Source organism: Limanda limanda, chromosome 16, assembly GCF_963576545.1.
Source record: "Limanda limanda chromosome 16, fLimLim1.1, whole genome shotgun sequence".
Classification (NCBI taxonomy): Eukaryota; Metazoa; Chordata; class Actinopteri; order Pleuronectiformes; family Pleuronectidae; genus Limanda; species Limanda limanda.
The window spans coordinates 11,145,052-11,265,969 of NC_083651.1; the positions used below are offsets into that span (position 1 = coordinate 11,145,052).

General features: G+C 43.2%; 2 protein-coding genes and 1 pseudogene across 8 annotated transcripts; 1 reads left to right on the forward strand and 2 right to left on the reverse strand.

Annotated features, from left to right (window-relative positions):
* The first annotated feature begins 2,406 nt into the window (after positions 1–2,406).
* Positions 2,407–5,560, forward strand: klf5b (Kruppel like factor 5b). Its single transcript, XM_061089227.1, has 4 exons — positions 2,407–2,589; positions 3,663–4,590; positions 4,684–4,743; positions 5,382–5,560. Exons 1-4 carry the CDS (start codon positions 2,407–2,409, stop codon positions 5,558–5,560), a joined length of 1,350 nt encoding a protein of 449 aa, XP_060945210.1.
* Positions 5,561–9,483: 3,923 nt separating this feature from the next.
* klf12b (Kruppel like factor 12b) lies at positions 9,484–51,350 on the reverse strand. 7 transcript variants are annotated; one of them, XM_061088117.1, is made up of 6 exons: positions 51,241–51,350; positions 35,448–35,530; positions 28,094–28,649; positions 22,918–23,053; positions 15,728–15,885; positions 9,484–13,673 (listed from the first exon to the last, which is right to left on the reverse strand). In XM_061088117.1, exons 1-6 carry the CDS (start codon positions 51,335–51,337, stop codon positions 13,492–13,494), a joined length of 1,212 nt encoding a protein of 403 aa, XP_060944100.1. In that variant the 5' UTR covers positions 51,338–51,350; the 3' UTR covers positions 9,484–13,491. The 7 variants fall into 7 exon arrangements, with proteins under 7 accessions (XP_060944100.1, XP_060944103.1, XP_060944104.1 ...); XM_061088120.1 differs by lacking the exon at positions 51,241–51,350 and adding an exon at positions 50,982–51,231; XM_061088121.1 differs by lacking the exon at positions 51,241–51,350 and adding an exon at positions 46,914–46,962.
* Positions 51,351–89,158: 37,808 nt separating this feature from the next.
* Positions 89,159–120,715, reverse strand: LOC133022093 (TBC1 domain family member 4-like; annotated as a pseudogene).
* Between the last annotated feature and the right edge of the window lie 203 nt (positions 120,716–120,918).

Here is a 120,918-nt window from a genome sequence, read left to right on the forward strand (position 1 = left end):
CCCCCTTGGCTTGGCCATATTAGTCCCTGTGAGAGCAGAGAGAGAAGTTGTGATGCAGTAAGCACATACCACACATTCCCTCTCCTCCACTGTGCAGTTGTTGGGCATATTGTGAGGTTTTAATACTGGGGGATATGGAGGAGGGCTCGGCTCACATTCGCTGTACAGGAAGAGCCGCGGCCAAGAATGACAGTTGCTCCTCTTGGAGCTGAGACATCCATGGATTTAAATTGCACTTTGAAAGGTCAGCACATGACAGGCAATCAGTCTGCTCCTAATTGGATGATCAGCAGTCATTTGAATATGTTTGAGATTATTTTTTTTTAATCACATCAATGAAAAAAAAACTATGAATATGTTAACATTTTCTTGGGGCAGAGTCACTGTGATAGTAAAAGTAAGTGAATGTTAAAAGTATTGTATCCTTAATGAAATAATGCAAATAATAACAACAATTGTTTCGATAATAATTTCACTGTAATGTGCAATCAAATTAAAATTACAAAAAAAGCTAAATCATTGAGATAATAACTTTAGATTTTAAACTGTTTTCAAAACAATATTACAGTCTTTAAAAACAGGGAGAGTACAGCGACATAAGAGTAGAAAATAAAGTAAACTAAAATGACATCAAGTCAAATGAGATGATGAATAAATATAACAAACTACATCACAGGCTCAGAGAAAACCGTCATATGAAAATTAGTCTTGAGGTTGCATTTATAAAAAGAAAAACACTTTGCATAAGATCCTCTATCTTTCCACAGCAGCGTATCAATGACTCATTGTTCCTGTACAAACCTCCAAATGAAGAGCCCGTGATGAAAATTCATTTTCATTGTAACAATGTTAAAATGCTACTTTATACATTTATCCACATGTTATTCTGTATCTTTGGCTTTCACACTTGACCCCATCTAACCTCTGATACATTCCCATTGAAAACCTGTTCAGTCAAGCCTTCGTGTGGGTGCAGTTACAACATTAATGAGAGGACAAAAAGTGCCTGAAGAAAAAACATAGATGGGAGTGGCAGTAAATGTCACACTTAAAGAAATATCCTTACACAAACACTGATATTTTTTTCCCTTCGTGAATCGTTGCTCAGCGTCTACATCCGTGCCAGTGTTGTGTCATACCTGTGTTTCCAGTTCCAGCATGTTGCACTGGTATTATCACTGAGTCTTCACACACACAAGTGTGGTGAGAAGAAATCCAAACTCCTGACAAGTCGACTCTGATTTGTTAAGCTGAGGCATAAAGCGTCTGTCACAGTGATCTCAGGAGGGCTGAAGGTTGAATTACTGATTATTTTCATTGCGGCGCAAAGTATCAGGAGTATACCTGAGGATATAAAGAACAAACAAGGGCAGATGAAGATATCATGTGTCAGAGTTCCTGCAATGTCACAGCAGAAGGTACAAAATAAATACAAAATAAAAGCAGCCTTTGCAGTTTATTGTCAGTTCAAGATGCTGCAGGCAGGTCCAGGACAGATTATTATTACTGAATCCAAGTATCTGTGATCTGCAATGCATAAGAGTGAAATGCTGCAGCTATTTTGATAGGAAGCATCTACTGCCTGTATATGTGAGGGCTTCACTGCTGGCTCAGGAATGTTGGCATCAAGTATGCAGTCCTGACAGACAGCTGCACTGCAGTGGCGTTTTTAACATGCCACACCAGGACCACGAGTGTACCGCAGGCTCCGGGAAAATCACACACTGCATCTAAAGCATGATCGGGAAAACTTGGGTGGAGAGGATTTGTTGCTGTGGTGGCAGCTGGGTCGTGGAATTCATTTAATCTCACAGGTCCAGGGATGGATCTCTGTGACATTTGTAGGTGGAACAAAATGTATAAAACTGCATTAATTTAAAGTTTTACCTTTATTTATCTTTGGCCTAAAGGAAGCTTAGGTCATATGGAGATAAACTAAGACACAGAGGCCTGTTCAACATGACCCTGAGGAATACTGCACTGACTCACTTTGTTTTGACTCTGTTATTAAACCGGGACACACTCAAACCGGGACAGCTTCCTCCTCCTCACTTCTCCTCTCCGTGCCTCGCGTTGCTCAGTGTTCTTTCCTGTGTTCCTCAGCCATGTCGAGCCCATCAACACAAACCACGGCATTCATCGCATCTAGGTGGATCCCGATCGTCCTGTTTATTTTGCACATGTTCAGCCCCGCCCTGCGGACGCGCTGACACCATGCAGTTGCGTAATTTGACAAGCCAGCGCAAAACAGGGAGAATGAGCGCCTGACAGCCCCGCCGCCGCTTTGCTGGGTGCAGATTTTGTAAAACTACAGAAAAATAATAATACCAACAACAACACATATGCGTGATTTACTCCCGGGAGATTTCGGATAGTTAGACCGGTGCCTTTTTTTTGTTGCTTTTAATGGCCGCTGCCGTGAGGAATCCTGTGTGGGTCGCTCCGGGGCAGGACGCGCAGTGTCTCCACAGGAGGAGCGCTACCGACGCGCCACCGACGGCCGGGGTGGGGGGTGCGGACCGCGGACCAGCGCCGTGCAACACCAGGGATGCCATCCCGGGAACTTCGTGCTTCCATGACTACAACGTGGTAAGAAGAGACTGCGTTTATTTTGCTTCTTCTCTCTCTGCATCAGCCCCTCGGAGCATCACGGTGCGTAAAAATCCCTGCTGGGTTGGTTGTGTTTTTTTGGCGTATAGATAAAAAGCTGATGAAAGCAAAACCAGGCTGTTTTTATTCCCACTGAGGAGTGAAGGCCCCGGCGTGTGTTTAGTCGTCTTGATATTTGCATGTTAGATTCAGAGGGTTTATCTGTCTGGAAGCCACTGATGCTGCTGACATGCACTGACGAGGCTGGATCGACAGCGGGACTCGGCCGGGATGGGAAACGCTGCAGCCGCTCCACACAACTTGTGAGGGAAAGGGAAGGGATGCATGGAGGCTGGCGCCTTCTCATTCCAGCCGTGCATGAACAAACAGCTCGGGCTGTGCGTGGTGCGTTTTCAGAAAGAAGGGCGTCTGCTGCTGCTGGAGGGGGGGAGGCGGTGGAGAGGGAGGGGAGGAGGGGGGTTATTGGTTGGTGGCAGTCTTTGATGTGGCACGTACAGGCCCCAATTAAATCCATCCACCGATATTAATCACAGTATAGCTGGGTTTGTGTTTTTCAAGGGCTGGTGATTTCTTAGGTTGCTGAAGGGATTCCACACAAGGATAAAACAACCTGCGAGTTATCATGATTTTTGAACTGAATATGTGTTGGAAAATATGAGGAATTTTAAGCTGGACACAAACAAGGATAACGGAGGAACTTTAAAAAGACAAATTTGTGTTATAATTCAAAGTCAGACATTACAAATATTCAACATAGTAAGAAAATTCAACACAAAACTTTAATTTGCATTATTAGAGTCACGTGGCTTCAAAGCACATTTGACCAATTTCGGATACATTTTCATTTCATGTTTTTTGTTTACAAGGAGAAGTCAAATGAACCTGTGAGATGTTCAGTGCTCATAACAAATTCGATTCAAGACTTCAAGATTCCCTGTATCAAAGGCATAATGTGTATTTTAAAGAATCCACAACAGCCTGAATCAATTTTTCTTTCATGTGGATGTTCTTGCACAACTTACCTGATCGTTTCTTTCTCTTTCCTCTTCCAGGCTAAGTCAGAGATGGATAGCTACCTGTCTCCGCACCCGCACGACATAGTCACCTCCAAAATGTTGTGCAGGGACGGCTCTCTGATGCTGGAGCAGCCTTTCCCAGAGGACTTTGCCTCGCCTTACAGCGTCAACATGAGCCTGCTCCTGCCTGACGTCACGTACCTGCACCCCGGTCTCTGCAGGACCGTGAGGCAGATCAAAACAGAGCCGACGCACTCCATGATGCACCCCCCCTGCCAGGGCCACGGGGGGCCGCCACGGGCTCTCCCGGGCGCTCCGAGCGCGGCCGACACAGCAAGCGGTAACTTTTTCATCAAACAGGAAGTGCCAGATTTCCAGGATGTTCCCCTGTTTCAGCTCTTGAACTCTGACCTGGAGCAGCTCATTCATGGGTCGCAGCTGAGCTCCATCCCCATGGCACCGCTCAGTCATCCCAATGGGAACGTCCATGCAGGCCCAGTGCCGCATTCTGCAAAGCCCACAGGGAATCCTCAGAGAGAGTGTTTTCAGTTCAATCGGCACTCAGGCCATCGGCAGACACCGACCTATTTGCCCCCTTCTCCGCCAAACTCTGAGCCCCCCAGTCCGGACAGGGGGAAGGAGCTCCTCCACAATCTGTCCCCACCTCCCTCCTATGAAGCCAGCATCGCCTCTAAGTTAACATTTCAGACCCATAATCCCATCGATCCAAGACAGACTCCCAGTGTCGCTCCAACCCAAGGTCCACACCAAAATACCAGTGTCCGATCAGTCCAAAGTCCAGGTGTTGGTCCGGTCCAGCGTTCGAGCCTGAGTCCACTTCACACAGCACCAGGTGTGGGCCCTCTGTCCCCCGTGTTGGGGAACGAGTCAGCTTCACTCAGGTTCAACCGAAGGAATAATCCTGATCTGGAGAGACGGCGGATTCACCACTGTGACGTCCCAGGTGAGACTTCTGTTTGCTTGCAGCATTAAAACTAAAATGTCCTATAGTAAAAAAAAACCCTGTCTCAAAGTACTTTCTCTTTCTCCTTCTTAGGATGTAAGAAAGTGTACACCAAGTCCTCTCATTTAAAAGCCCATCTACGGACCCACACAGGTGCGTGTTTTGTGATGCATTCTTATTTTAGGGTGAAAGTGTTGGATGTTGCCAGGCAGAAGAGTGCACTTGGCATGTAGATGCATTCTGTCTGCTGACAGACCTGGCCCACATCTCCCTGCTGTCAAATCACATAAACCCTGCAGCTCTCGTAAAGGGGACAGGCAGACAGACAGGACACACTGTGATTTATGGCTCACAGCATCGTGTTCGTTTTTTCATCCTGAAAACTCCTTCATTAGTCTTTCGGATCTGAAGGAAACATTCCGTACTTTTAAATGATGTTTATTAGAGTCAGACCGATATATGGCTTGGCTGGTAATATCGTTCGACATGAGCCTTTCACAGACATATTGCTGTCTGTCTTTATTTTGTATATTTGGTTGTACTTGTGTTTTCTTTTTAATAATAGTTATTTATAATAAAGTTAATGGTTAAAGCCTCAATTGCATTTATTTGTACTGAAGGATTGCTAGTGACAGAAATCATGATTGATTCTTAGGATGTATATAAAGTATATTGGCTGATATATTGGTATCAGAAATGTTTTCTCCCTTATATTGGTATAAAAAATAATGTCTCTGTATTAAGGTCACTTTATGTGTTGACTGTTGATTCTTTTAATTTTTTTTCTGAAGGAGAGAAGCCTTACGAGTGCTCCTGGGAGGGATGTGAGTGGCGCTTCGCTCGTTCCGATGAGCTGACTCGCCATTTCAGGAAACACACCGGTGCAAAGCCTTTCCAGTGTGGAGTATGCAACCGCTGCTTCTCCCGCTCCGACCACCTGGCACTACACATGAAAAGACACCAGCGCTAGAAACACCCTCCTGCAAATCCAGTCAATCGGGTTATTTTACCAGTTTAAACATGGACAAAGAACTGACACATTTTTAACAGTGGCTAATTCCGCTCACTTCCCAGTTGAGATATTCTTAGCAGTGCTGGCCCACACCTAATTGTTTCTTTTATTGTAAAGAGAATTTAATATTATCGTTGCCTTATTTTATTTCCATGTATGCATCCCAATATTGGGGGATATGTCAGTCAAAACCTTATAGCAATGAAATAACAATTAATCTTCCTAAGCATTGATTTTCATTAGATTTAGTTTCACTTAAATGTAACTTTACAGCCAAGGAATTTCAATCTTTAATTTTCAAGGATTACGGGGTCTAAATCATATCTATAATGTATTATATGGGCATTTATTTAAATAACTAAAACTAGCAAACTGCCACACTGTAAGTGCTGAGGTTGATCAAGTATTGTTTTGAACTGGAAGGTCAAAGACTGTGTTGTTTAGTGAAGGAGGTAAAAAAGACTGTGTTTCATATAAAAAGTTGTAACTAAGCAAGTTGTAGATTTCAGAAAGTACACAGCAGGAAGTTGAGAGAGCGAATTTGGGCGAGTGCAGTGCATGGAGCGCCATCACTGCCAGTTAATGGACACGTTGTCACAGAGAATACATTTACTCAAAGCAAAACAGATAAAGACAAGAATGACACTCAGTAGAGCGTGCCCCCCCGCCAAGGCCCCACAGCCCTCCTTAAGTTCTGCACCAGAGCCATCGGGTTCATTTGGTTATAGTTGTAAAACCATTGAAGATACATTTAAACTGTTAATTCCCTACTGAATCCACAGTAAGTCATCTACACATTAATGGTAGTGACCCAATTGTCCCCATATTTGAACCAAATTTTCTTACTGATCCTTGAATTGTTCACTGCAAAATTGGCAAAAATTTCAAATTTCCTGGATCAGCCTCTTTGTCTAGATCCGCTCCAAATTCTAAAGTGGCTATTTAGTCATTTTTGTGTAATGGAACAAATAAACACATAAAGAAATGGACGGGGGTGAAAACGTTACCTCCCAGGTGGACGTAATAAACTGTTTATCTGAAATGAAAGAAAGTTGATGGTTGTGAGACGTCACATTCTGTTGGACGGCTTTGGAAAAGTTTGATATCTACACTGAAAAAAGAAAATGCATTAAAACATTTCACACAAATGAAATAAGTTTTTACAAATTCAAAATAGTAATGTGTTGATAAAAGTTGTTGATCAAACTTAATTCATTTGTGCCTTATCAACTGAAGGAACTCTTGGAGTTGGTGCAACAATGTTTTCTTGTTTCAGTGTGTGCCCTCATGACATAATATACACTTGGTTAAATGTTAAATTTCAGGACTTTTATGATCAGAGATTTTATTTGATTACTGAAAAGGTTTAACTTATTTTAAACTGCTTGTTTTCCCCCACGTTACTCAACAGCCGCAAAGCAATATGTCATCTTAGCGTCGGAGGAGGGCTCGGAGAACTGCTCACACATAGTTTACAAGGGTTTTGAGTACATGACATTTAAGCAGCAGGTCAGAGTTATTTTTTCTCCGCTGGAAGTCGTAGTGACAAGTGGTCGTCCGCTCATCTTCATTTTGTTGTGGCTGCAAATTGTGCGTCCCAACATACGATATTTTGTTCTGCTCGTAACAGGATTACAACATCGTCTCACTGATGATTTGTCTTCCTGAGTGGTTTCAAAGTGGTGTCTTTGAGTTTGAGCTTTCGTATTTTTTTCAGACTTCGACTGAGCACATGCCAGTCTGAACATCTGTGAAAGCTTTGGATCTCTTTGACGACTGTCCATGTTTTCAAACACCTTTTGAAAGTGCCTTTAACTGCTTTTTTCCCTTCTTTTCTTTTTTGGATGAATGATAAACTGAGCTCCCCCGTCGGGACAATGTTCTCTTATCTGCTACTCCGCTCTGCCAAAAATGATTCTATATGTTGGCTGCCCCTCTGTATTTCCACGAGACATCAATTCCTATTTATGACCAAATTTATTCATAATTTGAGTCGGGTTGAACGAAATTTAGAAGTTTCTTTAGTTTGTATATTTTGTCTGACGATCCAATGATTGTTGTATAAAGATTTGAAACTTCTTTTTTTTAAATATTATTTCTTGGCAAAGTCTAAGAAGGATCCAATTACAGGATATTGTCAAAGTCTACTCTGTCATAAGTTTCTCCAGCCAAGGTAGCAGCTCAGTCGAGTATCTGCCAGTAAATTATTGCAATACTTTTAGATATATATACACATACAAGTATTTTGACATGGTTGACACATGAAAGTTTTATGACACTTTGTGTCATATAAAATGAAAATGTATCCAAAATTGGTCAAATGTGCTTTGAAGCCACGTGACTCTAATAATGCAAATAAAAGTTTTGTGTTGAATTTTCTTACTATGTTGAATATTTGTAATGTCTGACTTTGAATTATAACACAAATTTGTCTTTTTAAAGTTCCTCCGTTATCCTTGTTTGTGTCCAGCTTAAAATTCCTCATATTTTCCAACACATATTCAGTTCATAGATTTTAGATGTCTACAGTATAGTTTTGCATTGGTTCTTTAGTTTTAAAGTGTTTCTAGCACAGTACAGGGATTTCACACCCTCACACCTCTATATACACACACACATAATTGAATCATTAAACCTAGTTGGTGTTGAGGTACATTTCATACATCATACATGGTTATGTCTCTTGTTACTCTATACAAATCACATTTTGTGAAGAAAATAGCATGAATCTATATTCATTGATTATTTGCTATTAATTAGTAAAGATGTAGACAGTTTAAAGTCATCTGAAATTATAGTGACTCGCAGTTACAGTTAAAAAGTTTTTAAATGATTTGTTATAAATGGGAGTAAAACAAGGCTCAGTCATAGATTACCACCTGTAAAGAGGGAAGAATTGAACTGATATCAATGTGAAATATAAAAATGTGGTTTTGGATGGTATCGTTTTAAATTCAAAACTCTATCAAATCTTTATTGCCCTTCACTGGGAGAACAGTGATCGATCATATTTACTTTGTTGTTCTCTGTCAAACTGTGACGTGTGATTTGGCCTCAATGTTCTTGTAATTGTTCGGCAACACACCCTCGCTGCGGTTCTACTAACAATCCTCAGTGTTCACAACAAGATTACTCCTTTGTCTTTGTAATTGTTGGAGAGTGTCCTCGACATGAGTCACAGCAGAGAGAAGTCGTAACCCAGCAGAGGTGCTGTCTGAGCCTGTCCTGAGTGCGGAGGGAGTTCCTTGTGCCGATTGTTTCTTTATCACTCGTATTATTTGCTCTCAGCCTCTTTTCACTGAGCTTTACGCTCACACTACATGGGCTGTAGTGATAAATCACTCAAGTGATATAAGCTGCACACCAGGATGCTTAGTGGAGGGGGAATTGGAACCTTGTTATTGTAATCATTGGAATCCTTTACTGGCAGACACACACATTCATCCAGCTCCATTTATAATAGAGCTTTGTACAGGATGTACAGGGCGTTTGCTTTTTAAAGTGCAACCTGTTCTCAGGAAACTATTCACAACCTGCAACGTTAAAACATGCATTTTACTACTGCAAGATTAAAGCTGTTGTACATGATGCTTTTCATTGATGTTCAAGCCTGTGGGAGAGAGGTTTTTCCAGGTACCATTTCTAAATGAGCATGTACGTCTGTGGTGGCACCAAATTCTTTCCTCTTCCTGTAGTGTGGGGATCTTTTCGGACAAGTCTCTCTACTGTATATCAGCTATCATTTAAAATGTCTTCCCTAATACCGAGATCAGGTTTCTGAATGCCAGCGAAAGTGAGCACAGTGCTCAGATGTCTAAGTGTCACAGATACCACATACCGTCCACCTCAGTCACAGACAGCAACTAGCTCCATAACCAGTGTACATACAAAATGCAACTTTATTAACCTTCATGCCTCCATTCATATTAATATACATGTATATTTTTGAACTTCTTTTAATTTCACAGCTCCATCCATATGAAAAATACAGAGAAAAAGGCAAAAACACTGACTGGATACTTAAACAACTCTTAAAGAAAAAGAAAAGCGTAACAGAAAAAAAAAAAAAATTAAGGACACCTGTTCTTGAAGTTTTTGAAAAATATCAGGATTAAAAAATTTTCTTTTACAGATGTGGAATTCCTTGAGCAAGATCTCCCTTTTAGAAGCGATGCTGAGCAATATCACAATTAATTTTTTTTTCCTATACGGCAAGAATGAAAAGATCTGAATATATATACACTACACTCACTTTACATAAATACAGGAACAACGATTACTGTACGTAATATCAGCAAACTCGAAACATAGGCATTGGCTTCACTACTTAAAATTTTTCAAAACCAGGAACTCAAAAGCAGATGTTACACAGAAAGTAAAGTAGATATTGAACTGATAGAAAGCGTAAGATCACTATTCATAAACAAAGGCATCACTTTACAGCCGGAATCCCAGCCACAGGATTTTTTTCTTTCCTCCTATGAGTCAAATTCCTCATTATCTTTCAATGGAATCGCTTTGTTGAATTAATGTGCTGAAGCTGAAACATCGAGAGGCCTTTGTAACTCGGTTTTGTTTCCCGCAGAGGAAGTGACTTATTGCAAGCAGAGTGATAATGCGTGCTATAAACAGCCCGTGAAAGCGTGTTATGGGAGCACGCTGCATTTGACACAACGGCATAAGGCTCAGTGCGAAAAAAAGAAAAGTTCAAAAGTTAGAGGTCCGACTTGCATAATGTTGTCTGTGCTTTTTTGTTTTACTTATCCCCGAAAAACAAAAATAATCATGATTTCTCAATTGAAATTTATTAATTTGAGCAATCGAAACCCTGCACAGAGCAGTGGGTGTTACACGTTTGTGATATGAGGCACTATTCATTATTATTGCATAACTTTGACCCTGGTTACCGTTGCAAAATTATGCTTCAAAATGAGGAAAGAGACGCTTGAAGGGAAATACAATTCACCCTGTCCTGTGGAGACAACAAGTCTAATTGAATTTGTGGTGTATTAAGGCATGCAACGTCATATACTGTGTAGGAGAGTACATGTGTTGTTGATATGTGCTTGATCAATATATCTGTTTTTTGTCCGGGAGTAGCAAAATAACAACAGAGGGAATCGAGTACCTTAATACGGTCAATGTATATAAATAATTTGTTGATTATAGCAAACACTGGTTCAGCCTTGGGAATAAAAATGATTTGATCGTGAAATTGTTTAACCACAAACCCCCCCAAAAAAATCAAAAAAAAGGAAAACCGTTACATAACACCACATATGATAATTTACATGATGAATACCATTAGCCCCATTTCACTGTATACCAAATTAGATAAATTACAGTCTCTGAAAAAAGACTTTACATGTATAAATGTATTTCCTGCATCTACTAATCAAAAGCCCTATTTTTCCAATGTATATACAGGATGTAGAACTTTGTAATAAGTTTTCTCTTCACTATCACATATATTACAACATTTCAAAAAAGATCCTTTTTACAGAAGAAAAAAAAGTTATATGCAATGATGAAGTGCCCCATCAATCATAAAAATGATCTTATACATTATATGGATGATATATAATAATAATACCATGATGATTATCTGTTTTTAAATCAACATCTGAAATAAAATAATTTGAAAATAGTATGAAACAAACAAGGTGCTGATATGCTTTTGCCAAAATGTTAATACAACCGGGCTTCATGACGTTGTGCACAAACACTATGCATAAATAAAGATGACATACATTTCTCCATTACATCAAGGTGGGGGTGTCACATACGTTGGGTGCATGTGTGGAAAGAACCTCCTGGATTTGGCTACTTTGCCTGTGTGTGTGTGTGTAGATGCACTAGAGTGTGTGTTTGTGTGGAGGGTTTTCAATATCAAAAAGGTTACCATTTTCTTTGACTGGCTTCGGTCCAATAGATACATTAAGCAGCACTATCAAATAATATGAGCTGGTGTGATTCTCTGCATTTATGTGTGCAGCTCCTCCTCAGCTTAAGAGCTTTGGAAACACCTGCAAAACTGTCTGCTATAATGAATATAAAAATATTCTTTAAAATTACATTTCCTGATTGAGGTTATGTGACCTTCTAAGAGATAAATCTGCCAGTAAACCTTGATGATGCTCATGTACTATGTTTGTATGTATGTAAATGTATTGTTTATGTGTTTGTGTGATTTTTTTCAGAATTCTAAATAACCAAATCTCAGGTAAATTAGACAATAATCTTGACATATATCTGGTCTGAGGTGATGGCATTTCAAGTTTGTTTGAGACAAACAAAGTAAAAACAACATGAAATGATTTATAGTGACTCTCTGACTGACACACGTCGGATTCAGGGTCTTGTGCTGGAGCTACAAACGGATAACAGAGGGGGGGGGGGGCATGGTATGGAATGAGGAGCTTGCCCGTTGAGAAAAACTTCTCCTCAGGATATTGACATCATCAGCAAACAGAACAAAGAGGAGGCGGCTGTCCCTTCCCGTCACTTTGTTCAGAGTGTATTGCTCTTCTGGGTTTGTACGTCAGGTACCACGCTATCCCTGTAACACTGCAGCCGGTGTCAACGTCAGCTTATGGTCAAGTGCTGCTGTGCAAACAAAAATTAAAAATGAAAATAAGAGAACCCCACCGCCACAGATTCCTTCCACTGTGGAACCCAGCTGAGGAGACAGAGCTGAAGAAGAACAACACGATGGATGGGGACAGGATGAACGCATGAGTCTTGTAAGGTGCCTCTGTCATTTTTTTTCACATACTGAAAATCTCCTCTGATTGTTTCAAAGTTCACTGTACATGAGGGGTTGGTTTTTTTCTTTCTTCCGAGTCAAACATAAGCAATAAGCAGGCATTTAGAAAAAAAAAGAGAAAAAATATTCAATTAAAGAAACGTTGAAAGTATATTCATCCTTTAAGATTGCACTTTACTGATTGCTAATCACAGCACAAAATCAAACCCAAAGATTTCAAAGAGGCTCGAAGTAAACAGGACAGCACTGATGTCTTGGTAGGAAACGTTGTGCTTCTCTGCTGGTGCCATGAGTTGCGTGTCCATTTTTTTAAAATCGTTCATAATAAAAGGATGACTCTGGAGGTGTTGGTGAGGTGGATCCTTCCGGGCTGGGATGGTGTGGACTGTTGGCTGGATGAGGGGAAGGTGAAAATCCTGCCCTCTTTTAGCTTTTATAGGGAAACCACACAGCAGACAATCCGTGGTTACTTGGCGCCCCCTGCTGCTCATCGAACAGACTCCAGAAGGGAAGCAATCCTGCCCTTAACTCCAACAAGGTCCCTGCGATCCAGTCCAGGCCTGTGACTCTAAAAAATCCATTCCATTCAATGGGGTCTTTCACATTATGAAATGCTGGTAAAAATCAGCAACTGGAACAATATAGTGAAAAGAAAAAAATCAACAAAAAAAAAGACGGTTGCGATTGCATTATATATAATTTTTTTTTGTCCAAATGAAGAGTTTGCTTTCAATAATCAAAGTGAAACATTTATGAACAGTGCTGTAAAAGACAGTTCCCTATTAGACTCCGATAAAAGATCCTGCCGTCTGCTCCTTCCAACCCCGGGAGGATCCAGAAGTGACCCTGTGTGTGCTCCGAGAGCTCCGAGCACGTCTTCTCGCCTTCTGACGGATGAGAGTGTGTGTGTGTGCGTTTTTGTATGTTTATGTGTGTGTGTGTTTGTGTGTGTTTGTATGTATATGTGTGTGTGCATCCAGGCCAGCTGAAAAACATTCAAAGGGAGATCCCGCTCCCCCGGCTGCCTGTGTGTGTTTGCATGATTGTGTGTGTGTTTGTTCCATTGATCTCTCCCTCTCTTTCTTTCTCGCTCTCTCTCTCTTTATCTCTCTCTCCGTCTGTTTCAAACCAGCATATGTCTCCGTCGGTGCAGAGCCAAGTGGTCGGATCTGGAGAAGCTGCGGTCACAGTCTCCGCACTTGAAGGGTTTGACCCCTGTGTGTTTTCTGTAATGCCTCGTCAGCTCATCGGAGCGGGCGAACTTCCACGTGCAGCCGTCCCAGGTGCATTTGTATGGCTTTTCCCCTGGAGCGGAAGAGAGAGAGAGAGAGAGAGAGAGAGAGAGAGAGAGAGAGAGAGAGAGAGAGAGAGAGAGAGAGAGAGAGAGAGAGAGAGACAAACTCAGTGTATGTTGAATAGCTTGTGGGTCACATGTTGGCAGTGATGCTCTGTGGAGGATGATGCATCCCCAAAAAGTTACGTTTGCTCTATTTGGTTCACGTCTATAGTAGCATCTTTAATGTCGGCTTACCTCGGCCGAGGAGGTTCTGTTCTCAACCCTGGCAAGTTGGTTTCTATGTTTGTTTTTAAAGCAACAATAACAAAACTGATTGGACTCGAAATTTGCTCTCACTTTCTTTGACATTGCGAGATGATGCCTTTTCAACATTTTCCCAGTTTTCTCGGGAAATAAGTCCTGTAACCTGATTAAACAAATCAGGATATCAAGGGAACGGATATCTATGATTTTGTGAAACATTTTGCAACTTGATAGAATGTAAGGGAACTGTTGCCCTTGGAGGACGCATGTGCTCCACTGAGTTGCATTGTTATTAGTATTGCAAAAAGCCTTGATACAATATAATAAAATGTTAGTAAAACAACCATAAAGCAACTCAGTCCCTTTTTTTCTGACCATGAAACCCCAGTCCAAATTAGTTTGATGATTCCCTGACTTATAATAGGGAGAATGTTTTCTTTTTCATTCCCACTCCTCACCCTGAACATCTATTCGTGCTCTGTGTGAGTGAGCAGGTACGGACTCCTGTGAGAAGTGTGGAACTGACTGAAGAGTTATTTTGAACTGTAGATCAGTTTAAAGAATCAGAAGCCATTAAAACAAACAGGGTTTATCTCCCTTTCAGTGAGTAAACTTAAAACATCCAGAATTCTCATCAGAGTTTGTTTGCTTTTGTTGCTTTTCTGGCTCGGAAAGCAGAGGATCATGGGTAATATCCTCAGCTCAGTTGTCTTTCAGTTCAATGAGTAGGAGTACAAAGTCATGGCTTTATCTTTTCACTATATGAAAAACACTCCATTGCTCGGACTCGGAGCCCAAAAACAGAATCATACTCAATGTGCAACTGCAGAGGGCGCTGTTGGTCAGTAAAAGGTACTTTAAGGTCAAACATGACTAATGCTACAAACCTGTATCTCTGTTTCCTCTGTGCTGTTAGCTGCCACTTCAAATGTCAGCTGTGTACTGTATAGTTTCATAATGGGGTGCGGTACACATGCACCTTTTGTTTAAAGCAGACAATGAATTACCAGTAAAAGCCTTGAGGCAGCTATTAAAACACTCTGTCTATTATGACTGATTATACAAAACCATAAATGAAACTATTAAAGTATAGTAAAACTGTAAGTCTTAGGACATAAGGATTATAGCATTCAGGAACTCTAATGAGGCGTACAGAACAGAACATAATGCATCACGGATACAGACGTCAAGGACAAAAAGTGTGCCCTCCCTGTTTGAATCCCCATTTACAATGATGATTCTAGTAGTGATGTGTGTTTCCTTAATCACTTAATACAAGTGAAATCATTTTAAGTTCATTTGAGGAGTGAAAGATTAAAATGTTCTGCTTTGCAAAAGAGTTGTCAGCTCCCTTCAGTGGATTTCTCACAATCATGGTCTGAGTTTTGAGATCTGTCTCTAAGACGCTTCCTCGGAACCTTTGGATCAGTTTTGGTTTGGGGCCTATGAGACTAGTGCCGGAGGACTTTTTCAATGTTTTGTCCACGTGTGTGAACGTGTCTTCAAATAACCTCATATCATATGTTACATTTACAGTATGTTCAATCTCATTTGGAAAGAAAAGTGTCCTTGCCTTTGTCTGAGTCTCCATTTGGGATTGACCTTTAGTCCACTGTAATCCAGATTAAACTCTGTGTACAAATTCTTCAAAACAACTTTGATGTTGAAGTGGTGTTAAAGGTGGCACCAGTAGAACATTCCCTGGATTATATGTGATGGTGCTGGTCATTGTGGACTAAGAATGGGATTTTTAAGCCTTTAGATGACTGATTATTAATAAAATCACAGCACTTTAACCCACACCCTCCGTCTTACTAACCTGTATGCGTCCGTCTGTGTGCTTTTAGATGGGAGCTTTTGGTGTACACCTTATTGCAGCCCTCAAAGTCACATCTGTGGATTCTCCTCTTTTTGGAATCTGGAGACTCTGACCTCCGGGGACGACGTATGCTGTCAATACTGAACGGGGAAATGGAACTGCAAAAGGAGAAGAAGAAATCAACATTATTAAATAGTTATTAGAAGAAGACATTGACTTTTCCCCACAATGATGCTTTCAAGTTTCAGCAGTATGTAGTTCTTTTCCACACAGGAGAAGTCGCAAAATAAGCCCTACTCGATAAAAACTGTGATTTTCAATGTTGTGTTGAAGGACACACTGCAAATCACAAAGGAAATTGAGGAACTGCAAAAAAAACATTTTATTATCTCGTTGTGCTTTTTGGTTGACAGTGACATTTTTCGAACAGTTCAGGACCGTACTTCCTGGTTCATCTGTGAGACATATTAAAGGGAAAACAGAGCTGTAAAATCCATCTTATTGCAGTTAATGTAACAAAATAAAATAATAGAGAAACCTTCAAAGACAATAATGCCACGTATTGTAATGCTATCAACTATTATCATTTTTTACCTCCACAAAGAATGTCATGTTCTCATTGCTGTTTCTTGAAAGGAAGAACCAATCAAATATTTAATTAAAGGGATTAGGGTACCACTTTCTGTAACATTGTGAGATGGGGCGTGTGTTTTTTCTCTACATTTTCACTGATTTCTCAAAGAACAATTCATGGATATTGATTTAAAAAATCAGGCATATTTAGAGGACTGATATCTGTGTGCAATTCGGTGCAGATTGATTGAAGGGGAATGTTGGAGGTATACACTCTATTAAGGGACCATTCTAGTTTTAGGTCAGTGTGGATATTGAAGAGCGTTCATGCACATGAGGAGTTTTGAAAATATTCTCAAGAACTTCCTGCATAAAGTAAATAGACGACTTAATGTAAAAACACAGCATAGTATACAATATAATATACAATAGCTTGTAGTACTTGTACGACAGTATATTTACCAGTAGGTGGCACTGTAATACTGCTGTAGCCTGACGAGTTAGCGGATGAGGTAAGACCGCTGGTATTTCATCAATCAAAAGGTGGAAACTGTTTATTTCCCAGTGTTTTAAAGTGAAGTTAATGTCTCCTGAGCCTGTTTCTACCATCAATACATTTTGCCGTGACATTTCCTCTCCAATAGCCACAATCAATACCTCAGCTGATTATATGATTTGTCACCGCAATCACTGAAGCCCCTGTAGCCGTGTTGTTTGTGTGTGTGTTAGTGTGTGTGTGTGTGTGTGTGTGACTAGTCAGTGCAGTGTATAAAGATTATTTGCAGAGAAGTATCATATGAAATCTGTAGTAAATCTAAATGTAAACGTATCCCTATATGAATAAGACAGTGTGTACAAACACAATTAAATCAAGGAGGGAACAAAGAGGAGGTAGGATGGTCTCACCAGTTGAATGTGAGCCATGAAACCTTTCACACAGTAATAAACACATGACTGCTACACACACACACACACACACACACACACAAAACTGTCAAGAAAGATACAGTAGAGAAGGAAAACAAGAACATCTCTGTTTACGAGCAGGGAGGAGTAATATCTGTGGGATACGGTTAACAGTGCGATCCCGGCACAAACAGTTTCCTCAGTTCAGAGTTTTTGTTGTGAAAATTGAGAAAAAGGTAAAAGGGTGAACCGGCCAACGGAGAAGGAGGAAGAGAGCGAGTGAGCATCAGACAGGCCGTCAGTGTCTGTGTCTCCTCCGCAGAGGCCACTTCCTGTCTCTCTGTCTGTCTGTCTGTCAAACGCAGACTCAGATATTCAACCGTGCAATCAACACACACCCACTCACACACACATATACGCAGGCTACACAAATTCACAGAATTAGAGGAAAACACACATACATACAGATCACCTGTTGCTCTTGGCTCACGGCCAATGTGAAGCTGTACAGGAAATGATCACACGGGTCAGACACGAACTGAACTCTAACTCCCCTCTCGCTGTCTCTACTGCGAGTCTCCACGCTCAGAAAAAGATCACACTGCAATGTGATGAAAAAAACCGCACATTAAGACAAAGAGGCGCCTTCATATAAGCTGAGTGATTGATGGGACGATTGGGTCATCTGCTAATGCGACAGAAATATCGTAGACAACCATCTGAGGTAGCATGGGCCTCCGTGTGTGTGTGTACGTGTGTGTGTGTGTGTGTGTGTGTGTCTGTGTGAGAGAGGCTGCAGGATTTACAGTGGAAACACTCGGAGCTCAGCCACTGAGCAGAAGAGGCGGATGTTTACGTTCTGACTTCATCTCTGAAGTGACTCCGTGATTATGAAATAATTTAAGGAGGTCGGAGAACAATGGCTTCTCAAAGAAAGTAAAGAAAGAATAAACAACAACTCACTGCTCATAAATTAAGTCATTAAGTGCAACTGTTTTGAATTCTGGTGATAGATCTGTTTAAGAGCAGCAGACAGATTCCTGCTTGAGTCTGTTTTTTGGGGTATGGATGATTCTGTGATTTTATGTAGGTCTTATTACAATGACATATGTTCACGTGTTAATTTTCCCGCCTCTTTTGGTGTATTTGATATATTTTGAAAGTATTTGATTCTGGTTCTAAATGGCGTCATTGGCATCAGCGACCAGATATTTTTGCTTGATTTCTGGATAGTTGAAGGAAGTGGAGATGTGTTCTCCAAGAAAGGCCAAAGCATTTCAAGTTGTTCAGTGATGCAAAATGTATTCCAGATTGTTGTTAATTAATTGTTAGAGTCATTTAACAAATAAAAAAGGAAGCCAAACGTTTGCTGGTTTCAGCTTCAACAAAGTAAAAAAAAAACAGTTGTATAATTTACAGCAGACCAATAATAAATACGTAAGGTTTTGTAAAACTGCAGTGAACATTTTTCACTATTTACTATCATATTAAAGCTGAATGATTGATCAGTTAATTGAAATTGTTTATAACTTGTGGCCCTAAGTGACAGAATAATAAACAAATGAATAAAAGGCATCTATGATGACTATCTGAAGCGCTTTCATGTTTGGAAGAATTATCATGTTTCTCTGTGGTTAGAAAATATTTCACTCGTCTTGTTTTTTTGTTAAGCCCGAGTGATACTATCAGCTGTGTCAGCAGGTTTGCAGCATGTGAAACTAAACAGGGAAACATGATGAGGATGTTCAACGGGTGCATTTAAACCAGCAATGTCCAACTCCAGAGTGACTGATGAGGCAAAAACTATAATTAGTTATTATATTATGAACCTATAAATAAACAAGTTGTATTTAAAGATTGTTCATTTCACAATCGCTTAGCAAAAAATTTTTTATAAAATAACGCAATGCGATATGTGGCAAAGTCAGCAGAAAACAAAGCCGTGACTCGGGTGCATTTCTTGACAACAACAACATCTTTAGGTCTCCCACCCCGTATGCATCGTAGCTGTTGTGTTACAATCAATTCGTTGTACTTTCTCATGTGAGCCCAGAGGCCCAATCACACTGCCGTGAACCCTGTGTCAGCGCAGCACCTTGGCTGTGGGAGTGTGTGTCTGCTTGTGTCTCCAGAAGCAGAACAGAGAGAAACAGAAAGTAGAAGCTGAGAACCAATTCAAAAAGAGTTTTGTTGTGGTTCCTTTTTTCCCTGTCCTCTTCATCTGCTGCTCTGCGTATGACACAGGGACACAGAATGTGTGTTTGTGTGTCACCTGGAACGGGGGGGGGTTTCCCGCAACACAAACACGCTGCATGTTATTCTTACTTCTCATAGGAAACAGGGTCATAACAACAGTTTCGACTCGGCAACAGCTCGACACGGTTCTTAAACAGACCAAATGGTGGAATTATCGAGAAAACAGGAAGGGAAGTGTGTGTTTGTGTGTGTGTGTGTGACTGTGTGTGTAAGTGTGTGTAAGTGTGTGAGTGTGGGTGCCTGCGCTGGAAGACTGCCCACTGGGCATTCCTGTACCTGTCCAAGGATACGAGCCCTCACCTCACCCTGTGTCTCCCCTCCCTCCACCTGCTCTGCTGCGTTGGCCACAGGTCCTTGGGGACCAGCTAGACTTGGATAGACACAATCCTTCCAACACAAGCCCCTGCCCCCAACACACGGACACACATACACACACACATATATACACACATATGCACACACACCTTCCTTCCCTCTCCTATCTCTCTGTAACTGTCTCTCTTTCACCAGTGCTCTCCCACAATAGCCTATCCACCGGTCCCCAGGGAAACGCATGAATATGGAGGAGGCTGCCCAAGAAGCACATGACACACACACTCTCACTCTCTCTCATTTATTTATATATGGATACCTGGATTGGAGGCTGCAGGCACTCCTATCCTCCGCCCTTACACTTCTCCTCCCTGACGCTCTGTGGATGACTGCTCATGTAAATATGGACACTAAATTACATAAAGCGCTAGACTCTCAGTGTACATGTGCAAATGAAATGGAAAAAAAGAAATATATCAGCACGATGGAGTGAAATCTTTCCAAAAAAAGCGCCGCTCGCTTCTGTTGCGCTGCAGATGTCCACAGAGCGCATGTGTTGTGTCAATACAGAGTGCACGTTCTCCCATCGTGTAACTCAAGGAGACTACAGACTTCTTTGTTTTTCACGGACAAACATCCAAGTCTGTGTTCCTGTTGACAATGGCTGACCTCCTTCTGGAACCAGCTGTTCTGCCCCCTGTGCAGGAACACGTGCATGGATACAGTACAAACACACACACTTCGGAGGACTTATATGCTTAAAGACGTGAACACGGAGTTTCTGACACGCACAGTCACAAACACAGCACGCACACAGGAGCGCACAGTTTTCCACACAGCACAGTCTGCACTTTGCACACAGAGAAGCGAGTGTGTGGGCAGGCCCTGGCAGGGCATTGCTAAGCCTGGCTGGTGATTTATCTCCATAGTGAAAGCTTGGGCAGTGAAAGGTTGGGTCCTGCCAACCTCTGTTCTCCTCTGACCACCCGGTGCCCACGTGTGGCACTCAGGGGCACGCCTGTCCCTTTCAATAACCTGCACTGAAACCCGAGTCCTGCAGTGAGTGTCTCTGAGTGTGTGTGTGCGCTTGTGCATGTGTGCGTGTGTTAGTCTTCCTTGAAACATGGCAACCTGCGTGTTCCACCGGGCAGGCACAACCACAACACAGTTTTTTAAAGGGGTTGCATAAAAACTTTCATTACTGTCGATGCTCACACACGGGCAAAGAATGCAAAAAGACCTTCACACAATGTCAAAGCTGGAGTGTTACCACCAAAACACAGCCAGTCGGGGTTGGCCTACTATTCAGCGTCAGCCTCGTTAATGTTGCTGCATCATTAGCAGGATTCTCACAGAGTCCTGGAATACTTTCCTTACAGTTAGCCTGAATAAAAGTCCCTGTGGGTATTAAAGTGAGTCTGGCCAGGCTACTAGTTCTGACTGCTCTGGGTTTATGTGTGGCAGGGGAGGAGGGCAGGGCCGAGCCAAACGTCTCTCTGCATCTGATTTCCTGCTTTCGATTCAGAATCCTGTGAGCTGTCATTCATCGGAGAGGGAAGCCTTTTCATTCAACCCAGATGGACAAGCACTGCAGGAGCTGTGATAGTCTGTAGGCCGAAACACGGGAGAAAGTATGTCTGAGGCATATGCAGCGGTACAAATGCACAGCCACCCACGCACACACATTGAAAAGTGGAAGAGCAGAAAGAAAATCCCACATAAATTCAGAAGATTCTGTGTTAGACAAGTTTCAGACAATGCTCTTATACAGGATGTCAGGGAGAGCACGTTATTAAACATTGGCACTCAAACCCTGTCCATTTTCTTTCTGTTTATTACGAAACTTTATACATTTTCCTTAAACTTGGGAGAAGGATGAGACACATGTCAAGAAAGCAAACATTAAAATTTGGTGTGGATTCAGATATTTTTTTATCACTTTCACCAATTCCCCAGGGAATAATGTCTGCATCTGGCATTTGATGCAGTTCCCCTGTTGGGCCTTGGTGGAAGTTTACTCTCTACTCAATGCTGTTCTATTTTTTTGATTTAAATTAACCAGTGAGAGCAAACAGTTTACACTTTCTCAAAGGGTTCAAGTCCTCTTTAAATTTAATTTTCGTTAATGTGGATGTGAGCATGAATGGATGTTTGTGTCTGTATGTCGGCCCAGTTGCTGGTGACCTGTCCAGAGTGTAGCCTCCATTTAGTCAGTGGTGGAGGAAACACTCAAACATTTTACTGGTGTAAAAGTACAAATAAATAGACAAAAATGTGCTAAGAGTAAGTGATAACTTGCTTTCAAATACACTTAATGTATTCAAATTTAAAGAGCTTCCGCGAGTGTAGAATATTCCCTAATGCAACGGTTTAGTAAATCATTTCGGTGAAGTCTCGGTATCCATTCAATCAATTTTCTTATTTTTTTAACAGAAGCAATTCTCTCTCAACCAGTGAACCTTTGTCTTTTTTTTGAAATGTTCAAACATGTACTGCAACACTTAAAAAAAAAGTAGTTGAATAGAAAGTGCAAATATTTGCTGATATATAGTAGGTGGAGTAAAAATTTAAAGAAACTGAAAATAAATCGACTTAAGTTAAATACAGATACTTAAGGAATAAACTTGAATGCATTTAGTGAATGTTCTTTGTTACATCCCTTCAGGGCCTCTTGCACAATGTCAGCCAGGATTAGTTCAACTCAACCCTCAAAATGAACGGATGTATTAAACTGATTGAGCTGTTATTATGTGCAGTGACATTTTACATCCTTTCCTGTTTATTCTGTTTGCTTGGTGAGAAACTGCACGGTGCTGTGAGGCATTTATGTTAACAAACAACTACATTGTAATGTAACAGTGTGAGATTCAGGTGAGTAATGATGTGAATACTACGATCACGAACGCTGTAACTGTGGAGCTAATTGAAAATTCCCTATCAGCAGATTCAACAGCTGCCAACAGTAGAGAGTGAAAGCCTTCCTGAAAACGTTGCTGTCACAAGACTGAACAGAAATAACAGCTTAAGACAGAGACCTGTGTATTTGATTTCAGCTTTAAGGGTCAGTAGAGGAGAAAAAGTCTACGTGAACGCCCACTCCACGCTACACACACACACACACATGTACAGATCATGATACTCACTCTTGTACAGCCCGGGCTATAGACAGCGCAGTGGAGCCGGTCTCATTAACACTGTCCAAGGTCACGTTTGGCAGGTCGTCGTCATCGCTGTCACTTTTGATCTGCCTTGGCGATAGGCCATTGGGGTCTGTGTATGCTGTGAGGACGGGACGCAGACACAGGAGTCAGACACATGATACTGGAGCCGGCCCTGGAAACTTATAAGGCATATCACATTGTGGGTGCTGGAAAGTGTTTCTAATCTTTACGAGGGAATCGCCTTCATACAGTTTAATGTTTTCATTTCATAAATCCCTCGTTACAAGGAATTATCCTTCAGACTGTAGAACTGTCATTATGTCATACTGTCATCTATATCTATATCTAGATATAGATATATACATATATGTGTGTGTGTGCATGAGTGCTGGTATTTCCAGTCGGTAGCTAAGGCAGAACAACCACTCATGCAACTGTAGCCAGTAGTTACACATAGACAGAAGTGTGTGTATACATGTGTGCGTACACACACACACACACACACACACAGCCTTCAACTATAGAGATAAGGAGCTGGGTGGAGAAGCATTTGGGCGTCTTTGTTGTGTGTGGGAACATTTGTGCATTTTGTTATCTTGTGTGTGTGTGTGTGTATGTGTGTGTGTGTGTGTGTGTGTGTGTGTGTGTGTGTGTGTGTGTGTGTGTGTGTTTGTGTGTGTGTGCATGCGTGTGTGTATCATGCCCAGCGAGACTACAGAATATGTCCAAGTTAAAAGTACATGTGCATGAGAGCGACTCTTTTCTCTCTGCTCTCTGTTCCCCGACATGAAAAACTGTTTGCCATTATCATATTCATGATAATGGCAAACTTTCACATAAAAGGCCCGGAGAGAAGACAAGAGTCTAATTTCATCCATTCACTGCTGTGGTCCTTTTTTCTTAGCGGACAGCGATAATTAGCAAGCAAACTCTGCTGAACATTTGACTGGCCATCTGCATGCTGTTCAAACCATGACCCCCCCCTCAGCCCATGATCACAGGAGTATCTGTCTCTCAGGGCAACATGACAAAGTTACATCTACTCCGAAAGTTGTGACAGCTCATGGGTTATATTGCCGGAGCCTGCAGCCATTCTGTCCTCCCTGTCTCCATGGACACAGGCTGCGTACATCCTCAAAAACTCAAGAGATCACTGTCCAAAAAAGTAAAGACCTGCCGCTGACTGCATGCCAGGGATATGTTCCTGGAAATCTGCAGTACAGGATTAACCATTCATTAACTGATATAATAATAATTCCAAGGAAGCAACATTATGATTAATCTTCAAAATAGTAACAGTATGGTGAAGATTTTCTAGTATCTTTGTGAAGATGAAAGCATTGCGAACACTGAATATATTAAGGTATACAGTATTTTCCACTGAGACCCCATTCTCCTGTAATCCTGGTGCATTTTGAAGCTATCAGGACCTCACCTCCTTTGCCCTCTCAGCCGAGAGAGTGTGACCATAATGGCACATAATAAAGGTCTCGAGTTAGCAGCAGACATGGTGTTATTACTCGGGGGGTGGGTGTGGGCGCATATAGGAAATGCTGCGACTCTGTTGGAGCTTTTGCCTTTAAAGATGTCTAACTGTTGATGCAGAGTGCGTTATGCAGAGTGGTCACCAGCTCGCCTACCCTACGGAAAACCTGCAATTAGTTAGAAATGCATTGTGTGTTGCAAAAGGGGTATTTTGAGCGAGGGACACAATGGAGGAGTGGTGGAGAGGTGGGCAGAGCACCGGATTTCTTTCTTTCTCTCCTGTTGTTTCCAGTCAAGCCCTGTTTCCATGGCAACCTCCTGCCGGAGACAGGGAGACAGCAGTGAAAGGAAGCGTACCCGCCCTCTTTTAAAAGAGGATGGCCAACCTGTGTGTGTGTGTGTGCGCGCGTGTGTTTGTGTGTGCATGTGGGAGAGTGGATGAGTGTGTGTATGTGTAAGTGTTGTACATAGTGTATCTATGTTGAGAGCTTCAATAATCACATTAAACTTGACATGAGCAGAAAGGGCTTCAACTTATTTGTCCAGTTATCAACCAACAGTGACATCTGATAAAAACAACAGATTAATAAGGACCCCAGCTGCGCAGTACAATTATATATACTGTGTAATAATATAAAATGCCAGTTACCAGTATTATGCAGGAATTACTGAATGGATTACCCTGAAACTTGGTTGAACAATATGGACGAGGAAAGAATTAAAATGTCAGGGGGCAGAGATACTATTTTTTTTAACTTTCTTTATCATTGCAAGAAAGGGCGTTTTTTCACATTTTCATTTATGAGTGTGTGCAAATTGTTGAAATCCAAATAAAATAGGGGTCTAGTGAATTTAAATGTGGTTTCATAAGGGGGCTTCTGGGCCCTGGCCAAAGTATGCGCCCTCTGGGTGCCATTGTAGTTCGTAATGTTGTGGTTTCGATCGTCTCTTTGACACAAACAAAAGAAAACGAGTTGTACTTGAGATTTGTTCATTTATTGTTGTGCCTAAATTGCACTGCCTACTATATGATGCCGTTATTGACTGAAAAAGACCCCTTACTTATCTGCTGGGCCTGGACATCCAAGGGTGAGACTAGATTGTGATTGGCCATTGAGCCAATCAATCAGGCAATCAACCTCCTTCAAAGAACCATTATTCCCCATCACAATTTCTTGATATTTTTGTGCCACAAATCATGAGGGCAATATTTTTCATCATTTGGATGATGTTTGCTCAAATGATGCTGAATAACACAAAACAGGATAATCCAGTAGAAGGATTTTGACCAGTCAAGACAAATGAGGAGGTTGTACCTAAAAGAGAGGCTCCCCTCTAAGTCTGACATAGACCAGAAAACTGTGCATATTTAGCAAACTGGTCCCCAAAACAGACTCAACCTCCTCAGGACAAGAGCCAAACAATTACAGATGACTGGTCAAAACAAAACCCATCTCAGACGTCGAAAGAGGCTTTTGCCTGCAGCACACCATATGGCAAAAAAATCACCAAGGTGGAAGGAGGTAACAGCTGCCATTGGAACTTACGTCTACAAAGAAGTGTCGGCAATTTACATGGTCGAAATGTACGAGTCGTTTTTTGTCGTTATCTCGATTTAACATTTTGGTCATATCCCAACAGAAGTGTAATATGAGGTCTTGTAGCAATAAATCACTTTAAATTAGATTTTGACTGTTTTATGTAAACATTATCATTGAGTCATATTGAGTTCACAAAGCTAAATGTTCCCTTTGTTTACTGGTTGCTGTCTCATTAAACCACTGTATCCACCACACCCAATGCTCTACTGTTCATTCACCCAATTTCCTTTCAGCTTGGTAACTTCAGAGCTGAGCAGAGCTAAAGCTGGACCGTGGACGTGTGTGCATGTGTTTGCGTAAGTGCCACCCATCTTCAATATCCATCCACACCCTCTTATGCAAGTCTTGTTTTTCCTGTTCTTACTTCTTTCCTCCGCTCTCCTTGGGAGCAGACATCCAACATTTAAAACGCCCCATCTCCGAGGACCACCCCACCCTGCCAGCCGAGTGTCTGTCCGAGCACACGCTCTAATTACACATCTCTGTTTGTTTGCTTGTATGTACAGTACACGCATGGGTGTGACTTATAGTCTGAGTGTGTCTGTCCGTCCTGCGAGGGAGTGACAAAAAAGCAAACGCTTTTATAACCAACAGTCGCCCTGTGTACTGCTCAGAGAAACACCTACCGTCAGAATACTCGCAGTGGTTGGCAGTAAAACCACACCCAGAGAGAAAAACCAATAACACTGTCTAGGTTGGGCCAGAGAGAACTAATACTCAAACTGCCCCAGATGTTTGCGTCTCTATAAAGGGGAAGGCAACAACTGGCGCTGCCCTGCTTACCTACACCCAAGGCTATTTATGACAGCCTAGTGAAATCTCTCTAAAAGATATAGGAGCCTTTCAAGCTGCAAAACTCGTCTTCTCTCTGAAGCGGGAACATTACCGCCTGACGGGCTGTCTCTAAAAGCATATAAACACACACAGTGAGCCTTCACAGCACTGTGTCTGCAAGTGCTTTGACTAAAGACAGCTCAGGACATCTGCCAGACAAAATACACAACTAAACACAGCTTGTCATGGGCATAACTCCTGCTGCATCCGACTGGTTTTTCATCTATCCGACCCAATGTTAGCCAGGATCTGTCTCCAAAATTGGCAAACACAGATATGGACTCAACTTATTCCATTGCTACGAAAGGACAGGTTCTCAATTAAACGTGCAATACGTAACTTCAGCCACTAGGGTTCTCTAGATCGAAACTATTGCTGAACACTTTGTTTGATGACATCATGAAGCAGAGTGGGATCATGGGAGTTGTTGTCTAGTTGAGATGACTCAGCCGCAAATAAATCTTCACAGATGAGGTCATTATTTTAGTTCTATTCGTGCGATCAAAGCAGTTAACAGGTGAACTGGCTAGAAGTGTGTTCTGTGTCCTTTTATCATACAATGTTTAGCTAACTAGCTAGCAGTATGTTTTACCTTTATCATATGTTGTTTAGCTAACTGGCTAGCTGACTAGCAGTGCATTGGTCCTTTGTCACACATCATTTTACCAGGTCGTCATAGCCGAGACGGGCAAAGCTTCGGAAAGTGGATTTGATGCGATTAAAAGGCTATCAAAATATAGTCTTACATTAAATTTAATAAAATTGGGAATTTCTCTGGGTTTGAACATTGGATATTCTTAGTACACAAATTATTAACACAATATATGACATAGGTCTAGTGTGTCTTTAAAGTTTCATTATTTCTGGGGACTTTCTGAGGACTCCTTAAATTATAAACATTACGAGTGCATTGTCTGATGATTAAAAATATTTGACTATTTTAGTTTAGGCGAATAATTCATGCGATTAAATGAATTTCAATTTGAATTTCTCAATAAAGCTGGAGGCTATAGCTTCATGGGAGACACATCAGACAGCTTATGTAAAACTAATACATTAATGAGGCAGTAGCACAAATCAGCTTCATCATTTCCTTTAAAGATCCAACTGTGCTTGAATGATTCCTGGAGAAATGCCAGTGTTTTTAACTGAAAATGATGAAAAAGGGTTTAACATAAATCTTAAAAACTAAACTCAACCATATGAACATGGTGTCAATTTGGAGATGACGGCCTCACCTTTTCTCTGGCTTTTGACCTCATTCAGCAGAGGTAGCACGATGGTGTTGTTGAGGCTGGAGGGCGATCGAACGGCAGTGGTGTACATGAGGGGCAGTGACTGTACCACCACCGGGATGCGGTGAACATGGCTGCCATGCTTCCCCGCTCCCTGCAGGCTCAGAGGGCTGGATGGAGGAGGCGGCACAGAGTGCAGGATGTGCAAATACGGCTGACCTCTCAGCCCGGCGCCAGGGGCGACCAGGGGGCCTGGCGTGAGCACCGATGAGGCTGAGGTGATAACTGATGGAGAGGAGGAAGATGAGGAGGAGGAGGAGGAGGATGACGACGATAACGAAGACGGGGAGAAGGCGGATCTGAGAGGGGAGGATGATAAGTTTGTGGTGGTGGGGAGGAAGGATGAGGGGCGGGATTTGTTGATCGACAGGTCGACGGGCTCCGTCTGCGTGTGGAAGTGCAGGTCGTGGGCGAGCAGGTCCTCCGGAGGTTCAGGTTTAACTCTGCTGAGGAAAAAAGGGACGCCGTCCATCGCAGAGTAAGGGCGCACTTTAGGTGACTGTGGGAGGAGAAGAAACAACGATGTCAGATTAGTGTCAATGTCTCTCACAAGGACAGATAAATGTGAAACAATTTGCCTTCAAGTGATGTATTTCTGACATTAATTTCACCGTTTCCTCTAATGTCCTGCAGTAATTTGAGCTGTCACATTACCTTAAAAGGTGATGTGTTGATAAACTAAGGTCAGGAACATTTGTCTTCATGTATCATCGATTTATATGTCAGCTTCAGAAACAACAACAGTGCATGACAGAGATATGTCAGAAAGGTAAATACAGTATCCGGTGACATTTTAAGAGAAAGTTCATTTCCACATGTTCATTCAAGCTTTCAACTCCCCTCGGTTAGCATGATGTCATTCACAGATGAAATACAGGAGTAAAGATAGTGTCTCTCACATTCGCCTCCTTTCACTCTCTTTCTCTTTTTCTTGGCGTGGGTTGCTCTCTCTCTCTCTCTCTTCCTCCTGTTTTCCATCACTCCCACATAAACGCAGCTCTCTCTTGGCTCCCCCTTGTATCTCTCCTAAATCTCCTTTGTGACGGTGGAAAAACATCATATGGGCTCAATTTCCTGACCGTCTCTCTCTCTCTGTCTCTCAGCGACGGGCCTCCTAAGGCCAACGCTGGTGGCTCGGCGTATCCCTCAACATATCTTTCACTTAACACCAACCAGACTGTAACACAACCGCTCCATCTGTCTGCGCAAGTTTCGGGAACCTGTTTACTTCGAATAGATAATGGACAACACGCAAAGTCGGAAAAACAACACGCACCAGGTCTGCATTTGTTTCTCGTGACTACTTTGACATCAGCGCCTTTGTTTTAATGTCAAATTAACCACGTTAACGCGAGATGTAGCCGCTCTAGGACCACTGAGTTCCATGTGGGAGGGGTGTGAGAGCGAGTGCAAGCGGGGTTGATCCTCCCAGTGGAAGGCTCACACTCAAGGCCACCAGGGAGTGAGCACATCCAGGATTTATTTTTTTTTACCAATCATAAAGGAAAAGCTCATAAAAGTTAAAGGAAAAAAACCTCAGATCGAAGCTGCAGCAGAAAATGTAAAAAGTTCTGTGGATTTTCGTGCTCACTTTTGTTTTTCAGACTCACATTTCTTTCCCCTTATGTAATGCTGGCTGAGAGAGGATCTGCGGTGTATTACGAATTTTTCTGAGTGTGTGAGTGTGCGTGTGTGTGTTAGCTCTTTTATGTGTACTATTTTTACTCCAGACTTGTATACTCGTTTTCAGCCTACAGGATATGTTACGACCCCATGAATCAAAAAGAGCCTCTCACTGTGTGACTCCTCCCCAGTTGGAAAACAAACCCTACCTCATGAAATATGCCCCCCGATGACCCCTGGACTTCAGCGGGGTTCAGCTCAGGTTCATTGGTGTCAGGTCAAGGTTCACAGCTCATTATGCTCTCCTTCATAATACCACCCACCAAGCACTTACAGCAGGGTTTCTACTGGACTCAAGGCTTCAAGATTTTTTCCTTTATCACGAGACAGCACAAACAGGGTTAGGCGTCATTCACAGTCTTTGTGAAAATGTGATAAGATGATTTATGTCGTCCTGTGATAAAGAAGTCATCGCTCCTCCCTCATGGAAACTCATAGTTCTTTTTTTTCCCTAGTAGAACAGTTCAGCCAGAGACCTTTCCCACAAGAAATTGACCATTTATAGCAAATTGTTATACAGTTATATTTGGAGGAAAAGACACTGCCTTTCTGAGGGAGCTCCTCACAGAATCAGGACAGCAATAAGGGTTCTGGTGGGTGAACTAATCCGCCTTAATAAACTCATATGTAAACAGCTTTTAGATAGCTTTTAGAAAACTCCAATAGAATTCAAAATGCAAGATATCTTTGTTCTTTTAGCAAAAGAAAAAGAGTTAAATAGAAGCTATACAATATATATATGTGTACAATATGTGTTCGAGAAATAGAGAGAGTACAGACAGTGCTAGAATAAAGCAAGAAAATCCATTTTGCTGCCATACGTACAACTGGCTGGAACCTGATCTCCATTATCTTTCTCACTCTACTAGAAATAATGCAACAATTACAATCATTAGGGAGGATGAACATTATGATTAACTGTGGAAGAATTTACTTATTTTAAATGAATGAAAACACAGCCTGTATATTCAGTCAAGATTTTGCACTCTACTACAAATCCTTGATGTATATAAAGAAGAAAACAGCCGAAGAACTACATGCTTAAATCTGATGCCTTAGAATTATATGAAGCCACTTAACATATAAAATTAAATTTGATTTCATTAAATTTAAATTTATATAGTTCTCTTCATTGTGTGCGTCTTTTTATGGAGAGCCTATATATAACACTATTGAACTGCTATGTAAAATGTATACTTCCACAAAGGCAACACTTGTGAGGGGAAGATGCATCAAATCAAAATAAAGTGATAAATCTGAATAAAGGGGACATTGCACTGAACATTGGAGGTTGATGATCACCAGCATAATAGTTCAGTTGTCAGGTTACAAACTTTTCCACCTGTATGAAAATGATTGGATTTGACTCATCACTTGGCAGGGAAGCAGCTAATGAATGACCCACTGTCGGGCAAATCCCGAATGAAGCAGCTGACGCCAATCACCTGATGCGAGATCAACTTAATTGCTCCGCAGGCGCTACCGCAGTGCTCAGTAACGTTTTTTGAGTTTGTCTACTCATAAAGCCAACACCATGTCTACACAGGAGGCGTAGTGTGAACAGCATGTCAGTGGAGCAAGCTTCAGCGCTCCATCTGTACTGTGCACAGGATGTGTTTGGGCGCAGTAGTGAGAGTAGGTCACAGAATCAAACACACAGTCACTAGGCCTCAATATGCTGCGGGTGGCGTTTCAGTGCATGGAGCACAAGAGAAATGCGCGGCTTTTTACGCAAACTCTGTATATAGCTGGATCGATTTGAACAGAAGCCTATCTGTTCCGTCAGACGCGTGATAGTTACAAACGGAAAATGCGGTTAAAAGTGCCATCTGTGCAGACACGCTGTGAAGTAGCCTCGGGGTGTTAAAGTGTAAAGTAAATCAAAGTCATTGTTGACTTTCTTCTCAGCAAAGTTTAGGTTTAACCAAAAGATTCTTCCCTTGGAAGATCAAGGTTCCAGATGTCCCTCCGGTACTGGCTGGACTGTTTCATAGCTTTAAAGGAGACATATTATGCTCATATTCAGGTTTATTATTTGTAGTTATTACTTAGAAAAGTTTACATGCTCCGATGTTAAGAAAATAAATCTGTTTTCTGTGGCACCTATTTTCAGCTTCTGTGGGAAATGCCTGGTTTTTAGCTCCTGTCTCTTTAAGAAGCCCCTCCGATAGAGCCCAGTCTGCTTCGATTGGTCAGCTGGCCCACTGTGCTGGGATTGGTTAGGCGCTTCAGACATGTGACAGGCATATCGGCCTATGCTCTTGCTTTACCTGGCTTTGATCGGGGGTGTAATTAGCCACTAGGTGTGAATAATCGGTATTATCCACGATACTTCCGGGTCATTTGGATGTAACGTGACATCACAATGACCTGGAAGTATCTCGGACTACTGTCGAGGAGCCTCAGGAGATATAATGTTTTCTCCTTCCTTTACACCGGATTTTTATTTTTATTTTATTTGCAGCCGCTGTGTATACACCAAAAACCTACATAACACAATTGAGGAAAGAAAAAGTGTAAAATCCTGATCTGTCTCCTTTAACAACACATCAATACAAATATCAGCTCATTTTCAACGTGTATGTTTGTGAAGTCAAACGTCCTCTGAGCTTCTCTCGCAGCAGCTCCTCGTGTAGGCTTTCTTGACAGAGCCTGGAGCTATCCTCCAGCTGCTTTTGCATGTGATCTCTGTGTTTGCATGCCGCATATAGGATGTGAGTGTCACAGACCGCCTGCAGCAACACCGCCTGAAGGCTTTGAAGCCATTGGCTCCATTGAGGCTGATACTGTATCAGTGTTTCGGAAATCTTGTCTTTGTCAGTACGTGCTCTAACAGCGTGCAATGCTAAGTTCTGCTTCTTCTTTTTTTTTGCCAGTTCTGCTAGTGAAAGAAGACAGCAGCATAGAAAAAAAGGAGTGTGAAGAAAGTGTATCACTTGTGTGTGCCAACCACAAGTGTGCTTTTCACAAAACATACAGTTTCAGCCTTGAACTCTGAGGCTTATGCAACATCGGCATATATATCCAACGATTAGTGTGAAGAAAGGTAGTAAATAATATATATATTTTTCATCTATAAAAACTTCTTTCGACACAAAAAGCTCAGAAAACAGGAAGGAAATAAATTCATGTTAAAATCTTTTCAAACTAAAAATAACATCAACATTTACCAGCTATTTTTTGCAGTTGGTTGGAAGTTGAGTACAAAGAGGTTAAATCATTACTATAAATGTCGATCTATTCATTACCTTTTCTATTGCTGTTTGTCTGTCAAATGGGCAGATTCAGTCAAATTTTCAATTTGAATTTATTGAAAAGGGGAAGATGGGGCATTAGTTTTGCCAGAGGTATTTACAATCTGAGTGTCCCACTGCCGCCAAGTGTTTTTATTTGCTATTTGTTTGTCTAGCTATCCGTCAGCATGATTACTACAAATCTACTGAACCAGTTTCCATGAATGAAAGTTTGTGGGGGGATGGGGCATGACCGAAGGAAGAACTCGTAAAATTTTGGAGCAGATTCGAACAAATGTTGGGAGCCAGGATTTATTTTTCACTTTCTTTATCATGGCAAGATGGCCTTAGCCTTGGTGGAGACGTGTGCCCCCCCCTCCCTCTCGTTGCTAGTAGCTACTCTCATTAAAGCAAAAAGCCACTTGAGGAAATGTTACATGTGATTATCCTGAGGCAAATGGCTACAAAGAAGAGACATTGTTAACTTCATACTTTTATACAATACCAGCACTCGACCTCTTCGGGTGGAGTTTAACAACATATGTTCAAGCTGTGTTCTCCAGTTCTCAGTAATCAGAAAAAAGTCACTTAACAATACCAGCATTTACAGAGTCTTGCACCTTGTTGCAAGAGTAATGCAAATGAACGGTTCTCTCTTTATTCCAAAGTGCTAAAGTGTTAAAGTGCTCACTTTCGTGGTAACACTATGATGAAGGCAGTTAGGAATATAGTCAGTTACTATAGGAACCTGTTAAATTAGCCAATCATCTGTGTAAAAAGAGGTAGACTTGTGTGGAAATAAAAGTGAAAAACAGAAACTTATTTGCATTTTTGGGGTTAAGTTATCCAACAGATCTCAGGCAGCACCAATGGAAAACTGAAGCCACCCCCCCACTTTCATTTTGACAGACATAAACACACTTACGCGCTCAAACCTACACATACGCACACACCCTGACACACGTATAAAGATATGCTCGACCCGCCTGCCTGCTTCTGTCCTCATGCCATTGTCTTTATTAGGGGATACTGGTAAGCGGGACAGATTTTCCAGGCCCTTGCAGGCGGTCTAACGAGGCAGACCATTTCCAGCAAGCCCTTGGCCCCCCGCCACCCAAATGAAGACCACATTTCTGCAGCGGCTGCCTGAACTGTCTGTCTGCCTCTGCCATCTAAAGGGAAGCTCAGCCTGTTGGGGCAAGATTGGATCGGTGCACTTCAAAGCCTTGTGGGCTGCAGAGCTCACATCCTGCCTGTGACTGGCATCACTATGCGTTCCGAGGAAGACTTCAAACCCCAGGTCGTCGGTGGCCGTGCGAGAGTCTGGCTCGCAAACCCTTGAGCCAGAGAGAAGCCACCTGCTGCCTCTCTGTCAAGTCCTTCGAATACGGAGAGACAGGGTGACCTCTTATCGAGACATCGCGCCTCCCCAGCCAAACAATTGTCCAGAAGACTTGTGATAACCTGATGGGTTATCTGCAGTTGGTAATTTTCTCATCCATCACAGGCTGACACTCTCAGATTCGCCTCAACAGATTCCAACTGCTCTCCTACCTGCTGATATATCGGGGGGCCAGGACATTATTGATCTGTTATGAATGGAAATCAGCAATAACTGAACACTAATTCCTCATGATTGCAAATATGAAGTGGCCTGCACCCACTGCACACACAGCTGTGGCAGCAACACAAAGCCCTGGTAACCTAGCAACAGCTTCACCATAACAAGACCACTTTATTTCTAGGTATGTCGAACCAGAGAGCACTGATACAGTATGTGGGCCGGGAAAAAGCCCAGCGTGAGGTAACTCCATTATACCCAACATGGTCAGTGCACACTGTTTAATTGAACATCAAGTCCAAAGATGATGATGGTGATGGTGTTTGTAGAGGGACCACTGGGCCTTGTGTGTACTTCTGTATGTGCACAACAGGGATATTAATTCATGTGTGTTCGTGAGAGAAAAAAAAGGGCCAGAAAGGATGGAGGGAAACTGAGAGACATAAAGGAGCAGGAACAGACAGAGAGAGATAAGATTTAGAGTTTCTCATGTGACCCTCCTCCCCGGAGCGGTGACTACATCTGCGCAATCACCCCCAGCCAGCACCGACTCCACGCTGGCCCCGGTCGCCTCCCCGAAACGCTCCCAATGCATTCCTGCTCCAGCTGTAGCTTCCCCTCCTCTTCACGGTTCCTCTCCTCTTCCCACTCACTACCATGCTCTCCCACCATTCCTCCTAGCCCCCACACTCACTCTGCTCTCTCGCTCACTTGCCGGGGCCTGGGAGTGATTATCGGCCCATTGCCGGGAGGAGGGTAGAAGGAAAGGAAAAGCAGGAGGAAAAAAGGGAATTGTCTGGAAAACAACATGCTCTCTTACCCCTTGTTCCGATTCCAGGGGCTCAGCTTTGACTCGGACTGCAGGCATTCCGTCAAGCATTAACATCCTGTTTCTGAGGCTGCCTGTGAAAGGGGACACAAGAGGAGGTGTAAGACGGGTGTGTTTTAGCATGACTAAGCAGGTCCCACACTCGAGTCATTCACAACATGGACACGGAAAACGTTGAGGGTGCACCCGCTGAGGAATAAACACATTTTAAATAGGCACAAATTAATGTTTCAAAAACCATTCAAAGCTAGAAAGAAAAAAAAGATGCGCGGAAACTGTGTAAACTCAGACGGAGCACAGCGTGACTCCCTCTCCTCCACAATAAAGATTTTCCAATTGCCTGGTAGGCTGCTGTGGGGCTAATAACACTTCATAGCACTGACAAAAAAAATCCTCTTACCGCTTCAGTGGAATACAAATACTTGCTTTGAAATTCAGTTACTCAACAATAACGATGACATCTATGATAACATGAATAAAATATGACATAAATAATATACACAAATACTCCTATTATTACTACTACTACTATTCCATATGTACACAGTATCACGCCACATCATGACAATGTTATATTCACACACACACACCCCCTCCGCTCTGTACAGTGGGCTGCAGCGTCCGGCTCCTCAGTCCGTGCTGTGGCTTTAAGAGGGCTCCACAGATGGAGCCAGTGACAACAATGCATGTTCCGTATTCCTCAGCTGGGGCCGACCTGAGGTAACCCTCCCTCTCATTATTATAGCAGCAGTGCATGGAGGAATGCGAGCGAGACCAACCGACCCCAAACATCTCTCTTACTCCCCAACTGTTGGCACCAGCAGCGGGATGTGTGCACGGCCCAATCCGCGCAGTCAGGAGTGACGCCGCATCATGACTTTTGTTGTGCGGAGAGAGAGAAAAGCTCCGGGAATCATAAATGAGACGTATACAGCTGGTTTCCTGACCCTCCAACAGCACCATGAGATCACACACACCACACCACATCCACGTGGACATGTCCAATAATCAAGTTCTTGTACTCACCAGAAAATCCACTAATGCCATTTCTCTTTCTACGGAGTTCTTTCAGAAAATTGCCACAGCAGATTCATTTAATGCCAAGTATTGTTCCGCCACCTCTTAGATTCTCAAGCAACCGCTTAGTCCTGACTGTGTTTGTGTGTATGTGTGTGTGTGTGTATGAGAGGGAGGTAGAGAAAGAGGGAGGATTTACTCGGCCTGCAACCCCCCCAGATCTCGCCTCTCAGGTCTAAGTCCCTCAGGTACCCTGGCTGTGCTGCTATTGTATTGTTGTCCAGGATGTCCTTCGGCTTCAGGTCTTGGTAGGCCCAGATAGCGTTGCCATAGTAACGGCTGGGCAGGTGGAGCTGCAGCCTCAGTCCAGCCTCAAGCCATGTGTCGAGGAGAGGAAGAGAGGCGAGCGAGCGGAGAGAGGCTGAAAAGTGAGGTTTGTTTTTACTCCAGAAGACCATCACTCCAGCAAAGAGACATTTTGTCCTCTTAATTTTCAGGGTGCACTCAAGATTCACATGAGCTCATTCGTTCATTTTACCCTCAACATTTTTGAACTAATTTGTTTCCTTTCAGAAATAAGCCGCTCCTCTTCCTGAAAAATAAAACAGCTTTCACTTTTACGCAGCAGAATTGCGCAAGCAGCAGCTTCAACCCATGCGCCTATAGTCCAGTTAATCCAGTGGTGTGTGAGCGCCTTCCTAATGAACTGGCCTGCAGCAAGCTATTCATAGGAAATCAATGGCAAGTGCATACCCCTACTTGTGACTGTAACGACCAGAGAGCTAACAGCAGCGAGAGACCTAACACTGAGTAATGAGCTAACACAGGGGCACTGTGTATTGAGGAATTCACGTCGAAAATACTTTGACTGAAGTCGACTGTCAATAGCTCCGAGGAAAAGATCACGCTGGCAAGTTAGAGCTCGGGGATCACAAGTGCAAAAGATTAAAAATGAGAACGAAGATTGAGTTTGAAATGAGGAGAATTTGTTCAAGTTAATAAACCGATGTGTTTCCAGTTCTCTCCAGTACTAAATTTGGTGCGCTGGCTGCCAGCTCCGGCAAACCAGCAGTGTGCTGTCCATCAGTGGTATGAGGCTCTGTGTGTGGGAGATGGAGAGCGGGAGGGGGTTAGAGGGAAACAGGGTAGATTAAGATCACCTTTCCATTTGCTGCACTCCGAAATGAAATGGCCATCCCAGGTGTGTGGGGGAGTTGGATGGAGAGGAGGGCAGTGGAGTGTTGAAGCATCTCATTTCTCCCTCCCTCCCATCCACCCACCCATCCATCCGTCCCCACCAAAATCCAGAGGAAGAAAAAAATACTGAAAGGTAAAGGGAGCAGGTGAAGATTGAGGCCAGTTCTAGCAGCAAAATAAAAATATTTCAGTCTCTGCTGCTCTCTTTGCTTTTCTGTTTATGCTTATTTGTGTGCCTGTTAATGCATTTCGAAACACAAGCTCAACCTCCCGCCTCATATCCACATCTATGACCCACAGGTCTGCTATCTCCCATCTCGCTGATGGGCTATCAGCTCGGTGTGCTGACTGAGGCGATAGCAACTTGCTGGAGTGAGAGGATAAAGCTCAGCCGAATCAACCCTGAGCAGACTATCTGGATCAATTAGAGGCGGGGGGGGGGGGATCACCAAGAAACCTCTGACCGGTTGTTAGCACTGTCACAGCAAGAGGCGGTTCGGCTTCCCGTGAGGAGTCTGCATGTTCGCCACTTGTTTGCGTGGGTTTTCTCCAGCAGTCCAAAGACATGCAGATTGGGGTTGACTGGAGAATATAAATTGACCATAAGTTTCAATGTGAGAGTTGGTTGTTTGTTTGTCTCTAGATGTCTCGGGATACACCGTTGATCTGTCCTGGATGTCCCTCGCCTCTCGGTCTATGTCAGCTGGGATCCTCACTACATCTCCCCCTGCAACCCTCAAAGGATAAGCGGTACAGATAATAGGTGGAAGCTCTGACCTTCTGAGACCTCAATGACACCATCCTCTCCTATAAACCCATGTGCAGATGTTTGCACGCACGGCACATAAACCCCATAACATACAAAAGGAAAGCATGTAAAAATTCTACAAGGCTTCAGCCCACAGACTACAAATCCCCGGGAATGGCTCAATTCATTTGCTGTCAGTTTGCTGATATTTGAATGAAGATGGATGTTCTTGAGGCAATTGTTTATTGTTGATTGCTAAACAGGAAGTAGTTGTATTGGACAAAAGCTCAAAGGTGTGTGCTGGTTGAGTGGGAGGTGTAAATCACCGTGAGTTCGTGTTCTCTCGGCACATAAGAGTGTGAAGACGGATCCTGCTTCGACGCCGTCTCTGGGTGTTCGCTCACACAGCAGTGAAACTCATTTTCCAAATCGAGGAGAAAGTTAAGCTTAAACAAACTCACAAGAGCAGTTTTAGTATCTGGCAGTGTGTACTCTCTTCTGTGCACATACTTGCACATGCACACACCCAGAGACCCACTGTAACAGACGGGCCCGGCCAATGCTTTGTTCCCATGTTGAGCGCCCAGAGCAACTGGGTGCATCTGTGTCACAGAGGCTGGACCTGCTGCCACGGTCTGCCATGGAGGAGATGGGGGTGGAAGGGGGGGGGGGATGAATTATGGGAGACACATGAAGACAGATTAAGGAAGGTGATAGTAAGAGAAGTGAAGGAGAGAGTGTGGGTGGGTAGGTGGGTCGGTGGGGGCTTGTGGTGGGAGCGGCCAAGGGGAGTTGAAGCGGTTGGGGGGTGGGGGCGGCGGCGTAGGTGGGTTGAGCGGGGCGGGGGGAGGGGGGTGTTTAGTGGGGCAGAGGAGGAGGGGCTCCGGTCGGACAAGCGAGAGAGGGTAGAGAGGGGATATGGACCCGAGCCAAGGCCCGGTCGAGCGCAAAGCACACGGTGCAAGAATGCCAACAGACCCCCCCCACTCCCCTCCCTCCCACCCCGGTCCTCCGCCAGAGAGAAGAGAGAGAGAGAGAGAGAGAGAGAGAGAGAGAGAGGAAAAAGGGGAAAGCAGGAGAGGGAAGGGAAAAACAACGAAATGTTGCAAATCTGAAGCAAATGATTAACTGGTAAACCAGAGCAAAATGCACGAGAGAGGACGTGAGAGGAGCATTTCCTGTGTTGTACGCCATTGGCCTTTTTGCCACAGCTCACTTCCCCCTTGTGTGCCACTGGACACCCCTAGGTGACACATTGGCCCGATAACAAGCCGACATCTACGAGCTCCCCAGCACACTCCTCCGCTTCCTCTCTTTTGACTCGCTCGGTGCAGAAACTTTTAGAAAGGCCGTGCAAGCGGAGGAACGTTGAGAACTCACTCACCACACAGGTAACACAGACACCTTTGTAGACCCGGGGGGGAAATAAACGGCCTAATAAATGTTTGTTTAAAACATACAGATTTTGCAGTGTTGATTCAAAAGAGCAACAATTGAATCCCAGCTGATTTTGATCTCGGGCCTCAGTCTGCTTCGCATTAGGCCGTCTCTGTTCATGACCTCATCCTGCTGGCCTTGTTCGGGTCTTGAGAGTCATTGAAAAAGTTCCCCGCAGAGTTACTGCTTTAAAGAGTAACTGCGCCCTGCCAAATAACAGCCCTCTACGTGGTCAAAGGTTCAACAGACTTGAACCTTCAACCGCAAAGCCCAGTGATGCCCTGGAAAGCAAAAACATAGACAGCAGGGATGCACCGATCCGATTCGACTATCAGATATCGGCCCATTATTGAGTGGTATAGGCGCAGATATAACAAATAACAATTTAGTAAATGTCTAAAAGTTTTGAAAGCAATGTTTAAGTCAAGCCTGATGTTGATATTTCCACAAATAAAGAATGACCCTATGTTTCTTCCACACAGTGAAGCATAAAGCTTATTAATTAAACACTGGAATCAGAGAAGCATAGTCCAATACTCAAAGCAAACTCAAGTGTGATGAAAGGGAAAAAGTAATACCACATAAGTTAGTCTTTCTAAACGATGCAGATAGAAGCTATTTGGATTGTCTAAAGAAAAGGTTATTGGGTTTTACTCATGTATCGCTGCTACACACTTTGGCTTTCGAAAAGAAAAACAATTTCAGCACATGTAGTGTAAGTCTTAAATTTTCAGCTAGAGTGCTGCAATGCATTTCCTCCATGTGAAGTTACTCTTTAAGAGGATCATGTGGCAACCATGGCTGACTAAATCCACCACAATGTGTTTTCATCCTGAGTTAAGATAAAAAAAATGAAGGTGAAGTAACATTCCATGTAAAGCTGTGATGGAATCTTCGACGTGACAGTGTCAGACCTGACTAACACTTCCCATCATAACTGAACTTTGTGTATAAAATAGACGGAGTTCCCCTTTAACCACTTTCCCACTGCATACACCAGGTAAACAGAGTTGATGTTACGTGTCGATGTAAGAAAGGTGGAGTTGTGATTTCTCCCTGAGACCTCACTCCTGGATGTACTGAGATGGACATAGTCTTTTTTTCCCTAGTCATTCCTGGCACTCTGTGAATGGTCTCAGAATTTCCATTTCATAAGATGTATTTTCCTTGGCAGCAGCAGCAAGCAAAGTCTTTTGGATGCTTCTGGGACATTTTTGAACTGGGCTCAAGAGAGCAGAGTGCTGCTACTACCTCTCCAGCCACAGAAGCACAGACTTCTCTAACCCGGTGGCATCAACCCAGTCCTATGTGCACTACCCTTTGAAAAAAGGAGAGAGAATAAAGTTCCCTCTAGGGTTAAAACCCCCTTAGAGATGCACTCAACTGATGCACTTTACCTTAAAACTCCCCGTGTTTCCCTCAGGGAATAAATCAGCTCCAAAGAGGGACAACACAGCTCTCTTCATGAACACAGCTATTATTAGACCGAATACAATCCTCATGTGTTGGACTTTTTTTTTCCTCTCTGGGACATAAAGCCAAATTTGGGAAGCTTATCAAGCCCCATCTATTTAAAATGGGGGTCAACTCCCAAAAAATGTCTGGAAAATTGGGTCTGAAGTTCACATATGAAGAGAGCAGCAAGGAATTATCTGGATCAGACGTGGTCACAAAAAGAAAATGTGCGGTGGTGAAGGATGGCAGTTGGGTAGAGCATCTAGAGGGCAGTCACATGACGTAGAACTTCTGCTGAGGAAAGCAATCTCGAATCTTAGGTTTCCAAATACATCAAAATGACTGTGTATACTCAGGTTTTTAAACACAGGTAAACCTGCTCAAAAAGACAGATTTACTCTTTCCCCATTGTCAGTAGAGGAGTTTGTTTCTCTGTTTTTTCCCCTGGTGAGTCATGTTCCACGGCACAAACAACACAGAAACTGACCAGCTCTCTCACCTCGGTGACTTGCCAGAGTGATATCTTGCACGATATGAAGAATTACCCTTGTGCCTTGTTACCACGATTTAAAAAACACAAACATGGTTATTTACGAGCCAACGCCTGAAAGTTCAATTTGTGTCATAAGGTCTCACTGCTGGACTGTACAAGAAAAATATAAGAAAATTAGCGTTGTCGTAGAGGCGTCACGTTTTCCTATCTGATGATCGGAGCCAGAGCCCAAAAAAAACTGCATCAGAGTAATTTGACCCTAGAGTGAATGCCGATTGTATCCATTCCCATTGCATAAGAAAGCCAGATGTTATTGGATGTTAGTGGATTATTAAACCAGTGGAAAACAATTTCAAGTTGACATCGTCTTTGTTCATCCTGAGATATTTTTATTCTTCCAGTTCCCATCATGTGTTAGAAACGTTCTCGGCGTGATCACCGGCTATGTCTGATTCTGTCCGGGCTTCACCTGTCGTTTTATCCTATGCAACGCTACACAAGGGACTGGGCTCCCTGCTGCCCTCAGTCATGCAGCCAGCAAATCAAAAACAACATCGGCTCCTTGACGTCATGAAACTCGGAAGCAATAAACACATTATCAAGGATCATTTGATTTAAAGAACCTGTCGTCAGCAACTGAAATATGGCCATTATGCTCCCATACCGACTTGTGACTTAATGAATACGCCTTGCATGACCGACCTTTAAGCTGCGGGTGAGGAAGGATGTTATCGACAAAATGGTTGTCAGAAAACGCCAAGCCAAGGGAAAGCTGAGCATTTGCAAAAACCAAAGACGCGGAGGAGAATAGGCCGAGACAGCCGCGAAGATGGACACCAAAAACCATTTGCACGGGTTGAATGGAGATTGCAAAGGGTTTATTGATCTGATCGATCTGTGCTTCAGAATGAAAGTCAAGCTCCATTGTGGTGAAATCCCAGCATTGTTTGTGAGCCACTGCAGAAAAACAGATCCATAGTGTGACTCTTTCCATAAAGTTTGAATTGCACACTTTCATATGTGGTATTCTAAATAGAATTATTTTTATAAACTAGTGGACGATACGTGTGTAAGGCAGAGTGTAAGCTTAAAAGAGGCGAGAAGATTACCTGAGCTTGGGTTCCTGGGGTTTGGTACAGAATGTGTGAATAGGCTCAGCAGCAATGTGTTGTGCCATGTTTTGTTTTTACTCCAGCGCTCTCCTCATTATGTAAGTTCCTGTACACATCTAATATAAAAACTTTCCTTCAAATACATCGTAAAAGTCTGATATCAACTCTCTTTATGGCACGAGCAACAAAGGAAGAGTGAGATATGTAGAGGAGGAATAATTTATCATGTGTGTATCTATGTGAAAGTGACATAGCAGTATGTGTGCTCGAGCCAGTGAGCTCAGCACCTGGGAGGAAACCAGCTCCATTTGAAGAGTTTACCCATGTAAATACACAGAGAACACACACTTACACACACATATAAACAACACACGCTCACGCACAAGCGAGGGCCCACGGAAGTTCCCATATTCTGGTGGATTGCACTTGGGTCTTTGCTATTTCTGCCAGGGGCAGGGGGATCCTGTGTCAGTAATCCTGTCGGGATGAGGGGGGGATGAGGTCGCCGGATGCGGCTCAAGTCCACAGCCTTCACCACACACAGACACACAAACACACAATCGTAGGTACAGTTTGCTGAGTGGGTAATACTGTACTTTTCACACAAGAAAACAAATGTAGTTTCTAGCAGAAGTTGATCCCACTAAATGAATTAAACTCTGTCATACTCCAACACATGGTTTTATCTAATGCATATTAACCAGTGACAATATTTTGATCAGATACTATTTGTCTGTAGTGTCTCTTTGTAGTCTTAGTAACACCTATTAACAATTCTAAAAATAAAACAAAGTTGTCAATAGGTCAAAGAGAAACTCCTGTGAATATTTTTGTTTTATGAGACTTTTTGTCTTTGTGTAAGATCTGCGTCTCAACTAATGCCGCCTCCGTCCCTTTTAAGGTCTTGTGAAACTGTGGGAAATGAAGAAGCTATTTATTCTGAGAGGAAACACTCAAAGCGAAAAAAGGAGTCAGTCGCTGTCTGGTTTGTCTGCGTCTGTGTGTCAAACACACTTCTCATGAAGATGACTTCCTGAGCCACAGCCCTCTTCCGACAATCTGACTACCACACTTACTCACAGAACTTGTGACCTTTACCTGCACCTATGATGAACCAAGTTTATCCTACATTCAGAGCCACAGACACACACACAAAACTCCCTTGATTTCACAGCATGTGCCCATGAAAGAAGAATAAAGACGCCCATTCAACACAAACAGCCTCCCACACACACCTACAGTATGCTCGCACACACAAACACGCATGCACATCAAACACGCACAGTGACACACATATCACACTCCTCCACAGTGCTCCAGCGAGAGGTGCACCAAGAGTCTGACATCCTCTTGCATCATGTGCCTCAAATGCAGCAGAGAAACAGCAAAACAAGCTGTGACCGTGACGGCTCTAAAGTGAGGTGGCATTACTCAAGTGAGTTGCGACTCACAAGTCTTAGCGATTTGTGACACCATTCTGGGCAGTTTATATCCATTTGAAGATCATTTCATGTAATCATGAGACGGACTCAGTTAGATATACCAGTGTGAGCGCTGGACTGAGTTAAGAAACCACAAATAGACTCCTCAAAAAACAGCTCCCAAACAGCCAATACACTGCGAGGTCTTCCTGTTTCAACATAATCGGGTGACCTCTCTGGAACACCCTTCACGCACACACACGCACTCACCCTCGGTAAATGCACTGGGGTCAGCGGCTGTGCATCTAAAATAGCCTCTGACACAAAACTCACTTGTACCAAAGGAAGAGGGTGAAGGGGGGGGTGAGGCAGAGCGAAATAACACGCAGTAATTGGCACAGCGTTTCAGGAGGACGCTGCAATATTCTTTTCATGTTTATGGCGAAGGGTTCTCACACGGCTGGTCTATACTGTCTGTGTGCACGAGAGAGAGAGAGAGAGGGAGACGGAGAGAAAGGGTTAGCTCCAGTGGATCAATAAAAGATGCACTAAGTGACTCTGTTCTCGTCTCTTATTTACTCTCGGTGCAGAGGTCCCACGCTGAGGTGACCACACTGCAGTACTTGATAATTATCTCAAACTGTCCGAGGTGCATCGCGGGCTCCAGAGTTCGCAGTAGATAAATTGCTGGAAAAACCACAGACCATTTTTTACTCCACTTGAATGTTTGTTCCACTATAAAACAGAGAGATATAGAATATAACAGAAAGCGTGTTTAGGATAAAAAAAAAACCCATGAGAGTGCACGTGAAGGTGTGAATCACAGCACTCAGTCATGCAAAGGTTACAGCTGCTCTCTGCTTAGAGATACCGAAGGTTGCTCTCATCCGCTGCCCTAACATTGAGGTGGGATGCATTAGATTAGCATCCTCACAATAACCTGCATCCTTCCCACCACCACTATCACCGCCAACCACCCACATACTCTATCTCTCTCTCCCTCTCTTCCTCCCCTCCCCAAGGGATGACAGTCCACTGCTGCTGCCCTAATGGGGGTTTCTTTGAGTGGGCTACAGTCTTTTATCCCCCCAGGCTCTGATATGTGTATATATGTGTGTGTGTGTGCATTTGTTCTAACATGTATGTCTGAATGTGTCGTGCATGTGTGCGTGAGTGCATGTGCGATCTCTCCCTCCCCCAACATATGCACCGTGTACATACACGCTACTCACAATGGCTCGACTACTGTATTGTATGGGCCCATGTGTGCACTCACATGCACTCTCAAAGAACGACCTACATGTTTTCACAATAATCGTACAATGCAGCCATGCGGAGACACCAATACACTGACTCATCTACTACATATCATCTCTAACACTTAAACACACTCCTTTTTCTCCCGATTCTCTCCTGCTTCCCTTTTTCTCGCTCGCTCGCTCTGGTGATACAAACAGAAGCATGCATACGGGCATGTACACAAACACACGAGGTTAAATGCATTGGCCTTAGTGTTTAATAGTCTTGATGCAGCATCACTAAGAGCCTACCCTATCTAACCTCACTTTGTGGTGACACAACCAAATCCCCCCCAACACGCGGCATAACGAAACAGACAATATCGACCAACCGAAACATTCCTACACTTATGACATCAAATGCGCGGGCAGTTATTCTCGCTCACCGAGTTTTTCCGCCTTGCTTTGACCCATTCCAGCTCTCCAGCACCACTCAGTAAAAGCCAGCAGCTGTGTTTACCTCCATTACTCATCTACTCGTGCCTTCACCTCGGTTATTTTTCCTCTCCTGTCCAACTGATGCGATGCCATGTTGATACCTGGTTGAGGCAGCTAATCGAGCGGAGTCACGGCGCATAGCATGAGCTAACATTTCGGTCATCGCTGGAGCCAAAGAGCCCGTGGAATGCCACAGGCACCCCCCAAAATGGTTTCCACATGTTGTTTGCATAGTTTCCTCTCCTAACAGTTGACCTACAGTACAACTGGAAACAAAGTTCACAGAGATCCGTGTAGCATCCAGGTCTGCTGAAGTCATCTGCACCGAGGCAAGAGAGCTGTAGCCGCCCCAGAGTTACTGTAAAGGGAAACTCTTCCTCGAATATCACCTCAAAATGCTCCAAAACAATCTGAAAACGATGACTACGAACAACTCTCCCATCCTCTTATCTTGGCTTCCTTCCTTCCTTCTCTCCCTCCTTCTATTGACCAACCATAGTTGGCTAAAGCAAAGCAGACGGAGGAAACATCACCAGATATTGACATACATTTCCATCTGAGCCATGGAAACACCAAGCCATCTTAAATCAGAGTCTGGGGTCAAGCGCTGCTGTGTGAGTCATTTCCAGTAAGCGCTGAGTGTTCAGCTCTAGAGATGGTGTCATTGCGAGAACAAAACTTGGATCTCTGCACTGGTCAGAAAACATTGCCTTAAATATACCTCCGCTTACATCTGTTTGTTGTTTGATGACACATTTTTATGAAAAGATAAGACGAGTGGTCCTTTGGCTTTTTTTAGAAGTATTCAACCGAGGAATGCAACTAAAATCAAAACACTTACGGTGATGTTTGACAAGCTGTAATGGCCAATGTTAGATTGCAGTTCATTCTGTTTGCGTTCACTGTTGAGACCTCGCTTGCACAATACTTTCCGTTCTCTCGCTCACTCTCTCTCTCTCGCTCTCTCTCTCGTACTTAGTCACAAAACCCACATGCTCCGGCACTCCGTGTACACCCTTAACTCGATTTTGGTAAACAAACGTGGGCTGGACACCAGGGGGGGTCAAAGGTTGGCCCCGCAGGAGAAAACGCACAAAGGGGAGGGAGAACATTTTGTCATCTCGTGACATGATGAAACCACAGCACACAGAGTTAGACCCACAGCTATCACCTACAAATATTGGTCCTAGTTCAGACACAGAAAGCTCAACGTGACAACCAGCCGCATGTCTTCTGGTGCAGCGTGAAACAGCAGCAGAGTAGCTCCAGATGTTTTGGATGCTTAACTCACTCGATCCTTGACCTTTGTGTCACATTGCTTTCATTAGCTTTGTATCCAGGTACATCCATTAACCTGCAAAGCCGTCGGTATGCCTGCTGTCTGTTGCACAAATTGTGTACATAGGAACCTGAGGGTAGGTAACTCTCGCTCTATGGCTGAACGTCCAGGTTTGACAGCTCTCTGGGAATGTGATGAAACCTTAATAACCAGGGGCCACAGAATATCCCGCGGTGCACCTTAAGCATTCCCTACCTCTTTAATTTTCCTCAGCTCACACTCAGGGACCCCCCAGTGAATCCAGCCACGTCGTGGACTGCAGTCTATCTGCAATCAATGACGATACACTCCACAACACCCACATGGATCGATGATACAGAAGTCTGTCAATATGCCAGCAGTTAACCCAGCTGATTAGGGGGTAATACTGGGAATTTCCCATCTCCCTGAATAAGACAGTGGGCCTACATGTAGTTGGGAGTGCACGTACAAGACGCACAGCACCTCTTCCTGAAAGATACAATCTGTCGGCACACGCCCAAATTGTGAGTTGTGATCTGTGGCAGACAGATGATGCTTTAAGTGAGGGGGGGGGGGGCGATCCTTCCGAGCAATTAAATGTGCCGGGCAGAGCTGTGTTGATGGACAGTTAGAGTCAATCCGTTGGTGACTGGCTTTTTAATTGAGTCCCCCCCCACCTGCATTGATCTCTATCATAAGCCGTCGGACCATGTCTTGCGGTGGGGGGGTTGAGTCGTGGCTGCAGCGGTTTGATGCAGTCGTGTGGTGGGAAACGACTCAAGAGCCGCATCATATTGTTCACGATCAAACCAGTATGGTTTTAATTGTGATAAATCTTAACATATGCGACTCGACGTGACGTTCAGTGGAAGACAGTGAAAATAAATGATCGATGTGAGTGTTTATTTAGCTAAAGATGCCAAGCCAAACAATTGAAAACACTCATTTCAAAACCGGGCTGGAAAAACAGCAACAAATCACTTTGCTGACTGAAATCATTTGGTTGAGTCCCGCTCAACGATTCATAGCGACTGACAGAGTAATTTCACTTTTTGACCTCAGCCAAGGATGGTATGTTTTCACCACAGTCTGCTTGCTTGCTTGCTTGGTTGGTTGGTTTGTTGGTTGGTTTGTTTGTTGGTTGGTTGGTTGGTTGGTTGGTTGGTTGGTTGGTTTGTTGGTTGGTTAGCAAGATTATGGAAAAACTACTACAGACTTCCACTAAACTTGGTGAAACAATGGAACACGGGCCAAGAAAGAACCCATTAAGTTTTGGTCCACATCAAGGGAATTTTTTTCCACTTTTTTTTTACATTGCAAGATTTTTTAACCAATTTCCCAGCGAACAATACAAGGATGCTGATAAAAAACAAAATCCAAGCATATTTGGGGGACTGATATCTATGAGTGTGTAGTTTCTTAATGACCCTAACCTTAAATGCACTTCCTTTTTTACATCACATATCACGATTCATACTGTTGTGATACTCAGTGCTATATCTGACTGTGTGCACGTTCAGTCTGTCGCTGCTTCAAGCTGTTTCGTTCCCTGTCATGTTACACATGTTTGTACAGTTAATAGCACAGCAGACACTTTCTTTTGCACGAGGTTTTCACACCACAATTGTTTCTGCGAGTTTCGCTGTCTGTATCACGGCTCAGCTGTCAATGGTGTCATCAGTCGCTGTGATGATTCACTATAGTCGGTTTGGTTTAGAGATTCAACATTGGAGATTTGATCTGATTTTCTTCAGCATTTTTATCATTTTGTTATGTCATCGCAAAAATACCCTTCAAGATTCTGATATTATCTTCAAGTGTTATCACCCTCTCCTCATAGCAGCCTTCACCCATTTGTTCACCAGCGCCAGGGGATATTTATATTTCCTGTTTCAGAGCTTGGATATGATTCTTCTTCACTGTACTAGAGTCTCCACTACATGTGTGGTAATATTAGCCTGCTTATTCATGCACAGTGAGAAGGCCCTTTTGTAAATGGATTTAAGTGAGAGTTTAAATGGGCACTAATCTCACTCGCTGAACATCCTCGAGCTGCAGGGGGTCTCATCCACGGCACACACACACACACACACACACACACACACACACACACACACACACACACACACACACACACACACACACACACACACACACACACACACACAAACACACACACAGACACACACACCCACAACCTTCTCTTTCTTCCTCTTTATTAATTTTTGTGTTGTTGTTGTGCATGGCACCCCCACTTAAACGCGCACACACAAACACACAAACACACACCCTGTGGCTGTTAGACAGTTAAAGCCAAACCAGGGCCTCTCCATAGCACAGGGGGTAAAGTCACAGAGGTCAGTGCTCAGTTTCCACATCAGACCCAGGAGCAGGGGCCAGAGTCTCATCGCCCCCCACCCTCCCACCCACCTTCCTCGCTCCCTCCCTCCTGCCCTCTTGCTCCCTCCCCTCCTCTCGCCACCCACCCACCCACCCACCTCCCCCTCCTGCTGGATGTACAAATGCCTTTGCTGTCAGCTCTGCCCTGGTCCCCTGTAATTGAAAATAACAGCCAAGGGCCAGCCCCCGGCCACTCTGCCCGGCCTGGTGGCTCCCTGCCTCTCTGACAGCCACCCATCAATACCAATGACTATTACCCTGGAAGTGAGAGCGCTGCCGATGACATCCAAGACACCAGCCCTGCAACACTCCCCCCCCCACATACACACACACACACACACACACACACACACACAAACACACACACAGTGTCCTTCCTCCGCTACCCGAGCCTCCTAATGTTTAACCCGTTGCTAACAGCCTCCTCTCTCTCTCTCTCTCTCTCTCTAAGCTGCTACAGTAGGCTATCATGGGCAAACAAGACTCTCTCTCTCTCTCTCTCTCTCTCTCTCTCTCTCTCTCTCTCTCTCTCTCTGTCTCTCTGTCTCTCTGTCTCACACTCTCTCTCTCTCTCTCTCTCTCACACAAACACACACAAACACACACACACACACACACACACCAATGCTTTGCACCAACAAAACTCTCTCCTGTGACAAGTCGCAAAAGTCTGACAGGCAGCAAACTTTTTTCTCGCAGGGGGGGGGGGGGGGGTTCGGTGTGTGTTGCTGCTGCTGCTGCCGTCACACTTCAAACTCTCCTATTCAACACACTCAGTCAACAATCCCTCCACCACACAACTCTGCGCAGCTCTGAAAGTTGCTCTGGAGGTTTAAAAGGATTTCACAACCGGTGCCGGCCTCTGCAGACAGAGTCAGGATGCTGCTGCTGCTGCCCAAGTGACCCACAGCCACCAGATATCACTTCTCTTTCTTCATCTCTCATAATGACAGCTTCTGATTCTTCTTTCTCATGGTTGGGTGAAGTGTGACATGCCCAGTGCCGGCACCATGCAGGGCTCTCCGGGGTTTGACAGACCCCCCCAGACACAATGCCATAGGTGATCCGAGTTGTCATGTGTGTCCTGACAGAGCAGTGACAGCTGAACTAAGACGCACGGACACACACAAGCACAAAGCCGAGCAACGTGACAGATAAACCACAAAGCAGCAGCAGCGGAGGAACCGGACGAGAGAAAAGCACACAGACCTTGTCAGGAGCTGCAGAGCCGCGGACACCAGGACACTGTTCCTCTCCTCTTCGCTCCTCTCTCTCTGCGCGTATGTCCGTGTGTACTGTACGCGTGTGTGTGTGCATGTGTGTGTGTGTGCATGTGTGTGTGTGTGCATGTGTGTGTGTGTGTGTGATCAGCTCCCTCCCCTTCTGCCTCTCAGCTGCTCAGCTTAGGCAGTTCTCAGGAAATGAATGGGGAGCGCACAGAGAACTGTTGTACTTGCAAATGACTTACCCCGAGTCACATGATCCGCTAAATGTAGGGTGGGCCGGTGGGTGGAGGCTTCATAAGCAAAAAGGGGAAGACAATATACTCTAAGCTTTAACAGCATGCATCGAATTACACGGGGCCCCTCCAGGGAGGTTTCCGACGCGTCCGCGCTCCAGACCCGGGCACACCGGACTCCGTGGCCCCCCCGCCCCCCCCGAGCACCGGGGCGCCTCCCCGTTTAAAGGGACCGGCGGAGGAGTGAGGGATTCATTCTGTTCATTCACACCCATGATGCACTTCTTTAGTCCTGTCACATTTACAGAGGAGTAATAATCTGATACTTCTTCATTCTTTCCTACCTCGTTTTGACCTCTAGTTATTCATATTCTGGTGTTTATCTATCTATCTATCTATCTAAATATCTATCTATCTATATTTATCTATCTATCTATCTATCTATCGATCTATCTATCTATCTATCTATCTATCTATCTATCTATCTATCTATCTATCTATCTATCTATCTATCTATCTATCTATCTATCTATCTATCTATCTATCTATCTATCTATCTATCTATCTATCTATCTATCTATCTATCTATCTATCTATCTATCTATCTATCTATCTATCTATCTATCTATCTATATCTATCTATCTATCTATCTATCTATCTATATCTATCTATCTATCTATCTATCTATCTATCTATCTATCTATCTATCTATCTATCTATCTATCTATCTATCTATATATCTATCTATCTATCTATTTATCTATCTATTTATCTATCTATCTATCTATCTATCTATCTATCTATCTATCTATCTATCTATCTATCTATCTATCTATCTATCTATCTATCTATCTATCTATCTATCTATCTATCTATCTATCTATCTATCTATCTATCTATCTATCTATCTATCTATCTATCTATCTATCTATCTATCTATCTATCTATCTATCTATCTATCTATCTATCTATCTATCTATCTATCTATCTATCTATCTATCTATCTAGCTATCTATCTATCTATTTATCTATATATATATCTATCTATATATATATATAGCTACCCAATTCGTCAGGGTTTTTAATGGACCTGCACAATTAAAGAGAATAAAGTTATTAAAAGAGAGTGGATGGTTACTTTAAGTATGGTTGAATAGTTATCTATCATATTTTAATTGTTTTATATAAGCTTAGATCAGTAAGTTAAAGGTCCAGTGAGTAAGATTCAGGTGAAAGGGATCTATTGGCAGAAAATGAATATAAAATAATGTCTCTTCTGAATTATATGAATTGTTGTTTTCTTTACTCTACAATGAGCCCTTTATATTTAAATACTTTATATTTACATCAGGAGCGGGTCCTTTCTACGTAGGCCGCCATGTTTTTTTTACAGTAGCCAAGACTGGACAAACTAAACACTTTTTGAGTTCTTATGACAACCGAAGGCTACCACTGGTTCCCTCTCATGTTTGGAAGGGGAGGGTCAGGTGAGGGGTATTCAGCTGCAAAATGTTACTGAAAATGTCTTACTGTTTGAATTGAGAAAATGAATGAATCAGTTCCCTCTATTAATTTTGTTACCACTGTAATATCATTATGGTTTTACCACCGGCAACATGAACGTCCTCGTCATTCAAACATTATATTGTCTGAGGTGAAAAGTATAGAAGCAATCCAGCTTTTTCGTCTTCTCTTGTTTGATGCTGTCTTGACTTCCTGCAATTTGGCCAAGAGTCTGAACTATCGTACAAAATGTTTTCACGCTGCAAACCATCCAATCCATAGTTCAGTTTGATCTGGATCAAAACCACTTCTTGAGGTCGGGATGCATTTTGGTCTGAGGTACGTTTCACACCTGTTATTTTAGTTCAGACAAAACTAGTCCAAAGGTTTACCAAACAAGGAAGGCGTCTCTTTTTCTTTTCTCTCTGCAACTTTTCAAATGTGAAGCTTATCCATGCCATTAGCATTAGTTTTATGTTACATTGGGCTTTAGAAAACCATGATGGATGGATGGATATTTTATCGTTAGACCAAAAGATGTATCCGCGAAGCAAGAAAGTAGTACTCCCAATACCACATATTTTTGTGTGTTAAAAAAAAAGGATTTTATTACATTTTACTATATTTTATAATGTATTATTTTCTCATATATAGGCGAAGAAACTCAACTTGTATTGCTTTTATTATCCATTTCGATTGTTGATTTTCTTTAATTAATTTGTTTTCAAGATGATCTATAACATATCTGATAACAGCGTAATTCTAACTTGATGTTTTTTAATGGCTTGTTATGTCTGACCATCATTCCAAGACATGACTTCATTTAGGTTACCGTCATGCAAGTCTGAGAAAAACAGCAAATATTGGATTTTAGTTTCAGCTCCAAAGTAAAACGTCACATTTCTGCCTGCTGTTTTAGTGATTAGCCTTGAATAACATGCTGGAACATTTCCATATAATGACTGCCTTCAAATTCTCCTCTGCACAGCGCCCAAGCCACTGTACCCATGTCAGCTTTCCTCCAGGTGTTCTCCGTCTTGATGAAAGGTATTTCTGTGGTATGGGGGGGGGGCGATGCTGATGCTGCTGAGCGCCCACGGTCCGTCCCCTGGGAGCTCTAATTAAGGTAAAGGAAGCAACACTCATCTGCATGGCTGATGGAGCTCGTACCATTTTACTCGGTGCCGGCTTTATCGCGGCGCTGGAGGAGCACGGCTGAGAGAGATGATAGAGACAGAGGGGAAAGGACCATTTACAGTAGTAGCACTGTGAATCCTGATCCAACTGCTGCCCACTTAATATTCACTCTGTTTCACACAAGATACTGTATGTCTTGTGTTTGCAATGAATGGATGTTAAAATGGTTGGGTGGAGACAGACGGATGGAACAAAGGGGATGGAGGGAAAGAGTGACGAGATTAATAAGGTTGTCTGTGCTGGATGGAGAGGTGGCTGGGTGATTGTACACGGGTGAATTAAGAAGTATTTTCTGCCTGCCTTGATAGGAGGGGCTCCAAGTGTCCAATGGGAAGAGGGGTTGTTTGGATGAATAGATGAATGGATGGATGAAGGAGGACTGTAATGAAAATTGTCATGGTTACAAAGTGCATATCCACTCAGATGGTTAGATGCTAAATGGTTTATAATATTAGATATTCCTTTCTAAAGCGTATATGTTTGAATACATTTAAATAGCTACAGTATATTAACACAAGTATAATTGAGTTTTTTACACCAGTTCCGTCCCTGATTTTCTGAACTGAGATGAAATAATTCTTTGTTTCCCAATTTTTAACATCATTACATTTCTAGAGATAGTTATTTTGGATCTGGTCTCTGTGACCAAACAATCCCACGCTAATAATTTGTATTATGAAAATATAAACAAAAACAGAAGGGAAGTGAACTTCTGCTTAACATTTAGTAAAGATCAATGATCCCTGCCCTTATTTGTCAGAGTTGGAGCCAAGGCTGTAGTCATGATCCGACTTTTAAAAGTACAATTACATAAGTATATCAAATTATTTAAAATAAACATAGATATCTTTTAATTAACATTTAAACATTAGACTTAAAACATAAGAAAGCCAACACATTTGGGTCCACAATGTTAATATTATATTGGATTATTTTTTAACAGAAATACATGCATTGCTATAGATCTATGAAGACAAGTACAGTTATTTTAGCAAAAGGTTTAGTAAATTGGTTTCAATTGATCCTAAACTAACCTCCTCTCAGTCATATTTTCTCCTCCTGTCCCCCTCTACACCCTATTTACAATTCAGTTTATTGGGGGGGACAATTTGATCCAATATACACATTGTGGGGGGACTCTTATGACTACTGCCCAGGTATGAGCACTGGAATTGTCAGTATACAAACCATCAATTCTTCCGAGCATATGACAGACATTAAAAAAGAATGACACACAGCATTAGGTCAAAGGTTTAAATTATTGGCCAAATATTGAAGCATAATGTAAATCTGTATTATTTTAACACACATATTCACTGAAATTTAGTTTAAACTAAATTAAAACAAAATTAAATATATATATGGCACAGAGTACAGTAGATTAGTCACTTCACATTTCCAATGCCTCTTCAATGTCACTATTCTTAACAAAGTCCAAAAACATCCCCCAGATACAGTAAAATTGAAAAGCTTTCTTCCTAACTACATATGTCAACTTCTCAAGAGCCAAGCTCGACGTTAAGTTTTTTAACCAGTGGGTCTCGAGTGTTATTATACAAGAGACTCGTCAATTACAGATTCATGTGATATGACCAATCTCGGAGAAGAATCGTGATTTGCGTGATGAGAAGGCCGGCGCTTTGAAGGCTCTGCGTGTGTGATGGAACACTAATGTAACATCAGCCATAAGGCCCGCTGATGATCCTGATAATGACGTCCTGAGGAGCCCCTTTCAAATGAAACCCTCGCTGTGGAACCGGTGCCCGAGGAGTCCTGGCATGTGTTGAAGGAAGACAGGCAGGAGCTGAGCGCAAACAAGCGCTGTGAGGGAGGTGGATGGCAAGATCTGCTGAGGAGAGTTTGGAGAGAATGAGGAAATGGTCTGAGGGACACCGGGGAATGGTCACCGTAGGGATGGATCAGGCATGCCCCCTCCCCCCCCCCCCCCCCCCCCACTCCCGTCGGTATAGGGCTTATTAAACACTTGAGACACAGATCCCTTCTCCCAAGGCTACGCCAACTCCAGACAGGTTGTTAAATGTATCACCCCGGAACGGCAGCAGCTCAAAGACAGCGCAGGCGTCTGGGGGGATCATTTGTGGTGCAGCATAATAAGCTGTAAGACATCAAGAGGAACATTACCATTACACACTCATTCTCGCTTGCATCATCTGACCCAATCTCATCAAATTATTGTAACAACATTCATCATTTAGTCACACGCTACAAAATGCTCACACTGAGGGGGCAGGCACTCTTACTGTGCAGAGGAAGCCTGGATTTGACTGAGCGAGACCAAAAAAAACTGTGTGTGTGTGTGTGTGTGTGTGTGTGTGTGTGTGTGTGTGTGTGTGTGTGTGTGTGTGTGTGTGTGTGTGTGTGTGTGTGTGTGTGTGTGTGTGTGTGTGTGTGTGTGTGAGTTGTGAAATGCTACAGCCGGCCGATGTGATGCTCCCCTCATGTTGTCTCTACCTGAACTTTAGACTCTGGACTGAAAGAACAGACGTGCCAGACGAGGAAGTACGAGGGCGCAGAGAAGCTAAACACAACCTGTTACAGCACAGTCAGGAGGGAGGGAGGGAGGGAGGGAGGGAGGGAGGGAGAGAAAACAGGGGGAGAAGAAAACATTGAAGAAACAGAGGATGTTCTGTTATTGTTGGTCGAGTTAGAGCAACTGCAATCCAAGATAATACGAATGATAAACACACGTGTATTCATTTTCTTTCCGTTTTTAGGGAGCGGACATACAGTGGAAGATCATTTATGGCTCTTTTTCATGCATTTTATAGGCTTTGAACTCAATAATAAAAGAGGGATAATATTGACAGTATTTGAAGAAAAATAATAGAAGTGGTTGTGAGAAACTCGAGAGTGAAGAATCAACTTGAATCCTTGAAAAATAGGCTGGACTAGAATGTGTAGAACTATTCACACAGTCAGACAACCTTGGTTTGCAGGCGATGGAGTGCTCACCCCTCCACCTTCTCTTTATTCCCCTGCAGTCGCACTCTGCTCCCACTCTGAATACCCAACATCACGGGGCGACATACACAAAATGAGAAGTGTTTGCTTTCAGCTTCCCAAGTCAAGGTTCTCTGTCCTCCCAAATGAAATCTGAGAAGCACAAAGGATCGGCCCCGGCCTGTTCATCTCTCCGTCTGACTGCCGAAGCACAAGACTCTGCGACGTTCTCTGTGCTGAGAGGGAAAGTTCTCCTGCTGTTGATTGTACAACAATTTTCAGACAATGTTCCACGCTGTCATTTTGCTAAACTGAGCACATGCTTGGTTTTGTTTGAATCTGCATCACATCATATACTAAATTTGACTTGAGCAGACGCATTATCTTACAACTGCACATGATCATATCAGCAATTAATCTCTATTCGCAGCAAGGTTTCATGTTTGTTAGTCCCTTGTTGAGACGGGAAATAAGATTTTTAAAAAATCCGTCAGTCAGTTTTTATCTCCATCTTGTCGTGATGACACTCATCTCAATTTGAAGTTGATCCGATGAAAACCCTGGTACAAGTGTATCAAAGAAAAAATGTGGAATATGGCCAAAATGGCCACTAAATGCAAAATAGCAGGCTTCCTGTTTTGTTTTTACAATTGCACCCAGAGACTTTTTTGTTTGTCTGGTCATGATACACCTGTGTATTGATTTTTGTGAAGATCGGTCAATGGGAACACCTTCCGGGGGTCTCGGGCTGTCTCGGGGGGCACCGTTGAGCCATTTTGCGACGCCCATTGAAAATTCCTTCAGAATACATAAATTTTCACCACTTTCTAACTTTCTGCAAATTTTGGTAAGAAGTTGAGCATGTTAAAGCCCTCAAAAAGCCAATTCATTTGCCTGAATAATAATAATAATAATAATAATAATAATAAAGAAATAATAATCCTTACAATTTCAATAGGGTCTCACCAGACACCTTTGATGTCTGTGCTCGGGCCCTAAATATCACATTTCTCCCTTGCAAGCACATCGCTGTATTTATATAAACATTGCATTGTTAACTAAACTGTCAGTAAGAAATTACACACATCCCCTAAAAACTGAATCTGTGAATATGGAAGTATTTGTCATATCTAACCCTAGATATGACAAATACTAACCCTAACCCTAACCCTTTTTCATGCACACTGGACAAAGATCAGCAGTTTTAATGTCACGAAATCATGGTTGTATGTCCAGGAAACCATGAATGTAATGAATAGTCAAACATCCAAATTGCAGCACGGAGTAGTGTGCACCTCTCCCAATGTTACGGAAAGTAAAATATTCCTTGGTCCGGATTTCAAAATGTATTAACATACACTGCCTGAAAAAAAGTTTACCCAGCTTAATCAATCATCAATCAAATTTCATTTGTGTAGCCCATATTCACTTATCACAATTTGCCTCACAGAGCCTGACAAGGTACGATATTTTCTGCCCTTGACACTCGACAAGAGTGAGGAAAAAACTAATAGACATTGTGTTTCGGAGAGCACATCAATGAAATGACAATATTTATGACACTCGTGACAAAAGAACGTGTCTGACATAAACTGAGAGGTTTATCAATGTTTAGAATATTAGTACAAAAGAAAATGTCAGACAGAGATGAAGGGCACAGCAGTTACAAGTGAAGTGATAGTAGTAATAGTGTGTGAGTAGGCAGGTATTGTGTATATGCAATCTAATCTTAATCAAAATCCATGAGCGGCTGCCACCAGGATTTATGATCCATGTGCATGTGGTCTGCAGAATCCTGCTGACAAATAAACTAACACATAAACAGGCAGGGGGGAAAACATGCCCCCCCCGGCCGAGATAAGAGGCACAACATCTTTTTAGGGTTACACTCTGGCACATGTCTTACACTTCATCAGCTCTGTCAGGTATTCAAAATGACTGGCGAGTCTGTTTCTGCTGTAAATTATTTCTTATTAGTCCAGCATTTTTCTCTTTGTTATTCTTTTTTATCGATTCATTGCATATTATTATTTATGTGTCTGTGCAGTCCAGAATCTTATCTTCAATTTCTTCTTGTGCAGAGTCACAAGCTAATTCAATACAGATTTTCTTTGCTTCCTTATTGATTCATAATTCAGTGTTTTCATTGCATACTTAACAGCTAACACATTATATTCTGCTCATACTATTAATGAAAGTTAACCTGTCCTTTTCCTCAATGAAAAAGTCATTCATGCTAAATACGTTTTCAGTTATTTGCTTAAATATACAAGAAAGCCTTGCCTTGGTCCTTTTATTATTTGTCATGTTGTGTTAAGTTGAGTTCTGCAGCCTCTTCTCATATGATGCAACATCCCGGCGACTTTGAAGTAATTCAGTGTAATTCTGAACACTCGTTTCAACAGATTCCTGTAGCTCCACTGTAAATGAAGGCAGCTGAGGGTGGAGGTGGCTGTGGTGTGTATATAATGTATATATCTTCTCCACCATATCATCAGTATGCAGCTGATAGGTTTGTCTTAGGTTCATACCTCCACTGGGACGTTCCCGTCAGAAGCTCCCAGATGTACGGGCCTCTCTTAACTCCTACAATATTCCGCTACATGATATTATAATAATGAACACTGGTGAGGGGAGCTATGAGGAATTAATTATTGATTCACACATACATTTATACATCTATTTATTGATGTGCATTTGTCATTAAGCAATGACAGATGCATCTTGTGAGCGTGCAGCACAGTGCGGTCGGAAACACTGAGTCCTTCATAAAAATCATATATTTTAAATAATCTTGTGCTTAAAAATATAACATTAATGGAATGAAGTGGGATTTAGTCACGTTTCTATAGCCGTTCGTTTCAGACTTGAAACTTCACTGTCTGTTTTTAATCATCTCTTAATACATACTTCTTTCCAAATTGCTTTAACTTGATTGTTTTGAGCTTTTGCATTTGTTTTTTTTATCCTTTTCTTATGCCGTTACATTTCATTTATGTTGTTTTATTTTATCTGTTGTCTGGATTTTATATTTCATATTATATTATTTACTCTATTTTGTATTCTTGATTTTATTTGTCCTATTTGTGAAGCACTTTGAAACAGTTGTTCTGGAAGTGCTGTACAAATAGAGTTGTTATTGTAATTTTTTTTCCACAATGCACCACTGCACAAAGTGAAGAAGGGTCTAGAACTACAGTGTACAGCAACAATACAGTTAAGTCAAATCAAATCATTAGACTTATTATAAGGAGATAGAAGAGACACAAAGAAAAACAAACACACACAACAAAATGGAGAAAAGAAAATATATGAATGACCATGAGAAATCCAGAAGAAAGGTAACACAGAAAAATGGACGGATCGGACATCTGCTTGCTCAGGGGGCGTCCCCCTGGGCTAGTGGCTGTCCATGCAAGTGTGTGTGCATGTGTGTGTGTGTGTGTGTGTGTGTGAACGTGTTTGTCCAGGCGTCGGTACACCTGCACAGACTGAGTGGGTTGGCTCAGTGGGCTGGCGTGGAGCTCCGTGGATCTCCCTCCAGGCCAGCTCTCTGTCAGGCCCTGCCAAGGTCAGCCTCCTGCCAGGGAGGGGTGGGGTTGAGGGGGCGGTAGGGGCAGGGGGGGGGGCGGTTCAGCATGACCACCGGGGCCTCGGCATGCTGTGTCTAATAGCAACGGCAAAAAGCTCTTGCACACACACACACACACACACACACAAACACACACACTCCTAAGAATGAACTTTAACACCAATACAGAGACACACACAGTCTCAAACAAGCAATCAGTGATAGTCGTAGGGACGCGTTTCAGGAAGGACTGTAGCGAGCCTCTCACATTTTCCACTGTGCAAATATAAGATAAGATAAGATCAAATTAAAGAAGGAAATAGTTTGGATTAGTTGACAAAGTAACTATGAAAGCGGCTCCGGAGCTTAAGAGGATGAAAGAGGAGCTACAGGAAAGTAACAAGGAGACTTGTGTGTTTTAAAACTGCCGGCTCTCGTATTGTGTCCATTCCGCAGCTATCCATTACCCGGATCATCTTACTGGGTGGCGGGACCCAGGGTGGAGCCTGGAGTGCTACAGTCCTCCTGAAATACCTCACCCAGTGCGGAAGGCATCAACGGGTTCGCCTAGTGAAAATGCAACACCTTGACACACGTGCCTGGGGAAGTGTTCGCCGCAGTGGCGTTGGCGGCAGCGACTTGAATCGAGGCCGTGGAGGTGCGATGATGAGATTATCAATCGTGTGGTCTGCTCTGTGTTGGGCTTTAATGCAAAGGAGGCAAAGAGGAGTGGCTGGGAGATTAGCCTCCTCATATACAGGCAATGGAGACACCTGAATGGTGTGGCAGCACTGGAGCAATTACACACTGCCACTCCTCTGCATCCCCCCCACTGCTGTCAAGCCTGTCATCAGCACCAGTGTGTGTTTGTGTGTGTGTGTGTGCGTGTGTGTGTATGTGTGTGTGTGTGTGTGTGTGTGTGTGTGTGTGTGCAGGGGCTGATCAGCCACCAGAGTCCTCAGCATTGCTCTTTTGTTGCTCTTTTCCCAGCCGGCAGCCCTTTGGTTTTGTGACGGAGAGACCTCGCGTTGTTCTCCTCTGACAGCTCGACCCCCCCATCGGACCCCTCCTCCTCCTCCTCCTCCTCCTCACCTCCTTCCTCCTAGCTCACCTCCTTCCTCCACTCTCCTCCCTCCCAGGCGTTGATGGTGGAGAGGGAACAGCCAGTGCTCTCCAAACACAAGGACAGAAGCTGCCAGCGCGTAGCCATGGCAACAGCTTCTCTCTCACCCGCCACTTCCCGCTCGGTAGCAAAAGGGAGTGTGGAGAATTGCAGGGCCCCTCTCTCCTCTCCGCGCTCTCACACAGACCAAATTAGACGGGTCACAGTGTTTTTCTGGCACCCGTTTAAATAATCATAGAGAGGGATGTGTGCAGAGAGAGAGGGAGGAAGAAAGAGAGGTGAGGCGGGGGCACGCCAAGGAAGTAGAATGGGGGTGTTAATCAAAAAGACGCAGATTGCTGCACAACAGATGATTTCTTTTTTCCTTTTTTTTTTCAGACATGAGAAGGTGGTGGGTAGAGACAAGGACACTTGAGATATATGTGAGCCACGGTGCAGAACTTGTCACGGTAATGCTAAAGAGCAGGAGGGAGGAATCAAGTCGTAACAATTCCAATCGCAGTGAGAGGATGTGAACGTCTGGGAGACAAATCAATTCCTTGCTCCAAAACTGTTAATGTGGTTTTTGAAGGTTCAGTTCCAGGTCCATCGCTGTGACTCGTAGTTTAGGGCCTGAAACATCGGCACAAAGTGCACAAACAAGTGCTTATCCAGACCTCTTCCTCTCTCACTCGCCCATACATCGCCACTGGCAGATATACTGTACAGCAGGGGTCTTGCACACTTTATGCGTTGCACATGTTTCCCTGCAGTGATGCATGAGGCTCATGTAAAGTGCTCGGTGTCCTTCTCAAAGTTTATGTGTCTGCCAAGAGGTGCTGATATTAAGAACAAGAAATTGTATGATGGAAAACCCTGAAATGTTTTCTTTTCATGAGCTGCTGCCACGGGCCTGCTCCGGCTTAATAGCATGCTGGCTTTTGAAAATAATTCAGCCAGGCTTATTTTCTACTTGATTTACTCTGTGCAAGCCTTCCCTCATCAGGCTGGGGTTTTGTTATTAAGCCAAAATAAATCAGTTTCCCTTTTCAGCGATACGTTGAGCCTGCACCAACAGCGAAAAGAAAACTTCAGGATACAGCCGCGGGATTACATCACAGCCAAACAATGTCTATTTTTATCCCGGCCAAAGTTTTTCTTACTTTCAGGAATTTCCAAAACAGGAGAAATGTGGAAGATTGTGCACAGTGCTGCAAAAAGTTGAATCAAACTGCCGTCATAAAAGCAGGATCAGAATAGGGATTAAACCTTGTCCAGGGTGCTTGGAATTTAGATCTCTGGGGGTTAGAGGTCCTTGTAAAGGTAACTAGCTCCAGGCTTTCCTTGTTATATACACACTAACAGGACAACAACACAAAATAGAATTGCTTTTATACCAAGTTGGCTTAAGTTCCAGTTCGCTTTGGTCTCTATAAAATGTAAAGCTCCATAACTCTTTTTCAAAAAATGCTTTCTCTATGTTAGTTTTAAAAAAGAAAGATTTTTCACAAAGGCAGGTAAAAAAGCAGAAGTAAACACATTACAAAGGATGTTTTTTGTTCCGTGGACGGTGACGTTTGCATGAATCGAGAAACAAACAGTTGCCTGTTAAATGCACACAGTATCTGTCCAGGCTGAGTGGTGTTAAAGATGAAAGCCTGTCGCTCCCCTGGGAGACAAGTGATGCACATAGTATGAAAGGTCAGTGAAAGAGTGTTCAGGTGCTGCCCTGGATCACTTGTCGTTAAAACAAAAAAGTCATGTCTGATTTGTGTGTGTGTGTGTGTGTGTGTGGTTGGCTGGGTGGGTGGGTGGGTGTGAGTGTGTGCACAAGCTTGCTTGACTTCCCCACATTGATACCAGATGGCCCTTCCCATCATGGCCAATGGAGGAATTCAGCTGGCAGGACCCCTTCTTGTTCATGGTCAGTGTGTGTGTGTGTGTGTGTGTGTGCGTGTGTGTGTCAGTGTGTGTGTCCCTCTCCGTGCCCCTCCTCTCCCACCACACATTGACCTATTTGTATTCTGGGCAGAGCAGATGAGGCTCCAGGCCCGCTGCCCTGCTCCCCTCCAGGCCGTCCCCCCGGGAGGGCATCTGTGGGTCTGCACTGGGCAGATAGGGTAGACCCATCATGGCAGCACTTTAAAGACCACCTCACAGGTCCGTAGAGAGGGGCTGTGTTTGGATTTTGGGTGTGTAGCCCTCTGCGTTGGCCTGCTGAGATGTCTCCCCTTCCATATCTTTGTCTCGGGCCGTGTTGCTTCTTGTCCTTGGCATTAATTCCGTTGACAAAAGAAATCACTCGACACCAGGATGAATCTGAGAGAGTCCCAGTCAAATGTTCAGAGCTCTGCTGCATTAATCTGACAAAACGCTGCATGTGATTCAGCATCTGTTGCAGATAAAGACTACAAGTTTGAAAATTAAACAATTCTGGGGGTGAGGAGTCGGAGAGATGCGGCCCAGAGTGCACGACTGCCACAGCAGAGAGCAGAGCTCAGTCACATCTGTGGTTCTGCTTGAGCAACAAAAGCACTTTGTTAGATGTTAGCGAGAGATCATGGTTTTTGTTAAATGTAATTAAACACATTGTGTGGACTCACAGATTTGTTTCTGTTTCAAACCAGACCAGGATCTCTCCCCAACCAAAAGCTGCGAGTGCCTGAACATAACTATAACCACAAAAAAATCTGTATTCACTACAAACGGACATTGTACTGCAAGAGCGGATGTTTTGGCAGAAAACAAACGTGTTTGTCTGTGAAAACATCTTCAATGTCAATTTGCTGCTTAGCCAATATGTAAATCATAATTATATTAGGTAAATTCAAAACATGGTATAAAAAAATGTTTTCATCATCATCCATACCACTTATCCTTTGCGGTTCACAGCGGAGAGGTGGAGCCAATCCCAGCTGACATCGGGCGAGAGGTGAGTCCACCCTGAGCTGATCATCAGCCATTCACAGGATCAACATACAGACACAAACAAGAATTCAGGCTCACATTTACAACTACAGCGTTAGGGTTAAGTCCCAGTGTCTTTAGACTGTGTGAGGAGGACCTGGAGGAAGATCCATGCAAAACAAACACAGCAAGACAACGGCCAACTGGGATTTGAACTAAGAACCTTCTCCACCATGCCGTCCCCCACATCATCCCACCTTCCAGACATGAAGCCACAAATCCAGGATATAGATAGATAGATAGATAGATAGATAGATAGATAGATAGATAGATAGATAGATAGATAGATAGATAGATAGATAGATAGATAGATAGATAGATAGATAGATAGATAGATAGATAGATAGATAGATAGATAGATAGATAGATAGATAGATAGATAGATAGATAGATAGATAGATAGATAGATAGATAGATAGATAGATAGATAGATAGATAGATAGATAGATAGATAGATAGATAGATAGATAGATAGATAGATAGATAGATAGATAGATAGATAGATAGATAGATAGATAGATAGATAGATAGATAGATAGATAGATAGATAGATAGATAGATAGATAGATAGATAGATAGATAGATAGATAGATAGATAGATAGATAGATAGATAGATAGATAGATAGATAGATAGATAGATAGATAGATAGATAGATAGATAGATAGATAGATAGATAGATAGATAGATAGATAGATAGATAGATAGATAGAGTACTTTATTCATCCCCGAAGGGAAATTGAGTTGTCATAGCAGCCGGTATATTTGAATACAATAAAATACAATACAATAGAATAAAATAAAAAAAATATATCCAAACACTTCCTTCTTGTGTCATTGTCGTCATTTGAAGTCAGAGTCTGCTACCAAGGTCCTGTTGATACCAGCACTAAACCAAATCTTTCCCTCTAACCAGAAGATTGGCGGTTCAATCCCAGTCAGCCCTGGTCCGTATGCCTTGGGCAAAGTACTGAACCCTAAATTGCTGCACAAAGATGCATTGTATGAATGTGTGTGTGAATTAATGAATGGAAAACTGTACTGTAAAGCGCTTTGATTGGTCATCAATACTAAAAAAGCGCAATATGAATACAGACCATTTACCATTTATTTTTTAGCTTAGTCCATGTCCCATCCACCAACAAGGAGGAGGGTCTTACTGCAGTCAGCCATGATCGTGTGGCTTCAGTTTTGGGAAGCCGTCATTCAACTGGTCACACTGGCGTTACCTAAAAAAACCCGAATGTCTGTTGCAGTTAAATTGAGGATAAATGTTCTTTCTAGAAGACTGGCTAGATATGAGAGAAGCCTGATGCTGAATCACAGCACATGATGATAAGTGACTGAATGGTAACACATCTACTGGTAAGATGGTTTCTGCGAATGAGGGGAAATTGAAAAGCCAGTGGAAGTTTCTGAGGCTCTCCATCTCGCACTGATTAGTCACTCAGAGGGGGCACGTCCCCCGGCCCCTCGGAGTCGACGTGCGGTCAAGCCCATGTGTGTTGATGAGAGTGTGTATTTCAGCGCAAACTTAGATGGGCTCATTTAGAATCTCCCGAGCATCTCTGATAGACCCCTCTCCTTTTACCCCACATCCCTTCGCCCTACTCACTTTAGTTTTTTGATTTGCAGTGGCACACATATACTCAGGAACCCACTATGCACACACACACACGCACAGAGGGTGCCGAACCATAGAGGAATGTGGAGCGGTATAATCACAGCATCATCAGCTCTGTCCTCTGAGAGAGCGGGCCAATAATGCCCCTCTAATTGAATAACTTATCCACAGCTATTTCCCAGGGGGCCGAGCTGCAAGGCACAGTCGCTAAGCGAGGGGGGCAGATGGCGCTGAGCAGAGCAGATCACCATCCTCCAAGTACCACAACGAAAGGTGGAGTTAAACAAACACACATAATAATCACTCTGTATCACACAGCCACAAAGGAAGCAACTTTTTTGTTTGTCCTTTACATTTCTTTTTCTTTCTCAACAAATAATGCGCTTATAAACTGAATTATTGTTTTGGATGAATAACGAACCCTGGCGCGTCTCGTTTTGTTAAAGGACATGGATGAGTCTTTGTCTCCTTTTTCTCCTCCCAGCATTGCTGAGTCTCAAGTCGGTGAGAGCAGAGCTCCTCTCATCTGAGGGGCTGAAAAGCCCGCTGTATCCCTGAGCCCGAGGGTGAGGATAATTCCCCCTAAGACCCGAATTCTGGCTCCTTGTTCTGTCCCCCTTGGGTTCACTGCAGGGGGTAACTATACATTCTGTTTCCCTTTTCTCCCATCAGACAACATACCACCCTGGGAGCGGACACACACGCTGTATATAGCAGTCTCAGAGTAAGCAGTGCTGCGTTTCGATGGCCACGATGCTCGGCTGCACTGTGGGAAGAAAACGCAGGCTGATCAAGCACCACTGTAAACTAAACGGCGTGTTCAGTGAAGCAGGAGGAACAACTCCTCATGGGCGACCAGTTTAACCGACCCGCCTAGGCCACATTGAGGCAATTGTGTTTATCAAAGTGTTCAAACTCAAACAGGGCGAGCAGTTTTTAAACTTCTCCGTTTTAGCAGCTCTGAAACTCCGGAGTAGCCTCGACGCCAGGAGTATCTGTAGCAGAGGTGATGGATTTTCAATTTAAAATTGCAATTTGGCTTTAGCCTAAAATGGGGCGAGCAGCGTTTTCTACGAATGTAGCTAACTAGCTGAACTCCTCTCAGGTGAGCAGCGCCTCATCAGCACACATGACATCTACCCAGGCCAATACCTATATGCCCACAAGCACAGTGGAATTAAATTGAATTTTTATTAGGAAACAATAATGGGAGGGGGAGTGTTAGGTGTAGAAAGAGAGAAAGTGAGGTGTAGGCAGAGGTAGTACATTGATTTACCCTTCATAGTTCGTTGCACTACATTTACCCAGCAGAGTGCTCAAATTAGTGCCCTCCAGCTCTCTCCCAATTAGTTTCCACAGAGACGAGGTGTAAAGCCAGTCACTGGCCTCATTACCTCTCCTCTCTCTCTCTCTCTCTCTCTCCCCAAGTCAACCACCCTCCAACTCTCTCGCTCCCTCTCTTTTTTAGTTTTCCCCTCTCTCTCCACTTCAGCCTCTCTCATCTCCTCCACTCTTTTTTTCCATTTCCAGTCCTCCTCAGCCGCTGTTTGTGCTCTCTGCGTCTGTCTCTCCATTTCAACATTTGTGTATTTCCCCCCCACTGTTGAAAGTGCAGAGAGTGCATTAATCTCCAGGAACATGAAGTAGTGGGGTGGGCTGCCAGCGACTCGACCGCCTGATGAAGAAATTATCTTTGTGTTGCTGCGACTCTGTGGAGCTCTGCAGTTCAGCACAGTCAAGGACAGTGTGCGAGCCTTCCTGCTAACACAATAAAGAATTTTTCTTTTGAAATGACATTCACAGACTTTATTGTTATTATTGAGACATGTACTTCAACTTTGTGTTCAGCTTTAAGCAACTAAATGTGATTTTTGTGTTGTTCACGGCCTCTTTCACCCTTTGGCTTTTACTGAGATTTTGACCATGTTCTCAGCAACCCCAAAGTTTTTACTCCTGCTTTACTGATTAGTTTTACTTTGGAGTTTTAATATCAGTTGGGGGCATTTTTAACTGTTACAAAGATGGATTATAAGACAGGTAAAGTCGGCATTTTCCCTGGGGACACAGACTCTCAGAGCCCCCAAATTGCTCAGGTTCCTCTCTGATTATTTTGTTGTAATCTGAGCAAATACAAATGAGTGCTTAAAATGACATTAACTGAAAGTATGGACGGCTCCTTTATTTAATCTGATCCTGAGCGTTATGTGTCTTGTAGAGGGGGCTCTGTGTCAAAATCGAATCTTTCTAAATGTTTTTTCAGTGTAATATTGTGCTCATATGCAGCGTATTCTGAAATAAAAATATGTCTAATCAACTTATCATGAAGTAACTGACAGTGCTCTGTCTCTTGGTCCCTCATTCAAAACTCACCATTAAATATAAATTCAGTATTTTACAGTCAGTCAGTAAGGTACGACCTTGGACATTCAGAGTTTATCATACATTTTCCGTATTCAGACAGGATCATTGCTCACTGCTACAGAACGTTATATTATATATTGAAAATGGCTTGGTAATATTTCTTGGTATATTGCTGTTGATTCTCTTTTATGATGGATCGCCATGACATTCATGGTCGTCTTCTATTTCTGCTGCTCCCCTCAATTGTGTTGAAAGGCCAATGATTGATGGCTTTTTTTTAAACTGTTGGATAATTTGCCACATAACATTTTTTCACACATTCGTGTTCCTCTCAGGATGAATACATACTAATTTTGTCAATAAGTCAGTTTGTAACTACTCTCTGCATAATGACTTTACCATCCGCAAATACTGTTGGTCTTATCACCAAACCCAAATTCGCAAGATTATTAAGAAGTTGAATCATCATCTCACACTTGTTTGTTGGCAATAGAGAGTAAAGCAGAACATTTTATATGAAAATGAAGTTGTGTAATGACTTTTTAAATCTAAAAATATAGTAGATTTTGTTAACAGATACAATGAGTACTCTTGGTGATAAATCCTTTGCCTTGGAAGTGACAGATTTTCGTGCAGAAAACCAAACACCTTTCCCTCCCCAATCGCGCCCCCAGCAATTTCTCCTCGCGTATCTCCCTCCCTCGCTCCTTCCCTCCTCCTGTGTAGAAAGCCACAGAGAATCTGGGTGAGGTGTCAGGCCAATGTACTGCCTGCAAACAAAAGCCGCCCTGTCCACCCCAGACCCAGATGTTCCTTATTGATCCCCCTGTGGATTTGGCTGAATGTAACCGCTTCAAAATCCTCCTCTCGCACTCTTACAAGCACATACTTTGTGCATGTGTGTTACTCTGTGCACATGTCCAAGTCCAAACTGGAAGTGCTGTTTCCTCTCCGGAGTTTTTATTGCGACGCCAGCCATTTAGACCAGTATCTAATGCTCTCGTTCTCCCCCTGTCACTCTCTCCTTCCTGTCCGTGATCTGGTCCTCGAACAGCCCCTCTTAGCTTTTTTTTTCTGGTTAATAATGTAGTGTGCCTCGCTGTCTGATGTTGCATTGGGTTGCTGTGGCACCGCGGAGAGGGCTGTCTACCTTTCTGGGAGACGCTGCAACTGGTTGCCAAGGAGTTGGTTTCAGGGAGGAGGCGCAGGGAGGAGGGGCAGTGTAAAGTAGAGGTCTGGCAGAGACGGAGCAAGAGAAAACAGTAACCACGAAGAGGGTGAGAGGAGACAGACTGGAAGGGAAAGAGTCAAAGAGAAAGAGCATGAGAGCATGGGACAAAAGCAAGACAAGCCACCCTGCCCTATCTTGAAATGTTGCTCATCACACGGCACAAATCTTTTTCGTAGCGATATAAAAAAAAAAAAACGACAGAGCAGGTGGAATACTTCTGGGAGCAGATTTGACGTACGAGATACAGCACAGGACTGTTGGTTTGTCAAATGTCCTTCGGTGTAATGTGGGTGTGAAGCTGTAGGTGTGCAATATCAATTATATAAAAAAAAAAATATGAAAACACGGGACTGCAGCTAACCAGGTATGGGGCTGATTTCCCAAAAGAGACGTTTGATTTTCATTTGAACTTTCTTTGTAAACGGTTATGTTTTCACATGTGAAAAAGAAACACCATAAAGCATTAAGATTGTTGTCTCTAGACAGCGTTGTGGGTGGAACATGCCATTTACGGGCTCCACAGTGCATATTTATGTCATTACAAGCATAGACGTGGTTCCTGCAGGAATTGATGGATCGAGCTGCTTGTCAGGGTTTCGGTTTAAGGTTTATGGCAACCAACTAGGTTTAAGGCCATGTGCACGCACACATATATTCCTACACGCAGACACACCATAGCTGCCTGAAATGTATGTAAAAGCTGACTCTACGCCTTCGAGCCTTAGCACAATATTTTTGCAGTGGTTAATCTGATTCTGTAGCAAGGGTAATGCAAGCAGGGTTGTGTCAGAGATGTCTCTTTTTACCAGCGAGCTGCTCCTACATCAATGAGATTGTCTTTATCTGCCTGCTTGCAGCTTGGGCTCAGATTCTGCCCTCTATATACGGGCGCTGGGTCGTGGGAGGCATGTGGGCGAAGGTGCGTGGCATCCGGCCTAATGCACAGCCTGGAGAGAAATACTAACACTTCATATTCACTGTGACTTCAACGCCGCCACAGTTGAGGCTCTCACATTTGGATAGAGATTTTCAGTGAATGAGTCACAGGTTTGAGAGATATTCCATGGGACATGGTCTTCTAATTTGGTTGTGGTGTGAAAATGAAAACAGTGAAATGAAAGCCGATTGCAGGCATCCGCGTTTTCGTTTGTCAGCCGCACAAACAGAGTGAGCGGACTAGCTGGGTGTCGTCCATCTTAATATAAAAAAATACAGTTTTTCCAAAAAAAGTCTTTCTACCAAGTGCTCCTCCTCAGACCCCACGGCTGCCTTGTGTTTGACTCAGGATATTCCCCGCTGTACCACATTCCAGTGTTGTGCCGTTATTCTGGACTGGTTCCCTGCTTCTTCCTGCCAAAACACTCCCATAAACACACATCCAACCCCGAAGTCCTGGCTCTGCGGGGGGCATTCCAGAAGTGTTCGTTTTCTGAGCCTTCCTCCACATTCAAAGACACACACGCACACATAAAGTACCATGCAGACACGCTGTGCATTTCCCCTTTTCCTCAAAACACAATAAGGCAAAACTGTTGTGCTTTTCAAGACTGGATCATACATACAATGGAAATTATACACGTTTTAGTCATTTTAAACACTTTTCTGCAGCTTATCATAGTCTATGTTATTGTCATTTTCTGCCATATGTACAGGAAATAGACAGGACCAAAGTGCCGTGTACACAACGGATAAGAGCTAAAAAACAACAGATAAAGCCCCGTTTCCACTGGTCCAAAACCCACACACACCCACTAACATCTGGCTTTTGTCTGCAATGGAAATGGTTAAAATCGGCAGTCACTCCCAGGTCAAATGACTCTGGAGCAGACACAGGTTTTTAAAGGCTCTGATCCTCAGTGATGGACATGTGATGGACATATGATACCCTGGTGATTTGGCAAGACAGCGAGGTGAGAGAGTGTGGCAGTTTTTAGTTCATTTGTAAAGTGGAACCCGATGAGCTGGGGGCAAAAAACTGAAAGGCAAACTCCTTTAGTGGCAAGTGGACACGAGGCAATCTCCTTTTTTAAGCAGGTTTTGCCCACGTTTAAAAAATCCTTTGTATAATGCCAATTTTGGTGTAAAAGAGCTAAATCACCAAAATACCTGATGCCATACAACCACAGACTGACTAATTAGGTGATGACAAATTCTCATTTTCTCTCACTATCAATGTCCTTTTCTCTTTTTCTTTAGCTCACAAAATATCAAAGAAACTGTCTAACAAAAGATCTCACAGCATCACTTTGTCAACAGCTGTTGCTTCACCTCTCACTTGACTTTACGAATAAAACATTTTCTTCCTCGACTTGGCTCAGAGTACAAAACTTTTATTGAGAACATTTGTGCGATTGCCATTTGACTTTTTAGTTCCCTTTTATGATCAAAACATCATAAAAGGGAACTATATCGAGTTGTTAGATTTCTTCACTACACGTTGCTGCCTCATGTTTCTTCTTCGTCTCACCCTGTCAACTCCCGTTACCCATGAGGTAACTGGAGGTGCCCCAGCACTTGTTGCTCAGCCCTATCAGCGGGGCACATTTGAGACAGTCGGTATCTCTTATCAGTCCAGATGGTAAGACTGATTTCACTCCTTTTCCTGTTGTTTACATTCATGTATACTCTTCTCTGATTCCTACTTGATATTCAGCAGTCAGTGACATCTTAAAAGCAAGAAATCTCTGTGTTTAAGTTTGTGTATGAGAATCGAACAGGAATTACTGCTGCTCGAAAAGTTTTAACCGACACGCCGTCTTAGCTCAAGTTCAGAAAAGGCGGTCAGTGTGTGTTCAGAAAAACTCTTGAGGTGTTCCCGAGTGAACTCCACGCATCAATTATTCAGTTCGATCACCAGGCCTCATTGCCGTCTCCATCTTACTCTTCATTCTTGCTGTAGAGGGACCATACAGGCAAGGCAGGCACAATCAGGGAGGAGGGGGGGGGGGGGGGCTGCAGCCCCTGTATGTAGCCTGACTGGAGCCAGAAGAAGGCTGGAACAGGAGTATTCATTAAAGTCGCCCCAAGAGCACAGGCATAGGAGAGGATAACAAGACCCTAGGGTGGCTGGTGTGGGTCCTCACTCCTCAAAAACCATAAATGTATTCCCCTTCATCCAGACAAATCCACAGTCTACTGTGTCAGCAAAAACACACACACACACACACACCTTTGCTAGAACCTGGACTCTTCACTTTTTGTTTTACCATATACTTTGTCCACAACTTAAAATGTAGGTTAAGGAAAGAATTCACAACATGTTTTTTGGGGGTTTTGGCTCCAGGTCTGATTGGTTTTACAGAAACATTTCACTCCACAACTTGACTGATGAGATAAGCCCGAGAAGAAGCGGAGCTGGCAGATTTAATCATCTATGGACAGAGCCAATTTGTAGCTTTTTCCACTGCTCCCAGTATTTATGGAGGTATGAGCTAAATGGCTGCTTCATATTTTTCCAAAATGTTGAACTGTTCCTTTGAATTACTTTCTAAGGGCGACTTCACACCTATCTTGTTTGGTCCAGACCTTAAGTCTTCTGAACGGATATAACAAGTGTGAAAGATGAGTTTGACCACAACTTAGTGAGACCAAAAGAGGTGGTCTCAGTCCGGATCAAACAAACAGTGGCTCGGTTCTTTTGCAGTGTGAAAACAACACTTTTGGATAGTTTTTACTTTCCAATGGCTTATTTTCTATTTCATTTTTAGCTGGGTAAATATCTAGATGAATCGACGGCAACAGCAGCCAATCCGAGAGCAAGACAGGGTCAAGGCCAGGGTTTTCTCCTGCTTAAAGATTGATTAACTGCAACGACTCCCAATCCCAACTCAGCAAGTTGTGTAGTGTGAACTGCACAGCGATCCAACAGCTATAAAAGTCATATAGACTGACCTTGATACAACCTGTCTAGTTTTTAAACACATCCCCATATGTGCTACAAACTGGTGAGTAAAACTGCGTTGTAAAGGAAGGAGGGCAGTGGTTACGAAAACAGAGACAGGGCTTGTTTTTCTTCCTTTTAAGCCCTTTGTCTTTGCACTTTGTAGCAACCAAACTCTATCCTGCAACAAAAATACAGCAGGCAATACACTCAACTCACTCGAAACATGTTGAGTCCTTAATGTGGTTTTTATCTGGCCATTGACTATTGGCTATCCAATAACTCTCACCTCCATGTATTGAGCAGAGGTGCAGAGCAGCATTTAAAAGAGCCATAACTAACTGAACGGCTCCTGTGGGAGGCTTCTCTGACTGATGTATGTGTCTCTTGGGGTCTCGGAGATCCAACTGCACAGGGCTGTTGTTCTCCCTTGTCTGCCTGGCTGCCTGTTGGGCCCCATACCACGGCTTTCCAGAAAGACCCCCAAGCGATGCTGCATTCAGTCAGCCTGAGCAGTAAGCTGAAATTAAAGCTGTTTCACTGCGGTTAGTTAAATAGTTGGACAGTGAGAGCATGGGGTGGCCCCGAGTCAAGGCTAAGGCTGTCTGGGCCAGTGAGTGGAAATCTCAAAAAAAAAAAAAAAAAGGGGGGGGGGCTAGGGAGGGGAGAAGGGAACATGCAAAATAAAGGATTAGAGGAAACTCTCATAGTGACCTGGTTAGAAGAGAGTTTCTGGGATTTTAGGGGGCGAAGGTAGATTCTGTGAAACTGCAAATCTGTTAAGTTTTCCGTCACTGCTCCTTTGCGTTCTGGTATAGCTGCACGCTGAAGAGGAATGCATTACATAAGATGATAAGATATTTACCCAACAGGACATACACAGAGGCAGCATTAGCTCCTTGGTCATCTACAAGTGAAGAGGCCGACTGTACCGAGGAAATATAACTTTAATTCCATGTTCTTCAGCTTCTGTCATCCAAAATATGTAATAGTTGCTTCATCTTTTCCAGTAGCGCTCTCATTAGTTGGTAGCAATACAAGCAAAAATGGTTGTTTGAGTGTTAAATGGCCTGTGTCTGGTCTTGGAAATGTTGATTGAATTATATAACTGTTTGGCCTAAATCTTGGCAAAGGAGCCAAGGGGTGGTTCTGCAAGGTCCCTCTACCCCCCATGAGTTTAACCACAAGTCCAGCCCACATGATTCAGCCTCTGCTCACAGCGCTTTCAGGAGACCGGTGCACTTTTCACGGGCGTGTGTGTGCTCTGAAAGGGGCTCGGTAGAAAAAGAAAAAAAAAACTGCCTAAAACCACATCAATCATTCTTCCACAGCAAGTTCCCCGACAGATGATTTCATTGCTGGGTCCCTGGCCTCCTGCCCCGAGCACACGCTCGAAAGGTATTGTGCGTGATCGCAACCACAATATTGCCTTAGCTTTTATTTTCTATTTTTATGCGCTTTGGAACCGGTACAAGAGAAACATTTTTTCCCCCTTAATGTTTGCAGGTTACTGTGAATTGGCCATACATAATGACTGGAATGGTGGAGAGTGAATTCCTCAGCCAAGTTCCTTTAAATCCACAGGGGTTCATGCAGCCTATGGATCAGTCTTCCAAGAGGAACAGGAGCCAAGACATCTGTGTGACTAGCAGGGACTGATCCCCTCTACCAGAACACTGGGAAAAGGAAAACCGGGATTATCTGGTCACATTGCATACCATGGGCGTGTATACTCTACACAATATTACATGCCCTGCCTCCCTGCTGTACACATAAAGTGCTCTGTACACAATTCATTATGTAATTTGAATAATACAACCCAATCCGCAAGTTAACTGTGTAACTCTGTTGCGTACAAGCATCTGTAATCATATCTGGAATTGTACAGCAAGGGAAGCACTCAGTGACAATGTGGCTCTGCCTTCGTGAATCTGTGTGTGGAGCTTTTCATTATCCACTATCCACTGTGTTTGTGTGTTCAGTGGGGTCTCTGTGCCCAGTTAAGAATCCCACTGTAGCCTGAGGGTAAAAGGATGGTGACAGGGATGACAGGAGAGCAGGGATTAACGATACACCACTGCATTATGATTTAGACAAAATACAATGTTGTAAAAGTAGGAGATTATTTCATCATTGCATGTTTATGCCATCCACCACGGTTATAATTTGACTTTAATTCAAAGGGTTTTGTGATGGTAAATGGCACATATTGTAAATTTATAGAAATGTCAACATTTTGCCGTACTGTTTTATTTGATATACTTGTATGAATATGGGAAGTATATAAATATAAGAGTGTGTATTTGTACATGCAGGAGCATACAGGAATGAAAGCTTGTGCTCTCACATATGTGACCTCCTGTGTCCTAGAATGTTGCCTCCACCCAACCACACCCCCCTAGTACACACACACTCACGCCTCACACACACTAACACACACGCACACACACACACACACACACACACACACACACACACACACGTATTCCACCCTAGACAGACCAGGTTGCCAGAGCTACACAAACTCCCACCCATTAGCGGCAGGATTCCAGGATAACCATGGCAACCGGTCTCTCACCCCCGGGGAGACGAGCAGTAGAACTGAAAGGCTCCATTCAATTTCCACATCCCAGTACAGCACACACAAAAGGACACACATGCACACTTTTCACACACTAACACACACTCACTGTCAAGTACACACAAATTCACACACACACACACTCACACACTCACACACACACACAGACATGGACACGTCCAACGCAACCCACTTGCTCTAACAGCCTCGCAGTCACTCCAGCCTTCCCTGCCTGCCTCCACTGGGGTGAGTGGGAGCTTGTTAGAGAGACCGCACACTACATCCTCTCACCCACGGTCCTCCACTGCACATACACACAGCACACCAGTGAAACATTAATTACACCTCACTCATTGTGATTAGACACATTTCGGAGGAAGTCGTCAGACTCTTTATTCTATGCACAGACGTGATCTTTCCCTCTTCCCCTGGAGGCTCGGAGCATCTTATCGACAACAAAAGCGCCGTACTGGGTCAACTCTTTGTGCGCCCACAGTGACAATATGGCATGTGCATTCTTGTCCGCCACTGGTGTTGTGTCACATGGACAGTGGGATTGGTATCACGTCCTTTCCTCTGACACCTCATACTGAATCTTGTCTATGCACGGATCTAAAAATAAAGGTTTAAGAGAAATCGAGTGAGCTAGAGCAAAGCGTGAGGAAATATTGGTGTGCGATAAAAACAGAGAGACGCTGTTTCAGTATCACTACAGTGGCTAATATGGTTTTAGTTATGATCTCTGGTGAAACCTCAGTCTCACTTGAGTGAGCGCAGCGTGATCCCCAAGTCTCCTCCATTTCAAACACCAGGATGTACTCACCGGGGTTAACCAAGACGAGAGAGAAAAGGTTAATGACGCACAGTGGGAAATCAACCTCTAAGTAGCACAGGGAGAAAGGGGTGCAGAGGTATAAAGGGCGGAGGAACATGTTCGGCTCATTCAACACGTCTGTTCATTCAGTCCAGTTCAGACCCTGCGGTTCCCACCTGCCTGCAGCAGAAGCACCTGTCCTCCTCCTCTTCCTCCTCTTCACTCACCCAGGCCTCACCTGTCTCCTGTTCCCCATTCCTGCCTCAGCTCCACTGGTCTGTTTCCATTTGCTCTCTGGCCGAATTGCCTCGGTGCCATGTGACTTAGCTCTCATGTGCTGTGTTCTTTGCTTCACCTTTTTCTTACCCTGATCGTGTTCAGGACCCAGCCCGACCCTATTGGACTGTATTTTTCCATCATTTGATATATTTTTCTCCCTTGGTAAATGCTCTTCGGTTCTGCTTTCTGAGAACAAGCAATAGGTTATGTGGGGCCACAGCTCAGGAGATAAGGTTTTGATAGAAATTGCAAGACAGCAATGAAAGAGACTGTAATAGAGGCATAGATGATGGACATACAGAGCTCGGAAACACAGGGTGTTGATTATGTCCTGCTCCCATCAGAGTCGGCACCTACTATTAGATGTGAGACTGCCCTCCGCCAATTTGGAAATTATCTACTCAAAAGAATCTTGAGTGGCAAACACGCGGCACTCAGCCTCTTCCCAACACAACACCGGTTGTTATCTCTGTGGCAGATAGTGCAGGAGGTGAAGACGTGCCAGGGTTGCGGTGCCTTGCTTAGATGGATGAACAGGTGGGAAGAAATTAGGTCAGCAAATATTATAAAGGGGCGCGCTGTTTTGTTTTGGAAACAATGTAGGAGGGAGAGCGAGCGGTTTCTGGAACAAGGGAGGGATGGAGGAAGAGGGGAGTGAGGTTGGCACTAATGACGGGTGCGCCCAGGGCCACACAATTACAGCTGTCTCCCCTCCCAACTTCAGCAATGTCAGATGAGCATAATAAAACCCAGTGTGTTGGTCTGTGCTCGCGGGAACAGCTGGGTGGCTCGGTGGGAAAAAAATACTCAAAACGGAGAGAAGTGAACAAGGGGAGGGGAGAGAAAATCGTGCATCACCGAATCCCGTCGTCTCTGCTTGGAGCTTGTGGAGCTTCTCGAGCAAAGCTAGGAGCAAGTGATGGTGGACTCTGAAACCTCTGGCAGCTCGGAGCCAACACTTTGCTTTCATTGAGTTTCCAGTGGCTGACGTAAGAGTGTGTCCGGAGCGCACTGAGTCATACATATTCAGGCTCTGCCCACCACCTCAGCTTTGTGTCTGTGCCCTGAGTGGCCTCTGGAACAGGGATGTACGTACACACAGTACATGATGTCATACATACTCCTCCGACCTCACCTCACACCCAGTGTCCCTTATCGCTGATATCATACGCCTGCAGGTCTTACTGGGCTTAACCCCACACACACACACACACAGAGATAAAGTCAGCTCAAAGACTATCTCTACAGGACTTGATCACTCCATATTATTTTATTGGACGGACCCACATGTAGGAGGATATCTGCGTGTCTGACTCACTCCCTGTCTGTCTGACCACCCCCTCCTCTTCGCCTGCCAGCTCTCTCTTTGTGTCTCTCCCTGTGTCCTTCTCCTCCTCACTCACTCTGTGTTTGTCTTAATCACAGCTGAGGTGATGTGGGCCGGGCAGAACCAGTGGATAATGTGATTAGAAGGGGCTCAGGCACAAAGTCTCCACTGTGATCGTTCCCGTCTCCTGGGACTTCAGTCACATTTGTCCGGGGATCTCCGTGCAGAAAGTGGCCTCGATAAAGATCTTTAGTCTTGTTACTTCTGTTACCTCCTTCTTTTTTTTTAACGCATGTATGAGTGTGTAAACCTGCACAAGATGTCTGTGAGCACAGCCGCAGAGCATCGGAGCCAAAGGGGAATCAGGGGCCAGGCATGGGCAGCACATCTGTGGCAGTGTAAAGTGCATGTGTGTGCACGTACAAACACATTTGCAGGATATTGTGTGCGTTTCTCAGACCTCCAGAGGCTTCACAGATGAATGAAGCATTGGATCAGGTAAGCCGGGCGACAGTCCCCAGTATGTGTTTCAGCCGGCCCCCGGGGGATTTTGGGTAGTCTGTCTGGCAGACCGTCGGGGGGCATGAGGTGAGGAGAGGAAGAGTGGCTCTCGATCAGGACAAAGATGAAAGGGGTTTCGACATGACAAGCATGCCATTAATCACAAGATCCTGCAGGAAGTGTTTGTGGGTCCTCGCTGCTCTTGATGGAAAGAACCAAAGGAACGGACCGTACTAGTCATGGGAATAGGAAGAAGTGTGTGTGTGTGTGTGTTTAGTTTGTGCCTCTTCTGTGGCTTCATTATTGCCCTATTCCCTATTCCCTCTGACGTTACTGTCTGTGGCCGTGTACCATCAGCCCCTCTGGCAGCTCCATCCATGACAGGTACAGAGAGAGAGAGAAAAGAACTCCGTAGGAAGCAAATCTGTCACCGTGCTAACCAAAACATGTCAGTGTGGCGGTGCTGTGTGTCCTGGTGCACGCGTGTGCATGGCGGCGCAGTGTGGAGAGCTGATTGGAATCCAGGGCAGCTACAGTGGAGAGTTCATTTCACAGATCTAGAGACGGAGGGGACGAGTACAGAGGTTCTGAAAGAGGTGGAAAGGGTGGTTCCTCTGCAGACGCTGAACTTTGAGGTGCTGTGAAGAGTGTGAGTATGTGTTTCTGTGTGTGTGTGTGTGTGTGTGTGTGTGTGTACTCTATAATACTGTACTGTATATTTGTGTTACCTCTTCAAGACCTTTTCTAGAATGAACACTTTTCACCTTGTCAGGACCAGTAGACCTCATGGGAACCAAAGTCCGATTCTCACGATGCAAAAACCTCATTTCTGAGGTTCTGGTTAAGGTGAGGGTTCAGATATAAACTGTGGTTACATTGAGGTTAGGCATGGTTTTGGTACGGCTGGCCACTATGAATGCCCGTCAATGCTAAAAGGAAGGATCACAACCACAGGATGTGTGTGTGCGCGCATGTGTATATTTGTGTTCAGGTAAAGGTTAAGGTTGGGTACATAGTAACTATGGTAAAGAGGAGAGTAAGTTCAATATAATATCAATATAAGTCATTCTAATGTCCTCTGAAGTCAGGCAGTCACTAATGTGTGTGTGTGTGTGTGTGTGTGTGTGTGTGTGTGTGTGTGTGTGTGTGTGTTTTCATGGCCTCTGGGGAGCCAGCTCCTCTCCCTGGGTTATGTTGAGCCCATCTGAGTCTCTCTCCCACCCCTCCAGCTGTTCCCCCCCACCACCACCTCCAACCTCCCCCCTCCAGCCGCATCCATCCAAATTCACCTCCTCCCAGTCTCTGTCTCACGACTCCGAGCCCAATGCCGCTCAGATAAGAATTAATAACAGCTCTTCACTTGTGTGTTGTTTGTGTTATTCGCCTCCAGACCACGGTGCCGATTTGAATTGCAGATTAATCGTGGTGCCGTGAAAAGTTGAGCGCTGGGTGACCTGTAGTTGTTTTGCACTGACCGCTGCAGCCCAGTGTTTTCTACTGAATTGACTCCAGCTATTAGACTGCGCCACAAGCGGAGCGGTATGAATTCCCATATAAGGCAGGAGGACCCTTTCTAACCTCCTCCCTCCTCCTCCACCTCCTCCTCCTCGTCCTCCCCCACTCTCTCTTCTCAACCCCCTCACTCCCTCACTGCAACCAGCTCTCACTGTCAGCTCGCTCTTCCCTTTCTGCTCAGACTGTGGTCCAATGCCCTTAAGACACACACACACACACACACACACGGACAAATATCTTATCGAGGGCTGCCTGAGAACAACAACACTTTGTGTATCTCTCTGCTCGAGCACTGACACTTGTCATTTGGTGTTTTCATTCTGTCACTCGCTGTGGTACCTGTCTGGACATCTTCATCGCTGCATCACTGTCAGCCACACAACACAGTAAATATGAGACCAAAACTTCAGACCAGCCTTCACAAATCCAACGGGAGGGATGAGAAGGGAGAGGGAGGTGGAGACGGATTGAGGGGCAAAGATACTGACAACGGAGAGAGAGAGAGAGAGAGAGAGAGAGAGAGAGAGAGAGAGAGAGAGAGAGAGAGAGAGAGAGAGAGAGAGAGAGAGAGAGAGAGAGAGAGAGAGAGAGAAAGAAAAACACAAACAGCCGATAAGGCCCTCGGCAGAGGAAGTGTCGTTCTCAGCCAATCCCCAGTGGACTCCCAGAATCCCACTCTTCCCCTGCTGCAGGATGTGTCTCCGTGTGGGAATACGCGAGGAATGTGGCCCCTTTTGTTTAGTGTGCGATAGGCTCCTGGTTGGCGGTCATTTGTGTGTCTTATGTGTGACAAGCTCCAGGCTTGGCAGAGGCTGATCAGAGCAGTCCTTTCTGGGTAAGACCCTCCCAGGAAAACAATGACTGGTCTTATGGCTGCTATCTCTCAAAGCCCCTCCTTGGCCGATGGAGCAGTAGCTGGGCTCTCGCTTGGCTCCATATCCCCGGACTACGGATTAAACAAAGGTTTACGAGGGCATCTACGCCTAAAGCACCGTCAGATAATCTCAAGCAGCCCCTCACTGATGCCACTCATCATGCTAATTTGAACGGGAAAATATTTAATGGTAATGACTTGGATTTATACAGGTACCTGCAGGGCAGCTTTACAGAGTCATGAAGGCAAATGTAAAGGAAATAAAAAAAATGCCCTGTCACCATCAGTTCGCAGGTCCGGTGATGAGTTTGGACAGCAAACCCATGTCCCAAGTGAAAATAGGTTATGAGGTACGGGGGTGTAGTGCTGAGGGGTAGGCGCATGGAGGGATTTATAGGTGAGTAGGAGAATGTGTAGAAGGAGGTAAAATTAAATAAATTTTACTTTGATATACTAAAGTGAATAGTGTTAATATGTTCTTTTCAAAAAACTGAGCTGCTAATGTGTAGATGACCTAAACACGTGTGTGCTCGAGCGTGACCGTGACATATGGGCTAAATACATGGTGTAAAAAACGCAGGTTAGATTTGAATTCGAATGCCGGAGCTTACGGACACTTTAATGACACAACAGGAGCAGTATGGAGGGATTTAATGTTTTTTATTCGGTTGTTTTATTACTGTTCTGTCCCACAAATGTATGCTATGTTTAGCTAAGCAACAGCGCCCCCTTGGGGCAGTTCAGGTGTGTGACGTTGCCGGGGGTCAAGGAGTGATTCCCCCGGAAGTGATGTAAATTTGGGTTTTCTGGGTTGACAGACTGCAGCTCCTATCAAGTTGTATCACCCTTCTGCGGCTCACGCATCGTCTTTTTACAAAATTCGTTAAAGTTCATGAAAATACCCACCGTGGACTTCTTTGAGTGTTTAAGCTGGCTGGATAGCTAGCGAGACCTGCATAGTAAAAAGAAAGCATCACAGCCGGTACGGGAAGGACGACATCCAGCTTCGCTGGAGCTACGCCAGAAGCTAAAGGCCGAATTATAGCCGTTTTTTACGCACGCACGCAGCTTCTACGGACTCGTTTTGGTTTATAGTTCCCTCACGGTTGCGGGTGTTGCAACGCAATTCACCGCCAGGCCACTAGGCGGAGTAATGTTTTTTGTTGAAGTCGGCTCTTCTTCGTGTGTGGCACACGTTAATTTACATCGCCACGGCGGCTCCTCAGAGCCTTTTTCTGGCGGATAAATCCGCCGGTCAGTGACGGGTTATACTAGTGGACATGGTTTCGGATCTTTTCTGCCAAGTGCTCTTCTATTTGGTCCATATTCGTTCTTCTAAATCTTCCGTGGTTTCCGCAGTTTCCGGGATTGAAACCGGAAACTAGACTCCGGACGGGATGTAGTAAGCAGACCAATCACAAGCCTTGCGGGCTGCGTGAGGCTCGCGTCGCTTTGTCGTATAGTCAGAAAAATTGGCTGACGCACGCAAGCCGCAACACGCCCCCCGCAAGTACGCGAGGGGCGTGTTGCATCTCACGCGTGTGTGCGTGCGTGCGTAAAAAGGCGAGTATAAATCGGCCTAAAGTGGCTAACACGGAGCTAAGTGGCTAACACGGAGGAAGTGGACAGCCGGTACGGACACCACGACATCCAGCTTCGGAAGCTACGCTGGAGCTACGCCAGAAGCTAAGTGGCTAACACGGAGGAAGTGGACAGCCGGTACGGACACCACGACATCCAGCTTCGGGAGCTACGCCAGAAGCTAAGTGGCTAACACGGAGCTAAGTGGCTAACACGGAGCTAAGTGGCTAACACGGAGCTAGGTGGCTAACACGGAGGAAGTGGACAGGTACCGACACCACGACATCCAGCTTCGGGAGCTACGCCAGAAGCTAAGTGGCTAACATGGAGCTAAGTGGCTAACACAGAGGAAGTGGATAGGCCGGTACGGACACCACGACATCCAGCTTCGGGAGCTACGCGAGGAGCTAAGTGGCTAACACGGGGGAAGTGGACAGCCTTCACGCCAGCTTACCTCCTCATCTGATATCGCCATATCAACAGACTTTCACCGTAATGGACGACATGAACAACACGAGTAAAGTGAGCGCAGCGGCAAGTGCATCATCCAGCTCAAATGGCCATGGCCAGAGCAAAACCTGACGGTGCACAAGCCAGAGCAGCACACTCCAAGAGGGAAATCGAGCTGAAAGTTGAGCAGGCACGCATTCAAGCTACTCTGGATGCATTAAAGGAGGAAAAAGAAAGAGATGCTGCCATAGCTGAAGCTAACACGTTACAAGCTGGTTTATCAGAACTTGATGTTAATGTGCCCAGCAGAAGCCCTGGTCCAGTGTCTCAGGAAATGAAATACCAGCGCACCGCTGATTATGTTGAATGGCAAGCCGGCACAGGTGAATTACCTATGAAAATAAATGACATTGTTGCCCCTCATCAAAGCAAACCACAATTAAACAATGAAGATGAAGATGTTAAGCCAATACTGCATTCCCAACACAAAGGTTTTTCCAGAACACAACCTGCTGCTCCTGCCTACACCACGCCTCATCACACATCACAGGCTCCTCAGGATCGTGGATCACGACCACAACAGAACATCGATGATCATTCCCCACTTCCTGAGCAGAGAACCTCTTACGGATCCCAAACAACTATGGATCTGGCAAAATATCTTGCACGCAGCAACCTAGTAACCTCAGGCCTCACCACATTTGATGACCAACCATTGAACTATTGGGCGTGGAAAGCATCTTTTCTGACTGCTATTGCAGGTTTAGACCTATCTGCTGGTGAAGAACTCGACGTACTATCCAAGTATCTGGGTAAAGAGTCAGCAGAACAGGTGAGAAGACTCAAAGCAGTCAATGTCAGAAACCCAAATGCTGGACTGTTAATGGCATGGGAGAGACTTGAGGAAATCTACGGCTCACCAGAAGCTATTGAACAAGCCCTCTTCTACAAGCTGGAAAGCTTTCCCAAGTTTACGACAAGAGGACAAGAGAAGTGGATGTCCTTTGGTTCAAAGTTCAAACGTGATCATCGTGTCAGTTTCCCACCTTTCGCTGTATTGGTAGACTTTGTTCGCACAGAAGCAAAAACTCGCACTGATCCCAGCTTTAATCTCTTCACGCCAGTCTCTATGGAGAGAAAGAATAAATGGGACAGACCTGTGAAAATGCCTGTATATGTGCACAAGACACAAGTTCACCATCAGAAAGATCTGAGTTCAGAGATGACAAATCAGCAGATCCGAACAAACATTGTCCCCTGCATAACAAACCACATCCTTTAAGGAAATGCAGAGGCTTTAGAGAGAAGAGTCTAGAGGAACGCAAACAGCTTTTAAAGTAAAACTATGTATGCTTCCGCTGCTGCTCATCCACAGATCATCTCGCCAGGAACTGCTCAGCTGAAGTCCAATGTATGGAGTGTGGCAGCACCGGTCACGTGACAGCGCTCCACCCAGGACCACCTGTCTGGAAATCCAAGACGTCCCCTCCCTCTTCAGAGTATGGCGGGGAGGAAGACAAAGCGGACATCCAGGAGGTCACATCAAGGTGCACACAGGTGTGCGGTAAAGGAGTAAGCTTCACAGCATGCTCCAAGATATGCCTCGTAAGCGTGTATCCAGCCGGACACAGAGGAGAGGCCAAGAAAATGTATGCAATGCTGAATGAGCAAAGCAACCGCTCCTTGGCAAGCTCCAAGTTCTTTGACATTTTCAAAATCTCAGGGTCCTCCTGCCCGTACACATTGAAAACATGTGCTGGACAAAAAGAGACAACGGGCAGGAGAGCCTGTGGGTTCACCGTGGAGTCAGCAGATGAGAAACTTAGTTTTCCTCCACCCACACTTCTAGAGTGCAACCAAATTCCTAATAACCACTCAGAGATACCTACCCCTACTGCAGCTCGCCACCATACTCACCTGAAGCACATCGCCGACATGATACCACCCCTCGATCCGGACGCCGACATTCTCCTCCTGCTGGGAAGAGACATTCTCAGTGTCCACAAGGCCCGTGAACAGATAAGTGGTCCAGGAAACGCTCCGTTCGCTCAAAGGCTGGACCTGGGATGGGTTGTCGTCGGTGACGTGTGACTTGCAGGAGCCCACAGACCATCAGAGGTGAGCAGCTACAAGACATTCATTTTAGATAATGGTCGGGCCAGCCATCTGCAGCCATGCAACAGCCAAATCAAGGGAGAAGAGATCTTCAGTCAAGCACCTAAGCATTCACATCATGCTACACTGACCCCCTCGTACTGCTCAACGACACATCATGATGACAGCTTAGGACAAACGATCTTCACTCGAAGTGCTGATGACGATAAACTTGCACCATCAGCGGAGGACACGATGTTTCTCCAGACCATGGAAGCTGAGCTCCATCAAGACAGCTCGAACAGCTGGGTGGAGCCATTACCCTTAGGTCATAGGTCACCAAGAAAGAGAAAAAACAGGCACACAACCGCCTTGTGTCACTGCGGCGCTAACTCGAAAAACGGCCGCAGATGAAGGCCCATTTCATCGAGTTCATGGAAAACATGCTCAGCAAAGGACACACAGAAGAATTTGTGCATTTACCATTTCAACATTATATCACTTATTAGGGAATATTTTGAACATTCGCCATTTCTAAGATAAGATTAAGATACACTTATTTGTCCCAAACACATGCACAGACATGCACGGAGGGAAATTTAACCTCTGCTTTTAACCCATCTGGTGCAGGACACACAGAGCAGTGGGCAGACATGTACGGCGAGCAGATGTTGGGGGAGTAAGGTGCCTTGCCCTAGACAGGGTAGGGAGAATCCTCTTGGATTTTTTTTGACAGATCAATCCAGGTTTGTCTTTTTGTTGTTTCTCAGTGGAGTCGAACCAGAGACGAACCAGAGACCTTTTCTGCCAAGTTTCTGCCACTAGTCCACCGCCTCACACAAAACATCTCTCAATGATGAAAGCTTTGAAATAATAGATGTTATTTTCTGCTGTTTTCCCCAAATCACTGATGTGGCGGCAGTTAAAAAATATTTATTTTTCTCTTCTTTACCTGAAGTTTTTCTAAAAGGTCCATGTTCTGTTCCTTCAGCTGAGTGTTTGTCTTTTCAAGTTTCTCAAGCCGGTCAGAGTCAGATGAGCGAGGCCGGGCAGCCCGGCCTCGCTCATTTCATCCTGAAGGACATGGTACTCAGTGCCAGAGACCTTTTCTGCCCGTAAAATTGTTTCCTCCCCGGTCTCCCGCGTGACAGACGGGGATACTATCCACTATACTAACGAGGAGTTGTACAGTGTAGGGTTTATGTTATTTTACGATTATTTGAGCCAACTTGCTGGGGAGTAGTAGTTGTCAAGTACCTCGGTTTGTTCTCAATGATCCCCATCATCAAACCAGAGATATGTCTAATTTCATCCGATGGGCCAACAGCTCTTTTATCAGAAGTCAATCATTTGATGACTCTAAATTTCATCCACAGCTGCTACTTCACAAATATACAGTTTAAATGTTTCACACAACCTGCTGTGGATTTCCCCTCTGATCACTGCTCCTCTCTCCCCAAGGCATTAAAACAGCCTTTAAATAGAAATCTAAAACTGCTGAGGCCTACCATGGCCTCTTATGTAATAATGCATCCACACAGACCATTTCAGCTTGAGGCTGTGTCCTACACTAGGTGTGCTAGCTTGTAGACCAGTAGGGGAACATGATTTCTTTATGAGGGCCTACCGGGCAGGAAGGACATTCAGACAGAAAACAAGGCAAGGTGAGGTTTATTGAAGTATTCATGACAGTTCCTGTGTGAAGCCCTCATGTTGACAGTCTGAAAACAGTGATATGAGCACTATTTAGTAGTCAGGACTCAGAGCACCTGATCGAAAATAAAGACCCTTCACTGACCACAGCCAAGTGCTTTACATTAGATATCGACAAAACGGCCTCCAATCTCTGATGATGGAGAATAAAGGCCAACATTCAGTTATGGCACTACAGAATAAGCTGAAGAACAGATAAAATCCATGTAATAATGAGTATACAATTACAATAATTTTTTTAGTGTCAAGTTTTTACTACCAATATTTGGTATTTTCTTTCAAGCTTTTGTCTTAAACCTAAAGAAGGCTGAACAGGTGTAGTGACAAAAAAGGTTTTTCGCATTTAACGTACAACACATCACGGCATTTTTGGGTGAAATCATCAATTTCTCAGTAATCCTTTCATTTTCGCAAAAGAACAACCACATCTTTGGTTCAATGGTTAATTTCTGTTATGAACAAATACTCGAAGTAAGCAGAAGGAAGGTCGGAAAGCTGTCAGCAGGCGTGGGTCCCACTTAATCTTCAACTGATTTCAAGACGAGTCGTTTGATATGTTTCGCTCCCTGTAGCGTTGAGAGGATCCCTGCTGTTCGGAGGCCACCGTTTCTCCATTATTTATGAGAAGTTTGGAGCCATCTTTTTATATCATCACCTCAATAACAACATGAGCATTTCCTGCTGACGGGGGAACGTCAGGCCGCATTTATCAGCCCATCAAACTTTTGAGTTAGCTCGCCCATCTTAGCAGAGAGTCGGCAAGTGCTGTGGGTATATATGCAAAAAAACACGCGAGAACTGCTGAACACAAACATGTTGCATTGCACGGCAGAAGGAGTCGCAGGATAAAAGTTTTAGACATGAATGTGTCAACACAACTTGTCACCAAGGACAGGACGTCTGACAGACATTTTGAAAAAGTAAAAAAAAAAAGAAATCTTGACAGACATCACATTGGATTTAATGTTCGGGGGTTTTATGAAAGCATGGGCCTGTATTGCTTTCAATTAAGACCTGGCAATGGTGAATCAGACACAGAGGTGGGATAAAACAAAAGTGAGACGAGAGCCAGGGACACTCTTTGAATTAATATAAACTGTCTGCTCCGACACTCAGCCAGTTCACTGCTCGTGTTGTGTGTATATGTGTGTGTGTGTGTGCGTACATACACACACAGTATCTGAAATGTATCAGAGGAAACTGAAATGTCATCTACGTTCTTATTTGCTTTGCAGTTTTGCTTCTCAACTAAAACCCTTGAGTTTTACTGCAAGTTTTGTACATGTGACAGAAATCAATGCAACTGCTGATATGTGGTGTGTTCAAATCTCAAGTCAGGCAACTGCGGCTGCTCGTCGTCTCACATTCTGTAGGAGACCTTCTGACAAATCTCGGGCCGGCAGAAACAAAAAGTCATAACGATTTTCAGAACTCGAGCATGTGATGTAAGCCAAATTCAAACGGCCCCTCCACTTTTGTCTGTTTTTCGGTGCCTCCTGGGGGAGTGTGAACTCTTGCCTCAGTGGTGCTACAACGAGGCGACACCGCGGTCAGTCACACAGGAAACTGAGAAGGCATGCAACATCACATCCTGCCTGAGCTTTGGAAGAAACACTTCCTCCTTAAAAAGCAGTGCAAGTAATAAAGACTCGAATCTCAAGTGACAGCAGTGGGGCGGGGCTGAGAGATGAGCAGAGAGATACTGCGGCTGAAGTTTTAAAAAAAAAAAGAGAAAAATATGGAAGATGTGTGCCCAGGTGCCTCCATGGAGTAATGCAGAATAGGTTTGATTTTACAATGGTCTTTGGAGAGAAAATTACATTCACAAACATTTCAAGTGAATACAAAGGTTATAACACAGCCATGTGATTAGCCTGAGGCAGAGTTTCCATCTCACACACTGGTAATGGCTATACGTTGAACCTGAGGTCCAAATTGTTGACAGCAGGCACCTTCTGTTCCCTGCTCTGTGTTGCTACTGGTAGTAAATACATGAAGGCAGTAGTGAAAAGGGATTTGCAGAGGCAGACACACTGCTCACTTATGTCAATCACTTAGAAAATGTCCCTGTGATTACCAAGAGATGTGGGCAGGGAGGGATGTTGTGCATCTCACCTCCAAACTGGCAGTGAAAAATATGAGAGAGAGCAGCAGCCCTGATGGAACAGTCTGTTCACTAATGTGACTGAAGCCATCCTCCCACCACTCTTATTATCTGCTGACAAACATCACCTATACATTTTCCCATACAGGCTGCACGTCTCAAGTCAAGCCGTCGCACATTTACAAAACGCCATCGCCGCTGTTGTTCAGCAGCAGCAGCGGCACTACAAGAGCTGTGGAGCCCAGCAGCCCTCCACTTAAAGCAGTCTCCATTTGTTCACTTCAGTCTTTCTTTTCTGAGCGTCTGCCCAGAGCAGCCAGCCAGCCCCCTGGTTGCCATCAGGGCTTCTTGGCTGCAGTTTTGGCTTTCCCGTTGGGTCCTGTTTTGATCTGGGTCATCTCCACATCTGTCAGGGTGTCGGGGGGAACGCACGAGCGCATGCGTTCTATGGTCTTCTGGTGGGCTGCCTTCTCCTGCTCCAGAGAGCGAATCATGTGCTTCATTTTGCTCTCCCGAGAAAGGAAGGTCTCCATGCTGGTCTCAAGGGTCTGGATCTTCTGCCGTGCAGCCTGGAGGACACACACCACGTACCTCAGTAAATACAGAGGATGATACCAAGATTTCTAGCTCAGCAGCAACTAGCGACCAACACAAGTGTGACTTTTTTCTTTGATCCTATTTCAAAATCTCGACAATAAAGTGCAACCAAACACGGTTATAGGGTAAATTATTAGCTTGTGTTGAAGTTCTAAACTCCAGGATTCTGTTTTTCTTTGTCACATCAGAAATCAACTCTGTGACCTTCATTAATATGCAGAACATGCACAGATTTAAATGTTACTGATCAAAGTGACATAAGAATATTTGGACATGTAAAGCAGTAAATTCCTTTGTCTTTCTCTCGCTCTAAATGTGTTTTTAACTTATGTTTTAGCGCCATCTATGGGCTGTCTGAGACACTACCAGTGGCAGCTGTGGAGATGTGTGTGTAAGTTCACCAGTCCATCAGGACATTTACACAGAACATCTTTCAATGATGTAGCTTTGAAATAATAGATGTAATTTATATTTTATTTGTTTAAAGCACATGCTGCTGTTTTCCCCAAATCACTGATGTGGCGGCAGATAAAGATTTATTTTTCTCTTCTTTACCTGAAGTTTTTCTAAAAGGTCCATGTTCTGTTTCCTCAGCTGAGTGTTTGTCTTTTCAAGTTTCTTGCTCCGGTCAGAGTCATCGGGCAGCGGCCCAGCCTCGATCATCTCATCCTGAAGGACGTGGTACTCCACCTCGTACGTATGAAGCTGCTTGGAGATGTCCATCTTCATTACCTGGTAAACAGAAGGTCACACGGGGAGAACAGATGCCATCAGTTATATAAAGTTATGCGGTGAAAGGACATTTTGCTGTATAGAGAGAAAACTCATCTTGATAAATCGCTGGAAAATACAAAAACCTGTTCCAGGGATGTGGATGCACTGGGTGACATGTTGCTTCTTTACCAGGAACACACAAACTGTAGTTTATTTTGACACTGTTCTTCTGCTGCTGCACTATTTACTTATGCGCTGTGTAAAGCTAAAAACTACAGTGACTTAGGTAATAAGCTTTTAAATAATGTTAAATACATATTTGTGAACAATTTTGAATTCTTCGCTACAAAGAAATGGGTTGGGAGCTGAGGGCCGCATGTAGCCTGGGGAAGCTGAACTGACCCAACACTTTCATTTGATCTGTTGACAGATTTAGAACACTGCTAGCTTTATATTTGTATTTATGAATATGTTGGATAATATTTGTAGGATATACTCACAAACAAATTTGAAAAACTCAACATTGAAAAAGGTTCTCTTAATTACAACAAGGCAGACGGCATTCTTCGGATTGTCAGGAATATAAAACAGCAGGAGCACAGGTGAACCTTGAAGGCGTCAGATTCTCTTTATGAGCAGCTACACATACTGTGTACTGGGATAAGTGTTGATTCTGCATAGAAACATCAAAAGGGCGACGTCTTCAAGTTATACAGGCTGCGTATGATTGGACTTAAGTAAATCTGTAAAAGCCAGTGCTGTATCTGGTAAGAAGTGGAGCAGCTTCATAAAATCCCACATCACTTCTAGCTGCCACTTGATGGCTCGTATTGTGAATTATTTCCCTCACTTGGCGGAAATCTGACATAACATGACAGATGCAAAGTAAAAGTCATGTGACAAGCTGGGAGTCTGTCTGTTTCATGTCTGAGTGAGTTTCTCGTCATCCTTAAAGGGAAACTCCACTGATGATACACATTGAAGTCTGTTTACAGTTCTTTTCTCTTCTGGATGTAATCTCATTATGTGCGTTTTTCTGAATGTCTTATCTATCTTATGTGCTTTTTATCACTATTTTTACTAATTAAAGCAAACATACAAAAACATTTATCTCCAAAAATAAATAAATACAATAAATTGTTGTTTAAATCTGCAGCAAATCATACACACTCAGTCCCAAAAAACATCGGGCCTGACATTTGTCATCAACATACATGAATTGTTCGCTGAAAAAAAACAAGGAAATTGTTGACAACGCCCTTAAGAGACCTCGCAATGCTAAAGAAAGTGAAAAAGAAATCCTGGATCCACCCTCTGGTCCAGATCAGGACCAAAATTAAATGGCTTTATTCCAGACCCAGACCTCAGCCTTCTAACATGTTTTTCATAATAAAAAAACCAGAGGTCTGCAGCTTGCAGCTCATCTCTGCTTGAGGCTACATTAGCCCCTACTACAAGCCGAACATGCAGGAATCAAAGACTTGCCATAGAGAGTTGCATTGTAGGTAATGTAGGCACAGTGCTTAGCTCAGGGAGAAAAACATGTGTCTGTTCTGCTGCATTGATTTTGATCTTTTTCATTTAAAACCACAAGTCTCTCAACCCCATCATGACTGACGGGGAGTCGGTGGGACGTTGGAAGAGTTGGATGTAACAGCTGGAGGATGACATGCATTCAAAAGCCACTGAGTCAGAAGGTGAGAATTCCCAGAATCCCCTGAATGAAGCTCCCAGAATTCTCTGGTTCCTCTTACTCTGTGTTCGGGACTTTCAACCACCTATTTATCATTATATTGTGTGTCCTTTAAAAACTTGGAAACATTAATTGTCCATATTTTAGCACTCACTCAACTACTGCACTTAACTACTTTGTATAATGTAAAATTATGTTCGTAGTGATTCTTAATTTGTTGCATGTTACAGAAACTATTAATGATCTTGTTTTGACTTTTTGGTTTGACCCATGTCCCGTCTGCTAAAATGGAGGGGAAAGGATTCATGACCTGTACTGCAGCGAGCCACCAGGGGGCAATCGAGACACTTTGGCTTGACTTTTGGCGAGCTGCCATGTCGTCCATCTTTATATACAATCTATGGTCTGAACGATTAATAGACTGTAGTAGTCTGATGCATTTATGGCTTTTGGTTTCACAGGATTAACTGAAAAATAAAGAATAATTCCAGCCTTGTCCCTTAACTGCAGTAGAAGAGTAAACACTGATTTTATAACTGTCAGTGTGACGCTCACTCTCCTCATGGTTAGTATGAATGGCAGCGATTGTATCTGTGTTGATGACTGTAGCTGTCTCAACACAACAGAATTAAATTCATTTATTTCGTCCTTCGCATAAAAGCAATTGGCTGAAGTCACAGGGCACCTCACCACTACATGGACTCCGGCACTCTCATTCACTGAAATGAATCCATATCTGTTGTAGGGCTGCCACTAACGACTATTTTTCTATCGATTAATCGGTCGACTATTTTATCAATTAGTCGATTAATCTAAACGATTAATTTTCGTCCAAAAAAAATCAAATTGACCATTTCAGTTAATTTTCAACAAACTGTATGTCATTGTATAATGCAGCACAAAACAAAATGTAAACAAAGGCTCAAATATTAAAGTGCAAAACTGTAATCAAAATAAAAAAGTTAGGTCTGCATATTAAACAAAGTGCAACATGTTTAAAGTATAAGAAACAGTGGTGTCCGGCTCAAAATCTGACTCAAACGTCAGTTAGCGTGTGTGTTGTAATCTATATATACAGTCTATGGTTGTAATGTAAGAATGTCAGCATGTCCACATGTTCTGGTCTCAGGCTAAAAAACAGCATTTATCTCAAATTTTAGATCAGAAAACCTTTAAATTATCAAATTCTACACAGACTTCGTGTATTTGTTACAGCAGTAGCTCTTTTGGTTCAGGAAGCCGGATCAAGGTAATAACCACCGTTCAGTTGTGTTTCAGTGGCTGCAGAGGGCGCTGTTGCTCAGTAAAAGTTACATAATGTTGCTTTAATAAGTGATACACTCACCTGGCTGATTGTCGCATTCTCCAGCACAGGAGGTATAAACCGTTCGAGTGGACCCCACTTCTTTCGCTCTCTTCTGGGATAAATTGTGTCAGACGGGTTCTCCTGGGGAGCAGCACTTGGTTCTACAGGAGGTGGAACCGCCTCCTTTCCCTCCTCCCCTGGACTTTGGGCTTTTAAGTTCTGGTTAAGTCGGTGCAGTATCTGCTTTTTCTCAGTCTGTTAAATGAAAAGGATTAAGTAGCATTATCTTTCTGAAAATGGAATCAGAAATCTAAGCCCACGACATTCAAGCAACACTATGGAACTCATTGTTGGTATTAAAATCTCAAAGATCAAATGGCAGAAGGGTGAAGTCAGAGGTGAGTGTGGCAGCAGGGCTCTTGTTATTTTCTTTATACTGGTTTCCAGGTAGTTGTAGCATTGATATACCGCTCACTAACTAATAACTACATCTTCGATCTTGTAATCACCAGTAAAACAACAGAGCAAACAAATCACAGGCTGAGACAGTCATGAAACGGGGACCGCTTATGACAAGTTCAGAGTACAGGACTGTTGTCGCATCACTATGCAGATCACAAAACATTACTTGCTATCTTGTGTTCAGGACTCTTGCGGTCGTTGTGAGTTCATACTATTCCACTGCAGTCTTTCCCCTAAATGCAGGTGGTGCGCCTATCAGAATTATGACTACCATTGCGGAGCCAACTTCTCTGTTCATAACAATGGTCTTAAGAACAAGCACAGAGTACGCCTGTCGCGATAATTACTATATCAATTTATCGTACGATATATAAACATGAACTTGATAAATTTGCTGACCTCGATAAGGTGCGCATTGTGTTTCAATGCCTGTTTATTTACATAAGAATGTCACCAACATTTAGGGAATTGTGCCGCTTATCTTGCATCTGATAGCGAGAGCAAAACACACAGTGAAGCAAACTGAGATGAAGTGAAAACATTTTAGTTTAAAGCGGATAAGAGAGGAGAGCGTAGGTATGGTTGACATGGGAAGCAAACCAAGATGGCCTCATGCTGGGGACAGCAAAGGGCGCTCACGAAAAAAAAGAGGAACGTTATCATTTGCGCGATCAGTTTTCTATCGCTTATTTTCATGTCATGCCACGTTAATGATGTCATGGTACAGTGTGTGTCAGTTAACCTAGTCAGATTGGACATCCTGTTTCCAGTTTGTAAGCATCGAGTAGAGAAGCTAAGGTCTAACACACTTAAAAGGGAGCTGGGGAGGGTTGAGAAAGTGGGAGATGGGGAATCTATCAAAAAGCGCATTTCTATCTTTGTACAATACTGATGCAATTAGTCAAATCAGTCACAAGAAGAGTCAGACTGATCCTCCTGCTTGATGTGTCACTGAGAGCAGGATGACACAAAAGCGCAGGAGGATCAGTTAGGGGTTAGAGGTTACACTCTTCATGGACGTCACATCCCAGTTGTATAGAAATGGCAATCCATGGTAATTATTCTCAACTTTGCCAGTGTTAAAACATAACTCAGAAAATATAACTAAATATTTAATAATTACTAACTTAAATGTTTTACTTTGTGTGGCTCATACTCAAACTGAACCAATACTACTAAATTCATTTATTTCGTCCTTCGCATGAAAGCAATTGACTGAAGTCACAGGGCACCTCACCACTACATGGACTCCGACACTCTCATTCACTGAAATGAATCCATATCTGTTGACTCTCTTGAAAGTCGTTTATGAAGAATTCACACACAGCCACTGCAAATCCAACACCGACTTGGCTCCAATCTGGGGCGTTTGTCTGGATTTTCTTTTCACTTTCTTTAACACTACGAGATAAGTCGTTCTTCAACATTTTCCTTGATTTCTCAGAGAATCCTTCATGGATATTGATGAAAAAAATCTTGAACAATTGGGAATGAATGCGTGCAATTTGGTGCAGATCAAAATAAAAATCTGGATCTATTGAATTTAAATGTGGTTTCAAAAGGATAGTGTTGGACCCTGGCAGAGGTATGCGGTCTCTGAGTGCAATTCTTTCTCTTAATGAAAAAAAATCTGAAATATTTCGAAAATAAATAAAGTAAAATAAATATAAAATAGTATATTATAAAAAATAAAAGTTTTAAGTTCCTGACAGACTCACCTTGAAAGCCTCCATCTTCTCTCTGCTGAGCTCTGGCGCCTCACTGGATTCCTCGCTGTATGAACCATCACTGTCATACTGAAACTAACAACAACAACCACCATAAGCCACAATGTCACAATGTCAGAGAAAAACAGTAAACACTTTTGTGGAAGGTATTCTGTCAGAAGGGTTCTCCTGGGGAGCAGCACTTGGTTCTGCAGCACAGGAAATATTGCTTTTAGTGGAGTTATCTGACAAACTCAAAATTAGAAATGTACAGTTAGGTCCATAAATATTTGGACATTGACACAATTTTGGCTCTGTACACCACCACAATGGATGTTGAATGAAGCAATCAAGATGTGCTTTAAGTGCAGACTTTCAGCTTTAATTTTAGGGTATTTACATCCAAATAAGGTGAACGGTGTAAGAATTACAACACATTTTATACGTGGCACCCCCTTTTTAAGGGACCAAAAGTAATTGGAAAATTGGCTGCTCAGGTGTTCCATGGCCAGGTGTGTGTAATTTACTCGTTATTTCATTGACAGGGAGCAGATAAAAGGTCTAGAGTTTATTTCAAGTGTGGTATTTGTGTTTGGAATCTGTTACTGTCAACTCTCTGGTGAGCCTCAAAAAAGGAAGACCAGATTAGAGTTTGCTAAAAAACATCTAAAAGAGCCTGTACAGTTCTGGAACAACATCCTATGGACAGATGAGACAAAGATCAACTTGTAACAGAATGAAGAGAAGAGTATGGAGAAGGGAAGGAACTGCTCATGATCCAAAGCATACCACCTCATCAGTGAAGCATGGTGGAGGTAGAGTTATGGCGTTGGCATGTATGGCTGCCAATGGACCTGGTTCCCTTGTATTTATTAATGATGTGACTGCTGACAAAAGCAGTAGGATGAATTCTGAAGTGTTTCGGGCAATATTATCTGCTCATATTCAGCCAAATGCTTCAGAACTCATTAGACGGCGCTTCACAGTGCAGATGGACAATGACCCGAAGCATACTGCGAAAGCAATCAAAGAGTTTTTTAAGGCAAAGAAGTGGAATGTTATGCAATGGCCAAGTCAATCACCTGACCTGAATCCAATTGAGCATGCATTTCACTTGCTGAAGACTAAACTGAAGGGAAAATGCCCCAAGAACAAGCAGGAACTGAAGACAGTTGCAGTAGAGGCCTGGCAGAGCATCACCATGGACGGAACCCAGCGTCTGGGGATGTCTATGGTTTCCAGACTTCAGGCAGGATTTGCAACCAAGTATTAAAAGTGACAATTACATTTATGATTATGTTAGTTTGTCCAAATTACTTTTGGTACCTTAAAAAGGGGGTGCCACATATAAAATGTGTTGTAATTCCTACACCGGTCACCTGATTTGGCTGTAAATATCCTCAAATTAAAGCTGGAAGCCTGCACTTAAAGCACATCTTGATTGTTTCAATTCAAATCCATTGTGGCGGTGTACAGAGCCAAAATGATGAAAATTGTGTCAATGTCCAAATATGTATGGACCTTACTGTATATACCCAGGCCAAGCAATACATACATACAAGAAACACATGATAGAGGGACTGAAGGACTTTGTAAATGTATACTCACACATCCAATATTGTGCAGGGCTTGTTTCATGCTCATGACTGGGATGGAGGAGTACATGTATGGAGCAGTACAGGCATTTGCTTGGGCCTGTCAGGTACATATAAACATACAAAATTATGTATACTGAAGCTATGACGAAATCTGTTTTAATAATCAATACAAGAGTTGTCCAATCCAATCTTATTTCCTCCAGTTAAAAATTCCTTCCAACCAGCTGCCATTTGATCTTTGAGATTTTAAGCGGTTCTATTTAATTCTTCCTAGCCACCAATTGTGGTGCTTTTGCACTGGATATCTCCATCTTGGATACGTGCAGGCCGAGTAGTAATACCAACAATGTCACCTGTGACTAGGATGACCTGTGTATAACCCTCACGTCATCACACAATCTGCTCTCTGCAATCTTCTCGCAACGGGACAAATGGTTGCAGGTCAGATAAAGCTAGTCGCTTGTTGCTTCTTAACCTGAAGGTTTGTTTTGCGATTCGTCGCCCTACAGAGGCTTTTTCTCGAACTTTGAATCAGTGGTGGTTGAACGGTCAGCGTTCACCGGGCTACAAACAGGTTAGTGATTTTGGCTGCCATTGATTAACCTTTTAGCCACTGTTGTGGCTGCCCATGTCATCATTAGGTCACAGGTGACTTTGTTGGTTTATACGATTGATCTGTAAAAGATCACTGTTTCATAGACCCCGTTCAGAGCTGGGATTAACATGCTTCCTGAGTGATCCAATCCCAAGTGGTCAGGACTAAGTACAGGTTTGAAAAAACCCTTATATATCCTGAATGCTTCCTGAGAGCTGATTACTCACACCACATTTTTTTCACTGTGTGAACGCCAAGGTGCTCTGGGCCACACATTAAGGATCGCCTACTCAGCTGTCGCCTCTAACCTGCTACAGTTTCAAGGAATCATACATACTAGTGTGCTAGTCAGAGCGCATACATAGATTTGGTTGTAGCTCCAATATCAACACTGACCGAAAAATTATGATTGATGCTTTTTCCCGCAAAAGTTAAAATCTTTCCAGATGGCATAGCTGCCGTATTTCTGCCCATTCAGACCCTCCCGCTGAGTCTCTTTCTCTCTCTCCGTCTCTCTCTCTCTCTCAACTCCCTCTCTCTCAAAGCCACACCAACATTGTCATTGGACACATCTGTTAACTCAGACTGGGTTAAAACAACATAATTAAGACAAACACAAATGATACAAGTGTTTACGGTATGAACAGACAAACTTAGAGTTGACCACTTGTGATGGGACCTCTCACGATGGATGTTAATTCCAAGTCTGAAAAGGGCCTTAGTACATTGACCCTTGCAAAAGCTTATCACTGTGGTGACTCGATTTACTACATAAAAGAACAAATTCTTTAAAAATATAGGACGAGATATTGAATATGCCTTGTACGCTTGAAGGTCTTCTGCACAATGTAGATTATTACCTACTAGCAGATGTCAGCAGGTGTTAGATGCCACCAGCGGATGTTAGGGACATAACTTCACAGTTGTGCACAACTAGCATCATCAAGTGTTTTGGCCTTGTAATCTATGATACAGGCCAAACTTGAAGGTACGCTGAGGCAAAAGGTAAATCTGACTGGCTACTGGCTTGTATGGCAGTACTATTTAAACCATGTGGCCCGTTCAGTAGATCAGACATCATTTCTTCCTTGCCTTTTTTAATTAAACACTTTCCCTTTTTTGAACAAGATGGAGATAAGATGACACAGATAACAGAGACAACTGAAAGTGGGAAAAGCGCAATGAGAGAGGGAAAACAAAAAATAGGAAGACACACATTTTAATGTGTGTGTAAATGAGAAAAGAAAAAGGAGGGGAATCCAACAGTAAATACAAGTTACGTGGGGCTCTCAGCTGTACCTCTGGTTTTTGGCTCTCTTCTTTGTCCTCTCTTCCTTTGGAGGGTGATGGGAGAGCGGCCTGAGCAACATATGACACCGGGGTTCAGAGGTTGCTGACACAATAAGACGTTAAGACAGACACTCACACACTCAGATGGGAGAGGCCTCCAACATGCCAGACTAAGAGCTCAATGTCAAACACAGCTTTTTTAAACAGAGCAAAAAAACAAAAAACAAAACAAGAGTGAAGCTCAAAAATCCGAGTAACTTGTCATCAACTTCTACAGCCTACTGACCGGTTTCTGCTCAGCAGCTTGTTTGCTCCTCGGTGGCTTTTTGGCCGCATCTACCGACTTCTTCCCAGGTAAATACATTGATAATTTTCCGGGTGTTTCTGTGTTCTTCTTGCATGGAGTCTGTGACCGCTTGGCTGCTCATACAAGTGAAAAAAACAGCAGAGAGACTGTAGGCAGGGTATATGCAGCAATCCTGAGATTAAATTCAACAGAATTCAGAAAGGCCAGGAGGGAATAAATTGAGTTACTAAACCAAAAGGCATAATTTATTTAAAACAATAACATGCTCACTCACTCACTCACACATGCAAACAACAGTGTTTCCCACAGGATTTGTAGAAATCATGGTGGATGGACCCTGGACCCTCTTGGAAGAGGATATAGTACATTTTAAAGTAAAGATGCATCAATCTGGTCCACTTTGAGAGACAAATTAAGAGGCTAGATTGAAATTAATATGGCTGTCAGAATCTACTTGTGGTGTGAGAAACACTGGACAGACACACTGAGCATTAAATGGTTCAGTCAACTCTGCAATAGGCACTTTTATAAGACTTTAAATAATAAAACTATTTTGCAGCATAAATAACACAAATCAGATCAACATTGTCACTTATATAATGCTACAACTTTCTCAAAAAGAGCCACCATGTGGTGTATGTCAGTTAAGTGTTTAACTGAAAAACACAGGAAGACTAGTCTGGTATCTCACCTGAAGGAATTATTATTATTATTATTATTATTATTATTATTAGGGCCCGAGCACTGACATCAAAGGTCAGGTGAGTCCCTATTGATATTGCCACGGCTTTCATCGAATCAACTTCAAATTGAGATGAGTGTCATCACAACAAGATGGAGATAAAAACTGACTGAGGGATTTTTTTTTCGTCACACGGTGTGACCGCGGCGTGGCGTCAAAGTTTGATTACACGATGTTCTGTAACGCGGACATACATGGACCATGAATCCTTTGATGCTGAGCCGTAAATAAACTCCACTCCTGCAGTGACAGTGGTCAAAGATCAAAGAATATTTATGTCTTGCAAAGGTCATGTCTCTCTCCCTCTCAGAATTGGGACATTTCCTCAAACCGTGCAAACATTGAGGTACGGTGAAGGTTCATCCTTCGCCAAAGGAGAGGAGATGTTGTCATAACTCCACTGTGCATTGTCCTATCACCACCAAACTTCTGTCTCATGATCAGAGTCCAGCTCTGAACAGCTCTATGTGTCAATATTTCCTCAGTCATTATTTAATTCTTTCAGGCAAAACGACTTCAACGCTTCAAAATGCATGTGCTCGGGCCCGCCCAGTGCTGCTTTGCAGCCCTACAAATTTTAGAAATTGTATTTCTGGTTTCAGTTGATCTTTGTATCTATCTATCTGTCTTTCAAGTTGTACTTGATAACCTTGGTAGAGATGTACTTTAAATTACTTGTCAGTTAACTGAATTCATATTAACACTGAAGACATGAGAATAAAACATGGTTAAAAAGTAGTAGGTCAGTAGCTGTTTGTTGTGTACAGCTTTGTTTGTCATTTGTCTAGTATATGCATTGATGCTTTTACACCATATAGAAGTTAATAACACATAAAAACTTACTTTGAAGTTGAAGGAGTAAAAATAAGTATATGTAAAATGTTTTTATGGATGTTAGTGTATTTAACTAAGAGTTTGGCATTAAAGGCAGCCGCCTATAAACAGAGTGGGAACAAAGGAAGCCGCCTTTAAACAGTGTGGCAACAAAGGAAGCCGCCTTTAAACAGTATGGCAACAAAGGAAGCTGCCTTTAAACAGTATGGCAAAATCAATACACAGGTGTATCATGACCAGACAAACAAAAAAGGTATTTGGTGCAATGAGAAAAAAACAACAGGAAGCCTGCTATTTTGCATTTAGTGGCCATTTTGGCCATATTCCACATTTTTTCTTTGAGATACTTGTCCCAGGGCTTTCATCAGATCAACTTCAAATTGAGATGAGTGTCATCACAACAAGATGGAGATAAAAACTGACTGACAGATTTTTTTTTAATCACACGGTGTGACCGTGGCGTGACATCAAAGTTTGATTACACGCCATTAAAACACGATGTTCTGTAATGCGGAGATACATGGACCATGAATCCTTTGATTTCAGTCTTCCTAGATCAAAGGAAACTTTCTGTCTTGCAAAGGTCACGTCTCTTTCTCTCTCAGAACTGGTTATTTTTGTTTTTTCAGACAAAAAGCATGCAACGCTTCAAAATGGATGTGCTCGGGCCCACCCAGTGCTGCTTTGCAGCCATAAAAATGTTTTCTTATTTAATATTATTGTTGCTTCCTGATTTGCTGTTGAAGGTCAGAAGTCAGAAATGTTGTGGATACAAAGCTGCAGCTTAGTTTAAATGGAAGTATTAAAGATAAATGTTGAATGAAAACATAACATGTTTATCGTAAATGTTAAACAATGATTAAAAAAATTATAAAAGTTAACTGTAAATGTTAGATAAATCTTAAGCCCACATGTTAAATACATCTCGAACTATTCATTGTTAAGTGTAATTAAATGTAAATGTGTAATATATATATATAAATCTTGAGTGTATATGTTAAATATTCACCTTGAGATATAAATGTTAAATATATAGCAAAAAACGAATCCAATTCTAGAAGTTAACTGTAAAATGTTAATGTTAAACAAAGGACTTGAGAAGCGATTGTAAAAACTGTAATTGGCACAGTGTTAGTGCAAAATTATTTTTTTATTTTACTTCTGGCAAAGCTTAAGAATTCTCCACCTTTTACAAATGGTGCCTTGTATTGAACAGGTACAATTTCATCTGTTTACACATAGACCCACTGAAAGACATGACAATAATAAAGACAACAGAAATGATTAAAAAAAAGAAAAAACTTTATTCATAACAATTGTGCTTGACGAGAACAACAGGTTGGCTGTGCACAACAGTGTCCGTCTGCATAGTTTAATCACAACTCTGTAATACTTAAATATAGATTTTACTGTATAATCTAAGGAGCATTTAAGTACCTTAAGCTCAGACCTGTTCTGTCCTATACATCCAGTATTTTTTTTAGATAGCACGTTATCTGAATAAATCTAATAATATTACAACTCTTGAAAATCAGTCAAATAATTTATAGAATCGTTCTCATTTAACGTTCTTGTTCCCACACAAACCGAAATGCATCAAATGCAAGATATTCTTCATCACACAAAATAAAAGCTAGGCAGGACAATATGCAAGTCAGCCCTGGTGTATTACTTAATGATGAGTGAGCAATAAACCCATATACACCAATTATTCATTTTTTTCAAAATACATAGTTTTATGTACACCATTGCAGAGGTAAAAGAAAAGACAGTTCCCGCTTCTGTGTTGTGGGGTTAAGGGTTCGGGAGGATAAGCTACTCCTGGAAGAAAGAAAACACAATATTTCATCCATGTGCTCTACATACATTTACATATTATATCCTTCTGAAATGTGCAGGATTTTGCTCACAGTAGATGATAGATGGTCAGAGGATTCAAGGCACTGCTATGGACCGCTCTCTTCTTCCATTTCAACAATCCCACTAACAGTTGGTGCTTCACCCTCTGCTCCCTATAGAAGGGAGTCTTTGTCACTGTCTTTGTTTTCCTCGTCCTGCAACATTGCAAAAGAGAAAATATGTCACTGAGGACGAACTGTGCAAGAGAATAAAAAGAGGAAACAGAAAAGGAGATCAAGGCTGCATGTATTTTTAGAGCTAATAAAACAACTATATTTTTTGTTTAAATCTGCAGCAAATCATTCACACTCAGTCCCGAAAAACATGGGGCCTGACATTTTTCATTAACATCCATGAATTGTTCTCTGTAAAATCAAGGAAAATGTTGACAACGCCCTTAAGAGATCTCCCAATGCTGAAGAAAGTGAAAAAGAAATCCTGGATCCACCCTCTGGTCCAGATCAGGACCAAAATTAAATGGCTTTATTCCAGACCCAGACCTCAGCCTTCTAACATGTTTTCCATAATAAAAAAAACAGAGGTCTGCAGCCTGCAGCTCATCTCTGCTTGAGGCTACATTAGCCGCTACTACAAGCTGAACACCCCCATATCAAAAACTTGTCATAGAGAGTTGCATTGTAGGTAATGTAGGCACAGTGCTTAGCTCAGGGAGAAAAACATGTGTCTGTTCTGCTGCATTGATTTTGATCTTTTTCATTTAAAACCACAAGTCTCTCAACCCCATCATGACTGACGGGGAGTCGGTGGGATGACATCACACCTCCACTGCACATTCTGCACAGCAGTGACACAGAGGAACAAACAACCCCAAATGGTTCACTAACACTTCGGTAAACACACAAACCGCTTCATCAGGAAACCAGATCAGAATCATGCATCCGTGTGAGAACAGCTCTGTTGGCAGCCTCCCTCTGCTGACAATGCTATAAGTGAAAGAGTTGGATGTAACAGCTGGAGGATGACATGCATTCAAAAGCCACTGAGTCAAAAGGTGAGAATTCCCAGAGTCCCCTCAACAAAGCTCCCAGAATTCCCTGGTTCCTCTTACTCTGTCGAAGCTGCCGATGCTTCCCATGCTCCCCAAGCGGCCTCACATTCGGCTGGCACCCTGGTGACAAGAGGAGGTTACACAATATGAAACAAAGCAGATAATTAAAAACATGTATTATTAATAAAACGTTTGTAAACAACCACTTTCTTTCTGTTCATGACAATACGATTTGTTGGGATCAGCAATACAATAATAAAATCCTCAATGGCAAGAAATACAAAGGTCACATTTATCCTGACATGGTAACATTAAGTCTGTGAGACAATAACAGATGGCAGGAGAGGTCTCAGATTGCCTGGGTTCCTCTACTAGGTATTTATTCGGCTGTCCGACTGGAGTTGGATGTAACAGCTGGAGGATGACATGCTTTCGAAAGCCACTGAGTCAAAGTTGAGAATTCCCAGAGTCCCCTGAACGAAGCTCCCAGAATTCTCTGGTTCCTCTTACTCTGTAATGGATCTTGATGAAAATCAGGCACATTTAGGGGACTGATATCTATAGGTGTGTGTGATTTGGTGCAATTTGAATGAATTCAAGGGGAACGATGGGCCTTGGTGGAGGTGTGTCCTCTGCCGAGTTTCATGTTAGTACTTAAACAATTGTTTTAATCATCTACAGGAAACGTGTTTACCTGAGCGGCTTCTCCGATGTGGAGGTGGGTCTTTTGTTTGGTTCCACAGATCTGTGTCAGGTGGAGAATCAGCAGCTCATTCTCCTGTTGTTCTGACACGGGCTTCAGTTTCTGTACACATGGACAAACAAACACTCAAAACTCAAGATCTAAAAATAGTTGTTTTTTGCAATCTATCGCCAAAAAAACTTTCACTAGTGCACTCTCTCTAAACTTTACCTGAACTCGCACCAAGACCTCAACCTGCTCTTTGTCTGTCAGCTCGGACATAAATTTTTGGATGGCTAGCTTTGCTCTGGGTGGGTTGAGACCTGGAAACAGAAATAAAAAATACTCTTTTATTTCGCTTTAACTAGGAGAAATAGACAAAGTTATAAAATATGAATGAGTCAGGTCGGAGAGAGGTGTTGGATGTGTGACTGGGTTCATGTGGCTTAACCATCAATCCGCTCGCAGAGCTTGTGCAAGTCGACTATGGGGCAGGCTTCACAGAACTTGATCGGGGTTTTGTCGCTCTGCAGGGCCACAGTAGTGAAGGCCTGCTTCAGGGTCAGCATCACCTTGTCCACCTGACACACACACACACACACACACAATCAAACAGAGGACAAGACAAACACACACACATGCAGAACTGCAACACAGATATTTTAGTTGAGATTTAAGTAAAATATATGGCTATGACCTCATTCAGACGTCAGCCCTTAGTTCTCCAATCACAAGTAGTCAGCGGCAAGTTCAGGCCTGCTCTGACATCCTCCCACCTGCTACAGTTTGGCAATGAATCAAACATAAGTTCCCTTTTCTCAGCCTCCATACGTTGATTTACCGCCACGTTATCAACACTTTCCACTGTTGACCATCTCTTTACCATTACCTGAGGGGCTTCTCTGAAGCGGAGGTGGGTCTTTGGTTTGGTTCCACAGATCCGACTCAACCGCTCTTCCTCCTGTTGTTCTGACACGGGCTTCAGTTTCTGTACACATCGACAAACAAACACTCAAAACTCAAGATCAAAAAATATACCAGTCTACTAAACATGCCTGTTGTTTCATCAACATCCATGAGAAATCAACTATCAAGCGAAAAAGAAAGTAGGTAAAAGATTCCTGGATCAGCTCGTCTGATCCAGATTTACAGCTAAATTGAATGGGTTCTTCCTTGGGTCATGCCTCACCTTTGAGGTTGAGTGTGTTTTGCATAACCTTGATAACTAGCTATCAAACAAAAGTATAACCTCCTTGGCTAAAATAACTATTGAATAGGCGTCTGATATTGATTCAGTCCCATCAGTTATTAACAATCAGCTGTACCCAAAAAATTATTATGACATGATAATCACATGTTTTAGAGCTGTCTGCTCTGAAAACACTGAAACACAACTAGATGTATCCTTGAACATGAGTGTGTGTGTGTGTGTGTGTGAGTGTGTGTGTGTGTGTAAAAACACAATCACTGGTTTATTATGCAACTGTGATCACAGCTTTGTGAATGCAGGAATTAGGTTGTTAATTGTCTTAGACAGAGCAGAGAAAGTGTGTCAAGGTTACATGGATTTTATGAAAAAAATTATTAGTCAGCCAGCGCCGGGGAGAGGTCTCCCTAGGAGATCTCCCCCCCCCCCCCCACCTGCAGGGGAGCCCTAAAGCACGCGGGGCGCTGGCAGCGCGTGGACAAGAGTCTGTCCACCGGGAGCCGCGGCCGACATGCGGGGGCCCGCGGGAGGCGCCGCTTCCTGTGAAGGAAGGAGTGGAAGTGTGAGGAGGCGGGACGGGCGGAGACCTCAGTCTTCAATTGGCTCAGGCACCGAAATGAGGCACCGAAATCTCCGTTGCATTTCGGTCCGGGTAGGTACGGGTTGTATTGGAACCGGTTCCATATTGGGACCGGTTCTCGGTACCCAACCCTAGTTGTAATCTATATATACAGTCTATGGTTGTAATGTAAGAATGTCAGCATGTCCACATGTTCTGGACTCAGGCTAAAAAACAGCATTTATCTCAAATATTAGATCAGAAAACCTTTAAATTATCAAATTCTACACAGACTTTGTGTATTTGTTACAGCAGTAGCTCTTTTGGTTCAGGAAGCCGGATCAAGGTAATAACCACCGTTCAGTTGTGTTTCAGTGGCTGCAGAGGGCGCTGTTGCTCAGTAAAAGTTACATAATGTAGCTTTAATAAGTGATACACTCACCTGGCTGATTGTCGCATTCTCCAGCACAGGAGGTATAAACCGTTCGCGTGGACCCCTCTTCTTTCGCTCTCTTCTGGGATAAATTGTGTCAGACGGGTTCTCCGGGGGAGCAGCACTTAGTTCTACAGGAGGTGGAACCGCCTCCTTTCCCTCCTCCCCTGAACTTTGATCTTTTAAGTCCGGGTTAAGTCGGTGCAGTATCTGCTTTTTCTCAGTCTGTTAAATGAAAAGGATTAAGTAGCATTATCTTTCTGAAAATGGAATCAGAAATCTAAGCCCACGACATTCAAGCAACACTATGGAACTCATTGTTGGTATTAAAATCTCAAAGATCAAATGGCAGAAGGGTGAAGTCAGAGGTGAGTGTGGCAGCAGGGCTGTTGTTATTTTCTTTATACTGGTTTCCAGGTAGTTGTAGCATTGATAATCCGCTCACTCACTAATAACTGCATCTCTGATCTTGTAATCACCAGTAAAACAACAGAGCAAACAAATCACAGGCTGAGACATGAAACGGGGACCGCTTATGCCAAGTTCAGAGTACAGGACTGTTGTCGCATCACTATGCAGATCACAAAACATTACTTGCTATCTTGTGTTCAGGACTCTTGCGGTCGTTGTGAGTTCATACTATTCCACTGCAGTCTTTCCCCTAAATGCAGGTGGTGCGCCTATCAGAATTATGACTACCATTGCGGAGCCAACTTATCTGTTCATAACAATGGTCTTAAGAACAAGCACAGAGTACGCCTGTCGCGATAATTACTATATCAATTTATCGTACGATATATAAACATGAACTTGATAAATTTGCTGACCTCGATAAGGTGCGCATTGTGTTTCAATGCCTGTTTATTTACATAAGAATGTCACCAACATTTAGGGAATTGTGCCGCTTCTCTTGCATCTGATAGCGAGAGCAAAACACACAGTGAAGCAAACTGAGATGAAGTGAAAACATTTTAGTTTTAGACCACTTGTGATGGGACCTCTCAGGATGGATGTTAATTCCAAGTCTAAAAAGGGCCTTAGTACATTGACCCTTGCAAAAGCTTATCACTGTGGTGACTCGATTTACTACATAAAAGAACAAATTCTTTAAAAATATAGGACGAGATGTTGAATATGCCTTGTACGCTTGAAGGTCTTCTGCACAATGTAGATTATTACCTACTAGCAGATGTCAGCAGGTGTTAGATGCCACCAGCGGATGTTAGGGACATAACTTCACAGTTGTGCACAACTAGCATCATCAAGTGTTTTGGCCTTGTAATCTATGATACAGGCCAAACTTGAAGGTATGCTGAGGCAAAAGGTAAATCTGACTGGCTACTGGCTTGTATGGCAGTACTATTTAAACCATGTGGCCCGTTCAGTAGATCAGACATCATTTCTTCCTTGCCTTTTTAAATTAAACACTTTCCCTTTTTTGAACAAGATAGATAAGATGACACAGATAACAGAGACAACTGAAAGTGGGAAAAGCGCAATGAGAGAGGGAAAACAAAAAATAGGAAGACACACATTTTAATGTGTGTGTAAATGAGAAAAGAAAAAGGAGGGGAATCCAACAGTAAATACAAGTTACGTGGGGCTATCAGCTGTACCTTTGGTTTTTGGCTCTCTTCTTTGTCCTCTCTTCCTTTGGAGGGTGATGGGAGAGCGGCCTGAGCAACATATGACACCGGGGTTCAGAGGTTGCTGACACAATAAGACGTTAAGACAGACACTCACACACACAGATGGGAGAGGCCTCCAACATGCCAGACTAAGAGCTCAATGTCAAAAACAGCTTTTTTAAACAGAGCCAAAAAACAAAAAACAAAACAAGAGTGAAGCTCAAAAATCCGAGTAACTTGTCATCAACTTCTACAGCCTACTGACCGGTTTCTGCTCAGCAGCTTGTTTGCTCCTCGGTGGCTTTTTGGCCGCATCTACCGACTTCTTCCCAGGTAAATACATTGATAATTTTCCGGGTGTTTCTGTGTTCTTCTTGAATGGAGTCTGTGACCGCTTGGCTGCTCATACAAGTGAAAAAAAAAGCAGAGACTTTAGGCAGGGTATAAGCAGCAATCCTGAGATTAAATTCAACAGAATTCAGAAAGGCCAGGAGGGAATAAATTGAGTTACTAAACCAAAAGGCATAATTTATTTAAAACAATAACATGCTCACTCACTCACTCACACATGCAAACAACAGTGTTTCCCACAGGATTTGTAGAAATCATGGTGGATGGACCCTGGACCCTCTTGGAAGAGGATATAGTACATTTTAAAGTAAAGATGCATCAATCTGGTCCACTTTGAGAGACAAATTAAGAGGCTAGATTGAAATTAATATGGCTGTCAGAATCTACTTGTGGTGTGAGAAACACTGGACAGACACACTGAGCATTAATGGTTCAGTCAACTCTGCAATAGGCACTTTTATAAGACTTTAAATAATAAAACTATTTTGCAGCATAAATAACACAAATCAGATCAACATTGTCACTGATATAATGCTACAACTTTCTCAAAAAGAGCCACCATGTGGTGTATGTCAGTTAAGTGTTTAACTGAAAAACACAGGAAGACTAGTCTGGTATCTCACCTGAAGGAAATTACAATCTGCGCATTCTCCCAGTATTATGATATAATAAAAGAACTCTGTGTAAGTGTACGTGTGTAAACTTTGAACATGGACGAAACTAACTGAGCTGTGGTAGTGCTCACACCTTACAAATATGATTCATTGGACGTGAGAGACAGGAGTTTTACTGTTGTCGAGAAACCACAACACTTGTGCGCATATGACACTGCATACTATGTTATTTTCTAAAAAACTACATCTGACGTTTATAACAAACCAGACCGTTTCAAAATCGGTTGAAAATTGAGCAAGTTATTGTTATTTACCACTACCAACACAATGTTATGTGTGAGCGAGCAACGTCTGGCAAGATGGCCGCCATGTGGCGTATGTGAGTTAAGTGTTTAACTGAAAAACACAGGAAAACTTGACTATTATCTCACCTGAAGGAAATTACAATCTGCGCCATTCTCCCAGTATTATGATATAATAAAAGAACTCAGAAATGTACGTGTGTAAACTTTGAACATGGTAGTAGTGCTCACTCCTTACAAATATGATTCATTGGACGTGAGAGAGCGGTGTTTTACTGTTGTGTCGAGACACCACATCACTTGTGCGCGCAGCGGTGGTGTGGCGTGGCGACGTCACTCTGACGTCTGTACAAGTTGAAGCGGCGACAACTGATTTAACGTTAGCAACGTTAGCATCTAGTTACCAGCTTCAGCTGTCGTACTGGGTCGTGTAACAACGTTAACCGAGGAAGGTGTTACCAAATGCTCGATGGACAACAGCTGTCATGCGTAGCCACGAAGGATTCGTGGCTAGCGCCTTACATCTGTGACCGGAGAGCATTTATCCCCATTGAAGCTACACTCGCTTTCTTCCTACAGAACAAACAGTAGCCTCCCGGTCATTCCCAGCGACGGGCTTCAGCCAGACCCCGCGAATTTACACTTACCCATTGCAGCAATATAAATAGTTCAGCCGTCCTCTATCTGGAGATTCTACGACTGGCGCTATTCGTGCTGGGGTCTCGCACTCGGAGCCCGCTCGAGCCCCGCCCCCTCACGAGCCCCGCCCCCGCTTGAACGCCAGGTATTTTTTTGTTGCGTTTTCGTGAGGACTAGAATAAGTGAATTCACATTAACTTTTAACAACTTTTGACAGATATGCAGAACATGTAACTACTAAAGAACAACCAAACCCCAAAAGCACAGTGAACAAACCTGCCTCATCTATATTTAGGGCCCGAGCAATGACATCAAAGGTCAGGTGAGTCCCTATTGATATTGCTCTGATTATTATTGTTATTATTATTATTATTATTATTATTATTATTATTAGGGCCCGAGCACTGACATCAAAGGTCAGGTGAGTTCCTATTGATATTGCCACGGCTTTCATCGAATCAACTTCAAATTGAGATGAGTGTCATCACAAGATGGAGATAAAAACTGACTGAGGGATTTTTTTTTCTACACACGGTGTGACCGCGGCGTGGCGTCAAAGTTTGATTACACGATGTTCTGTAACGCGGACATACATGGACCATGAATCCTTTGATGCTGAGCCATAAATAAACTCCACTCCTGCAGTGACAGTGGTCAAAGAATATTTATCTCTCGCAAAGGTCATGTCTCTCTCCCTCTCAGAATTGGGACATTTCCTCAAACCGTGCAAACATTGAGGTACGGTGAAGGTTCATCCTTCGCCAAAGGAGACGATGTTGTCATAACTCCACTGTGCATAGTCCTATCACCAACAAACTTCTGTCTCATGATCAGAGTCCAAGCCAGAACAGCTCTATGTGTCAATATTTTCTCAGTCATTATTTATTTTTTTCAGGCAAAAAGCATGCAACGCTTCAAAATGCATGTGCTCGGGCCCGCCCAGTGCTGCTTTGCAGCCCTAGAAATTTAATTTTTGATTGAAATTTATTCACACTCTAAATGGACAGATTGATATCAAATTTTTTGAGCAGTGTAATTTAATATGATTATTGTTATTAGATGGCCCCGCTGAGTGATCAGGAATATGAAATTGGAGTTACTGAAATTTAATTTAGTTTGAATCCAATACACTCAGGTGTTTAACCAAATCCTGTTCTGCTTTTTGCAAGATGTTTCACAGGTTCTTTTCATTCTCTTAATCATTCACTCTTAATCCCAAACATTTTGCAAGATAACACTCAAGAGCAGTTGTTCGAGTCTATCATATATTTTGATTTAATATTTGAATAATATGAGATTAAAGTCACGATCGAGAAAATAGTCATAATACTTTACAAGAAAAAGTTGTTATTTAATTAAAATAATATTTACCCAAAACCTGTGTTCCCTCGTGTTTCTTTAAGATCAAAACTCTTGAATCTCATTGTTTCTCGAGAAACTACAGATTTAATTAACAATCTGTGTGGTTATTTCTTCAACATACCGCCAACGATCACGACATTGCTTCTCGTAAAATTATTAGTATTTAGTTTGGACATCAGAACTATTTCCTTTCTTTGTTGTCTTTGATTAAAAATACTTCATTTCACTTAAAAACTCATTTGAATTAATTATGAATCTATTATCAAACAGACTGACAGTCGAACATTTATTTGTGCCAACGCAATAAATTAACTATGAACATTGTATCTGCAGGTTTAAGCTCAAAGTTTTAATTATCTATTATTTTGCTTCTGCAGCTGCTTTCAAACATGCACCGAACTCCAGATAATCTCCTCACATTCTTGTAGAAACTCTGCAGAATGTCCGAATGAGCTGAAGTGAGAAAACAGCAGGAGGTCTTCGTCAGGATTTACCGCAGACAGATTTTAAAGCAATATGAGTGTAGTAGTGACTCAGCATGATGCTTGGAGCCAAACAACACATGTAAATTGTGTGGTGATTTTGTGCATCGTTTGCCACGTCCGTGATTGGTGTGGACAGGACAATTAATATTATTTGGGGTCCACACTCGGGGCGCCCCGACTTCAAAACAAAAGCCTTCTGTTCTGAAACAACACGGGGAGTGTGGCAGCAGCAGCAAGTTCAGGATCAAGGCCAGAGGGAACAATAGTCATTGTGTTTCTGGTTTAGCAGAGTCAGCTTTACTGGGTTATTATGATCATCTCCTGCAGCTCCTGTCGGAGAGCATTCCTGCCACACGGCTAATCTGAAGGTTTGGAGTTTGGATGCGTGAGAATTTGAATCAAATATATTAATTCAGATTATTTATCTATTTTTAATCACGGTTTGCATCCCACTTATCAACAATCAACGATGATGCTGAATCCTGGACGTGGATGGGGGCGGGGTCAGGAGATGCAGATTCATATCAGCCACTGGTGAAGCCCGAGCTCTGTCAGGATGGAGCGCAGCACCGGGTCTTCCCTCAAACACAGTTGAAGGAAATCGCTGCAATCTTTGGACATCTTAGGCATTTTCAGTTTATTTTTGAGAAAGTCTTCAGTGGAAAAAATTTCTTTCTGGAGCATTTCGAAGAGGACGATCGCAAGCTGCCACACTGTGGATGGAGCAGGCTTGTGGCAGGAGTTCATGTACAACTCTGGAGGTTTGTGTCCTTCGGTGCCACGGAATATAGTGAAAACTGTGTCTTTTTCTATAATTTCGCTCATACCAAAATCAATGAGGCGAACCCCTGGTTATTGTTTTTATTATTATTCAGGCAAATTAATTAGCTTTTTGAGGGCTTTAACATTCTCAACTTCTTACCAAAACATGCAGAAAGTTAGAAAGTAGTGAAAATGTACGTATCCTGGAGGAATTTTCAATGGGCGTCGCAAAATGTCTGAACGGTGCTCCCCGAGCCCCCGAGACCCCCAGAACGTGTTCAGATTGACCGATCTTCACAAAAATCAATACACAGGTGTGTCATGACCAGACAAACAAAAAAGTCTGTAAGTGCAATGAGAAAAAAACAACAGGAAGCCTCCTCTTTTGCATTTAGTGGCTATTTTGGCTGTATTCCATATTTTTACTTTGAGATATTTGTCCCAGGGCTTTCATCAGATCAACTTCAAATTGAGATGAGTGTCATCACAACAAGATGGAGATAAAAAGTTACTCAAAGATCGATTTTTCGTTACACGGTTTGACCGTGTCGTGGCGTCAAAGTTTGATTACATGCCATTAAAACACGATGTTCTGGCCAATAAAACACGATGTTCTGTATCGCGGACATACATCGACCATGAATCCTTTGATGCTGAGCCGTAAACGAACAACTCCTATCACCACCAAACTTCTGTCTCATGATCAGAGTCCAGCCCTGAACAGCTCTATGTGTCAATATTTCCTCAGTCATTATTTAATTCTTTCAGGCAAAACGACTTCAACGCTTCAAAATGCATGTGCTCGGGCCCGCCCAGTGCTGCTTTGGAGCCCTACAAATTTTAGAAATTGTATTTCTGGTTTCAGTTGATCTTTGTATCTATCTATCTGTCTTTCAAGTTGTACTTGATAACCTTGGTAGAGATGTACTTTAAATTACTGGTTAGCCAGGAAAGTATAAATAACAGTTTTCTTCAATATCAGTTCATTTCACCTTATTTTAACAGGATAAGCCAGCCTGTATCAATACTGCTGTCCATAGAGTAATTGTCAGTTAACTGAATTCATATTAACACTGAAGACATGAGAATAAAACATGGTTAAAAAGTAGTAGGTCAGTAGCTGTTTGTTGTGTACAGCTTTGTTTGTCATTTGTCTAGTATATGCATTGATGCTTTTACACCATATAGAAGTTAATAACACATAAAAACTTACTTTGAAGTTGAAGGAGTAAAAATAAGTATATGTAAAATGTTTTTATGGATGCTAGTGTATTTAACTAAGAGTTTGGCATTAAAGGCAGCCGCCTATAAACAGAGTGGGAACAAAGGAAGCCGCCTTTAAACAGTGTGGCAACAAAGGAAGCCGCCTTTAAACAGTATGGCAAAATCAATACACAGGTGTATCATGACCAGACAAACAAATAAGGTATTTGGTGCAATGAGAAAAAAACAACAGGAAGCCTGCTATTTTGCATTTAGTGGCCATTTTGGCTATATTCCACACACAAAAAGATGGAGATAAAAAGTTATTCAAAGATCGATTTTTCGTCAAACGGTTTGACCGTGGCGTGGCGTCAAAGTTGGATTACATGCCAATAAAACACGAATGTTCAGTAACGCGGACTTACATGGACCATGAATCCTTTGATGTCTTCGCCTTCTTGCAGCAGTCTCTCCATGCAGGCCATCATGTCCTGCAGGTCTTCATCCTCATATGCACTACTGACGGGGCCCAGACTCCGACTGGTCCCTGCCAACCAATCCAAAATGGTCGGTCTGTTTGATACCCTGGGTCAAAGTCAAGAGAAATGGGAAAATGTATTTCAGCAAAGGACGGGCATACTTTTATACATCATACTGAAAATAAGTGCACTGAAAACATAATGGCTTTTAACATTTTCCATTTTCTGCTTTTGATTCAATTAAGATAATGACTTCTCTGCTCAAACTACACTCTACGTTATCTTTATTTAGGGAGTGCATTTGAAATTGGGCCTGCATCAGACTCCATCACTGATAAAAACATAATTTTCAAAAATTAAACAGTCAAGGGAAAAAAGTACGAATGCAGATTTGTGCATCAGGAGAAGAAATGCAAACATTTAGTCTGAGCTCATTGTCTGAATAGAACTGCGGCAGAGACACAAGAGAAAAGCTTTGGGTGTGAATATAAAAATAGACCAACCTGACAGCAGGATGAGATATCTTTGAAGTTCTTCTCCAGCACCACTGTCTTGCTGTCTGGACTTATGAGGTTTACTTCAAAACGCCCCACCTGTGGTAACACACGTTCACGCAAGAGCTTAAAACACCTTCATACTGTCGTGTAACTTAAGGCAAAGCATATATCAAGTCAAGTATCTCATGACAAGGGCTGCGACTATTCTGAGACCCGTTCAATGACAAACATAAACTCACACACTCCCAAAAATCCAAATCAAGGTCAACAAGTATGCAGCAACGATTTTTCCCATAATTGACTGCTATGTGGAGTATCATATTGAGTGTTGTGCTCCAGTTTTTAAAATTAGCTCCATGAGGAAATGGGCACGGCGTGAAAGCCTGCATGCTTTTTCATGAAGTGGCAGCCTTATGGTTTCAGCAGTCGCACATTCAGCTCAGGAGTTACCGCCTCTTTAACTGCAGCAGTAACACGGGGCTGAGCGAGTCCGTACATAATGACTGCCAGCCACGTGCACATAAAAATGATTTGCAGCCAACGTGGAGCTCGCGGGCTGAACTGAGCACACGTGGGGAAGGGTTCAGAGCACCAATCTGAGCGCTGAGGTGAAAAGGCATTTGGTTTTCCTGGTGTGACAAACAGGATCAAGTTTCGAGACAATTTATGATTCGGGGGAAAAACAAACACATCAATCTCGTAGATGGAGGAAAATATTTATAGTTTTGCCTATACTCCTGACATACAGTACAATCTTGGAGTAAATCCAAAGAGCATTACATTGTAAGTTATCCTCATTCCATTCAGTTCACTGCAAATCACTGGAAATCAAATATAATAGATCCCCTTGTTGAGTCCGGGCACTTGAGAGCAAACTCAGCCACATGTTTTAATGAGAGAACATTGCTGTGATGATAAATCTCCTCCGAGTCGACGGACTGGAAATCTACAAACAGCAGGACTTAAAGAGAAGATCATCTTAATGAACCGCCACTTGTCTGTACTAAACCTTCTGTACCTGGAAGAGCATGGTGCGGTTCTTGTCCGCGTTAGACGGCTGAACGTTGTTTGGTTCGCTGGTGTGTCGGCGGCGGGTGGGGCCCAGGATGACGCCTTCCCCCGGCTTCCGCTGCAGACCCCCGGCCAAGCTGCTGCAGCGCGTTCGGAACTCCTGAGGCTCCTCGAACCCGGAGTCCTCCAGGATGCACTCGGGGAACGCTCCTCGCAGGCTGCTCTGACTGGCGCTGCCCGAGAGGCCTTTACCTGTGCATCAGACACAGACACATACAAATGTTATATATGTACTCATATTTGTAACCTGTAAGACATTTGTAAGGGAAATATAACAGTTGACCATTATATAATCATGTTTATTTCCCCTTTGATTGATCATGATTGAATCTATTACAATGTAACCTTGATCATGCTGTTCCCTGAACTACTGAATGAATCTTGGCCTGATTGCTGTTAACTAGACATTGTTGTATTCATGTGATCAGAAGATCTCAACCTTTGACTTTAACACAACCCCAACCAGAGTGGGAGGGGTTAGCCAAATGTATAAAGACAAAGAACTGTTTCCTATCTTGTGCATATTCCAAACTAAACTTTGATGTGTGCACTATGCTCGAGCATTAAAGGTGAGAATTCTGTAAGAGAAATTTGTGTCTTGTTTCCTCGTTGGTAGAGTGGGATTGTAGAACTTGCCACGACACATTGCTCATACTGATACACTATAATCCATTTTGATTTGATGATACTTCTATTTGAACACTTTTTCACATAATTACCAACCAATAAGAATGAAGCCTCGTTGGTTGGTTCATAAACATAATTTTAAAAGGGTAAATCTCCTTCAGTTTTGTGATTGTGCTCATTTGCATCAATTCAATGCAACAACTTCTCCTAATTCACGATTTGAGTTCTTTACCTCCACCTCCGGTCACATCCTCCTCTCCAGGAACTTCGGGGTCGTCCGTATTCTCGTTCAGAGCAGAGGAGAGCGGGTCTACATCGCCCCCAATGAGGAACTCCACGGGGGCGCTCTCCGTGGACCCCCGCTGGGCCGTTGAGCAGCCGCAGGCGCTTGCGCTCGACCTCGTGCTGACGAAACTTATCGATGCAGCGTGTACTTGTACTTGACGTACCTTGCCACAATAAAGCACTTCAAACTTCCGGGAGTTGTAAAAAGCCTCCTCTGCTTCCTGTTTGGATGGGATGTGATGAATAGGAAAGACGTTGAAAAGGAAAACTTGTAACAAAAGAGAATGGGAAGGGAAATGGAACCAAATGCCAGGGGAGGATTTCTCTGCAGCAGAATAACAAGAATCCCAGACACTCAACATAACTGATGTAGGCACATTATTGCAAGAGCAATCAAATATTTCCCAAGAAAAGCTCAAATATAAATGACCTTTGCAGCAACTGCACTAGAATGACATCTCTTTAATTCAATCAAGCTGCACCAAATTGCACAAATTACAATCGTAGATATCAGTTCCCTAAATTAACCTGATTTTATTTCATCAAGGTGCATGAATTACTCCTGTTGAAAAATGCCCTATCTTGCAAAGTTAAAGATCTGCATCTGCCCTCTGATCTAGATCTACACCAAAATGTATTGGGCTCTTCCCAAACCGCATCCTTCCACCAAGTTGGAAGGATGCTAACAAACAAACAGACAATCCGACAAATAAAACAAAGGACAGGGATAAAAACATAACCAAATAGTGCCATTATATCCATACAGACCGCGATGTAGACTCAATCCACAAACCGAAGTCACCACAGAACAAGAGAAATATGTTCATATGGCATAAACAAGTCACAGGGCCTGAATGTACTTTGCAGCTCATCATGAGATGTGAACTATCACAAGCTCGTCAAACAACACTGGAGTCAGAGGTCGACTGGCAGCCGTTGAGATATCTATGTTTTGTTCTCTATCTTATGAATATATTTTACTATATTTTACCTACATTATATCCTGTGAATCAATATTAGCTGTGTAGTCTATAGAATTAACAATATTACAACTGTTTCTTTTGTCCTGGAGTGATATATAATTTCTGGACTCAAATACAGGGTCAAACACAGAGCGCAACCATTTGAGTGTTAATCTGACTGCAAAGTGCAATTTGGGGAACGCGTGAGAAGGAAAGTTCATCTTGAGATTTGAGATAATGAAAGCACGGATTCTCAGGAAGGAGAGAGGATGTGCCCGAACAAAAACCAAGAACTATTTCATGAATTATTATGGGAAAAACATATGAAATCCTCCTCTAAGGTCTAATCTGCTGGGTCTCTCCACTGTAAAAAACTCCCTTCTTGATAAAGGCACAATGGTGAGAGACACCTGGGGGAGTGGACCTTCTCTCACAATGATGTGCTTGCAAAAAACTGCACTTTGAGAGACAGTATACATCTGGCCAATTGCTGAGTGCCCTCAAGAAAAGAACCGCCTTTGTGTTGCACCCTGTGTCTTTACAAATACTGTGGACTTAGGATGAGGGGGGCTTCTTCTCGACATGATCCAGTGACCTGGTGAGTGTCCAGCAGAACCCCAGAGACTCTCTGTAAGTATTGTTCTTATACAATAAACGTATTACTGTGAAACTTTTGAACACTGAACTTGTCTAAATTATTAACCTTTCCCACTTGAACCTCGAATCAACGAACACGCTGTCTGGTCCAGAAGGGTCCGGGCTCGACACAGCCAAGGGAACCAGGGAACACCCACACCCTGCAGGACAAAATAAGACAGCAAAGACTTGAATGTCCCCGAGCTATGTGCGCTACTGGCACTTTGTTCAACACCCGCAGGAAACAGTCAAAAGTCACAGCACCTTCCTACTAACTCGCATCCAAACAAAACACAAACAAGTCAAGACAGAAAGTAAGTGAACTCTTAAGCAATTCTCAGAACCCAGTCCATCCTTCAGTCATGAGACACTTTTACAGTTGAGAGTAGAGAGGAAAATAGATAGATAGATAGAATCCTTTATTAGTCCAACAGTGGGGAAATTTGAGGGTTTTACATCAGCAGCGCAGGCACAGTGCAACAAGAACAAAAGAAAGAGCAAAACAACAAAGTAAGAAACAAAAAAACAACAATGAGCAAAAAGAAAAATTAAACAGTCAAATAAGCAAATAAATAGTAAGTAGTAGAACAACTGAACAATACAATTAAATAATTAGATAATTAAATTAAATAATTAAATAAATTAAAAGTTCAGAGGACAGGGAACACTGAATCACTGCGGCGCTAAAGATATTTGGCAAGGCAGCTCTAGAAAGAAAAAAACAGCCTGGAACCAGGAGGCACAGCCAAGGTCTTCCAAACACAGTGCTTAAGACAACAATGAGCGCTGGAAACAAACAGTGCGCACATCTATTGTGTCAGATAAGTGCTGCACACTGGCCGCTGTGCAAATATATTCATAATATGCACTAGGGAGGGATGTTATGTAACAGTAATTCAGAGGTGCGACCAGAACAGCAAAGAAGCGAGAGGGCAGGCACACAGTAAGGGAGGGATTGTGGGAAAAACATAAGAGTTTCAAATTAAAAAGAGCTCAGGAATGTGAGAAAACATTCACATTACAGAAAGACACTGTAGACAAAAAGACAAATATTTCCCCCTCTAATTCTGCACTATTTCCTCTGTGTGTTGTCCTGGTCTGGTCCTGCTCCTGGCACAGCTGCTGCTCTGGAAGGGTCCCAGGGTTATTTCTGGGCACCGGAGCAGCCCGACCTACCTGGTTGGGGTCGCCGGCCTTGAAGACGTGACAGGACATGTCGGCCTCCGGGTTGTCCGGCTGGCCCCGCAGCAGGTAGGCGAAGTAGGTAGGTGGTTGCTGTTGTGGATGAATCGAGAAATGAGCTGCGCCTTGTGCTCGAAGATGAACACCGACGAGTTGTTCCTGCTGCAGGGGACGCAGCGCACCAGGGGCGGGTGCAGGACCAGCTGGACCTCCCGGGGCTGCACCACCGGGCCGCAGTCCCCCCGCTCGCCCCTCCGCCGGATCTCGGCCACCAGCCACGGCAGCATGGGCAGGGTGGTGCGCCGGTCCAGCGAGGACCAGCCGACGTAAGTCAGCGTGAACCTCCCGTCCGCCTTGGGAGGACTGCTCTCCTTCTCATCCGTGGGCCCGGTCTGAGTGCTGACGACCCGCCCAACCCTCCCATGTGCTGGAGGAGTGGGCAGGGCAGAGCCGCCGTATGAAACGTGACAGGACGGAGGCCCCGCCTGTTCTCTCTCCCAATAACACAGCAGAATAACTGGAAAGTCTGTTCCCATGGCCGTGTGGAAAGTGTCTGCCAGCAGACCACATGGACCTCCAGGTCAAAACCCCCCCACACACACATACACTTACATCCACCAGGTGACAGCAGGGCAGCAGGGTCCTGATGGAGGCACGATGTTACACTTCCACCACCAAGAAAGTTCAAAATTACCTCAAAGTTTAGACGATTTCAAATGATAATCCATAGATTAATATT

What these genes read in the sequence shown, in the direction of transcription:
- klf12b (XM_061088116.1), bottom strand. Translation starts at nt 46,235, where the DNA reads ATGACCGAAATGTTAGCTCATGCTATGCGCCGTGACTCCGCTCGATTA. An exon ending in CCCTGGAATCGGAACAAGGG is followed by an intron (nt 28,650 to 35,447) that starts GTAAGAGAGCAT and finishes CTCCTCCCACAG; the next exon opens with TCACCTAAAGTGCGCCCTTA. An exon ending in ATAGCCCGGGCTGTACAAGA is followed by an intron (nt 15,886 to 22,917) that starts GTGAGTATCATG and finishes CTCCTTTTGCAG; the next exon opens with TTCCATTTCCCCGTTCAGTA.
- klf5b (XM_061089227.1), top strand. Translation starts at nt 2,407, where the DNA reads ATGGCCGCTGCCGTGAGGAATCCTGTGTGGGTCGCTCCGGGGCAGGAC. An exon ending in GCTTCCATGACTACAACGTG is followed by an intron (nt 2,590 to 3,662) that starts GTAAGAAGAGAC and finishes TTCCTCTTCCAG; the next exon opens with GCTAAGTCAGAGATGGATAG. An exon ending in TCACCACTGTGACGTCCCAG is followed by an intron (nt 4,591 to 4,683) that starts GTGAGACTTCTG and finishes TCTCCTTCTTAG; the next exon opens with GATGTAAGAAAGTGTACACC.